Consider the following 139,188-nt stretch of genomic DNA (forward strand, 5'->3'; position numbering starts at 1 on the left):
AATGGCAACTGGCATGTTTGCAGCTGCTGAGGAATAATTCTAACTGGAATAATAACTGTACATTGTGTATTGTATATATATAAAAGCGCGGGCATTTTTGTTAAAGTACACTTTTATACATATGTTAATATGTAAATATGTAAATATAAGGACTGCCATTGAGGTGTATGTCTAAGGGAACAAAATTTGCCCAGGCATATTATCGGCTCATCAGGTTTAAATGTCCTCAGTGTAATTGTCAAGAGGCAGTTAATTTACAGTGGTCTGATTTTACTTGTGTATCTATATATTGTGGATTTTGGAGGGATTGGGATTGACTAGTAAAGAGCTTCTAGGAAAACAGTGGAATATTGACCACTGTAGATTACAATAGGAAAAGTTCAAAGCAAAGAAATCCCGAGGAAAAGCCCTCTAGGATGTATACTAACACATTGGAGGGATATAGTGGGGTGAGAGGGTACAGAAAGTAAAAGAACTCTTATCATATATTGTAATCAATGGTGGCCACTTTATAAACTAGAGGATGGAGCAGAGTGTTAATAGTTCCCTAAATGGAACTATTAATTATAACACCATATTACAGTCAATGTTGTTTTTGTGGAAAGAAGAAAAATGGGATGAAATATGGTATATTGATTGATATGTTGTTTCAGTATCTTGGAGGGAAAAGGTATGGAATTAAGTTGGACTCTGACTGAGCCTTTGGTGCTGGTATTAGAAAAGTACAGGCTGGAGAAAGATAAAGGAAGTGTTAAAAGGGTTGCTGAAGGTGTTAAAGGTGTGGCATGCAGTATTTAACAGAGCTGTTTGGAATTGAATGAGCAGGGAAAGGTGATGTAGGCATTCTAGAAGTTTTGGCATATTTGCATATTTGCTGTGGTGTTTGTTCAGTTTCCCAAGCATCGGGGAGGGGGGAACAGCCTGCTCCACCAGGGGCCTCTCCAGTGGCCGCAGGGGGGCTTCGGCTCCAGCGCCTGGAGCGCCTCCTCCCCCTCCTTCTGCACTGACTTAAGTGTCTGCGGGAGGGTTTCTCGCTCTCCCAACTGCTGTTGAGCAGCAGGTTTTTGTTTGTTTCTTTGTTTGTTTTCATGGATGTGCTCTCACAGAGGCACGGATTGTGTTGCTTATGGCTTGGCTCTGGGCAGCAGTGGGCCCCTTTGGGGCCAGATGAAATTGTCCCTTATCTATCACGGGGAGGTTTCTGGGTTTTTCTCACGGGGGCTGCCACTGCAGTTTCCCACCCCCACACCCCTCACACCTCCCCCTCCCCCCCCCCCCGGAACCTTGCCATCAAACCCAATACACTGGAGCAGCTAAGTGATTACTGACTTGTAAAGTATCAGGGATTAAATTAACTAATGAAACCCTAAATGTGATGGGGGTAGAAGGGACTGGGATAACAGTGCCACTTTTGGGGAATACTAAGCTGAGACCAGGGGATAAAATGATCACTGGACAATTATTGTATGTATCCAAGGCAGGGACTAACTTGATGGGAAGGGATTTGATGATTAAATTGGGCATTCAAATAGTAAATTGTTAGACTGGAATAACAGTGTTATTAATGGAGTGCTCTCTGGCCCTGAGAGCAAACATACATGTATATTCACCTCTGACTGGAAAGACCCTGAAATGGGGGCGGAAGCAACAATATAGGTGGACAATTTTACCTCAGGGGTTTACAGGGCCACCTATCTATTTGGGTAAATTCTAAAAAAAGATTTTGGAGCAATTACAACCTCCCAAGGAGGTATTAATGTTACAAATATGTGGATCATTTTAAGGAAAATCGATACTCCCTGATGGGAGAGAAATGCTGAATAAAGTGATAATGAGGCAAATATTAACTGTTTTACATCAGAAGAGTCATTGGGAGGTGCAAGCAATGTGTGATGTTGTTCTAAGAAAGCATGTCTGTGTAGGAATATATACTTCAGGGAAACACACATGCAGAGGATGTACTATATGTCAAAAGGTAAATAAAAAAGTCTTCTGTAACCCATCTAGAGGGGGACGGGAGCCAGGGCTTTGACCTTTCCAAAGTATACAGGTAGACTTTACTGAGTTACTTGTTTGTCCTAATTGACCACATGACTGAATGGGTGTAAAGCTTTACTGCAAGGATTAAAGCAGGCCTTAGAGATTGAGTGGGATTTTCACAGCCCCTGGCACCCCTCCTCTTCTGGAAAGGAAGAGCGAATGAATGGTGAAATTAAGAAACAACTAACAAAACTTATGCTGGAAACTAAGTCTTCTTGGGTAAAATGTTTACCCCTTGCACTGTTAAACATATGGACACAGCCCAGAACTGATGTAGGAATTTCTCCTTTTGAAATGCTATATGGTATGCCCTATGACTTGGAATTGCCACTTGATCACCCTCAATTCTAATTAAGACTTGGAAAGAGACTTTTTTAACACCACGATGGGGAAGGCCCCTATGTTGTTTTGCTTACTACAGAAACAGTCGTCCGGACTGCGGAGAAAGGATGGACACATGCCAGCTGTGTTAAAGGACCCATCTGTGACAAGAAGTGGGAGATCGCTCCAGGAAACAAAGACCTGAAGCTCACATTGCAACGAACTCCATAGGTACCGTGGGTTAAGGTAGAGGCTCTCCCCTGAAGAACACTACTGCTGCCGAGAAGAACTAAAACCTCGTAGTTGGCTGCAACCCAACTGACGAGTGAGGCAGAGGAGTGAATAAGTGGGGAAAGAAATGGGCCTCAGCCATTCCTATCGGTATTTGGGGGTTCTCCCAGTGATTTCATCCTGCATAGTGACTCAACACCACCCCCACCAACCTTTTAAATGGACTTTAAGTCGATTCGAAGATCAACAGGTTATTGCAACCCAGATAACATCGGGGGGGGCCAAGCTTTACTTCTACACTATGTCAGCTGATCTCGAGGCCCTGATGCTGGGAATATATGGGATTTTATTTCTGCCAAAGTTCTAACCTGGGAAAGGGGTACTGTAAATGCCTGAATGTGTATTATTGTGCATACCGCGGGTGTGAAACCATTGCTACAGACTGGACACTCGGGGCTGGTCAGGATAAATTCTTAGAAGTGGGGTATGGGCTGCAAGGTTGTAACCGACAATTGGATCCTTGTTACAGGTGGCGAGGGCATGGTATAGGGTATACAGGAACCTTCCACGGAAATAAAGAAATTTGCAAGGTTCTATATATAAATATAACAAACTCAGACGATACTAGCTGGGTACTAGGGAAAAATGTCAGATTTTACTAACATGGAACAGATAGGGGAGGACTCATACCAATAAAGAAGGAAAAACCCAAGACTTCCAAGGTAGTCGGGCCTAATAAAGAGTTATTAGGGGAAGGTTTGGTTGTCCAGACTGTAAAGATACCTGGGACTGCCCAACCTACTACAGTGTTTTCTAATAAGTCGACAGAGTTATCCTTACCCACACTGCTTCCAAGCATTGTGAAAAAAAAAAGAAAGGGGTTGTACCCGAGAGTAGTATGTGGAAAGTTATAAATGCTAGTTTCCAGGTACTAAATCGAACTAATCCTGAGATAACTGAAGGGTGCTGGCTATGTGTAAGTGTTAAGCCCCCATATTATGAAGCTATAGGAGATATGGGGAGGTCTGAATATTCAAACGAGTCAAATCCTTCCAAGTGCAGTTGGGGTCAGGAAATTGGGATAACTTTGACTCAAGTTATGGGAAAAGGTAGATGTATCGGCACAGTTCCAAGAGATAAAAATGATCTGTGCCATGCCACTGAAAAAAAAAAAAAAAGTACCAAACACACAAATGGTTAATTCCTGCAAATAACACTAGGTGGGTATGTTCATTGTTGAGAGTCACTCCTTGCCTATCTTTAAAATTGTTTAACACATCTCACGATTTTTGTGTACAGGTGGTCATTATACCAAGGATTCTATACCACACTGAAGAGTATACCCATCACACAGTGGCTGAATACCATCTGGTAAAGATCATACTGGGGTGGTAAGAGATACAATGACTAAATTGCGGGAAGGATTAGAAAAATGCAAAAGGGAAAATGAGGCTCGTCAGAATTGGTATGAATCCTGGTTTAATTACTCACCTTAGCTTACTACACTGCTAACAACCATAGCGGGGCCCTTGTTGTTACTTATATTAACACTGACTTTTGGACCATGTATATTCAATCGAGTAATCGCAATTGTGAAAAGACAATTGGAAGCTGCTCATCTTATGCTTGTGCATGCTAAGTATGAATCTCTTGAGCAGGAGGAGGACGACGCAGAAACTTTGATGCTCAGCAAGAAAATATGGCAAAAATTCAATGAACAAAATATGTTAGAAAAAGAAAAAGGAGGGATTGTGATAAATTAGTAGGGGTTTGTTCATTGTCCTTGAGAATTTAAAGAATCTACTGAGTAGATAAGGTTTCACAACTCACGGCATTGTAACATGGGGACAAATGGGGAAGGGGGGTTGGGTAAACATCCTTGTTAAAACAAGGATTTTGTAAGATACCACCCACCCACTGCAAGACATCCTATTTTGCCCCCACCTGAACACAAGCACAACGCATGATCACCGGAGGAAGAATAACGACCCCCAACAACAGACTGCTCAGCCTCAGAACAAGTCTCGACAAGTCGACAAGTTGACAGGTCAAGTCTCGACAAGCCAGAACTTGAATGCTCTAAAACAGCGACACTGGAAAGGGGAAGTTGCGTGCTGTGGTGGAGCGGAGACTCCCCAGCCGCCCAGCGCTGTTTTGCTTGTGTCTGCTTACTTGATTAATAAAATAATTTCAATAGACCAGAAAATTGTGTGGTCTAACTTATAACAGAGCAATGCTAAACAACCACGATATCCCAGAACACAGAAATACTGCGTAACAGTGACAGAAAGTGCTAGAATTCAAAACAAAAATTACCTCCACCAAATCGGTTTTGTCGTAGTCTTCTCTGTGGTTGTAAATACACTGATTAATGACGCCATATACTTTTTCCAGGTGATAAATGTCAAATCCCTTCGTTATCTCAGTGACAAAGCATAACAGTTTCTGAAGACAACAATGGAGCAAAACAACAACTTTAGAATAGTACAAGATCCTTTGAATACGCTCTATATGTTTTTGGAGGTCGAACAGTAACAACACAAGTGAGAGCCTACTTTTTCTTATGCTATTAAATAAAATGTGACACTTCAGAGAACAGATTAAATATCCCATGAGATTTCAGCAGGGAAAATGAGTTAATTTTTCATATTTCAGAGAAAGGAAAGGCTGAAATTTCGGACAATCTTTTACTACTAACCAATCTATCACATCAATGGTTGTAATTGCAAGTCGACTGCTCCCAAAGCAGCAGGGAATGACACGATCCTCTTTGTAGGACAGCTGCTGCCACAGCAAAGCCACTGTTGCATTTCATTAGAGAAGCATTGCAGCAGCGCGGGGCGGGGCACTGTAAAAAGGCTGCAGATCTTGTAGATACAGCTGTGCCAGCTGGAAAAGGAAGCACCCTTAGGTGATTACCTTTACCCACGTGTGCCATGCCTACAACTCTGCTGGCAGAACAGATTGCTCAAACGCCCAGAGCAAAGGTGGATTAGTTTGCTCAATCCTACCTTTATATTCAGGGGTGGGTAAATAGCAAAGCGACTGCTTGTAGCAATCACCTCTCTCTCACACAGTCATTTCTATTACCAAAGATGCAGAGATGATAATCTCTGGCACAGCAACAGTGACAAGCTAGTGGCAGCACCTTCTTCCACTGCCACAGCTGTCCATTACCTGTGTGAGCCTGCAAGCATGTAGCTTTAGGGAGCAGCCATACCAAATGGAAATACTACTGCCCCTGGAAATAATGCTGCTTATCATCTTATCAGCAAACTCTGCCTCCCTCATGTGTATATATATATATATATATATATATATACACACACACACAATATAAGAAATTCTAATACTGCACTTTCAAGGAATTTCAGAAAAGTAGTCACTTCTCCATGGCTAGCTAGTTTACGTTGACCTGCTAACTTCAGGTTTAAAATCATCACTGCAAGAAATAAAGATCCTTTTCAGGTTCTTAATACATCAAAGCATGAAAAAAAATCCCCAAATAAAAGCCCTCAAACCCATCATAAGAATTATGAATCATTAAAATGATATCCATAATAGTACTAGCAGGTTGTCAGTGTGGTATTTTAAAATTCAGCAAGGCCTTTTGTCTGAAAAATTAGGCAAAGAATCTGTCTCCTAAACTACAGATGACCAGAAGCAAATGGTAGCCTACAGAAATCTCCATGAGGTGTGGAAACTAAACAGTCACAGTGCATTACAGGCTGAATTATTTCACTATCTGTATGTCCTTCCAATTAATTGTTTTAATTGGCATTGGTTAACAATGGGCTTAATTTGCAATTTTACATGATGCAGGAATATGTCCTATTTGAGCATTAAAAAAAAGCTGAAGTTAGACATACTTTGAGCTCATAGCGATCCACAATAACTATGTAGTCTGTCTCCATAGGGACTTGTACAGTGTTCTCATCACTTATCTGTTGCTGGTCTTCTTCCCAAGAATGTTCAGGAGTCACCGCTTGAAATGCCCAGGAATCTGGAAGGACACAGATTTCTTCAGTCAGGTTTTCTGTTTATCTAGAATACAGTCTCAGTGAAGTATCCTGTACCTGCCAAACAGTCTCTTTCTACAAATACAGAGACAGAATTGTTATCGTCTTCACTGAGAAATACTTGGCTTCTCCCTTCTTTCCAGCTAAAGTCACTGCTCCATAAAAATTAGAAACTAAGACAAAAAAAGCAAACAAAAATACCCACAAACAAACCAAAAGCACTAATGAAAAGCTTAATAGTGGAAAAAAATAGTCATGTTGCCAATTCAGGGCTCAGAGTCTCAGAGAGCGTGGTGAAAGGTGACCCCCAGCTGGCTGCTGGAGGAAGCTGAGGCAGCGTTCAGCTCTAACCTTTGCCTTCTTGGCTGGCATCTTTGCACTCCTGCTGTCAGTGGGTGTTGAGTGTCCTTCCCCCCAGCCTCAGAACGTGCCCTCAGATGTAGGCAGCATTTAGCAGCTAGAATTCACTCCAATATAAAGAGTACAAATCATGCGTTTTCTGCTTTTGCTTTGGAACTCTTAGCTTGAGGTTTTCCTGCAGGCCATGAGGTTTCTTGCAGCAGCAGGGATGAGTTCTGTTAGCAAGAGGCTGTTCTGTGCTTCGACTGTGGGAAGACGAATGGTTACCTGTGCACCGTTAAATAGAACTTGACACCTAGCACACCGCACTTGCAGCCTGTGGGGTGCTTTAACAAGCAGGTAAATCATCAGAGGCTGTTTTGCAGCCGGGGTGATGCTGGGTGATTAAAAAGCAGGGGAGAACAAGGAGTTTCTGGTGTTTGTTCTTGCTTGTCATCTGACTCTCCACTTCCACTGTTCTTTAAAAAAAAAGAAACAAACAAACAAACAAAACAAAAAAAAAACACCAAGGGGTAAGCATCTTAATATCTTTATTATAAATGGAAGGCACAAAACAAGCCTGTAACAGAGACTGTCTAAGAGAAATACGTGGTGCTTTATAAACAAACAAGGAAGTACCCTTAGGTGGGTGTGATAATCCTCCTCTAACGCGTTTTTGGAGTGCAAAAATAGATTTGTTCCTTTCTTGCTCTTCTCTCCAGGACAAAGGCAGAATAGGTAACTGCAAAGTTAGACCAGGGAGGTCAGTTTGTTCCATACTGAGAAAGACAAGCCTGTAAAACAAACTAGACAGATTTTCTTTGTGTTATTTATCTTCCTTCAGCAAAGGCAAAGTTTATGCCACTTGTTGGTGTGTATTTCCAGTATTTGGGAAAAAGGCTTTGCTCTCTTCGAGAGACTGATAACTTGATTTGATTAACTGAAGAAAGCTGGAAAACTGTTCGTTCCTCATTATTTTTCACTTGTAACTTTCTTTAGGGTTACTTTTAAAAAGAAGATTTCACTGATCACAAGCCAGCAGAAGACTTTCAGCCCAAGCAAGGGTGAAGACAGCTCTCTCCAAGAGCAGAGGAAGTCCCTGTGGAGAGAACCCGAGCTTGTTAGCAGAACTCGTCGGCATGTCTAAACAAGGAGACGATTGCTACTTCTATTTCTATTCTACCTGTACCAAGGTATGGCTGGCTTTCCTTTGCTTTGCTTTTTTTCCCCGTTTTTTTCAGGAAGGAGTAGATTAGGAGGAGGAAGCACACTGGTCTTTGGTTAACTTGAGAACCAGATAGATTCAGTTCTGAATTCAGTTGTAGCAACATTAGGCAGCAGCATGGCCATTTTTGAGGCTGTACTATATTTTCCTTGTTGGTTTCCTTTTGGTTCCAGGGAGACAAATGTGCCTACCGCCACTGCGAAGCTGCTCTGGTCAATGAGACGGTCTGCAAGCTGTGGCAGGAGGGTCGTTGTTTCAGGAATGTCTGCCGATTCAGACACATGGAAATTGACGTGAGTGCCTAACGATGTGTTCTCAAAATAAATCAACAAAAGCCTTTTTCAGTGCCGTAGGTGTACTGATTGTGCTTTTGCAGGATAGATTTGTTTGCTTCAAAATCATACTGGTTTCTGTTACCAAGAGAGGGGGTGGGAGGAAGCAGAGGGAAATAAAATCAATGCCTTAGGTATGTCTTAGCAAAATATATATATATATATTTTTTTATTGGATGCTGACAGTTTTCTCAACAGATGCAGAATAGCTGTTAAATAGACTGCTAAAACCTGCTGGAGCAGAGGGGTAATAAACAGGCTGTTCTATCCTCATGGGAGCAGGCTTGATAATGAACTATTGGGTCTCTTCTGACCCACAGTCCTTCAGACAACGCTGTTCTAGCTGCCTGGGGTAGGAAGTGGGGAAAGTTAAAGGTGCAGAAGAACTAAGTCTCCAAGAAGTAGTTCTAGACAGGGTTAACCTAGGCAATTGCAGATGTTCTTTTTCCCTCTGAATAATGCTAGTATAATCCTAGGTGTATTAGTTTAACCCACCCTCAACTGATGTCTGAGAGTGCCTGTCTTCTCAAACTGAATGATGACAAATCTAAATGTGCATCGTGGTTGCAGCTTATGCAAACTTTGTGAATATGCCCAGAAATACTACGCTTAACTGAGAAACTGACCTTTGGAATGATGTTTCAGCACTGTGTTGTGACAGCTGTCATGATCTGGAGCTGTGCATCTCTTTGCAAGCCTCAGGTGCATGTTATCATGAGCTTTTCTTTCTTTCTGTCTTCAGAAAAAGCGCAGTGAGATTCCTTGCTACTGGGAGAACCAGCCGGGAGGCTGTCAGAAAGCCAACTGTGCTTTTCATCATGCAAAGGGACGTTACATCGATGGACAATTCTTACCACCAAGCAAGAGTGAGTTTAGGTCCTTTTTCTTTAAGCGCTGAAGAATTAATTTTGAGTATTACTTAGTGGGTGCCAATCCTGTAGGGGGCATCAGGTAACTGTTCATTTGTGAGTGCAGGAAAAGGTCTGCAGTCATAGGTGGTCAGTTAAACCGAGTGTACTGCTGGTGTTTGTTTTCTGCTTTCGTGCTCAGCTTCTCTTTGCTTTGTGTGATGTTTGCCTTGCAGTTTGCTTCCTGTTGTTTCATCTTTTGCTGGGTGGTAGGGAGATGTGTTGTTGTTCGAAGGGAAGTCATTGTTCCCGGTGTAAACAGTGATGGGATGGGCAAAAGGAGATGCTGATTTCGTTGTCTGTGCGGGTTATCTGCCTTTCCTACCATCTCTTTGCATTGTGGTCAAAGTTTTAAACTGCCATATTACCGACGATCCTCCTCTTCCTCTAGCTACACTGCCAAGTCCGCCTGAGTCCGCGGACGATGATTTGAAAGTGGCTCAGATGTCACTGCAGCAAAAGAAACTTTCTGTCCAGTCAAATCCCTCTCCACAGCTAAGGGGGTGATGAAAGTGGAAAACTCTGAAAATGTCCCAAGCCCTACACACCCTCCAGTTGTAATCAATGCTGCAGATGATGATGAAGATGATGATGGTGAGCATGTGTTGGTTCTTGGAAGGAATTTTTGCTGTAAATGATTGTGTAGATCTTTGGTTCTTGAAGGAATCTGTGCTGTAAATGAATGTATAAATCACAGATGACCTGAGGTCTGACTAGCGATAGGGCAGGCAGTCTGGCCAGGTCACTGGTGGCTTTGTCTGGCAGTCAGTGGACAGAACCTGAAACGTTGGAGGAAAGCTTAGAACCACTCCTGGCTTTAGCTGGTCTGTTGTGTAAAGTTCTATGTGAAACTAGGAAGGAAATTTCTTTTTTCTGTCTGAAGAGCAATGTGTTGTGTAGTAGTTAAAGCTGCAAAGAGAATCTAGAGTCCTAGATGTTTTGTCCTAGTGTATTCTACTTAGGAGTTCATCAGGTCAGTGTAGCTGTTTAAAAAACAAAACAGCAACAAAGTTTTTTATATGAACCATGGGCTGAAGTGTCACTGCATGAGCTACGTAATCATGAACAATCTGGTCTATGCATAACTGAATAGATTCTTCCCCTTCAGACCAACTTTCTGAGGAAGGAGAAGAAACTAAAACTCCCGTCCAGCAACCAGCTGCGGAAGGCAAAAATGGATTACAGGTGATTTCCACTCGGAAAGGCAGTTCTCCTACTACTAAACAAGGTATTCCAGCACCTTAGTAGGATAAATCAGAAGAACTTGACAGTGAAGTCAAAAGCAGTGTGGTGTAAAAACACAACAAAATGTAGGGGTGCTGAATGGACTTGGTATCTCATTTCTGCCATTAATACCATCATGTGCCTATTGGGCCAGAAAGATGAACTCCTTTTCTTTACTTTTGGAGAACAAACCAGGGCCACAGCATGGAGTTTAAATGGCTGCACGTGCAGCCTTGCAACCACTGTTGATAAGCCATATCTAACGATAGAGGGATCTAATATGGTGTAAATGGATTAAAATTAAAACTACATTTTTAACCCTGAAGGATGAAAGGAGGGGCAAAATGCCATTGGTTCTAGGGCTCTTTCACTTGTGAGGAGTGTTGACAGGCTTTATTCTAAATACTTCAGAAAGTTCCTGAGCGCTAAGAAGCCTGAGGACCTGTGGTCCTCCGTGACTGCCTCCAAGCCTGTCTCATGAACTGTTTCCTGTTTTCAGAGGGCAATCTGAATTTTGGAATAAAAACACTTGAGGAAATCAAATCGCAGAAGATGAAGGAAAAAAATGAGAGACACGGTGGTGAGTTAATATGCCCTACTTTCTGATCCTGTTCACGGCAGGTGATGGTGACTGGGAGCTGCTTGAGGGACAGACTTCCATTTTTAGCTGGGGGCATCAAGCAACCTGATTCTCAGCCAGCTGGTATTCTAAATGGGAGTTCAAAGGGCAACCAGAGGCAAATTAGTCGCCTCTCTTATTTACATGCTCTGCTTGCTGTATTTTTGACAGTAACAAATAATTTAAAATTTTTTGTTCTTTGTGATAGTTTTTTATGCTGGGTAAACTTCCTTATGTTTTGGTTGCTCTGAACAGAAGGTTCTTCAAGATCTTCTCTTCGTCCCGTTGATTCTATGATTTTTCCTGCTCCAGAAAAGGAAAATGTCCGGACAGTGGTGAGAACTGTGATACTGTCTTCCAAGAAAGGTAGTAAGGAATGCTTTTGTTTTGATTTCATTACTCCTAAACTGGAGGGTTAAGCAATAATTAAAACAATTCACCCGTGTTAGCCTTCTGGTGCTGCCTTCTGTTCAAAACGTGCTTTTATGCTTCAAGTCCCTGGTTGTACTGGAAAGATTTGGTGCTCAGGTTAAGTGCAGTGGCAGGAGAAAAAAAAAAGTGTCAGTATGCAAATAGGGGGGTAACTGAAAAACAGAAGAGTAAGGAGAAGAAAGAGCTGTAGAAGACAGTGCTATATAAGAAGCAATTTCTGAAGCATTAAAGAGGCTGACAGTGGCAGGTGTGGACACAGTATGACAGGAGTTTGTGTATAAATTGTTTAGAGCTGTGCAAATGCCTTTTAAAGGGAAAAAAGTGTGGAAGTACTTTTACTCGTAGACATTCACCTTAGAAAGGACTATTTCTCAGCATTTGTACCTAATAATATTCTGCTTGCTTATGCAGCTTTGTTCTGCACAAAGTATAGCTGTCAAGCAGACTCAGATTCACGCTCTACTATCTCAGCTGGAATTTGAAGCAAGCACTGAGACTCTTAATATTTTTTTTCTATGTTAATTATAGTTAAAATATGAGTTTATGTGGTTTAGCTGTTAAAACAGTGTCTGACTGGGTTTTTTTGGACATGGGCTAACAGGATAATATTTCTGTTGGCTACTGGTTTCTGTGAGATAGAAAAAAAATTCCCTTTTGTTTTAGGGGAGGAACCTGTGGTTCGACTAGATCTTGCTGATAGACAAGGAAAACGGAAAGCCTCCGCGGGTAAGAACTTTTTATGAGCTGTTACGTAGGTGCTGCCTTCTATATATGACTGCATTAAAGAGTATTTTTGAGGTATGAAAGGAAAATACATTGCAGTAGAGATCTGTGTTGACTGCAGAAATGGAAAAAAAAAAATCATTTAGCAGCTGAAAGGCAATTCTATGAAAATATGCTTGAAAAATAGAAGCGTATTGTTGACTGTTCTCAAACCATCCTGCAAAGAAAAGTTCTTACAATATTCCTTGTTTTCTCTGAAGATGATGTAAGCACCGTTCCAGTGAAGCGCAGCCTTGCTGAAAGGCTGGGGAAGAAGGTAGAGGCTCCGGGAAATGCTGACAAAGCACCCAAGAGAGATACAGGTACTAAACGGGCATCTGGATTGGATTCCTGGGTTTTGTATTTAGTCTTTCTGTTTGTCCTTTTCCAGTGATGTTTCTTTTTGCATGTTGGCTGAGGTCGTAATCACTGGGATTCAAAGTTACCTTTCCTGTCTTGTTTTGAACTGTGAACCTGAAGTTGACATTATGCAGCCTCCCTGATTCATTCTGTTTCTGTTTTGCAGTTCAAGTTGCCAAGTCTCTGAAGGACAGGCTGGGATTACCTCCTAAACAGACCAGCACTGAGAGAGGTAACAGCTAGATATTAAATATGCTTTCTCCTCCTTCCTTTCCATGAACTTGGACTGCTTTCATCCATCCCTAAAAACTAATTTAAACGAAAACAAAGAACTGATGCCTCTTGCTTGAGTGCTGAAGCTCTTCTGACAGCCACTATCAGAAATCTGGCTCTAGGTGTGTGTTTATTTTCTACTTGTGCCTTGTCAAGGTTTTTAGCTGCTTCTGTGAACCGTTACGTACCATTAGAATAGAACCACTGCCAGGAGCAGGAATTTGAAATGCAGTCTGAAAAAGTAATAAAGTAAAGCAGCATTTCTGTGTAGCAGTTCTCTCTGGATAGGGCTGGTCTTCAAAATACAAGTGTCTCAGAGGAGGAGGAGAATGTTGTTCTAAGGATATTGTTCTAAGATGCATTATTGGGAACACTCAAGATTAGTTTTCCTTAGTGCTCTGACAAATTTTGGAGACTTAAAATATTGCTGGACTCTCTTTAAATGTTGGTGCTTCTCCTCATTTCTTGATGATGACAGGGAAGGCTGCTAAGCCGATGGGAGAGATCCGTGTGAAAACACTGGAGGAAATCCGTCGTGAGAAAGCTCTTCAGAGACGCGAAACTCAAGCCAAAGGCGAGGCTGAAGGGCATGGTAAAACTGAAGATTCCAGCGCAGGGGCAAGACCTGCTCATGCAGGTCGCATCAAAACTTTCTCTGAAGCCTTGTCTGAAAAAAAGAATAATCGCTTGGTAGAAGAGAAGAAAAAAGCAGGAGAATCCCATACCAAGAGCAAAATTCAGGGTGAGTCCAAGAAGCAGCTCGCTCTGTCCGGGCGAATGGATTGCACATTGTAGCCTTTCTCTCTCTCTCTCATGGGACACAAGGATGCACAAATGCACAAAGGAAACAAGTACCCAGCTTTCTTTATTTCTGCCGTTGACAAAACTTTTTTGTCTTTTTTTAAAGCACCTGAAAAAGAAGAAAAGAAGGCAGTGGAATTGAACCGGCCTTTTCCTAACCTTTCCTCTGTAGCTGATGTACAGGTGAGTCCTCTGTGAAGACACACATCCATTCGTACAATTTCTGATAATTCTGCCAAGTTTTGTTACTCACCGTGTGCCACCCTCTTGAGTGTGTTCTTACCCTTCAGCACCTGGTAGGAGCTGCAGTGCAGTCTAAATCCTATCGCCAGCAGCATTTCCAGACAACTCTGTAATCCTCAACCTTGGAATCAGTCTGTTTATACCACAGCAACAAAGAAACCCTGTTAGCACCAGCTGAAATCTACACGGTTAACGTGGAGGGAATTCTTTTTGTTCTTACTGACTTGATCTGTCAGACATGAAGGATTTAATACGGAAGGCCAGAGTTCTGTGTTGAAGGAAATCAATCTGTCAGTGGATACTGTATAGAGGAACTTGTATGACGTTCTGCTGCTTAAAAAGAATGTGATAAATAGATGTACAGCAGAACACCCTAGCTGTTTAAAGAAGCTTGCCATAGTGGATATTGCAGATATGGGAGACTGTGTCCATAGTAAAGCATGGCTCTTGTTACAGGCAGAATTTTATGGAAAAAAAAAAAGTCATGTTTTTAACATGCAGAAGTTAAAGAATTCAGAGTTGAGACTCACTGAGGCCAAGCAAAAAATGAGAGAACTTGCACTTAACATCAAAATGAAAGAAGAACTTATTAAGGAATTAGTAAGAATAGGTAAGTGACTGAAAAATTGAAATGAAGACATTCAGAAATAAGCAAGAAAAAAGACACAAAACTTCTGAAGACCTGCATATCTTAGTTTTTGGGTAATTTTCTTCTGCGGGAATACTTCTGGTAACTTACAGTTTCCTAACTTCTATGAATTACTTGCTATGAGTGCATTGAAGGCTGCAAATTTTTATTGTGTCCTACTCAGCTGTGATCTGCAGATTTGTTTGTTAAATATTTTTTTGTGTTTTGTGGCTTATTGTGTTTATCCACCTATAGTGTAATTTTTCACGTATGCTTAGTGCAACTGATCTCTTCATGGACATGTGTTTGTCTCCCAGTGTCTGGGATAGGAGAGAAGATACGACACTGTGCTGGGAATGCTTGCATTCCCATCATAGCAGTAGAGAAGCAGGAGTCAGAAGGTCAGTGTCCCTGTTAGCCTATATCATTACACAGCTGTCCTGATATATATATGCTTGCCAGAAACTTATCATTATGATGACCCTAAAGATCTGTGCTTACCTGTTTCAATCACACTCTTCTAGTGTGTACATATTCTCCTGAGGCAGTCTTTTGGCATTGAGAAACATTGTGCGCCCCCAGTAACAGTACTTACGGAATCCCAAACAGAGCAAATCAGATTGCCCGAACAGGGCAAATCAGTAGAAACACAATCGAGAGTTTTTTGCTGATTACCAAGTTGAAAGCTGAGAAATATGTAGCATATTCTTCTGGGGAAAAACAAACAAACAAACAGACAAAAACAAAACAACAACAACAACAACAACAACAACAAAAACATAATAATACAGGCAAGCTATTTTGTCAAGGACTGCAGTAGGCAGAAAATTTTCACTTGATGTGGCACTCAGGTGTTACTTTCTTTGGTGACATCAGATGATTTATGAAGAGTTCAGATTTAAGATTCCTTCGTTCATCTATATTTCAGTGTTATAAGGGAGCTGTTTGTTTAGGTTTGGAAAATGTCTCAGAAATTTTTGGTTTAAACAGGATGAAGTAAGTAACGATTCAATTACAGGTTTAAGTGATACATTGCAAATTATTATCTTGCTGTTTTAAAACTATTTGGATATGATGTCTTTAAGGTAAGGATGCAGAGTATGTAAGCAGGCAATATTCTTTGAAGATAACTAAACCGGAGCAAGAATCCGAGCAGGCCAAAATGGAACTGGCCGAAACTCAAAAGCAGCTTCAGGAGCTGGAGAATAAGAAGCTGAGAGAGCTTCCTGAGAAAGCCAAGCTACAAAAAGAGTTCCGAAAGAAGATGGATGCAGCTAAGCTGAAAGTGCAGGTATTTCCAATATGACCATTAGGATTTGCAAATTCCTGTCTCAGCATCACCTTTGAAATCCGTACACTCTGCTTGTGAAACTCTCACCAGCTTCACACAATTGAAGCTAGTTGGATTGAAGTTGCCAATGAGAACCTTCACACAGTTATACCCACTACTATTTAACAACTAAGTAGTTAGATAGTTCTGTCTTTGATGATTTTACAAAGGCTCAGAGACCTTAGAGATAATGTGTGATTGTTGTGGCAAAATGTAGCAAGTCTTGCTCACTGTCCTAACTCAGTGAAATAGAGAATTAACCTGAGTCAGGTTTTAGTTCTAAGTTTTCCTGTTGTTAAGCTGAAATTTTCCATGAACATTCAGGCCTTACAGAAGAAGAAGCAAGACACTAAGAATCTGGCTTCTCTATCTAACCAAAGTGAAAAACAAGCAATAGAACTTGAGCAGAACGTGGCTCAGATGAAGCATCAGCAGACCCTGCTAGAGAAAAGACTGCGTGAGGAGAGTGAAAAAAAGAAGCAAGTAGAAGCAGAGCTTCAGCGGGACCAGCTACAAATTAAAGTAGGATTCTTTCTGTTTCCTTATGACAAAGAATAAGATAAACCAGTTTGACCTTTGTTTTCCCAAAGGCAATGTACTATACTACCAGATTTTGTCCTTTTAAGTAATTGCTTACTTGACACTGAAGAAATTGTGTATAAGTATTTTCACAGAAATCTTCATTCTTCCTTTCTCTTCAGCTATGTTTTTGAATGTTATTATGTAATGTGTAGCCCTGAGTTGCAATTTTGCATGTAAATTAGTTCAATATTTCTGATTTCATGATTGCGTAGATTCTGTCATTAAATGTGTTTGAAAAACACACTGATAGAGGCAGAAAGAAAGTTTTGTTTGTTTGTTTTTGTTTATAGGAACTTCAGCTTAAGATGGAACACACAGAATCACAGAATCACAGAATTTCTAGGTTGGAAGAGACCTCAAGATCATCGAGTCCAACCTCTGACCTAACACTAACAGTCCCCACTAAACCATATCCCTAAGCTCTACATCTAAACGTCTTTTGAAGACTTCCAGGGATGGTGACTCCACCACCTCCCTGGGCAGCCCGTTCCAGTGCCTAACAACCCTTTCAGTAAAGAAATTCTTCCTAACATCTAACCTAAAACTCCCCTGGCGTAACTTTAGCCCATTCCCCCTCGTCCTGTCACCAGGCACATGGGAGAACAGGCCAACCCCCACCTCGCTACAGCCTCCTTTAATGTACTTATACAGAGCAATAAGGTCACCCCTGAACCTCCTCTTCTCTAGGCTGAACAAGCCCAGCTCCTTCAGCCACTCCTCATAGGACTTGCTCTCCAGGCCCCTCACCAGCTTCGTCGCCCTTCTTTGGACCCGCTCAAGCACCTCGATGTCCTTCTTGTAGCGAGGGGCCCAAAACTGAACACAGTACTCGAGGTGCGGCCTCACCAGAGCCGAGTACAGGGGGACGATCACCTCCCTAGCCCTGCTGGTCACAGTGTTTCTGATACAAGCCAGGATGCCGTTGGCCTTCTTGGCCACCAGAGCACACTGCTGGCTCATATTCAGCCGACTGTCCACCATCACTCCCAGGTCCTTCTCTGCCTGGCAACAGCAACAGAAGATTCTTAAACTTAAAGACAGTGAGATTGCTGCATTTAAAAAGAAGAAAAATAAGTCGGTGGGAACTTTACAGAAATCAGAGGTAGCTAATCTATTCCAAATCTGTGTGGACACTGAAAAGAAAGGTGTCTTTATTCACCCCGTGTCATCTTTGTAAAGCGTTTAGAAGAAGAGTATTCCGTCCTCCCTCCCCTGTTTTTTTTTTTAAATTGTTATTTTTTTGTTGTAGCAAAAACTGAGACAAGTCAAGAAGCTCTTTTACTGGTTTTGAATGAACGAAAGGAGAGGGCTGTAATGTCTTTGTTTGTTCTATGACTTGTCAAAGGTAGTAATTCAGATAGCTGGAAATTCAACAAGTTTGGTTGTCTGGTAGGTTTGAAGATGATTCTGATGAGCTCTGTTATAAATGTTGCACGGTTTGTTTGTTTATTTCTTTTCCCATCTGACAAATATGACAGATGGCTATGGTTTTGGTTGTTCATGACAGTGTTAGAATAGTAGGTTTCCTGTGCAACAGTGCTACCTGCATGATTTCAGAACTAGACATTGGAACATGAGAGTTTCATGAGTTAACCAAAGTCTTTAGAGGTGAAAATAAATTTAAAAAATGAAATAAAAGCAACTTTTTAGCCATACCAGCAATATGCCCACTGATAAACCATTGCTTCAGAAGAGACTTATAATAGACTCTGCTAGCAGGATCAGAACTCCCATTTTTTCTTTCTTTCAGCATCACAGTTTCTCATCACGATGTGTTTTTCCACAAATCTTGGTCTTGGGCAAGAATCATGCAATGAGGATGGGCTAGCTGATTTCTTGTGGTACCTTTCAAACTTAGTTGTTGTCATTCTATATATGACATCTATTTCTATAACTGTTTTTAGGAAAATAATACATTTCCTTAAAAGCATCTGATAAAATTTTTTGCATAAGATGTAGTAATATAACATTGCTGAGCCTCTCCTTAAGTCAGTCCTATTTCTGTATTATCCTGAATCAGGATTCTGTTGAACACTTAATGTTAAGAATTGAAATGTTGATTTCTCACGTTTTATCAGTTACTCTAAAAGAGGAAAAACATAGTCATAAAATTCTGACCCAAATAGTCCTCGTTAATGCTCTCTGGATCTCTGTTTAAATTGTAGAAATTAGAAGAGCAAAAGAAATGGCTGGATGAAGAAATGGAAAGAATTCTTCAACAGCACCAACAGTTAGCGGAACTAGAAGAAGATTTAAAGAAAAGAGAAGCCATTGTAGCTAAAAAAGAAGCATTATTGCAAGAGAAAAGCCACCTAGAAATCAAGAAACTGAGATCTAGCCAGGTGATTTAAGAAAAAAAAAGAAAGAAAGAAAGAAAGAAAGAAAGAAAGAAAGAAAGAAAGAAAGAAAGAAAGAAAGAAAGAAAGAAAGAAAGAAACTTAACACAATTGTAGAGCTGCCTGAAAAGACTATGGGAGGAGGGCAGCCGGATAACAGAAGAGGTTTAAGCCATGCAACTTGTATCTCTAGCGCTGCCATTACATTATTGTGTGGCTTGATCAAATCAACATTTTAAACATGAATAATAGAATGTAATAACCTTTATTTACATGATATCCCCGAAATTCTAACAACAAAACAAAATCTGACTTCCAAAGTTCTGTTATTGCAGCACATTAAATAACGATATCTAAAAAATTGCTCAATGCCTGCAAAGTAGAGAACATGGCAGAGAAACATTCTGTATTATTTACTTTGGCTACTGAGAAACAGAAATTGAAATGTCATTGTCACCGTAATGACTAACTCACGTAAGATATGTAGAAAACTGCACATTGCTTTTCTTTGTTTTCTTTCATCTTTTGATTAAATAGTAAATTTTACGGTAGCTATCTACTTAGCCTAAATGGCGTCCCTTTACAAGAAGTAGACAGGTCTTCCACTTTAGGATGCGACAGTCTCATGTACATGTTTATGGGGAAGGAGTTTTATACTTACGGTTTCTTTCATTCTTCCTCTTATTTCTTTCTCTCTCTCTCTCTCTCTTTTTTTTTTTTTTTAAAGGCTTTAAACAAAGATAGTATGAACTTGTCTACTTGCTTAAGTATGCTGGACCAGGAATTGTGTGATAAAAGTATGCAGCTTCAGGACAGCACTACTGAAGATAAGACAGACATTCTGGAAAAAATTCATGTTCTTCAGAAGGAAAGGGATCAGCTACTCAGAAGAAGAAATAGTGTGGATGAGAAACTGAAAGAGGGTAACTGAAAAGTGTTGTCAGCTGAAGTAAGTAACTATCTCTGAGATACATCAAAGTTTTAGGCAATGTTGTATAATAAATCATGACCTAAAATGTCCCCCAGTATTAGATAGTAGAGAATCAAGGAACTGAGGTTGGGTGTTTTTGTTAACAGCCGACATGAAAGTACTGCTATAATGGCACTACTTACGTAACAGTGAACAACATATACTTTCAGAGGGACTTACTTACTTTAGCTAGAGTCCGGACAAATGTCGCTGGCCTAACAATTCTATAATTAGAAATAATGAAACAGGATGTCCATCAATTTATCTTAGGCAGCTATTTTCCTATCAGGACATAGAACAAGGTGAAGTACTCTAATAGTGATGTCCCTTGATTTTTTTTTCATAGGCTTTTGTGAAAGACCAAACCTCACCTGAAGGCCTCCATATAGTTACAATGAAAATAAGCCATATTGTGGATGTTACACACTTGAATAGATCAGTATAATTAAGTTGAAGATTGAATAAATTGATGTAAAATACACAGATTTGCTTTAGGTCTTGAGAAGCAGCAGTTGGGGCCTATTACTGAGCTGATAGCATGCCAGAAAGAATCCTATTTGCTTCACTCCACAGAATCTTCTGCAATACTTCAGGGCGTGAATTTCTGCCACCTTCCTGCACAGATAATGGTCACCAAACTGCTTACGGATCTGATTGGTTCATTAATCGCTAATTAGAAAACTAGTTCAACTGAAAAAGTAATAGAAGTCATCAAATTGTGGGGAGGGGAAAATGAAGGAAGAATAGAATGTAGGCTTTTGTGGTGATGAACCATTTGTTTGAACTCTGGTCTGTGGAAGGGATATCAAGACATTTCCTGCTTGCTCCAAACAGGTTCTAGATTTGTACTCTTCCTCTTATTTTTCCCATTCCATTCTCTGTACTACTACTAGTTAGTCTTGCTCTTCAATTTAGATTCACCTTTGAGAATGAAGTTAATGTCTTATGCACACAAAGATTTGTTTTGTACTTTTTTTACAATCTCACTCCTATGTTTCTGTGTAGGAAGAACATGTCCTTTTGCATCTGAAAGAAGGAATTGAAGCCCTGGAGGCTGCTATTGATTACAAGAATGAAAGTATTCAGAGTCGCCAGTACTTGCTTAGATCCTCTTCACAGATCCTTTCACAGAGTGAGGATAATGGAATAGGAAAACTAGTTTCCTTGTCTGCTGATGAGCTCAGAGCTATCCTCTTCAAATACTTTAACAAGGTTTGCTTTGGCTAATTATCAATATTTTATCCTATTACCTGTTATTGCGCTAAATAGTTAAATGAAATAGTGTCAAGAAGTAAAGTCAATTTAATCCACTTTCCTTGAAAGCCTGCTTAGGTTACTCACATCTGTTGTTAATTTGGATATTTTGCATCTTGACATCAACATAAAAAAGGATGCTTTTCTATTACTTGTTTGTATCTTGTTTTGGTGTCATTAGCTTAAAAGGTGTTGCAAATCTGGAAATTTCCTTGCTCCTTTCCACTGCTTTATGCTGCTAACTTCTCAAGTAGCAACATATTTAAATAGTGGTGTCGTATTGAAATTCTTCCCACCTGCAGTCTTTATTAACCTCAGGATAGTATTTCTTTTTTCCAAATCCATTATAAAATCTTTCTGCAAATAAGCTCTTACCACCATATACTGAAGAATCGTAATGACACCTGGAAACATAAAAAAGAAATGCATTAGGACTTGGTGTCTCTCTTTGCCCATGGGTGAACCTTGGGTGATTTTGTGAACAAGTTGTCTGTGGTACACAAATTGGCAGTTTTCCAGAAACAGGAAAAAAACTCTTGTATCAGTTTAAGTTCTGCACAGGGCATTAAAAAATCCACTAGTCCATGTGATCAAAATCTACAGAGCTCAATTCTGAAGTGTGAACTCATGTCAGCAGGCAAATCTGTTTCCAGTATAAGCTTACAGCTTATACAGACAATTGCTTTTGTATCCATTCATCTATTAAGCAGAACTGTAAAAGCATTTGTTGAAATGGTTTGATAGAAGTGATAGATTTGATAGATTGTCTTAGATTGTTGGCCTGCGAGAGTCTGAACGTAAATTACAACTGCAGACTGAAGAACAGGAGATGAAGGTCATAGACCAGGAAAATATAAAATGTGAATTGGAATCTGCACTTGAGCACATCAAGTTGCAGTGTGACAGGCAGCTGACACTACAACACAGAGAACATGAGAAAAAACTACAGTTGATACTGCATCATTTCAAGGGTGCTTGTTTGTTTTCCAAGGGGAATTGTACAGCAGATATTATCTTTAGTCACTGTTGAGAAATACTGTGTTTCATATGAAAGAAAAAAGAAGATATGAGGTAGAAAGATAACATTTTGGCTGTTACTAATTCTGATGTCGTGTAGGATGCTGATGAACAGACACAAGGTGCTTGTATAAAAGAAAAAAGCTGACCATTTTTAAAAAACGGTCAGAATTGTCACATTTTTATATTCAATTTGTTGACATTGGAAAGGTGAAAGATAGCAATCCCATTGATCTTTATCCTCTAAATGCTCCTATTAAAATGGAGAATTGGGGTTGGCATGGGCTTTTTGATCCTCTGTCATACTAGTTTAAATGTACACCCTGAAAGCAGAGTGTCAGCAAAATACAGGACATTCTCCAGCTGGGCATCTTGATTTTGGCACAGAGAAGTGAAGTGAAGATTTGATTCTCATACTAGTTTTACTTGCCCTAGAACAAGATGGTGAAGGTATTGCAGAAACCTTGAAAGAGTATGAAGTAAAAGTCCAGCAACTGGAAAAAGACTTCTTTTATTCTAGAGAAAACCAGCAGAGAGCTGAAGAAGAAATTGAAGGGCTTTTTTGGAGAGTCACCCCATCAACTAATGGCACCTACTAAATGTAAGTACATGATCTTAAAATGCTTTTGTGTTTGTCAGTAGATCATTTGAGGGGTAGCAAACAGACAGAAGTATATCAGATAGACATAAAACTCATATTTTTACTGAACTAACTCTTATCCAGGAAGGTACTACATCTCCCCACACTTGCAAAGGAGAGACAACATCAGTTTGTAATAGAGGCAGTGGTATAACACTGTTCTAAATTCATGTTTGGTTTTCTGTGGATTCAAGCATAATTTCAGAAGCTACAGTCTCACACTGTTGTGGTTGAGAAAACGGTATTTTATGATCTGAAAGACTCTGAATGGCATTATAATTAACAAATGTGTAATATGCTATGCTTTTAGATGCCAGTATTTTAAACAATCAACTTGATTTTGCTGCCAGCACTTGATTTCATAGAAGTTATTTCTTGGAAGATTGTCAATGAGGAGGTCCATACTTCCAGTTAACTAAAATCATTCTTTATTAAGGTTAAAAGACCTAGATATTTGTAGTAAGAAGATAAGCTTCCTAATGTGATCTATGCTTTGACCAAAAAAAAAAAAAAAAAAAAAGGACCAACAAACAACTATGAAAAGTTTTTTTGATTGTTCCAGGTCCTACTAACCACAACTCAAACTTAAAATGAAGTAGTTCTAGTGTAGAAGCAAAAATGGTTTAATCATTGTCATTATCTTGGTTGTCTTACACCTCACACTGCCACCACCACCACTTCACACGCACAGTGCAGCCTTCGTGGCCCCATGTTTCGTCTTAAGGCTCAGCGTGACTCATTCTTCCTCTTAACTGATGGTTCTATTTCGTCACACTTGAGGTAGTGCCATGTCTTTGTAACACGTAGATGCTGGTCACATATGCATCTGTTGCTACCAGAGTGAATTGAGGTTTAGCTCTGCAGGCAGGATAATAAGCCTAGAGGTTCATTACTCGAAAGTATGCTGTGGCGGTGTGAACATGAATATTGCACAGGTTGGACTGTAAATGAGCATGGGGAAGATTATTCTGTGTCTAATACACAAAGAAGCATGTAGTCCAGGACATGTTTTGCTGTGAGGAAACATCCATCGCAGCCAAACTGTAGCGAAATGTAGAAGGGTGAATGTCCCTGTGAATTTCTAACTTTTTCAAATCCATATGTTTGTAACGTTTGTAAGAAGCGCTCAGTATTTTTGTATAATTACCTTTAGTTATCTTTCCTCTGAATATATTTTGGGGCATAATACAATGTAATAAAAAAGTGATGAGCTTTAAAAATAACAAAAATCCCTGTGTACATTAAAGTCACATTCAAAGACTATGTTTTGTGTGTTCTGCTAATGAAATTGCAGACTACTTTTGAAAATACGAAGAATTTCATATTTTACTGTCATGGTTCAGTTGTTTTAAGATTGCCTAAATTGCAAGTTAGAATGGTGAAGCTTGTATTACAAGCAAAGAGCCAGCGGAAAGTAAAAGACACAGTCTTTTACTTCCTCGTCTTTCGGGTCCTTAACATACAATGGTGCTAGCTCAGACCTAGGAATCACCAGTCTTTATCTTGTTCCCTGTCTCAAGTCCCCCCTTTTCTTGAGCCTAAGCAAATTCTTTGGCTTATTACAATCCTTCTTGATTAAAAGTTTTCATTAAATTCTTACCAGTTTTGACTTGGTGCTTGTTTCAGTTACACTTCCAGGTATCATAATCTAGTCCTTCATACAGCACCAAAATGCACATTGTACCACTACACAAGTCAAGACTACTACTCTTAAAAAGAAGATCAGGATTCCTCTAAACGATTGCTTAAGCCAAGAAAAGTTGGGTAACCAAAAGGTTATTTTGTTGCATAATTCTCGAAAACCCCAGGAGGTGTCATCTTGAATTACCTTACGTAATCACCTTAGACTAATCACCTTATTACCATAGTCTTTCCCCAAATGTTTTCGTGCTCAGTCTCAATTCCTCCTGCCTCATTTACACACATACAGCAACTAATATTGATTAAAGTGCATCCTTCCCCTTGGGAGGCAAATAAAAGGTCTAGTGCCAAAACCTTGATTTGTTCTAGTTGCTTGCACCAAACTGTAAGATGTTGTTGCAAATATTGGTTTCCTAAATGTGTTAGATCTTCTCCTTTGTCCAGCATTTGGTAAGGCCTGCGATACAATATCTCCAAAGGGGCTTAGTTTGACCAAGTTTGCTCCTGGGGGATGGATGGAGCCCGTGGTAGGGAGCCGTGTGGGAGCAGTGCTTGAGGAGCTGCTGCCTTTGGCAGCCCCTGCAGGCTCACTTTGGGAATCCCGTGTGAGGGATGAAGTTCTGTGTTTTTTTTTGTTTTGTTTTGTTTTGTTTTGTTTTGTTTTTTTCTGAAGAAAGCGGGTGTTTAAGAAGGAAATGCAGAGTTGCCTTTGTTTGGCACTCGATGGTCTTGAGGTCTCTTCCAACATAGACATTCTGTGATTCTGTGAAGTCACAAATGCCAAGGCATCACACTGGCTGGCTCTGCAGCACAGATGCCAGGAGTGCCGCTTGGCATGGCGGCAGCGGCGCGGTGCCCCAGCCCCAGGCCCGTCCCAGCCCCAGCGCACGTCGCCCTCTGCTCCTCCATGGAGCCCCCCGCCGCCTCAGCAGCCCCGCGGCGGACGCCCCATGGCGGAGCCGCCCCCGAGGAGAAGGAGCCCGCAGCCCTCTGCCCGCACCGCACTGCACCGCACCGCACCAAGCGCCGCGCAACGGCTGCCACCGCCGCGGGGGCTCCTGGTGTGAGCGGCAAGCGGTGGCAAGGGGGGGCTGCGCTTCCTGAGTCGAGCTGCTGGACACCGGCTTGCCTGGGCAATTGCCCATGTTGCTGAGGAGGCAACAGAGCCAAAGCCCTTGGGGCTGAAGATCCAGCACGGCTGGGGAGGCTTTGGTATTTCTGCACAATGCTGCTCAGTCCTGCTTGGGAGCCCAGACTCAGGTGCGGAATGAAGCCAAGCAAGCTAGAGGGAAACTGTGTGCTGGTAAGTTGTCAGTTCTTGCTTTCTTTTTCATTCCTCACGCCTAAGAAAACCTAACTCTTTCAAGCACTTGTTTGATGGACTTGATTCTGGGTGTGCTCCTTAAGCTTGTTTGGCAGCTGTTGAACCCCGCTACACTTGCAGGAGACCTGTGCTCGAGCTGATGCTTGCTGTGATCAAGCGGTGTTCTTTTGCTCTTCTTTGCTTTGGTGATGGCGGGTGAGGTTGCAAAGAGTTTTCAGGAGGATTCTTCTTTTCCTTTGCAGAATCCCAGACTGCGTATTAGAGCTGATCTTCATCTCTGCTCGGAAAAGCTTCACGGGCCAAAAGAGAATGGAGATGAGGAAGGCAATGGAGAATGATGAGGACTATTTGCAGTCAGCACCCGTAAGCTTTGTAAAGAATCAGGTGCATTTCTGTAGTGGTAGAAAGCGTAGCTGGAAAGACTTCCTAAGGACGTCAAGTCCAATTCATTGTTCTCAGTTAGAGCAATCCCGTAGTTTAGACTCCTGATAAGGTATTTGTCTGTAGGCAGCTGCCAACTTGTCCAGCTAATCCAATTCAGCCTGGAAAACAAGCAAGCAAGCAAGCAAAAAGCACAGAAACCTGCAGTTTATGGAGTGCAACTGTCTCCTTTCCAATCTCATGGGTTTCACCCATTTGCTTCAGAGGACAGTACTTTGATGCTTTCCAGGGCTAATGGCCAAAGTTCTCAAAGCACTTTTTTTTTTTTTCCCATCAGTGATATATACATTTGTCAATCTTTCCATCTTCATTTAGAACTCTGAATTTAGGTTTTAGGTGAACAAGAACCCTGAAACCAGCTGAAGCCATATCAGACATGAAGCCATATCAGACATAGTAAGGACATGTGTCTGTGAGGAAGTAATTCAGAGTGATTCTCTGGTGTCCTTTGGACAGCTTTCCTCTGGTCCTCTGCACTAAGCATCCCCAAGGGATATTTCAAAGCTCTCGGAATGATCTGTCATTCTCTCTTCCACTGGAGTCTCCATTAGAAAAGCGTGACTATTCCTTGCCCATGTGGAAAAGAAGTCCTCCTTGAGTTGTTTCTTAGCAAAACCTCTTTCTTGTGTTCTCTGGACAGAAACCACTTGGCTAGACAAACTCAATCATTGCAAATGGAAGGAGTGGAACTACTTCAGCACCGTGCTTCGGCTTCTAAGCAGAACTGTAATGTAGGTGGGGACAGAGCAAGAGGACATGGCCAAGCCAGGGTGGACTTGAAAGTGCCGTGTCTGAGCCACAGCAAGAAGTCCATGATTGCCACTTGGAGACTGCTACTCACCTAGTAGCACAGCAGCTGGAACGCTTCTGGATACTGCTGATGGATTGCCACGAATCAGGCAGTGACACAAGCTACGAGAACGACGGAAGTGACTGGAAGTGATGCTTCTCCCTGTTCTCCATTGCAATTTGTGAAAGAAAGGAGAAGAGAGGAGAAGAAGAAAGGAGAAGACGGGAGGGAGGGGAGGGAAGGGTAAAAACGAGAAGGGGAGGGGAGGGAAGGGCAGGGGAGGGCAGAGGAGTTCTGGGGAGGGCACGGGAGGGCAGGGGAGGGCATGGGAGAGCACGGGAGGGCAGGGGAGGGCTTGGGAGGGCACGGGAGGGCACGGGAGGGCAGGGGAGGGCAGGGGAGCAGAGTGTAGTGGAGTGTAGGGTAGTGTATGGTAGTGTAGGGTAGTGTAGGGGAGGGGATTGTAGGTGAGGAGAGTGTAGGGGAGCGTAGGGGAGGAGAGTATAGGGGAGTGTAGGAGAGGAGAGTGGAGTGGAGTGTAGGGAAGGGGAGTGTAGGGGAACTGAGTGAAGGGGAGTGTAGGGGAGCATAGTGTAGGGGAGTATAGGGGAGCAGAGTGTAGTGGAGGTGTGTGTAGGGGAGTGTAGGTGAGGAGAGTGTAGTGGAGTGTAGGGAAGGGGAGGGTAGGGGAACTGAGTGAAGGGGAGGGTAGGGGAGCAGTGTGTAGGGGAGTGTAGGGGAGGAGAGTGTAGGGGAGCATAGCGGGGGGGAGTGTACGGGAGTATAGGGGAGGAGAGAGTTGGGGAAGGAAGTGGAGGGGAGGAGAGGGAAGGGGAAGGAGGGAATATTGCCTTATTTGTTGCCTTTTTACTGTCTTTGTGTAGAGCCGTGACAGGCAAAATAAACTATGTTGGTGAAAAGGACGTCTTTGTCTGGTGTGATTCCTGCTCCCCCAGTTTAAATTAATCAAGAATAATCTGCTCCTGATTGAGGTCTTCCCTTACTAGTGCAGTGCTGGGACCTACATGCTCAATGTGCTGAGGATGTGCAAGAGAAGAGTCTTAGAAAACAGTCAAGTTTGGTTCACGGTACTAGATTTAAAGGATGCCTTTTTGTGCCTGCCTGTGGCACCTGAAAGCCAGAAACTTTGCCTTTGGATGAGAAAGTCCTCACAGAGAATGAAAAACTCAGCTCATCTGTCGTTTTTTAGTCACACACTCTTATTCATAAAGAGATTAATTTCTTAATGAATTCTATGTTCTTGAAATGCTTGAAATATGAAATTTCTGTCCAGTGAGACGTTTCAATTTTGCAGAAAATGTATCCCAGATAACAAGGAGAAAAGGAATACTGTGTAGTTTATTGTCTGTGTTGTTATTGTTATTATCATTATCGTTATTCTTTTAACAGGCTTCACTGGTTTTGTTCACTAAAATCAACCTTGAACTTATGCTTTTCAGGTATTCCCAGTCTCTCTCTTGTTTCAGAAATGTTAACTTGTCCTTCAGAGTTACAAGAGCTTTTGGCAAGTTAGAGTCTAATATTTCAGAATCAGGGAACACTCCAGCTACAGGAAATCCACACTTCAAATACAGACACCTTGGAAGGAGTGTTCAAATGATGATGTACCAGCTTTGAAGTCTACAAGGATATTCTACCAAACTTGTTAAGAATCAATTCCATGCTAGGCCACCTGTCATGAAATTTGTCTATGATTTCTACAAAGCTGTCTCAGTCTGGAAACTTGAGACAGTTCAGTGTTGGGTAGTCATCTATCTTCAAACGCTGAGAACCACTTCATAGAAAAGAACGCGTGTCTGACAATCATACAACCAGATGGGAGGCTCTTTTATCTGGGTCTGCGGATTTTGCATCGCTATGCTGTTGAGGAGATTGTCAGAATTCTGATTCCACAATAAAGAACCTACAGAAAGTGCAGAATGCAAATGCTGGAGAGCATGGCTCAAAGTTTTACGCTTCCTGGGACTGCCTAGTGTATTAACAGGTCTAGGGAAAAAAAAAAATAGAAAAATGACTGTGTTTCCAAATTAATAGCACATTGACAAGTGTGCTAATTTCAACCTCTCCCCATCTAAATCAGTCAGCCCTACGGAAATCTTCAAATACGGAAGAGGTAAGCCGTAGCCAATGGCGTCCAAAAGTGCTGTGAGATTTGAGAAATGAATCTGAATTTCTCTCAGGTAAGAGTTTTGTCCTTGTGTGAGAAGCAAGTGAGGGATTTTGCTGCCCTTGTGTCTTTTCTTTAACCTCCATTAGGTGGTTACTACAGCACATGGAGTCAAATGCTACTGTCTTCACTAAATGTTATGTCTTTGAGAAACAAATGAGACGGCAAAGAATCTGTTAAGAGCTGACGGCCTTCTTCCCCCCAGATGCTTGACATGCATCTCTTTTGCCCTCTCTCAAGCATTTGCTGCTTTGCACTTCCTTTGCTTTCATTGCACAGTCAGATCAATCAGCTGCTTTGCACTAGGAGATGTTCTTAGAAAGCCAGATGAACTCTCTTCAAACACTGGACTAACTAGAAAGCATTGCTTCCTCTAACTGGTGCTTATGCTCGAGCTGGATCTTCTAAATCCCATTGTACTGCTTCTGCTTCCTGAGGAGGTGACAGAACCTTCAGAAGCGGAGAGCAGAGAAGAAGGACTTGGAGTTCATTATAAAGAAAATATTGGCAAGTTTGGAAGATGTTTCCCCTGCTCATCTGCCACCCAGATGTTAATCAACGTCGTGGTTCTGCTCGAGTGGGCAGCCGAGCTCCACCACAGCCGCTCTCTCACTCCCCCTCCTCCAAGAGGAATGGGGAGAAAATACGTGAAAAGGGCTCAAGGGTTGAGATAAGGACGAGAAAATCATGCAACAATTATTGGAATGGGCAAAACAGACTCAACAGAAGAAGAGAGTAAGATTTCTTGCTCATTCCTAACAAGCTAGAGAAGTGAGAAACAAAGGAAAGAAACCAAAAGCACCTTCCCCCCCATCCACCCTCTTCCACCTCCTCCCCCCGAGCGGCGCAGGGGAACGGGGGAATGGGGGTTATGGTCAGTCTACAGCACTTCTTCTCTGCCGCTCCTTCTCGGTCACTCTCGTCCCCTGTGCTGTGGGGTCCCACCCACGAGATGCAGTCTTTGATGAACTGATCCGGCGTGGGCTTCCCACAGGCAGCAGCTCTTCCAGAGCTGCTCCAGATATGGGTCCGTACCACGGGCTCCATCCCTCAGGAGAATACTGCTCCAACCTGGCTCCCCCACGGGCAGCAGCTTCTGCCAGGTCACCTGCTCCTGTGTGGGCTCCTCTCCACGGGCTACAGGTCCGGCCCGGAATCTGCTCCGGCAGGGGTCTTCCACAGGCGGCAGCCTCCGTCGGTGCAGGGCCACCTGCTCCACCGTGGTCTCCTCCACGGGCTGCAGCGTGGAACCCTGCTCCACCGTGGTACTCCATGGGCTGCAGGGGGACATCCTGCTTCACCATGGTCCTCACCACAGGCCGCAGGGGACTTCTGCTCCGGCGCCTGGAGCACCTCTCCCCCTCCTTCTACACTGACCTTGATGCCTGCAAGGCTGTTCCTCACTCCCTTCACTCTCCCAGCTGCTGTGTGGCGCAGCGTTTTTTTCCCTGTCTTAAATATGCTCTCACAGTGGCACAAAACAACATCGCTTATTGGCTCAGCTCTGGAAAACAATGGGGCCCTTCCCAAACATGGGGCAGCTTCTAGATCTTTCTCACAGAAACCACCCCTATGGCCCCCTGCTACCAAAACTTTGCCATGTAAACCCACTACAGATGGTCTTGTTAAGTAGCAGCCATGGATGAACCACTTAATGCCCTTTAGTTCTTCTGGTCACGATCAAATCATGAGGTGCTTGTGATGTTCACACAGTTTGAGTGAATCTGAGATGGATTGTAATTAATTCAGTATCTATGGACATATCATTCAAAGACCTTTTACCATTGAAGAGGTAATTTATATTGTTTACTTGTTTTTATTTCACTAACTTCAAATATTTTTCAAAAATTGCACTGTGAAGTGCACTGTACCTGTGTAATTTAGGTTTTCTGAAAGAACATTCTGCTTCATTTCATTGGGTCAGAAACACTAACAAACTACATAATTTATTTCACTATATAGCTAGAAAAATACAGTTTCCAGAATCTTACCTGGTATTGATAATGACTGACCTCTGACTTCTTTTTTCTAAATACTTCGTACATTTTATACGAGCCATGCTTGAGATTAAAATAGCCTAAAGATCAATTTGTTATTGAAAAGGAACGTGAAAGTACTTTAAAAAATATCACATCTAAAATTACTTTGTGTCCTATTGCATGACCTAGAAGTTTTTTGTTTCTCCACAAAAAAAAAAAAAAAAAAAAAAAAAAAAAATCAAAATAATTGTTATGGTCTGGTTGTGAAATTAAGGGAACTGCTTATTTCACTTGAAGGTTTTGTTTGTTGGGGCTTAAAAAAAATTGCACTTTGGGAATATCGAAGCGTGTTGTTTGTTTCTGTAACATTACTGTAGAAAACAAACAAACAAACAAAACAAGCAAAACAGAGGATCAAATTCAGCATTTTCTAGGTAAGCTAGATGGGCAAATACAGTATTTTCTTTGTACTAATTACTCATGTCTTTTTTTAGAAGGTAGATAATTCTTTTGAATTCCCAATCTGCAAGGGCTACATGTATCCTTTGATTGACGACTTCTGTTGGTAATCAGTTGAGGATGAAAAGCAAACCTTTTTTGTAAGAGTACAGTACTCACTGAAAAGCAGACACTTAATAGCTGCACAAACTTGAATGCAGAGAGCAGAATGTCCGCATTTAACTGAATCTAACTTTTATCCATAACTCTCTCCAACATATCAAAAAAGGCACTTTTGAAAGTAAGGTTAGTTTCATGTTAGTGGTGGACTACAAGTGGGCATATTTGAAAGTGTTGTTGTGGATTATTAGATATACTTAGCAAAGGGATTTTTACTCTGCTGTCATCTGGGCAAGTAGTGTATAACATGTGTGGCTGTAGATATGAAAGGACTGCATTTTTCCTTGCTGCAAGCACAGAATAAATTTGTCCACATCATGAGGCGGCTGTTACAACATGATAAATGGGCCTATTGTCTTGTGGCACATTTACAATTTTTCTGAGTAGATTGCAAAATACTATATTCTAAATGGTTAGGTAAACCATACTTCATTATTCTATGTTGTTCATCTCAATTGTGAGATAAGAATCGTCATCTTTTTGTTGGATTATTTCTACTTGCATGGAAGTAACAAGTCTTGCTAATGTTAAGTTTGATATTAGTGTCTCTATTATTCACTCCATGTTTGTTGTCAAAGAGCAATAAACAAACAAGTAAATACAGTTTAAAATGTGCACTTATTTACTATTCTTTATGAGGTGAAAGAATTGCCAAAGGCATTTCTTCTTCGGATGATACTGTGTATTATCAAATACCTGTCACTACTCTACAACTAAGGATGAATTCCTCTTGAGGTCTGCATAAATGGAAATTCTGTTCTTTATGGATGAAAAATAAGCAAGAAGTAATGTAGGAAACATACAACTCAATTGGTAGGAGATGTCTGCTGATGCTCCGCAGGTTTCTGCAGCTGTGACACTACAGATTAAGTAGTCATTCAAACATTAGATTCTGTATGCCATATGTATCCATTTCCAGACATAAGTACAATGTCCTGTAGCACTACAGGAGGTAAATACATTGGGTACATTTGATAAAAGTCACTGTCTTACTACATGAACTAATACAGATGAACATCATAAAAGCCTCTGGAAATAAGCTCTCCTTCGAGTCTGGTATCAAGCTGAAGACTTCAAAAGCTGAATACCTGTTTGGAAGAGATTAATTAATGAGACAATTTTAAGGGAATATTCAAAGGAGAAAAAACGTGAAGACTTATACCTCGTATGCTTCCTGATTCGGTAAACCTTTTGTGAAAAAACAAACTTTGTGGTTTTGCCCAACATTCGTAGTATTCATATAATATTGCAAAAGGATATGGGTGGAGTCCATGGCAAAATTCCCACTCTCACTAGTTAGACTTCCCTCCTTCAACTGGAAATCACAGTATGAGGTAGCTATGATTTTAGCATTTGGGGAAGGGAGGGGTGGAGTGGGGGTAAAAATACCATTTTGCATAATTAAAAGCTAGTTAAGTATTCAGAAACTGCCATCCACAACATTTTTTACCTCAAGAATTAGCAATTTAGGGGTGACTAAATGGCAATTGGGCCGTCAAAGTTGTTTTTTTTTTTGTTTCGTTTTGTTTTGTTTTTGTTTTTTGTTTTTTTTTTATATTGTAAACCAACTTTCTTTGAACTTTAATTCATAACTATATTGAGTGAATGACCTCTGGATTTCTCTCTCACATTTTGAAGTAAATTTGAAAACAAAATACCTCTGGCATAAAGAGCCAGGCATCAGAGACACCTGTTGCGCCTCAAGAACAGAGAAGGTATGAATGACAAGAGCAGCTGAATAAAATGCAACTTACCATTAGAAATGGGTGTACTGGCATCTACAGGTGCTGCTGTCATCTCCTCATTTTCATTACTCTCTTCATCTGGTTTGTCGTCTTCAGTAGCAGGGTTCTGCTGTGGTGACTTGGAGTTGTCACATGGAGCACATGCTGGAGAGGTGCGACCTTGCAATAAAGAATAGATACCAAAGATCTTCGTTGTGCATTTTCAGTTACAAATGCAGAGACAAGTCTTAAAATCCTTAGCGTTAAAGCACGTACCTCTTTTCTCACGAGATTCTTTAATTTGTTCACAAAGTCGTCCAAACTCTGTATCCATTTTGTTCCTCACCATTGAATATGCAGTGTCTTGCAAAACATAGGCTCTGTGACAATCTGAAATTTTACAGACTTTAACTGAATGTTGTCTACCAACCAATGAAACAGTTTTGATCACAGAAAAAGATTGCTTTCTTCATAGGTTGGTTCCGAAAGGTTATCTCAGTGAATATTTTCAGCATAACAACATAGAAGTTAATTAAAACAAAAGCACTAGTTCCTTGGGAACATTTATATCACAATTCCATGCCCAAGTAGCAAAATGATAAAATATTTACAATGTGGTAAGAGATGTTCTCTGTGGATGTCCAAAATCATCTAATCCATCCAAAGTCTATTGTCTGCACACAGCATTTGCCTGGTGACAGGACGAGGGGGAATGGGCTAAAGTTACGCCAGGGGAGTTTTAGGTTAGATGTTAGGAAGAATTTCTTTACTGAAAGGGTTGTTAGGCACTGGAACGGGCTGCCCAGGGAGGTGGTGGAGTCACCATCCCTGGAAGTCTTCAAAAGACGTTTAGATGTAGAACTTAGGGATATGGTTTAGTGGGTGCTGTTAGTGTTAGGTTAGAGGTTGGACTTGATGATCTTGAGGTCTCTTCCAACCTAGAGATTCTGTGTGATTTATCCATCTATACGTTTGACAGATTTTTTTTAAACTAGGGCTAAAAAGCGCATCCTCACTTGTAGATCTTTGATCTGGGTAGTACTCTAAGGCATTGTTACAGATTAGATCGATGTCCTTCAGATAGTCTCCTGCAGTGAGGTACTGGCGCGAGTCAATTTGAGTCAGAACTGTTGAAAGATCCATCGGCTCTTTAATCCTTGTGGCATAGTCAGGTACCTGCAGATCAAATACAAGCATTCAGAGGTTTTCTTAACCTTGCACACTGTCTACCAAAATTATTCTGAAAACTTTAAATAAACGACTTCCTAAAAACCCTGAACATTTGCGATGCATCAGAAGATGATGAAATTAACCAGTTTGCTTCTCAGAAATGGAAGGGCTCTTTCAACTGGCATTAGAGCTGCTAGGAGAGGACAACAAGAAGTAGGGAGGTCAGAAGCATGTGCATGGTACAGAAGAAACACTGAGGGTGGGAGATTCATTTCACTTTGCTTCAGAAAATCACAACCGTGAAAGCTGAGTAAGCCATCCGACATTCTTTTTGCTGTTGACATTGAGGAAAAGGTGCATGAATTGCACCTGTGAAGTACCTATTGCAGGCATCTACTTTAGAATGAGATAACTGGGCCCAGAGGTGCTGATTTCTTCCCTCAGACCATAAGAGGAGCCTAATGACTAGTTCAGATGAGGACATACGTATCTGTCTAGATTTTTCACAGCTCAAGAACCTAGGAGAAAAGGGGAAGAAAAGCCAGTGGATGCCCACATGAAGAGGCCTTTGCTGATCTGCAGGTATAGTCAAGTTACATCTGTCTTTGAAATATACGCCCCTAGCTTAGGCTTATCTAATCAATTAAGGAGAAAAAGGGATCTAAGCAGCCAATTGGAGGAAAAAGAAAACACACTGCACTTTTATGGTTGATTCCTATTGAGGAGTTCCAGATGAAACAGAGAACAGGATCTCAAAACTTATTTTTACAAACTGCTGCTCCTATTCCTGTTCCCACAGGAACTGACAGTCCAATAAAGGGCTTTAGACTTCATCAATGTAGTCCTGTAAGTACTGTTTGTAATTATAAGGAAAGATCTCTGTGCTTTACAGTGCTGTGACATGCCTACATATCAAAGCCTTTTCACGAGCAGACTGTGTTGGCATTTGGACTGGCTTTTTAGAATGAAACCAGGGCTTTCAGTGAATAATCCGATAAGAGACATCTGAGAGTCAGCAGAAGTAAAAGCACTGCCTCTGCTTCTTGCAAAATCCTAATAGTGCAGCCCTAAAAACAAAGTTGAACCTTCCCCAAAACGCTGAGAAATACAAACACTGAGAAGTTACAGACACACACAGATCAGCACTAGTTTACCTTCTGTGGGTCAACGGGCTTTGCAAATTCCCTGAAACGTCTGTCAGTGGCAAGTCTGTGAGTAACATCCCTCAAGAAAATTCTAAGTTCACGCAAGGTATCCTCCTCTTCCTCCTCCAGCATCCCTACTTCTTCCTCTTGTGGCTTCTGAGGCTCAGCTGGTGGTGCTACAGGCAGGACTTCCAATGTCCGATCAACTTCAATTAATCAGGAAAAATTAGCCAATTTACAGTACTCAAATACAAGCATATGACAAATTACTGACAGAAAATGACCACCAAAGCAAATCCCAAAGAGCTAGTAACTTCGATAGGACAGTTTTAGATGTACTTCTTATATCCTCCTCACCTGTTTTCTTTACAGGAGGCTTAGCCACTTGATTTAGAATTAGGTCCTCAAAAAAAGCTGCTCTCTCTGCCCTACCAGGCAACTCAATATTGCACACTTCTCCAAATTCCTTATTAAATAATTTTTGGATCTAAAGCAGAAGGAGGAAAGACATTTCAGATTTAAGGCCACAAAAACTCATCTTCTGATGATTTCATAGAAGATGAATTCTTCTATGAGATTCTTCTATTCTATACCTTTTAAAATTAATAATAACCTGAAGAACACAAACTGAAAAAAGTTATCTTCCTGGCCTTAAAAGGCTACATTTTCACAGGCTGGCACGGCAAATTCAAATATCACCTTTAAGAATCACCTGTAGAATTAAAGCTCGCTGAAGGGATTGTACGCTACACTGATAAAGTAATGGCTTTCACCACATCCAACATTGCTTCCTTTGTATTTACTTGCCTTGCTGCATCCTTTACTTAGAACCTTTATGGCTATAGAGGGAAGAGAAAGGCTTCAGCAGACAAGCGAGGGCTTTTTGCTGAGTTTTTATTTCTCTACCAAAAGGTGTCTGAAGTAGCTAGTACCTCTACGTCTTCCTCCATTTTCAATTTCTAGTATTAAAAGGTAGGTAAGGAATTTCACTACTTGTTTTAGAAGGAATTTAGAACCTGTACAAAAACTTCTGTGGGAACTCAAGCACTTTCAAAGCAGTTGATAATAAACATGTCTAGGTAAGACCTGTTCTCTTCCCCCAGTAACTGAGACAAAATAATCGGAATGAGAACAGCGTGTTCCTGTTTTGGGCACCTTCCCTTAATGTAAACTCTCAGAAGTCAATGAAGTTCTGCATGTACTTTTACTACAGTTTATTTAGGAATACAACTAGAATTCCATTCCAAAGTTACTTTAGCAGAAATTGGAACTCAGCTTTCCAGCTTGGAAAGCTTTGGCCTATATGAAGAAAGAAACTGATTTTTTTTTTTTTTTTTTAATCAAAGTGTTTCAATTCTCTACTAAATTGCATTATTAGCAGTTTACCCAACATAGCATGGAATAGCAGACTGTCAGAAGAAATCTCTTCAGTAAAAACATCCTCTTGTCATTTCAAGCACTGCATATTCTTGACTGAACCACTTTGTAGCCACCGGAATTATTGTATTAATTTATTATTTGCATGCGTGAGAAGTCACTTGCTTGACTCAGAAAAAACCTTAAGCAGATGCTTTCACAGTATTCTTTTTCTCTAAGCAAATTTTAAGTGATTTGTTAGGGTGCCTGAGTAATAACAGTATGCATTTAAGAAAGCACAGCATTTTGATGCTGAAAGCATTCATAAATTACAAGACACTGAAGAAACAGTAAGAAAAGTATTGACAAATACCTCTTCTGGGAGATCTGAGTGACATACATCAGACGTAGCAAGCAGCAAAACTGGCGAAAATGCTGGAAGAGTTAGAGTTAGAAAAGTAAGTTTCAAGGCATGTCCAACGTGATCCCCCCATAAATGGATATCTGGGACATAAATTATGCTTGGTGCTGTCTTCTGAGCATTTCGGATCAGCTAGTGAAAAGGAAAGCTTGGGTAAGAAAACTAAAACACGTAGAATAACCTGTTAATACATAGCTACATAGCCACCTGACTGCCCCATGAAATGAAACTATGTGAACAGAGTGGCAAGCATCCTTTCACATAAGGAATTTCTCTGTGCACCCTTTCAGATTACCAGTATTCGAAGAACTCTAGTCAGAAGATGGGAAGGATATATTCAGGCAGTGGCTAGACACCCTAGCTATATGGCCACAGCCACAATCTTTGCATAACAAAGAAAGGAAATGTCCCTCTTATGGGACACATCAGTATTCAGTCGTGTAACATGTCTGTCCTTACTTGTATGGCTCTCAAACGTTTCCACTAAAGGTAAAAATATTTTAAGGTAGTGATGCCAAACAATAAAATGGATTTCCTGCCTAAAAGTAAAAACACCAGATCTGTTTATTTTTTCTAGTTAAAACCACATCAGCGTGCAAATGAAGTGTTTTGTGAATGTTAATGCTTTTATTGCACATACTGCAACAGCACAAGTTGTGTATGTCCGTGTGAAAACAAAATAAACAGAAGCCCCAAACCTTGGTTGCCTTACTAATATAATTTAGAACAAGGCTACAAAAAGTAGCCGACGTGCAGTCTGATACAGAGCCATCTACTGGGAGCACACAGTCTTAGGAGGCAATGAGAACTACTTTCTGGATCCCAGGGAGATGAGCAGCATTTCTTTCCACAAAGAGATGTTTATTAGCAACACCGCCCAGCTTCCTGAGCTGCTAGCAACATCATCACTGTAAAATTGGGTATGGAAAATGTGGACATGTACAACATCCAGATTGTTTGTGGTTTTGTCTAAAAGAAAAGGGGATTTTCAGACAGAAGCAAACATCCCAGCACATTAAAACAAGGCCACCTCCATTACCAATGAATTTTGCTCACCTTACTTGCAACTCGATTGATCCTTTACATACAGTCAGTGAATCCGATGAGAATAAAAAGAAAAAAGGTACCTGTCCGCAGATTTCTTCTGGCGGTGCAACGTTTGTAAGCAGAACAGAAAGGTCCAGGGTGTGAACGGGAAACTTCTCCAAAGCGTGCAACACCGCGGGTGCCACGTAAGAAACTTGGCCGTACCCTTCTTTTCCTACTATTAGCAGACGGGGCCGGCGTGATGTTGGTTCGCAGAAAGCACTCCTAGAACAAGAGTTAAGAAAACAAGTTTATAAATGAGCTGCTGAATAGACACACAGATGTTCCAAGTAATTTTCCTATAGACTTTCTTTTCCCTCCCCAAATAATCCAAATGGTAGCGGTACATTAAATATATGTAAGATTTCCAGTTATTCAGTCATTCCAATTGTTTCATCTTCTTCCCTTGTGTTTCCTATTCTTTACTGAACCAAGACTGCAAATTAATATCCCTGCAATCTTGCTTTACTACTAGGAAATAAATTTGTGAGGAGCATTTGTTTCCCCACTACAATCAGGCTGTACCTTTGCTGGCTTAAATCAAAGATGCTAGAGACTTAGCCTTGCTCTAGAGGACAGAAAATCTTCTGGACAGCACAGCAATAGAAAGTGAGAAAAATAACTGATCCAGCTGTGACAACATGATCTAACTTTCCAACTGTGGGCTTGCATGACTTCCATACTAAAATACCACAAGATTAACACAACTTGGTGGCTTAACAAATAAAGACACCATTCAAATTTTTCTCAAGGTGTTTTAACAAGCCATTTCTCAGTTTTCTTTCTGCTACATAATTCACCACTGGTTTAAGAATCCTGGAAAACAGAAGGGCAAAAGGTGGCAACACAAACCCATAAAGTTGGGGTATTTTTAGCTAAAAGGACAGACAGGACATTTATGTGGTCTTCAGTCTTTCAAAGAATGCCATGGATTAAGTCAACGTGTTCTGGTAGTCTACGGATCACTTTGGCTTAGGAAGAGAAGCCTGGGCTTTTCAGTTTGGTCATTCAGAGCAACTTCATTACAACTTTAGTCCCTTCACCCTTTCTTCTTGTGAATACCAAGCACCCCTTCAACACACAAACTTGATGTTACCCCTACTTCTACCACCCCTCGCACTTTTAACAGCTGGAACTGTTTACAAAGACTCAGCAGTCCTGAGAATTTAAACATAACACGGATCTATCTTTCTTTACCTGCTGAAACAGAGGCGTTTTTTCTCTGGTCCGTCAGGCATTGCATCTTTTAATTCATCTCCAGAAACCAAGGATGCATCGTCATCACTGTCGAACATATCATCTTGTAAAATAGGATTTAAATGGTCTGAAAGACAAAAGAGGTTTGTTAACTTTCCTGAATAGCCTTTGTCTCTTTCTCTTACATTAATACAGCTTCTAAATCAGTGCCAAAACCCTTTCTTCATTTGAGAGCACACACTGAAAGCTATTTCCTAGAGTTCATCCCACCACAGATCTAAGGAGATGGCACAAGGCCCTACAAAGCTGTACTAAGTCCCACTGATGTGTACGTATAAGGTACGCTACTCTTGGTGATTTTTTTCTCCCCCTTAGAATAAAGGAGATTACGAACAATTTCTGCAGTTGCTAAATAGCTAAAAAAAAACAAAACAACAACAACAACAAAAAAAAAACAAGACCATTTCTTTCTGGAGGAGGTTCCCACAATGAAAGCACGGGGATTAAGGATGTGATGGCCACAGAATTCCATTCATCTAGTAAATATCAGTGCTAATTGATCTCACGTGCACATGTATAGTACGATCCACAAACATTTAAATTAGGAGACTGGTAAAAACGATGATAGCTAAAACAATATTTAGCTTAGACCAGTTATACTTGTATCCTGGTCCTGACATTCTTCAGAAAGGAATTAGAAACATTGACCTAGAAATGCTTCCCCTCCAAATATCTGAGTTTTGATTTTTTAAAGAAAAATAGGTGCCTTATACTTCAAACCTCAAGTCAACCTCTACAAATGCTAATTATCTTAGCTGCCGTCAGAAGCAGGATGCTTCAGTAGAGAACGCATCATCCTTTACTGTGTATTGAGTCATTCAGAGCTTCCATTTGGCATTTCAGTTTCGAATCCAGAATAAAACCTATGCATTATCTTCCAGACATGCCCAAAAGAAAGACATGCACGTGCAAATAATAAAATTCTACCATCATTATGTCTGAAAGGTTTAAGTTGATTGCACAAACTACAAGTTTTTGCTTTAGCAGAATTATAAAGAAGTGGATGCTGTGGTTATACCTTGCTGTCGGTCCTCCTTTAGTGCAAGCTGTGCATGCGGGAAGATCTTCTGCACAACTTGTAAAATATTCGCTACTGATCTTTTAAAAAGTGGCTTGAAAATGGGTGATAGTGTTTGTCCGGGTGAAGCCACGATCCTGTTTGATGCTGGAACAACCTTCTTCAGAGCCATGAAAAAGTCCTTTGCTTTTATTTTAATAGAATTAACGTCTAGTAGCAACTTCTCCCTACTTGCATAAATCTGAGGATAGCATCGACGTAGAGAGCACAGCGCAGCTTCAGTACATAAAGATTTGATATCTGCACCACAGTATCCTAACAAACAAAAATCAAACGTTACATCAGTCAAGGCCCAGGTTTACAACATGCAACATTTAAAGAATTTGTAATGCCAAAACCAAACAGGTTAACAGGGAATTCAAAGTGCTACCGCTCTGCAGGGAAGTTTCATGTTGCGCACTGTCTGATATCCTGCACTTATGCAGCTGAAGCAGACTCCTCATCAAAAACTATACTCTTGAGGAAGATGCCCCAGAACCACTTAACGTTCTCAGACAACAAGAGGAACGACAACAAAGAGTAAATAGATGAAAGCATCTAACTCTGATTGCTATGAAGGCGTGCCAGCTGCCTCGTTGACTAGTTGTGCAGCAAGGCACAAGAGCTTGGGTACTGCCTGGTACAACCTAAGGTTCTTTACAACTTGCTCACAAGCAAGAATCCATTTTGGTTTCAGTCTTACCAATGCATTTCTCAGCTAGTTCATCAAGCAACATGTCCGGTGGCTTAGGGGTCCAGTCACGAGTATGAATCTTGAAAATTTCTTTTCTATCCTGGAAGTAAATCATTGCATTTTAGCTTGTCCCAAGTTTTCCTTAAAAATACCAACAAAAAACAAACAAACCAAAAAGCAAGCAAACAAACAAACAAAAAAAACAGTCCTCCCTCAAAACCCCTCATCTATTAATACGCTTTTCTTACTTGCTCAACTTTCAAGTATTTTACAGTTATTTAATATACACTCTGCATTTTCAATCAGGAAATTGAATATTTCTTATTTGTTATACTGAACTTTTTCTAGGAACCTACAATGAAAGAAAAGGCATTTATAGCTTCAATAACAAGTTTCCAAACTACGAGACTTAATGACCCAGAGGAAAATACTGTAATGAAAAATTTATCCAGAAACATTTCTTTGTTGTCCAAAAAACTTCTCTAAAACTTAGCAAGCTTTCATTGTGACAGTCTCATTACTTCATCACATTTGCTTTTCAGGCAGTAAATTCACAGAAAGCACTTCTGGCACAATGCTTCAAATTGCTACAATTACTATAAAGAAGAAAATAATTATGACTGAAACTACTACCACTGATCCGGGGCACAATCAAATGCAAACACGTCCCCTATTCATTCATAAGTGAAGGATTGAGACCAAAAACATAACTTCATGATGAAAACACCCAAGTGGACTAAATAATTAAGCAAACAGGTACAACTTTGGGAATGAAAGGTTTGATTATAGAACTAACTACTTGCTGGTATCATCCTGACCATATATATCCAGTACCAGATTTGCCCTCCATGGAACAATGCAGTGTCTCCACATATCACTCTTTTGTTCAAGTTGTCAATTATTTTTTTTCCTATAAAGTTGGACTTTGCCATGGTAGCACTAATGTTCAATTTAAGTTCTCACCTCTTTATTTGGCAAGTTGAAGAGGAACTCTCTGCCAAAGCGTCCTGGTCTTCGTAAAGCAGGATCTATAGAATCCAGTCTGTTGGTAGCTCCGATTACCACGATCTCCCCTCTGTTATCTATGCCATCCATAAGTGTCAGAAGAGTTGAAACAATGGAACAAATAGAAAAATATAGTTTTTATTTACTGGTTTAGTAAATTTTGTTACATTCAACATGACTTTCTTGATGCCGGAACAACCTTCTTCCTAGAAGTCATTCAAAAGTGGGAAAAAAATAGTCTACCAAGTCGGGATTTTTTTGGTTTGATAATAAATCTGCAGACTGGTAAGTCATCAAGCACTTCAAAACTGTTTGAAATAATCTCTACATTAATAGAAAAGGAGTACTGCACACTTCTGCTCAGAAAGAAATTCACGGAAAATGTAAACTTTGATTTTAGATGTTGAATTTGTTGCAGTGAGATCTTCCTCATCGCATGATTCTATTTGGATTTAAACCATAGTATCTATGGAAAGACCAAGATTAGGACAAGAACAGCACAGAATTCAGCATGAAGCCAATCAGGAGCTCAAGTTTGTATTCTTTGTATTCAAGTTGATCCTTCTCTTGCTGGAAGGACCTGCTTTTTGACTCTCCTTCTCTTCACTAGGAGCATGTTGCCTCTTGCTTTGGTAATGCTCTTTCTCAGTGTTTTTCGTCTCGTCCTTTGTAGTCATTCAAAACTGGGAAAAAAATAGTCTACCAAGCAGACTGTTAAGTCACCAAGCACTTCAAGACTGTTTGAAATAATCTCTACATTAATAGAAAAGGAATTCCTCAGACACACTGCGGCCGCTTACCTTTAATACACTCGTTGGATGAGACGGAGCTGTATTTCTTGCTTTTGCCTGCACTGGAAGGCTTCCCTTCCTTGTAAGGTTGTTTACTGCTCTCACTTCTGCATTGCTGACATGAAGAGCCATCTGGAGGATGGGATTCTTCCTTCTTCTCCCGCGTTATCTTCTGGAAACGAGGATCTAAGTGTTCCAAGGAGCCTTTCACTTTCCTGGTGTTTCTTTTTTTTCTTTTTTTTCTTCTCCTTTTTCTTCTTTTTTTACGCTTGCGATTGGCATTGTCAAAGTGGAGCGCACAGAAACACAAATCGTGAAGTCTGAAAGAAACATGCAAGTTTAAAAGAGAAAAAAAGATGTGGCACTTGTTGCCTATATGAAACTTTATTTATTTTACCACAGGTGATGATTTGCAGCATGTCAGCTATTTTGTGGTGCTTTGTGCACACGCAACTTACTTTAGATGTAGCAAACTTAAGCCCTCAGATTGAAGGACCATAGGTCCTGGTTTGTACACAGATCATTAACAATGGCTAGCTCTGGAATACGTGCAAGCAGAAAAAAACTTTTAACCTAATCCAGAATGGTGTACGGATGTGTTTCCAACTATGTGGTCCAAAGCTAGTGCTCTGACACAATTCAGCAATAGCTTTCCTATCTTCACTGATCAACCTAACAACATGATCCCCAGCCAGCTGATGCTATCTAAGTAACTTAGAAACTACCAGAAAAACAAAAAAAAAAAAAAAAAAAAAAAGAGAAGAAAAAAAAAAGGAGAAAAAAAAAAAAAGGAATACATGAGAAGCACCCAGAAAAGAATTAGGATAAAAAATGCGGAGTATGCTGGAATCCTTGCTTACTTGGAATCCTTCTCTCCATGTTTATCCTTAGACTTCTTTTTCTTCTAGAACTTGTGATAGTTTTGCATTTTTTTCACCACCTAAAAGCTCCTTTTCTATCTTTCTGTCTTTCCTTTCTATTTCACTTTCACTACCTTCTGCACGGGTATATTTTCTTTTTCTGTTTCCTTCTGTTTCATTTTTCTGGCGACAGTTCTCCAAATGAGCTGACACAGGTGGAAGCGCATGTCTTTCACGAGAATGTCTTCCAGAATGTTGCTGAGATACCGAGCAACGATGCAAGTCTGCTCGGGGTGTGCTAAAGCGACGTACATCTTCATCTCTCAAGAGGGAACTGTGAGGCCATCCACTTTTGTAATGATAATGCTTATGTGACCTGCCGTAGTAAGTTGCAGTCGACTTGTCAAAGGCTGCATCGCCGTGAGAGAACTTTCTCTCTCTACTGTCTCCTGTCGCATGAGGTGAATAGTAATCATTGTAATAGCTACATCTTTCCCATCTCCGTGCTTCATCTCGATAGTATCTTTCTCTGCTCCAACTTCTTTCCCCTTTGGATCGGTAATATCTATTGCTACCTTGTTCTGATCTTCCTCCGCTGCCAGATCTGTACCTTGAATATTTGACTGCTCTTCTGCCATTCTCAGTGCTGGTTCTTTCACCAGGGAAAGATCTGCACCTGCTTCCCTCCCAGTGCTCCTGCTTGTGACGCTTTTGCTCAACAACTTCCGCGCTCTGAGAACACCTCCTCTTGCTGGAAGGACCTGCTTTTTGACTCTCCTTCTCTTCACTAGGAGCATGTTCCCTCTTGCTTTGGTAATGCTCTTTCTCAGTGTTTTTAGTCTTGTCCTTTCTACCTTGGCATCTCTCTGCAATAGCTGAGGAGGAAAGCTTTTTAGAGCTACATTCAGTGTCACACTTGAGAGAGGAAGTTTGCCGCAATTTCTCACCAGGCTCAGAAGACTCTTTGGCGTACAAAACGTTTTCTTTTGAAATGAGGTCACGTTCTTTTGATCTTCTTGGTTTCTCCTTGTCTCCACCGTCATCACATTGGTACTGTGCGAGGTATTCATCCTTCCCAGTAGATTTCGGAGGGTCCGCGACACTGCACAAAATAAAATCACATTTCTCACTTCTGCTGAAGGACATGAAGATTAAGAGTAAAACCTTCCAAAGGCAAACAAACAAACAAAAACCTCCGGACTACAGGAACACTCGCAAAGAAAGATATGCCATTTAGAAACCTCTCCTGTGACAATGACACCTTCTCCAGCTCCCAGAGAAAGTGTTTTTTCCCCTTTTGCTTCTGAAGCCATTGCACTATAAAAGCAAACATATCCGTCTGGGGCCATATTTTGAATGCCTTTCTGATTCCAGGGAGGGCTATGTTTCGGGTTGCTCAGAAAGAGCGAACACAGAGGGTCCAGTTGCACGTGGGGCTGCCTGAAGGCTCCCCTGGGTAGTTCAGTTGTACCCAAAGCCTTCCTTTGGGGCACATTTGGTTGGGCGAAAGAGGCTTTGAATGCATTTTCTCAGGCCATATTTTCAATTCCTCTCCCATGCCGGGTAGGGCTAGGCTTCTGGCTGTTCAGGAAGAGCTAACAAAGAGGGTCCAGTTGCATGTGGGATTGCATGAAGGCTCCCCTGGGGACTTCAGCTGCACCCAAAGCCTTCCTTTGGGGCACTTTTGGATGGGCAAAAGGGACTTTGTACGCTTTTTCTTGAGCCCTCTTTTGAATTCCTCTCCCATGCAGGGTAGTTCTATGTTTCGGGTTGCTCGGAAAGAGCGAACACAGAGGGTCCAGTTGCATGTGGGGCTGCATGAAGGCTCCCCTGGGGAGTTCAGTTGTACCCAAAGCCTTCCTTTGGAAGCATTTATGGATTGGCGAAAGGAGCTTTGAATGGATTTTCTTGGGCCCTCGTTGGAATTCCCCTCCCATGCCAGGTAGGGCTATATTTCGGGTTGCTCAGAAAGATCGAACACAGAGGGTCGAGTTGCATGTGGGGCTGCGTGAATGCTCCCCTGGGGACTTCAGCTGCACCCATAGCCTTCCTTTGGGGGCACTTTTTGATGGGCAAAACCGGCTTTGAATGCGTTTTATAGGGACATATTTTGAATTCTTCTCCGAATCCAGGGAATGATATTTCTGGGGTTGCTCAGAAAGAGCGAAGACAGAGGGTCTAGTTGCATGTGGGGCTGTGTGAAAGCTCCCCTGGGGAGTTCAGACGTACCCAAAGCCTTCCTTTGGGGGCACTTTTGGATGGGTGAAAGGGGCTTTGAAGGTGCTTTCTCGGGCCATATTTTCAATTCCTCGCCCATGCCGGGTAGGGCTATGTTTCGGTTTGCTCAGAAAGAGCGAACACAGAGGGTCCAGTTGCATGTGGGGCTGTGTGAAGGCTTCCCTGGGGAGTTTAGTTGTACACAAAGCCTTTCTAAGGGGGCATTTTTTGATGGGTGAAAGGGACTTTGAACGCCTTTTCTCGGGGCATATTTTGAATTCCTCCCCCATGCTGGGTAGGGCTATGTTTCTGGTTGCTCAGAAAGACCAAACACAGAGGGTCCGGTTGCATGTGGGGCTGCATGAAGGCTCCCCTGGGGAGTTCCGTTTTACCCAAAGCCTTCCTTTGGGGACACTTCTTGATGGGCAAAAGGGGATTTGAATGCGTTTTCTGGGGCCCTATTTTTCATTCGTCTCAGATTCCAGGATGTGCTATGTTTCTGGTTGCTCAGAAAGAGCGAACACAGAGGGTCCAGTTGCATGTGGGATTTTGTGAACGCTCTGCTGGGGAGTTCAGTTGTACCCAAAGCCTTCCTTTGGGGCACTTTTGGTTGGGTGCAATGGGCTCTGAACGCGTTTTCTGGGGCCCTATTTTTCATTCCTCTCGGATTCCAGGTATGGCTATGTTTCTGGTTGGTCAGAAAGAGCGACGACAAAGGGTCCAGTTGCATGTGGGGCTGCGTGAAGGCTCCCCTGGGGAGTTCAGTTGTACCAAAAGCCTTTCTAAGGGGGCACTTTTGGATGAGCAAAAGGGGCTTTGAACACATTTTCTCGGGCCATATTTTGAATTCCTCTCCCTTGCCGGGTAGGGTTATGATTCGGGTTGCTCAGAAAGAGAGAAGATAGAGGGTCCAGTGGCATGTGGGGCTGCGTGAAGGCTCCCCTGGGGAGTTCAATTGTACCAAAAGCATTCCTTTGGGGAACTTTTTGATGGGCAAAAGGGACTTTGTACGCGTTTTCTGGGGCTCTCTTTTAAATTAGTCTCCCATGCCGGGTACGGCTGTGTTTCGTGTTGCTCAGAGAGAGCAAATACAGAGTGTCCACTTGCATGTGGGGCTGCGTGAAGGCTCCTCTGAGGAGTTCAGTTGTACCCAAAACCATCCTTGGGGGGCGCTTTCGGATGGGAGAATGGGGCTTTGAACGCATTTTCTGGGGCCATATGTTTCATTCGTCTCAGATTCCAGGTAGGATTATGGTTCGGGTTGCTCAGAAAGAGCGAAGATAGAGGGTCCAGTTGCATGTGGGGCTGTGTGAAGGCTCCCCTGCGGAGTTTAGTTGTACTTAAAGACTTCCTTTGGGGGCTCTTTTTGATGGGCGAAAGGGGCTTTGAACTCATTTTCTCGGGCCATATATTGAATTCCTCTCCCATGTTGGGTAGGGCTATGTTTCGGGTAGCTCAGGAAGAGCAAACAGAAAGGGTCCATTTGCATGTGGGGCTTTTTGAAGGCTCCACCGGGGAGTTTAGTTGTACCCAAAGCCTTTGTAAAGGGGCACTTTTTGATGGGTGAAAGGGGCTTTGAACGCATTTTCTCTAGCCATATTTTGAATTCCTCTCCCATGCTGGGTATGGTTATGTTTCTGGTTGCTCAGAAAGAGCGACGACAGAGGGTCCAGTGGCATGTGGGGCTGCGTGAAGGCTCCCCTGGGGAGTTCAGTTGTACCCAAAGCCTTCCTTTGGGGGCACTTTTGGATGGGCAAAAGGTGCTTTGAACGCCTTTTCCGGGGCCCTATTTTTCATTCATCTCAAATTCCGGGTAGGGCTATGGTTCGCATTGCTCAAAAAGAGCGAAGTTAGAGGGTCCAGTGGCATGTGGGGCTTTGTGAAGGCTCCCCTGGGGAGTTCACTTGTACCCAAAGTCTTTCTTTGGGGGCACTTTTTGATGGGCGAAAGGGGCTTGGACCGCCTTTTCTGGGGCCCTATTTTGAATACTTCTCCAATTCCGGGTATGGATATATTTCGGGTTAATCAGAAAGAGCGAACACAGAGGGTCCAGTGGCATGTGGGGCTTTGTGAAAGCTCCCCTGGGGAATTTAGTTTTACCCAAAGCCTTTTTAAGGGCGCACTTTTGGATGGGCGAAAGGGGATTTTAATACGTTTTCTGGGGCCCTATTTTTCATTTGTCTCAGATTCCAGGTAGGGCTATGTTTTGTGTTGCTCAGAAAGAGCGAACACAGAGGGTCCAGTGGCATGTTTGGTTGTGTGAAGGCTCCCCTGGGGAGTTCACTTGTACCCAAAGTCTTCCTTTGGGGGAACTTATGAATGGTTGAAATGGTCTTTTAATGAGTTTGCTGGGGCCCTCTTTGTCATTCGTCTCAGATTCTGGGGAGGGATATATTTCGGGTTGCTCAGAAACAGCAAACACAAAGGGTCTAGTTAAAATTGGGGCTGCTTGAGGACTCCCCTGGGCAGTTCAGTTGTACCCAAAGCCTTCCTTTGGGGGCATTTCTGGATGGGCGAATGGGGCTTTGAACGCCTTTTCCCGGGCCATATTTTGAATTCCTCTCCCATGCCGGGTAATAGTCAGGTTGCTCAGAAAGAGCGAACACGCAGGGTCCAGTTGCATGCGGGGCTTTGTGAAGGCCCCAATTTATCATTGGTCTCAGATTCCGGGTAGGGCTATGGTTTGCGTTGCTCAGAAACAGCACACACAGAGGGTCCAGTTTCATGTGTGGCTGCGTGAAGGCTCCCCTAGGGAGTTCATTTGTACGCAAAGCCTTCCTTTGGGGGCACTTTTGGATGAGCGAAAGGGGCTTTAAATGCGTTTTCTGGGTCCCTGTTTTTCATTGGTCTCAGATTCCGGGATAGGGCTATATTTTGTGTTGGTCAGAAAGAGCGAAGACAGAGGGTCCAGTTGCATGTGGGGCTGCGTGAAGGCTCCCCTGGGGAGTTCAGTTGTCCCCAAAGCCTTCCTTTGGGGGCACTTTTGGATGGGTGAAATGGGCTTTGAATGCATTTTCTCGGGCCTTATTTTTCATTGGTCTCATGTTCCGGGTAGGGCTATATTTTGTGTTGGTCAGAAAGAGCGAAGACAGAGGGTCCAGTGGCGTGTGGGGCTGCATGAAGGCTCCCCTGGGGAGTTCAGTTGTCCCCAAAGCCTTCCTTTCGGGGCACTTTTGAATGGGCGAATGGGGATTTGAATGCATTTTCTCGGGCCATATTTTTCATTCGTCTCAGATTCCTGGTAGGGTTATGTTTCGGGTTGCTCAGAAAGAGCGAACACAGAGGGTCCAGTTGGATGTGTGGCTGTGTGAAGGCTCCCCTGGGGAGTTCAGTTTTACCCAAAGTCTTCCTTTCGGGGCATTTTTGGATGGCCGAAAGTCTCTTTGAACACCTTTTGTCGGGCCATATTTTGAATTCGTCTCCTAATCCGTGGAAGGATATTATTGGGGTTTCTCAGAAATAGTGAAGACAGAGGGTCCAGTTTCATGTGGGGCTTCGTGAAGGCTCCCCTGGGGAGTTCAGTTTTACCCAAAGCCTTCCTTTGGGGGAACTTATGTATGGGCGAAAGGGTCTATGAATGCATTTTCTGGGGCCCTCTTTTTCATTCGTCTCCCATGCCGGGTAGGGCTATGTTTCTGGTTGGTCATAAAGAGCGAACACAGAGGGTCCAGTTGCATGTTGGGCTGTGTGAAGGCTCCCCTCGGGAGTTTAGTTTTTCCCAAAGCCTTTCTTTGGGGGCACTTTTGGATGGGTGAATGGGGATCTGAATGCATTTTCTGGAGCCCTGTTTTTCATTGCTCTCATGTTCCGGGGAGGGCTATGTTTCTGGTTGCTAAGAAAGAGCGAACACAAAGGGTCCATCTGCATGTGGGGCTGCGTGAAGGCTCCCCTGGGGCGTTCATTTGTACCCAAAGGCTTCCTTTGGGGGCACTTTTGGATGGGTGAAATGGGCTTTGAATGCATTTTCTCGGGCCTTATTTTTCATTGGTCTCATGTTCCGGGTAGGGCTATATTTTGTGTTGGTCAGAAAGAGCGAAGACAGAGGGTCCAGTGGCGTGTGGGGCTGCATGAAGGCTCACCTGGGTAGTTCAGTTGTCCCCAAAGCCTTCCTTTCGGGGCACTTTTGAATGGGCGAATGGGGATTTGAATGCATTTTCTCGGGCCATATTTTTCATTCGTCTCAGATTCCTGGTAGGGTTATGTTTCGGGTTGCTCAGAAAGAGCGAACACAGAGGGTCCAGTTGGATGTGTGGCTGTGTGAAGGCTCCCCTGGGGAGTTCAGTTTTACCCAAAGTCTTCCTTTCGGGGCATTTTTGGATGGCCGAAAGTCTCTTTGAACACCTTTTGTCGGGCCATATTTTGAATTCGTCTCCTAATCCGTGGAAGGATATTATTGGGGTTTCTCAGAAATAGTGAAGACAGAGGGTCCAGTTTCATGTGGGGCTTCGTGAAGGCTCCCCTGGGGAGTTCAGTTTTACCCAAAGCCTTCCTTTGGGGGAACTTATGTATGGGCGAAAGGGTCTATGAATGCATTTTCTGGGGCCCTCTTTTTCATTCGTCTCCCATGCCGGGTAGGGCTATGTTTCTGGTTGGTCATAAAGAGCGAACACAGAGGGTCCAGTTGCATGTTGGGCTGTGTGAAGGCTCCCCTCGGGAGTTTAGTTTTTCCCAAAGCCTTTCTTTGGGGGCACTTTTGGATGGGTGAATGGGGATCTGAATGCATTTTCTGGAGCCCTGTTTTTCATTGCTCTCATGTTCCGGGGAGGGCTATGTTTCTGGTTGCTAAGAAAGAGCGAACACAAAGGGTCCATTTGCATGTGGGGCTGCGTGAAGGCTCCCCAGGGGCATTCATTTGTACCCAAAGGCTTCCTTTGGGGGCACCTTTGGATGGGCGAAAGGGTCTTTGTACGCATTTTCTGGGGCCCTCCTTTAAATTCCTCTCCCATGCCGGGTAGGGTTATTATTCGTGTTGCTCAGAAAAAGCGAACACAGAGGATCCAGTTGCATGTGGGGCTGTGTGAAGGATCCCCTGGGGAGTTCAGTTGTACCCAAAGCCTTCCATTGAGGGCTCTTTTGGATGGGCGAAAGGGGCTTTGTACGCATTTTCTGGGACCCTATTTTTCATTCGTCTCAGATTCCGGAGAGGACTATGGTTCGCGTTGTTAGAAAGAGCGACGACAGAGGGTCCAGTGGCATGTGGGGTTGCGTGAAGGCTCCCCTGGGGAGTTCAGTTGTCCCCAAAGCCTTCCTTTCGGGGCACTTTTGAATGGGCGAATGGGGATTTGAATGCATTTTCTCGGGCCATATTTTTCATTCGTCTCAGATTCCTGGTAGGGTTATGTTTCGGGTTGCTCAGAAAGAGCGAACACAGAGGGTCCAGTTGGATGTGTGGCTGTGTGAAGGCTCCCCTGGGGAGTTCAGTTTTACCCAAAGTCTTCCTTTCGGGGCATTTTTGGATGGCCGAAAGTCTCTTTGAACACCTTTTGTCGGGCCATATTTTGAATTCGTCTCCTAATCCGTGGAAGGATATTATTGGGGTTTCTCAGAAATAGTGAAGACAGAGGGTCCAGTTTCATGTGGGGCTTCGTGAAGGCTCCCCTGGGGAGTTCAGTTTTACCCAAAGCCTTCCTTTGGGGGAACTTATGTATGGGCGAAAGGGTCTATGAATGCATTTTCTGGGGCCCTCTTTTTCATTCGTCTCCCATGCCGGGTAGGGCTATGTTTCTGGTTGGTCATAAAGAGCGAACACAGAGGGTCCAGTTGCATGTTGGGCTGTGTGAAGGCTCCCCTCGGGAGTTTAGTTTTTCCCAAAGCCTTTCTTTGGGGGCACTTTTGGATGGGTGAATGGGGATCTGAATGCATTTTCTGGAGCCCTGTTTTTCATTGCTCTCATGTTCCGGGGAGGGCTATGTTTCTGGTTGCTAAGAAAGAGCGAACACAAAGGGTCCATTTGCATGTGGGGCTGCGTGAAGGCTCCCCAGGGGCATTCATTTGTACCCAAAGGCTTCCTTTGGGGGCACCTTTGGATGGGCGAAAGGGTCTTTGTACGCATTTTCTGGGGCCCTCCTTTAAATTCCTCTCCCATGCCGGGTAGGGTTATTATTCGTGTTGCTCAGAAAAAGCGAACACAGAGGATCCAGTTGCATGTGGGGCTGTGTGAAGGATCCCCTGGGGAGTTCAGTTGTACCCAAAGCCTTCCATTGAGGGCTCTTTTGGATGGGCGAAAGGGGCTTTGTACGCATTTTCTGGGACCCTATTTTTCATTCGTCTCAGATTCCGGAGAGGACTATGGTTCGCGTTGTTAGAAAGAGCGACGACAGAGGGTCCAGTGGCATGTGGGGTTGCGTGAAGGCTCCCCTGGGGAGTTCAGTTGTCCCCAAAGCCTTCCTTTCGGGGCACTTTTGAATGGGCGAATGGGGATTTGAATGCATTTTCTTGGGCCATATTTTTCATTCGTCTCAGATTCCTGGTAGGGTTATGTTTCGGGTTGCTCAGAAAGAGCGAACACAGAGGGTCCAGTTGGATGTGTGGCTGTGTGAAGGCTCCCCTGGGGAGTTCCGTTTTACCCAAAGTCTTCCTTTCGGGGCATTTTTGGATGGCCGAAAGTCTCTTTGAACACCTTTTGTCGGGCCATATTTTGAATTCGTCTCCTAATCCGTGGAAGGATATTATTGGGGTTTCTCAGAAATAGTGAAGACAGAGGGTCCAGTTTCATGTGGGGCTTCGTGAAGGCTCCCCTGGGGAGTTCAGTTTTACCCAAAGCCTTCCTTTGGGGGAACTTATGTATGGGCGAAAGGGTCTATGAATGCATTTTCTGGGGCCCTCTTTTTCATTCGTCTCCCATGCCGGGTAGGGCTATGTTTCTGGTTGGTCATAAAGAGCGAACACAGAGGGTCCAGTTGCATGTTGGGCTGTGTGAAGGCTCCCCTCGGGAGTTTAGTTTTTCCCAAAGCCTTTCTTTGGGGGCACTTTTGGATGGGTGAATGGGGATCTGAATGCATTTTCTGGAGCCCTGTTTTTCATTGCTCTCATGTTCCGGGGAGGGCTATGTTTCTGGTTGCTAAGAAAGAGCGAACACAAAGGGTCCATCTGCATGTGGGGCTGCGTGAAGGCTCCCCTGGGGCGTTCATTTGTACCCAAAGGCTTCCTTTGGGGGCTCTTTTGGATGGGCGAAAGGGTCTTTGTACGCATTTTCTGGGGCCCTCCTTTAAATTCCTCTCCCATGCCGGGTTGGGTTATTATTCGTGTTGCTCAGAAAAAGCGAACACAGAGGATCCAGTTGCATGTGGGGCTGTGTGAAGGATCCCCTGGGGAGTTCCGTTGTAACCAAAGCCTTCCTTCGGGGCACGTTTGGATGGGCAAAAGGGGATTTGAATGCCTTTTCTGCGGCCCTATTTTTCATTTCTCTCAAATTCCAGGTAGGGCTATATTTTGGGTTGGTCAGAAAGAGCAAACACAGAGTGTCCAGTTGCATGTGGGGCTGCGTGAAGTCTCCCCTGGGGAGTTCAGTTGTACCCAAAGCGTTTCTAAGGGGGCACTTTTTGATGGGCAAAAGGGACTTTGTATGCGTTTTCTGGGGCCCTCTTTTGAATTCGTCTCAGATTCCGGGTAGGGATCTGGTTCGCGTTGCTCAGAAAGAGCGAAGAAAAAGGTCCAGTGGCATGTGGGGCTTCGTGAAGGCTCCCCTGGGGAGTTCTGTTGTACCCAAAGCCTTCCATTGGGGACACTTATGGATGGGCGAAAGGAGTCTTTGAAAGCCTTTTCTCAGGCCATATTTTCAATTCCTCTCCCAAGCCAGGTAGAGCTATGTTTCTGGTTGCTCAGAAAGGGTGAACACAGAAAGTCCAGTGGCATGTGGGGCTGCGTGAAGGCTCCCCTGGGTAGTTCTGTTGTACCCAAAGCCTTCCTTTGGGGTCACCTTTGGATGGGCGAAAGGGGCTTTTTACGCATTTTCTGGGGCCCTCTTTTGAATTCCGCTCCCATGCCGGGTAGGGCTGTGTTTCGCCTTTCTCAGAAAGAGAGAACACAGAAGGTCCAGTTACATGTGGGGCTGCGTGAAGGCTCCCCTGGGGAGTTCAGTTGTACCCAAAGCCTTCCTCTAGGGGCACTTTTGGATGGGCGAAAGGGGCTTGAAACGCTTTTTCTGTGGCCCGAGTTTTCAGTCTTCTGCCATGCTGGCTAGGGTTATATTTAGGGTTGCTGTAAAGAGCGAACACGGAGGGTCCAGTTGCATGTGGGGCTGCGTTAAGGCTCCCCTGGGGAGTCCAGTTGTACACAAAGCCTTCCTTTGGGAGCACTTTTGGATGGTCCAAGGGGAATCGCACTGCGTTTTCTGAGGCCCGCTTTTTCAGTCTTCTCCCATTGCGCCGAGGGCTATATTTAGGCTTGCGGTGAAAGAGTGAACCCGGAGGGTCCAGTTGCATGTGGGGCTGCATAAAGGCTCCCCTGGGGAGTTCAGTTGTACCCAAAGCCTTCCTTTCGGGGCAATTCTGGATGGGTGAATGGGGCTTGAAACGCATTTTCTGGAGCCCGAATTTTCAGTCTTCTGCCATGGTGGCTAGGGGTATATTTAGGGTTGCTCGTAAACAGTGAACAAGGAGGGTCCAGTTGCATGTGGGGCTGCGTTAAGGCTCCCCTGGGGAGTTCACTTGTACCCAAAGCCTTCCTCTGGGGGCACTTTTGAATGGGCGAATTAGGCTTTTAACACATTTTCTGGGGCCCGAGTTTTCAGTCGACTGCCAGGCGGGCCAGGGCTATATTTAGGGTTGCTGTGAAAGAGCAAATATGGAGGGTCCAGTTGCATGTGGGGCTGCGTTAAGGCTCCCCTGGGGAGTTCAGTTTTACCCAAAGCCTTCCTCTGGGGGCACTTTTGGATGGGCGAATTAGGCTTTTAACACATTTTCTGGGGCCCGAGTTTTCAGTCGACTGCCAGGCGGGCCAGGGCTATATTTAGGGTTGCTGTGAAAGAGCAAATATGGAGGGTCCAGTTGCATGTGGGGCTGCGTAAAGGCTCCCCTGGGGAGTTCATATGTACCCAAAGCCTTCCTCTGGGGGCACTTCTGGATGGGCGAATTAGGCTTTTAACGCATTTTCTGGGGCCCGAGTTTTCAGTCGACTGCCAGGCGGGCCAGGGCTATATTTAGGGTTGCTGTGAAAGAGTGAACCCGGAGGGTCCAGTTGCATGTGGGGCTGCGTAAAGGCTCCCCTGGGGAGTTCAGTTGTACCCAAAGCCTTCCTCTAGGGGCACTTTTGGATGGGCGAAAGGGGCTTGAAACGCTTTTTCTGTGGCCCGAGTTTTCAGTCTTCTGCCATGCTGGCTAGGGTTATATTTAGGGTTGCTGTAAAGAGCGAACACGGAGGGTCCAGTTGCATGTGGGGCTGCGTTAAGGCTCCCCTGGGGAGTCCAGTTGTACACAAAGCCTTCCTTTGGGAGCACTTTTGGATGGTCCAAGGGGAATCGCACTGCGTTTTCTGAGGCCCGCTTTTTCAGTCTTCTCCCATTGCGCCGAGGGCTATATTTAGGCTTGCGGTGAAAGAGTGAACCCGGAGGGTCCAGTTGCATGTGGGGCTGCATAAAGGCTCCCCTGGGGAGTTCAGTTGTACCCAAAGCCTTCCTTTCGGGGCAATTCTGGATGGGTGAATGGGGCTTGAAACGCATTTTCTGGAGCCCGAATTTTCAGTCTTCTGCCATGGTGGCTAGGGGTATATTTAGGGTTGCTCGTAAACAGTGAACAAGGAGGGTCCAGTTGCATGTGGGGCTGCGTTAAGGCTCCCCTGGGGAGTTCACTTGTACCCAAAGCCTTCCTCTGGGGGCACTTTTGAATGGGCGAATTAGGCTTTTAACACATTTTCTGGGGCCCGAGTTTTCAGTCGACTGCCAGGCGGGCCAGGGCTATATTTAGGGTTGCTGTGAAAGAGCAAATATGGAGGGTCCAGTTGCATGTGGGGCTGCGTTAAGGCTCCCCTGGGGAGTTCAGTTTTACCCAAAGCCTTCCTCTGGGGGCACTTTTGGATGGGCGAATTAGGCTTTTAACGCATTTTCTGGGGCCCGAGTTTTCAGTCGACTGCCAGGCGGGCCAGGGCTATATTTAGGGTTGCTGTGAAAGAGTGAACCCGGAGGGTCCAGTTGCATGTGGGGCTGCATAAAGGCTCCCCTGGGGAGTTCACTTGTACCCAAAGCCTTCCTTTGGGGGCACTTCTGGATGGGCGAAAGGGGCTTGAAACGCTTTTTCTGTGGCCCGAGTTTTCAGTCTTCTGCCATGCTGGCTAGGGTTATATTTAGGGTTGCTGTAAAGAGCGAACACGGAGGGTCCAGTTGCATGTGGGGCTGCGTAAAGGCTCCCCTGGGGAGTTCAGTTGTACCCAAAGCCTTCCTCTAGGGGCACTTTTGGATGGGCGAAAGGGGCTTGAAACGCTTTTTCTGTGGCCCGAGTTTTCAGTCTTCTGCCATGCTGGCTAGGGTTATATTTAGGGTTGCTGTAAAGAGCGAACACGGAGGGTCCAGTTGCATGTGGGGCTGCGTTAAGGCTCCCCTGGGGAGTCCAGTTGTACACAAAGCCTTCCTTTGGGAGCACTTTTGAATGGGCGAATTAGGCTTTTAACACATTTTCTGGGGCCCGAGTTTTCAGTCGACTGCCAGGCGGGCCAGGGCTATATTTAGGGTTGCTGTGAAAGAGCAAATATGGAGGGTCCAGTTGCATGTGGGGCTGCGTTAAGGCTCCCCTGGGGAGTTCAGTTTTACCCAAAGCCTTCCTCTGGGGGCACTTTTGGATGGGCGAATTAGGCTTTTAACGCATTTTCTGGGGCCCGAGTTTTCAGTCGACTGCCAGGCGGGCCAGGGCTATATTTAGGGTTGCTGTGAAAGAGTGAACCCGGAGGGTCCAGTTGCATGTGGGGCTGCATAAAGGCTCCCCTGGGGAGTTCACTTGTACCCAAAGCCTTCCTTTGGGAGCACTTCTGGATGGGCGAAAGGGGCTTGAAACGCTTTTTCTGTGGCCCGAGTTTTCAGTCTTCTGCCATGCTGGCTAGGGTTATATTTAGGGTTGCTGTAAAGAGCGAACACGGAGGGTCCAGTTGCATGTGGGGCTGCGTAAAGGCTCCCCTGGGGAGTTCAGTTGTACCCAAAGCCTTCCTCTAGGGGCACTTTTGGATGGGCGAAAGGGGCTTGAAACGCTTTTTCTGTGGCCCGAGTTTTCAGTCTTCTGCCATGCTGGCTAGGGTTATATTTAGGGTTGCTGTAAAGAGCGAACACGGAGGGTCCAGTTGCATGTGGGGCTGCGTTAAGGCTCCCCTGGGGAGTCCAGTTGTACACAAAGCCTTCCTTTGGGAGCACTTTTGGATGGTCCAAGGGGAATCGCGCTGCGTTTTCTGAGGCCCGCTTTTTCAGTCTTCTCCCATTGCGCCGGGGGCTATATTTAGGCTTGCGGTGAAAGAGTGAACCCGGAGGGTCCAGTTGCATGTGGGGCTGCATAAAGGCTCCCCTGGGGAGTTCAGTTGTACCCAAAGCCTTCCTTTCGGGGCAATTCTGGATGGGTGAATGGGGCTTGAAACGCATTTTCTGGAGCCCGAATTTTCAGTCTTCTGCCATGCTGGCTAGGGGTATATTTAGGGTTGCTCGTAAACAGTGAACAAGGAGGGTCCAGTTGCATGTGGGGCTGCGTTAAGGCTCCCCTGGGGAGTTCACTTGTACCCAAAGCCTTCCTCTGGGGGCACTTTTGAATGGGCGAATTAGGCTTTTAACACATTTTCTGGGGCCCGAGTTTTCAGTCGACTGCCAGGCGGGCCAGGGCTATATTTAGGGTTGCTGTGAAAGAGCAAATATGGAGGGTCCAGTTGCATGTGGGGCTGCGTTAAGGCTCCCCTGGGGAGTTCAGTTTTACCCAAAGCCTTCCTTTGGGGGCACTTTTGGATGGGCGAATTAGGCTTTTAACGCATTTTCTGGGGCCCGAGTTTTCAGTCGACTGCCAGGCGGGCCAGGGCTATATTTAGGGTTGCTGTGAAAGAGTGAACCCGGAGGGTCCAGTTGCATGTGGGGCTGCATAAAGGCTCCCCTGGGGAGTTCACTTGTACCCAAAGCCTTCCTTTGGGGGCACTTCTGGATGGGCGAATGGAGCTAGAAACGCTTTTTCTGTGGCCCGAGTTTTCAGTCTTCTGCCATGCTGGCTAGGGTTATATTTAGGGTTGCTGTAAAGAGCGAACACGGAGGGTCCAGTTGCATGTGGGGCTGCGTAAAGGCTCCCCTGGGGAGTTCAGTTGTACCCAAAGCCTTCCTCTAGGGGCACTTTTGGATGGGCGAAAGGGGCTTGAAACGCTTTTTCTGTGGCCCGAGTTTTCAGTCTTCTGCCATGCTGGCTAGGGTTATATTTAGGGTTGCTGTAAAGAGCGAACACGGAGGGTCCAGTTGCATGTGGGGCTGCGTTAAGGCTCCCCTGGGGAGTCCAGTTGTACACAAAGCCTTCCTTTGGGAGCACTTTTGGATGGTCCAAGGGGAATCGCACTGCGTTTTCTGAGGCCCGCTTTTTCAGTCTTCTCCCATTGCGCCGAGGGCTATATTTAGGCTTGCGGTGAAAGAGTGAACCCGGAGGGTCCAGTTGCATGTGGGGCTGCATAAAGGCTCCCCTGGGGAGTTCAGTTGTACCCAAAGCCTTCCTTTCGGGGCAATTCTGGATGGGTGAATGGGGCTTGAAACGCATTTTCTGGAGCCCGAATTTTCAGTCTTCTGCCATGGTGGCTAGGGGTATATTTAGGGTTGCTCGTAAACAGTGAACAAGGAGGGTCCAGATGCATGTGGGGCTGCGTTAAGGCTCCCCTGGGGAGTTCAGTTTTACCCAAAGCCTTCCTCTGGGGGCACTTTTGGATGGGCGAATTAGGCTTTTAACGCATTTTCTGGGGCCCGAGTTTTCAGTCGACTGCCAGGCGGGCCAGGGCTATATTTAGGGTTGCTGTGAAGGAGTGAACCCGGAGGGTCCAGTTGCATGTGGGGCTGCATAAAGGCTCCCCTGGGGAGTTCACTTGTACCCAAAGCCTTCCTTTGGGGGCACTTCTGGATGGGCGAAAGGGGCTTGAAACGCTTTTTCTGGGACCCTATTTTTCATTCGTCTCAGATTCCGGAGAGGACTATGGTTCGCGTTGTTAGAAAGAGCGATGACAGAAGGTCCAGTTGCATGTTGGGCTGCGTGAAGGCTCCCCTGGGGAGTTCAGTTGTACCCAAAGCCTTATTTTGGGGGCACTTTTGGATGGGCGATAGGGTCTTTGAACGTGTTTTCTTGGGCCATATTTTCAATTCCTTTCCCATGCCGGGTAGGGCTATGATCTGGGCTGCTCAGAAACAGCGAAGACAGAGGGTCCAGTTGCATGTGGGGCTGTGTGAAGTCTCCCCTGGGGAGTTCAGTTGTACCTAAAGCCTTTCTAAAGGGGCACTTTTGGATGGGCGAAAGGTACTCGCAATGCTTTTTCTGGGGCCCTATCTTTTATTGATGTCATGATCCTGGTAGGGCTATGTTTCGGGTTGCTCAGAATGAGCGAAGACAGAGGGTCCAGTTGCATGTGGGATTTCGTGAAGGCTCCCCTGGGGAGTTCAGTTGTACCCAACGCGTTCCTTTGGGGGCACTTTTGGATGGGCGATAGGGTCTTTGAACATGTTTTCTCGGGCCATATTTTGAATTCCTCTCCCATACTGGGTATGGCTATGTGTGTGGTTGCTCAGAAACAGCGAAGACAGAAGGTCCAGTTGCATGTGGGGCTGCGTGAAGGGTCCCATGGGGAGTTCAATTATAGCCAAAGCCTTCCTTTGGGGGTAGTTTTGGATGGTCCAAAGAGACTAGCATTGCGTTTTCTGGGGCCCGCTTTTTCAGTCTTCTCCTATGCCAGCTAGGGCTATGGTTAGGGTTTCTTGGAAAGAGCGGACCCGGAGGGTCCAGTTGCATGTGGGGCTGCATAAAGGCTCCCCTGGGAGTTCAGATGTACCCAAAGCCTTCCATTGAGGGCAATTTTGGATGGGCGAAAGGGGCTCGGAACGCATTTTCTGGGGCCATAATTTTCAGTCGTCTGCCATGCGGGCCAGGGCTATATTTAGGATTGCTATGAAAGAGCGAATACGGAGGGTCCAGTTGCACGTGGGGCTGCATAAAGGCTCCCCTGGGAAGTTCAGAGGTACCCAAAGGCTTTACTTGGAGGCACTTTTGGATGGGCGAAAGGGGCTCAGAACGCGTTATCTGGGGCCTGATTTTTCAGTCGTCTCCAATGCCGGCCAGGGCTCTAATAAGGGTTTTTGGGAAAGAGCGAAAACGGAGGGTCCTGTTGCATGTGGGGCTGCATAAAGGCTCCCGTGCGGAGTTCACTTGTACTCAAAGCCTTCCTTTGGGGCACTTTTGGATGGGCGAAAGAGGCTCAGAACGTGTATTCCAGGGCATGATTTTTCAGTTGTCTGCCATGCGGGCTAGGGCTTTATTTAGGGTTGCTGTGAAAGAGCGAATACGGAGGGTCCAGTTGCATGTGGGGCTGCGTAAAGGCTCCCCTGGGGAGTTCAGTTGTACCCAAAGCCTTCCTTTGGGGGCACTTTTGGATGGGCAAAAGGGGCTCAGAATGTGTTTTCTGGGGCATGATTTTTCAGTCGTCTGCAATGCGGGCTAGGGCTATATTCAGGCTTGCTGTAAAAGAGCGAATACGGAGGGTCTAGCTGCATGTAGGGCTGTGTAAAGGCTCCCCTGGGGAGTTCAGATGTACCCAAAGCCTTCCTTTGGGGCACTTTTGTATGGGCAAAAGGGGCTCAGAATGCGTTTTCTGGGGCCTTATTTTTCTGTCGTCTCCGATGCCGGCTAGGGTTAGCTTTCGGGTTGCTCGGAAAGAGCGAATACGTAGGGTCCAGTTGCACCTGGGGCGGAATAAAGGCTCCCCTGGGGAGTTCAGATGTACCCAAAGGCTTTCCTTGGAGGCACTTTTGGATGGGCGAAAGGGGCTCGGAACGCGTTTTCTGGGTCCCGAGTTTTCAGTCGTCTCCGATGCCGGCTAGGGCTATGTTTAGGGTTGCTCGGAAAGAACGAACACGGAGGGTCTAGTTTCATGTGGGACTGCGTAAAGGCTCCCCTGGGGAGTTCAGCTGTACCCCAAGCGTTCTCTTGGGGATATTTTTGGATGGTCCAAAGGGACTCGCAATGTGTTTTCTTAGGCCCGCTTTTTCAGTCGTCTCCCATGGTGGCTAGGGCTATGTTTCGGGTTGCTTGGAAAGAGCGAACACAGAGGGTCCAGTTGCACGTGGGGCTGCATAAAGGCTCCCTTGGGGAGTTCACTTGTACCCAAACCCTTCCTTTGGGGACACTTTTGGATGGGCGAAAGGTACTCGCAATGCGTTTTCTGGGGCCCTATTTTTCAGTCGTCTCCCATGCTGGCTAGGGCTATGTTTAGGCTTGCGGTGAAAGAGTGAATACGGAGGGTCCAGTTGCATGTGGGGCTGCATAAAGGCTCCCGTTGGGAGTTCAGTTGTTCCCAACGCCTTCCTTTGGGGGCATTTTGGATGGGTGAAAGAGGCTTTTTACGCATTTTCTGGGGCCCTATTTGTCACTCGTCTCAGATTCCGGAGAGGGCTATGGTTCGCATTGATAGAAAGAGCGAAGACAGTGGGCCCAGTTGCATGTGGGGCTTCATGAAGGCTTCCCTGGGGAGCTCATTTGTACCCAAAGGCTTTCTAAGGGGGCGCTTATCTATGGGCGGCAGGGGATTTGAATGCGTTTTCTCGTGCCCTATTTTTCATTGATGTTATGTTCCGGGGAAGGCTATGTTTCGGTTGCTCAGAAAGAGTGATCTCAGAGGGTCCAGTTGCATGTGGGATTTCGTGAAGGCTCCCCTGGGGAGTTCACTTGTACTCAAAGCCTTCCTCTGGGGGCACTTTTGCATGGTTGAAAGATGCTCGGAACGCGTTTTCTGGGGCCCGAGTTTTCAGTCGTCTCCGATGCCGGCTAGGGATATATTTAGGGTTGCTGAGAAAGAGCGAACACGGAGGGTGCACTTGCATGTGGGACAGCGTAAAGGCTCCCCTGGGGAGTTCAGATGTACCCAAAGCCTTTCTTTGGGGGCACCTTTGGATGGGCGAAAGGGGCTCAGAACTCGTTTTCTGGGGCCTGAGTTTTCAGTTGTCTCCGATGCCGGCTAGGGTTATGTTTAGGGTTGCTTGGAAAGAGCGAACCCAGAGGGTCCAGTTGAATGTGGGGCTGCGTAAAGGCTCCCCTGGGGAGTTCATATGTACCCAAAGCCTTCCTTTGGGGGCTCTTTTGGATGGGCAAAAGGGGCTCAGAATGCGTTTTCTGGGGCCTTATTTTTCTGTCGCCTCCGATGCCGGCTAGGGCTAGGTTTCGGGTTGCTCGGAAAGAGTGAATACGTAGGGTCCAGTTGCATGTGGGGCTGCGTAAAGGCTCCCCTGGGGAGTTCACTTGTACCCAAAGCCTTTCTTTGGGGTCACGTTTGCATGGGCGAAAGGGGCTCGGAACGCGTTTTCTGGGTCCCGAGTTTTCAGTCCTCTCCCATGCCGGCTAGGGCTATGTTTAGGGTTGCTCGGAAAGAGCGAACCCGGAGGGTCCAGTTGCATGTGGGGCTGCGTAAAGGCTCCCCTGGGGAGTTCAGATGTACCCAACGCCTTCCTTTGGGGGCACTTTTGGATGGGCGAATGGGGCTCAGAACGTGTTTTCCTGGGCATGATTTTTCAGTCATCTTCCAATTGGGGAAGTGCTATATTTAGGGTTGATGTAAAAGAGCGAATACGGAGGGTCTAGCTGCATGTAGGGCTGCGTAAAAGCTCCCCTGGGGAGTTCAGTTGTACCCAAAGCCTTCCTTTGGGGCACTTTTGTATGGGCAAAAGGGGCTCTTGTAATACGTTTTCTGGAGCTCTATTTTTCAGTCATCTCCGATGCCGGCTAGGGCTATGTTTAGGTTTGCTCGGAAAGAGTGAACACGGAGGGTCCAGTTGCATGTGGGGCTGCATAAAGGCTCCCCTGGGGAGTACAGTTGTACCCAAAGCCTTCCTTTGGGGTCACATTTGGCTGGGCGAAAGGCGCTTGTAACGCGTTTTCTGGGGCCCGAGTTTTCAGTCTTCTGCCATGCGGGCCAGGGCTATATTTAGGGTTGCTGTGAAAGAGCGTATACGGAGGGTCCAGTTGCATGTGGGGCTGCATAAAGGCTCCCCTGGGGAGTTCACTTGTACTCAAAGCCTTCCTCTGGGGGCACTTTTGGATGGGCGAAAGGGGCTCGGAACGCGTCTTCTGTGGCCTGAGTTTTCAGTCGTCTCCAATGCCGGCTAGGGCTATATTTGGTGTTCCTCGGAAACAGCGAACCCGGAGGGTCCAGTTGCATGTGGGGCTGTGTAAAGGCTCCCGTGGGTAGTTCAGTTGTGCCCAAAGCCTTCCTTTGGGGGCACTTTTGGATGGGCGAAAGGGGCTCGTAACGCATTTTCTGGGGCATGAATTTTCAGTCGCCTGCCATGCGGGCCAGGGTTTCATTTAGGGTTGCTTTTCAAGAGCTAACACGGAGGGTCCAGTTGCACCTGGGGCGGAATAAAGGCTCCCCTGGGGAGTTCAGTTGTACCCGAAGCCTTCCTTTGGGGGCTCTTTTGGATGGGTACAAGGGGCTTGGATCGCAATTTCTGGTGCCCGATTTTTCAGTCGTCTCCTATGCTTGCTAGGGCTATGTTTAGGCTTGTGGTGAAAGAGCGAACATGGAAGGTCCAGTTGTACCCGAAGCCTTCCTTTTGGGAGAATGTTTGGATGGCCTGAAGGGGCTCGGAATGCGTTTCCTGGGGCCTGGTTTTTCAGTTGTCTCCGATGCCGGCTAAAGATATATTTAGCCTTGGTATGAAAGAGCCAACACGGAGGGTCAAGTTGCATGTAAGGCTGTGTAAATGCTCCCCTTGGGTATTCACTTGTACCCAAAGCCTTACTTTGGGGGCACTCTTGGATGGTCCTAAGCGGCTCAGAACGCGTTTTCTGGGGCCCGATTTTTCAGTCGTCTCCTATGCTTGCTAGATCTATGTTTAGGCTTGCTCGAAAAGCATGAATACGGAGGGTCCAGTTCCATATGGGGCTGCGTAAAGGCTCCCTTGGAGAGTTGATCTTCACGTTAAATGGGCTTTGGGTAAAACGGAAGTCCCAGGGGAGCCTTTAGGCAGCCCCACATTCCCTACCCTGCTTGGGAGAGGAATTCAAAATATGGCCCGAGAAAATGCGTTCAAAACCCCTTTCGCCCATACAAATATTCCCCCGTAGAAAGGCTTTGTTTACAACTGAACTCCCCAGGGGAGCATTCACAAAGCCCCGCATGCCACTGGACCCTCTGTGTTCGCTCTTTCCAAGCAACGCGAACCATAGCCCAATCCGGAATCTGAGACGAATGAAAAATAGGGCCCCAGAAAATGCATTCAAAGCCCCTTTCGCCCATCCAAAAGTGCCCCCTTAGAGAGGCTTTGGGTACAACTGAAGTCCCCAGGGGAGCCTTCACGCAGCCCCACATGCAACTGGACCCTCTGTGTTCGCTCTTTCTGAGCAACCCGAAACAAAGCCCTACTCGGCATGGGTGAGGTATTAAAAATATTGCCCGAGAAATCTTGTTCAAAGCCCCTTTTGCCCATTTAAAAGTGCCCCCTTAGAAAAGCTTTGGGTACAACTGAACTCCCTAAGGGAGCCTTAACGCAATCCCACATGCAGCTGGACCGTCTCTTTTTGCTCTTTCTGAGCAACCCGAAACAAAGCCCTACTCGTCATGGGTGAGGAATTCAAAATATTGCCCGAGAAAACTTTTTCAAAGCACCTTTTGCACATTTAAAAGTGCCCCCAGAGGAAGGCTTTGGGTACAACTGAACTCCCCAGGGGAGCCTTCACGCAGCCCCACATGCAACTGGACCCTCTGTCTTCGCTCTTTCTGAGCAAACCGAAACATAGACCTACCTGGAATCTGAGACGAATGAAAAATAGGGCCCGAGAAAATGCATTCAAATCCCCATTCTCCCATCCAATAGTGCCCCCAAAGGAAGGCTTTGGGTACAAATGAACTCCCCAGGGGAGCCTTCACAAAGTCCCACATGCAACTAGATCCTCTGTCTTCGCTCTTTCTGAGCAACCCGAAATATAGCCCTACCCGGCAGGGAAACAAATTCAAAAGGGGGCCCAAGGAAAAGTGTAAAAAGTCCCATATGCCCAACCCAAGGTGCCCCCAAAGGAAGGCTTTGGGTACAACTGAACTCCCCAGAGGAGCCTTCACACAGCGCCACATGCAACTGGACCCTCTGTCTTCGCTCTTTCTGAGAAACTTCAAAAATATCCTTCCCCGGATTCGGAGAGGAATTCAAAAGAGGGCCACAGAAAACGCGTAGAAAGCCCCTTTCGCCCATCAAAAAGTGCCCCCTTAAAAAGGCTTGGGGTACATCTGAACTCCCCAGAGGAGCGTTCACGAAATCCCACATGCAACTGGACCCACTGTGTTCGCTCTTTCTGAGCAACCCGAAACATATCCCTACCCGGAATCTGAGATGAATGCAATATAGGGCCCCAGAAAATGCGTTCAAAGCCCCTTTCGCCCATCCAATAGTGTCCCCAAAGGAAGGCTTTGGGTACAACTGAATTCCCCAGGGGAGCCTTCACGCAGCCCCACATGCAACTGGAACCTCTGTGTTCGCTCTTTCTGAGCAACCCGAAACATAGCCCTACCAGGCATGGTAGAGGAATTCAAAATATGGCCCGAGAAAAGGCGTTCAAAGCCCCTTTCGCCCATCCAAAAGTGCCCCCAAAGGAAGGGTTTGGGTACATATGAGCTCCCCAGGGGAGCTTTTACAAAGCCCCACATGTAACTGGACCAACTGTCTTCGCTCTTTCTGAGCAAACGCCTAAAATTTCCTTCCCCGGATTCGGAGAGGAATTCAAAATAGAGCCCCAGAAAATGCGTACAAAGCCCCTTTAGCCCATCCAAACGTGCACCCAAAGGAAGGCTTTGGGTACAGAAAAATTCCCCAGGGGAGCCTTTATGCAGCCCCACATGCAACTCGACCCTTCGGGTTCACTCTTTCACCGCAAGCCTAAATATAGCCCTCGGCGCAATGGGAAAAGACTGAAAAAGCGGGCCTCAGAAAATGCATTGCGATTCCCCTTGGACCATCCAAAAGTGCCCCAAAAGGAAGGCTTTGGATACAACTGAACTCCCCAGGGGAGCCTTTACGCAGCCCCACATGCAACTGGACCCTCCGTGTTCGCTCTTTCCGAGCAACCCTAAGTATAACCCTAGCCAGCATGGCAGAAGACTGAAAACTAGGGCCACAGAAAAAGCGTTTCAAGTCCCATTCGCCCATCCAGAAGTGCCCCCAAAGGAAGGCTTTGGGTACAGCTGAACTCCCCAGGGGAGCCTTCACGCAGCCCCACATGCCACTGGACCCTCTGTGTTCGCTCTTTCTGAGCAGCCCGAAACATAGCCCTACCCTGTATGGGAGACAAATTCAAAAGAGGGCCCGAGAAAATGTGTTCAAAGCCCCTTTCACTCATCAAAAAGTGCCCCCAAAGGAAGGCTTTGGGTAAAACTGAACTCCCCAGGGGAGCCTTCACGCAGCCCCACATGCAACTGGACCCTCTGTGTTCGCTCTTTCCGAGCAACCTGAAATATAGCCGTACCCAGAATCAGAGACGAATGAAAAATAGGACCCCAGAAAATGCGGTCAAAGCCTCTTTCCCCCATCCAAAAGTACCCCCTTGGAAAGGCTTTGGGTAAAATTAAACTCCCCAGGGGAGCCTTCACGCAGCCTCACATGCAACTGGACCCTCTGTGTTCGCACTTTCTGAGCAACCAGAAACACAGCCCTACCCGGCATGGGAGACGAATTCAAAAGAGGGCCCCAGAAAACACGTACTAAGTCCCTTTTCCCCAACCAAAAGTGCCCCAAAGGAAGGGTTTGGGTACAACTGAACTCCCCAGGGGAGCATTCACAAAGCCCCATATGCAACTGGACCCTCTGTGTTCGCTCTTTCTGAGCAACCCGAAACATAGCACTACCCAGCATGGGAGAGGAATTCAATATATGGCCCGTGAAAAGGCGTTCAAAGCCCCGTTTGCACATCAAAAAGTGCCCCCTTCGAAAGGCTTTGGGTAAAACTAAATTCCCCAGGGGAGCCTTCCCACAGCACCACATGCAACTGGACCTTCTGTCTTTGCTCTTTATGAGCAACCCATATAATATCCTTCCCCGGATTCGGAGAGGAATTCAAAATATGGCCCGAGAAAATGCGTTGAAAGCCCCTTTCGCCCATCCAAAAATGCCCCCAAAGGAAGGCTTTGAGTACAACTGAACTCCCCATGGGAGCCTTCACGCAGCCCCGCATGCCACTGGACCCTCTGTGTTCGCTCTTTCTGAGCAACGCGAACCATAGCCCTACCTGGAAATTGAGATGAATGAAAAATAGGGCCCCAGAAAATGCGTTCAATGCCCCTTTCGCCCATCCAAAAGTGCCCCCTTCGAAAGGCTTTGGGTACAATTAAACTCCCCAGGGGAGGCTTTACACAGCCCTACATGCAACTGGACCCTCTGTGTTCGGTCTTTCTGAGCAACCAGAAACAAAACCCTACTCCGAATGGGAGAGGAATTCAAAATAGGGCCCGAGAAAAGGCATTCAAAGCCCCTTTTGCCCATCCAAAAGTGCCCACAAAGGAAGGCTTTGGGTACAACTGAACTCCCCAGGGGAGCCTTCGCACAGCCCCACATGCAACTGGACCCTCTGTCTTCGCTCTTTCTGAGCAACGCGAATCATACCCCTACCAGGCATGGGAGAGGAATTCAAAAGAGGGCCCCAGAAAACGCGTAGAAATTCCCTTTTGCCCATTTAATAGTGCCCCAAAGGAAGGCTTTGGGAACAACTGAACTCCCCAGGGGAGCCTTTATGCAGCCCCACATGCAACTGGACCCTCCGGGTTCGCTGTTTCCGAGCAACACTAAATATAGCCCAAGCTGGCATGGGAGACGACTGAAAACTCAGGCCCCAGAAATCGCATTCCGAGCCCGATTCGCCCATCCAAAAGTGCCCCCAGAGGAAGGCTTTGAGTACAAGTGAACTCCCCAGGGGAGCCTTTATGCAGCCCCATATGCAACTGGACCCTCCTTATTCGCTCTTTCACCGCAGGCCTATATACAGCCCTGGGCGCAATGGGAGAAGACTGAAAAAGCGGGCCTCAAAAAATGCATTGCGATTCCCCTTGGACCATCCAAGGTGCCCCCAAAGGAAGGCTTTGGGTACAAGTGAACTCCCCATGGGAGCCTTTATGCAGCCCCACATGCAACTCGACCCTCCGGGTTCGCCCTTTCATAGCAAGCCTAAATATAGCCATAGCCGGCATCGGAGATGACTGAAAACTAGGGCCACAGAAAAAGCGTTTCAAGCCCCATTCGCCCATCCAGAAGTGCCCCCAAAGGAAGGCTTAGGGTACAGCTGAACTCCCCAGGGGAGCCTTCACGCAGCCCCACATGCCATTGGACCCTCCTTTTTCGCTCTTTCACCGCAAGCCTAAATATAGCCCTCGGCGCAATGGGAGAAGACTGAAAAAGCGGGCCTCAGAAAACGCATTGCGATTCCCCTTGGGCCATCCAAAAGTGCCCCCAAAGGAAGGCTTTGGGTACAAGTGAACTCCCCAGGGGAGCCTTTATGCAGCCCCACATGCAACTTGACCCTCCGGGTTCGCTGTTTCCGAGCAACCCTAAATATAACCCTGGCCCGCATAACAGACGACGGAAAAATCTGGCCCCAGAAATCGCATTCCGAGCCTGATTCGCCCATCCAAAAGTGCCCCCAGAGGAAGGCTTTGAGTACAAGTGAACTCCCCAGGGGAGACTTAACGCACCCCCACATGCAACTGGACCCTACTTATTCGCTCTTTCACAGCAACTCTAAACATAGCCCTAGCCGGCATCGGAGATGACTGAAAAATCGGGTCAAAGAAAACACCTTACTAGACCTTTTCGCCCATCCAAAAGTGCCCCCAAAGGAAGGCTTTGGGTACAACTGAACTCCCCAGGGGAGCCTTTATGCAGCCCCACATGCAACTGGACCCTCCGTAATCGCTCTTTCACAGCAAACCTAAATATATCCCTGGCCCGCATGGCAGACGACTGAAAAATCGGTCCCCAGAAAAAGCGTTACAAGCCCCTTTCGCCCATCCAAAAGTGCCCCCAAAGGAAGGCTTTGGGTACAAGTTTACTCCCTAGGGGAGCCTTTAGGCAGCCCCACATGCAACTGGACCCTCAGGGTTCGCTGTTTCCGAGCAACCCTAAATATAACCCTGGCCCGCATAACAGATGACTGAAAACTAGGGCCCCAGAAATCGCATTCCGAGCCTGATTCGCCCATCCAAAAGTGCCCCCAGAGGAAGGCTTTGAGTACAACTGAACTCCCCAGGGTAGCGTTTATGGAGCCCCACATGAAACTGGACCCTCCGGGTTCACTCTTTCACCGCAAGCCTAAATATAGCCCTGGGCGCAATGGGAGAAGACTGAAAAAGCGGGCATCATAAAACGCATTGCAAATCTCTTTGGAACATCCAAAAGTGCCCCCAGAGGAAGGCTTTGGGTACAAGTGAACTCCCCATGGGAGCCTTTACGCAGCCCCACATGCAACTGGACCCTCCGGGTTCGCTCTTTCCGAGCAACACTAAACATAGCCCTAGCCGGCATGGGAGACGACTGAAAAATCTGGCCCCAGAAAATGAGTTCCGATCCCCTTTCGCCCATCCAAAAGTGCCCCCAGAGGAAGGCTTTGAGTACAAGTGAACTCCCCAGGGGAGCCTTTATGCAGCCCCACATGCAACTGGACCCTCCGTGTTCGCTCTTTACAGCAACCCTAAATATAGCCCTAGCCGGCATCGGAGATGACTGAAAAATCGGGCCAAAGAAAACGCCTTACAAGACCCTTTCGCCCCTCCAGAAGTGACCCCAGAGGAAGGCTTTGGGTACAACTGAACTCCCCAGGGGAGCCTTCATGCAGCCCCACATGCAACTGGACCCTCCGAATTCGCTCTTTCACAGCAACCCTAAATATAACTCTGGCCCGCAGGGCAGACGACTGAAAAATCGGTCCCCAGAAAAAGCGTTACAAGCCCCATTCGCCCATCCAGAAGTGCCCCCAAAGGAAGGCTTTGGGTACAACTGAACTCCCCAGGGGAGCCTTTATGCAGCCACACATGCAACTGGACCCTCCGGGTTCACTCTTTCACCGCAAGCCTAAATATAGCCCTGGGCGCAATGGGAGAAGACTGAAAAAGCGGGCATCATAAAACGCATTTCAAATCTCTTTGGACCATCCAAAAGTGCCCCCAGAGGAAGGCTTTGGGTACAACTGAACTCCCCAGGGGAGCCTTTACGCAGCCCCACATGCAACTGGACCCTCCGGGTTCGCTCGTTCCGAGCAACACTAAACATAGCCCTAGCCGGCATGGGAGACACTGAAAACTCTTGCCCCAGAAAACGCGTTCCGAGCCCCTTTCGCCCATCCAAAAGTGCCCCCAGAGGAAGGCTTTGGGTACAACTAAACTCCCCAGGGGAGCCTTTATGCAGCCCCACATGCAACTGGACCCTCCGGGTTCGCTGTTTCACAGAAACCCTATGTATAACCCTAGCCAGCATGGCAGAAGACTGAAAACTCGGGCCACAGAAAAAGCGTTTCAAGCCCCATTCACCCATCCAGAAGTGCCCACAAAGGAAGGCTTTGGGTACAAGTGAACTCCCCAGGGGAGCCTTTATGCAGCCCCACATGCAACTCGACCCTCTGTATTCGCTCTTTCACAGCAACCCTAAATATAACCGTAGCCGACATGGGAGACGACTGAAAAATCGGGCCCCCGAGAACACATTTCAAGCCCCATTCGCCCATCCAGAAGTGCCCCCAAAGGAAGGCTTTGGGTACAACTGAACTCCCCAGGGGAGCCTTTATGCAGCCCCACATGCAACTGGACCCTCCGGGTTCACTCTTTCACCTCAAGCCTAAATATAGCCCTCGGCGCAATGGGAGAAGACTGAAAAAGCGGGCCTCAGAAAACGCATTGCGATTCCTCTTGGGCCATCCAAAAGTGCCCCCAAAGGAAGGCTTTGGGTACAACTGAACTCCCCAGAGGAGCCTTTACGCAGCCCCACATGCAGCTAGTTCCTCCGTATTCGCTCTTTCACAGCAAGCCTAAATATAGCCCTAGCCGGCATCGGAGATGACTGAGAAATCGGGCCCCCGAAAATGCGTTACAAGACCCATTCGCCCATCCAAAAGTGCCCCCAAAGGAAGGCTTTGGGTACAACTGAACTCCCCAGGGGAGCCTTTATGCAGCCCCACATGCAACTGGACCCTCCGCATTCACTCTTTCTACGCAAGCCTAAATATAGCCCTCGGTGCAATGGGAGAAGACTGAAAAAGCGGGTCTCAGAAAACGCATTGCGATTCCCCTTGGACCATCCAAAAGTGCCCCCAAAGGAAGGCTTTGGGTACATATGAACTCCCCAGGGGAGCCTTTATGCAGCCCCACATGCAACTGGACCTTCCGGGTTCGCTGTTTCCGAGCAACACTAAATATAGCCCTAGCCGGCATGGGAGACGACTGAAAACTCGCGCCCCAGAAAATGCATTCCGAGACCCTTTCGCCCATCCAAAAGTGCCCCCAGAGGAAGGCTTTGAGTACAAGTGAACTCCCCAGGGGAGCCTTTATGCAGCCCCACATGCAACTGGACCCTCCGGGTTACCTCTTTCCGAGCAACACTAAACATAGCCCTAGCCGGTATGGGAGACGACTGAAAAATCTGGCCCCAGAAAACCCATTCCAAGTCCCTTTCGCCCATCCAAAAGTGCCCCCAGAGGAAGGCTTTGAGTACAAGTGAACTCCCCAGGGGAGCCTTTATGCAGCCCCACATGCAACATGACCCTCCGCGTTCACTCTTTCACCGCAAGCCTAAATATAGCCCTAGCCGGCATCGGAGATGACTGAAAAATCGGGCCCCCAAAAATGCGTTTCAAGGCCCATTCGCCCATCCAAAAGTGCCCCCAAAGGAAGGCTTTGGGTACAACTAAACTCTCCAGGGGAGCCTTTATGCAGCCCCACATGCAATTCGACCCTCTGCGTTCACTCTTTCTACGCAAGACTAAATATAGCCCTAGCCGCAATGGGAGAAGACTGAAAAAGCGGGCCTCAGAAAACGCATTGCGAGTCTCTTTCAACCATACAAAAGTGCCCCCAAAGGAAGGCTTTGCGTATATCTGAACTCCCCATGGGAGCCTTTTTGCAGCCCCACATGCAACTGGACCCTCCGGGTTTGCTCTTTCCGAGCAACACTAAATATAGCCCTAGCAGGCATGGCAGAAGACTGAAAACTCGGGCCATAGAAATAGCGTTTCAAGCCCCATTCGCCCATCCAGAAGTGCCCCCAAAGGAAGGCTTTGAGTAAAAATGAACTACCCAGGGGAGCCTTTATGCAGCCCCACATGCAACTGGACAATCCGTATTCGCTGTTTCCGAGCAACCGTAAATATATCCCTAGGCAGCATGGCAGAAGACGGAAAACTCGGACCCCAGAAAATGCCTTACAAGACCCTTTCGCCCATCCAAAAGTGCACCCAAAGGAAGGCTTTGGGTACAAGTGAACTCCCCAGGGGAGCCTTTATGCAGCCCCACGTGAAACTGGACCCTCTGCGTTCACTCTTTCACCTCAAGACTAAATATAACCCTCAGCGCAGTGGGAGAAGACTGAAAAAGCGGGCCTCAGAAAACGCATTGCGATTCCCCTTGGACCATCCAAAAGCGCCCCCAAAGGAAGGCTTTGGGTACATCTGAACTCCCCAGGGGAGCCTTTATGCAGACCCACGTGGAACTGGACCCTCCGGGTTCGCTCTTTCCGAGCAACACTAAAGATAGCCCTAGCCGGTATGGGAAACGACTGAAAACTCTGGACCCAGAAAACCCATTCCAAGCCCCTTTCGCCCATCCAGAAGTGCCCCCAAAGGAAGGCTTTGGGTACAAGTGAACTCCCCAGGGGAGCCTTTATGCAGCCCCACATGCAACATGACCCTCCGCGTTCACTCTTTCACCTCAAGCCTAAATATAGCCCTCGGCGCAATGGGAGAAGACTGAAAAAGCGGGCCTCAGAAAACGCATTGCGATTCCTCTTGGGCCATCCAAAAGTGCCCCCAAAGGAAGGCTTTGGGTACAACTGAACTCCCCAGAGGAGCCTTTACGCAGCCCCACATGCAGCTAGTTCCTCCGTATTCGCTCTTTCACAGCAAGCCTAAATATAGCCCTAGCCGGCATCGGAGATGACTGAGAAATCGGGCCCCCGAAAATGCGTTACAAGACCCATTCGCCCATCCAAAAGTGCCCCCAAAGGAAGGCTTTGGGTACAACTGAACTCCCCAGGGGAGCCTTTATGCAGCCCCACATGCAACTGGACCCTCCGCATTCACTCTTTCTACGCAAGCCTAAATATAGCCCTCGGTGCAATGGGAGAAGACTGAAAAAGCGGGTCTCAGAAAACGCATTGCGATTCCCCTTGGACCATCCAAAAGTGCCCCCAAAGGAAGGCTTTGGGTACATATGAACTCCCCAGGGGAGCCTTTATGCAGCCCCACATGCAACTGGACCTTCCGGGTTCGCTGTTTCCGAGCAACACTAAATATAGCCCTAGCCGGCATGGGAGACGACTGAAAACTCGCGCCCCAGAAAATGCATTCCGAGACCCTTTCGCCCATCCAAAAGTGCCCCCAGAGGAAGGCTTTGAGTACAAGTGAACTCCCCAGGGGAGCCTTTATGCAGCCCCACATGCAACTGGACCCTCCGGGTTACCTCTTTCCGAGCAACACTAAACATAGCCCTAGCCGGTATGGGAGACGACTGAAAAATCTGGCCCCAGAAAACCCATTCCAAGTCCCTTTCGCCCATCCAAAAGTGCCCCCAGAGGAAGGCTTTGAGTACAAGTGAACTCCCCAGGGGAGCCTTTATGCAGCCCCACATGCAACATGACCCTCCGCGTTCACTCTTTCACCGCAAGCCTAAATATAGCCCTAGCCGGCATCGGAGATGACTGAAAAATCGGGCCCCCAAAAATGCGTTTCAAGGCCCATTCGCCCATCCAAAAGTGCCCCCAAAGGAAGGCTTTGGGTACAACTAAACTCTCCAGGGGAGCCTTTATGCAGCCCCACATGCAATTCGACCCTCCGCGTTCACTCTTTCTACGCAAGACTAAATATAGCCCTAGCCGCAATGGGAGAAGACTGAAAAAGCGGGCCTCAGAAAACGCATTGCGAGTCTCTTTCAACCATACAAAAGTGCCCCCAAAGGAAGGCTTTGCGTATATCTGAACTCCCCATGGGAGCCTTTTTGCAGCCCCACATGCAACTGGACCCTCCGGGTTTGCTCTTTCCGAGCAACACTAAATATAGCCCTAGCAGGCATGGCAGAAGACTGAAAACTCGGGCCATAGAAATAGCGTTTCAAGCCCCATTCGCCCATCCAGAAGTGCCCCCAAAGGAAGGCTTTGAGTAAAAATGAACTACCCAGGGGAGCCTTTATGCAGCCCCACATGCAACTGGACAATCCGTATTCGCTGTTTCCGAGCAACCGTAAATATATCCCTAGGCAGCATGGCAGAAGACGGAAAACTCGGACCCCAGAAAATGCCTTACAAGACCCTTTCGCCCATCCAAAAGTGCACCCAAAGGAAGGCTTTGGGTACAAGTGAACTCCCCAGGGGAGCCTTTATGCAGCCCCACGTGAAACTGGACCCTCTGCGTTCACTCTTTCACCTCAAGACTAAATATAACCCTCAGCGCAGTGGGAGAAGACTGAAAAAGCGGGCCTCAGAAAACGCATTGCGATTCCCCTTGGACCATCCAAAAGCGCCCCCAAAGGAAGGCTTTGGGTACATCTGAACTCCCCAGGGGAGCCTTTATGCAGACCCACGTGGAACTGGACCCTCCGGGTTCGCTCTTTCCGAGCAACACTAAAGATAGCCCTAGCCGGTATGGGAAACGACTGAAAACTCTGGACCCAGAAAACCCATTCCAAGCCCCTTTCGCCCATCCAGAAGTGCCCCCAAAGGAAGGCTTTGGGTACAAGTGAACTCCCCAGGGGAGCCTTTATGCAGCCCCACATGCAACATGACCCTCCGCGTTCACTCTTTCACCCCAAGACTAAATATAGCCCTCGGCGCAGTGAGAAAAGACTGAAAAAGCGGGCCTCAGAAAACGCATTGCGATTCCCATTGGACCATCCAAAAGTGCCCCCAAAGGAAGGCTTTGGCTACAAGTGAACTCCCCAGGGGAGCCTTTATGCAGCCCCACATGCAACTGGACCCTCCTTATTCGCTCTTTCACAGCAAGCCTAAATATAGCCCTAACCGGAATCGGAGATGACTGAAAAATCGGACCCCAGAAAACGCGTTACAAGCCCCGTTAGCCCATCCAAAAGTGCCCCCAAAGGAAGGCTTTGGGTACAAGTGAACACCCCAGGGGAGCCTTTATGCAGCCCCACATGCAACTGGACCTACCGTATTCACTCTTTCACTGCAAGACTAAATATATCCCTAGCCGGCATCGGAGATGACTGAAAACTCGGGCCCCAAAAAACGCATTCCGAGCCCCATTCGCCCATCCAAAAGTACCCCCAGAGGAAGGCTTTGGGTACAAGTGTACTCCCCAGGGGAACCTTTATGCAGGCCCACATGCAACTGGACCCTCCTTATTCGCTCTTTCACAGCAAGCCTAAATATAGCCCTAGCCGGCATCGGAGATGACTGAAAACTCGGGCCCCAAAAAACGCATTCCGAGCCCCATTCGCCCATCCAAAAGTACCCCCAGAGGAAGGTTTTGGGTACAAGTGTACTCCCCAGGGGAACCTTTATGCAGCCCCACATGCAACTGGACCTACCGTATTCACTCTTTCACAGCAAGCCTAAATATATCCCTAGCCGGCATCGGAGATGACTGAAAATTCGGGCCCCAAAAAACGCATTGCGAGTCTCTTTCGACCATCCAAAAGTGCCCCCAAAGGAAGGCTTTGGGTATATCTGAACTCCCCAGGGGAGCCTTTATGCAGCCCCACATGCAACTGGACCCTCCGTATTCGCTCTTTCACAGCAACCCTAAATATAGCACTGGCCCGCATGGCAGACGACTGAAAAATCGGTCCCCAGAAAACGCGTTACAAGCCCCGTTAGCCCATCCAAAAGTGACCCCAAAGGAAGGCTTTGGGTACAAGTGAACTCCCCAGGGGAGCCTTTATGCAGCCCCACATGAAACTGGACCCTCCGGGTTCAGTCTTTCACCGCAAGCCTAAATATAGCCCTGGGCGCAATGGGAGAAGACTGAAAAAGCGGGCCGCAGAAAATGCATTGCGATTCCCCTTAGACCATCCAAAAGTGCCCCTAAAGGAAGGCTTTGGGTACATCTGAACTCCCCAGGGGAGCCTTTTTGCAGCCCCACATGCAACTGGACCCTTCGGGTTCACTCTTTCCGAGCAACACTAAACATAACACTAGCAGGCACGGGAGACGACTGAAAACTCGGGACCCAGAAAACGCATTGCGAGCCCCTTTCGCCCATCCAAAAGCTTCCCCAGAGGAAGGCTTTGGGTACAAGTGAACTCCCCATGGGAGCCTTTATGCAGACCCTCATGCAACTGGACCCTCTGGGTTCGCTGTTTCTGAGCAACACTAAACATAACTCTAGCCGGCATGGGAGACGAGTGAAAACTCGGGCCCCAGAAAAACACATTCCGAGCTCCTTTCGCCCATCCAAAAGTGCCCCCAAAGGAAGGCTTTGGGTACAGCTGTACTCCCCAGGGGAGCCTTTATGCAGCCCCACATGCAACTGGACCCTCCGGGTTTGCTCTTTCCGAGCAACACTAAAGATAGCCCTAGCCGGCATGGGAGACAACTGAAAACTCGGGCCATAGAAATAGCGTTTCAAGCCCCATTCACCCATTCAGAAGTGTTCCCAAAAGAAGACTTTGGTTACAAGTGAACTCCCCAGGGGAGCCTTTATGCAGCCCCACATGCAACATGACCCTCCGTTTTCGCTCTTTCACAGCAACCCTAAATATAGCCCTAGCCAGCATGGCAGAAACTGAAAAATCGGTGCCCCAGAAAACGCGTTACAAGCCCCATTCGCCCATCCAGAAGTACCCCCAAAGGAAGGTTTTGGGTACAACTGAACTCCCCAGGGGAGCCTTTTTGCAGCCCCACATGCAACTGGACCCTCCGGGTTCACTCTTTCACCGCAAGCCTAAATATAGCCCTCGGCGCAATGGGAGAAGACTGAAAAATGCTAGCCTCAGAAAACGCAGTGCGATTCCCCTTGGACCATCCAAAAGTGCCCCCAAAGGAAGGCTTTGGGTACAAGTGAACTCCCCAGGGGAGCCTTAACGCAGCCCCACATGCAACTGGACCCTCCGGGTTCGCTCTTTCACAGCAAGCCTAAATATAGCCCTAGCCGGCATCGGAGATGAGTGAAAAATCGGGCCTAAGAAAACGCCTTACAAGACCCTTTCGCCCATCCAAAAGTGCCCCCAAAGGAAGGTTTTGGGTACAAGTTAACTCCCCAGGGGAGCCTTTATGCAGCCCCACATGCAACTGGACCCTCCGTATTCGCTCTTTCACAGCAACCCTAAATATAGCACTGGCCCGCATGGCAGACGACTGAAAAATCGGTCCCCAGAAAATGCGTTACAAGCCCCGTTAGCCCATCCAAAAGTGCCCCCAAAGGAAGGCTTTGGGTACAACTGAACTCCCCAGGGGAGCCTTTATGCAGCCCCACATGCAACTGGTCCCTCCTTGTTCGCTCTTTACGAGCAACCCTAAATATATCCCTAGCAAGCATGGCAGAAGACTGAAAACTCGGTCCAAAGAAAATGCGTTTCAAGCCCCATTCGCCCATCCAGAAGTGCCCCCAAAGGAAGGCTTCGGGTACATCTGAACTCCCCAGGGGAGCCTTTATGCAGCCCCACATGCAACTGGTTCTTCCGGGTTCGCTGTTTCCGAGCAATACTAAATATAGCCCTAGCCGGCATGGGAGACGACTGAAAACTCGGGCCCCAGAAATCGCATTCCGAGCCCGATTCGCCCATCCAAAAGTGCCCCCAAAGGAAGGCTTTGGGTACAACTGAAGTCCCCAGGGGAGCCTTTATGCAGCCCTACATGCAACTGGACCCTCCGTGTTCACTCTTTCACCGCAAGCCTAAATATAGCCCTCGGCGCATTGGGAGAAGACTGAAAAAGCGGGCCTCAGAAAATGCATTGCGATTCCCCTTGGACCATCCAAAAGTGCCCCCAACGAATGGCTTTGGGCACAAGTGAAGTCCCCAGGGGAGCCTTTATGCAGCCCCACATGCAACTGGACCCTCCGTTTTCGCTCTTTCACAGCAAGCCTATATATATCCCTATCCAACATCGGATATGACTGAAAAATCGGGCCAAAGAAAACGCCTTACAAGACCCTTTCACCCATCTAGAAGTGCCCCCAACGGAATGCTATGGGTACAGCTGTACTCCCCAGGGGAGCCTTTATGCAGCCCCACATGCAACTGGACCCTCCGGGTTCGCTCTTTCCAAGCAACACTAAAGATAGCCCTAGCCGGCATGGGAGACGACTGAAAACTCGGGCCCCAGAAAACTCATTCCAAGCCCCTTTCGCCCATCCAAGAGTGCCCCCAAAGGAAGGCTTTGGGTACAACTGAACTCCCCAGGGGAGCCTTTATGCAGCCCCACATGCAACATGACCCTCCGTATTCGCTCTTTCACAGCAACCCTAAATATAACCCTGGCACGCATGGCAGACGACTGAAAACTCGGGCCCCAGAAAACGCTTTACAAGCCCCATTTGCCCATCCAAAAGTGACCCCAAAGGAAGGCTTAGGGTAAAACTGAAATTCCCAGGGGAGCCTTGTTGCAGCCCCACATGCAACTGGACCCTCCGTGTTCACTCTTTCACCGCAAGCCTAAATATGTGCCTCGGCACAATGGGAGAAGACTGAAAAAGCGGGCCTCAGAAAACGCATTGCGATTCCCCTTGGACCATCCAAAAGTGCCCCCAATGGAAGGCTTTGGGTACAACTGAACTCCCCAGGGGAGCCTTTACGCAGCCCCACATGCAACTTGACCCTCCATGTTCGCTGTTTACGAGCAACCCGAAATATAACCGTAGCCAGCATGGCAGAAGACTGAAAACTCGGGCCACAGAAAAAGCGTTTCAAGCCCCATTTGCCCATCCAGATGTGCCCGCAAAGGAACGCTTTGGGTACAGCTGAACTCCCCAGGGGAGCCTTTATGCAGCCCCACATGCAACTGGACCCTCCGTATTCGCTCTTTCACTGCAAGCCTAAATATAGCCCCAGCCGGCATCGGAGATGACTGAAAAATCGGGCCTCAAAAAAAGCATTGCGATTCCCCTTGGACCATCCAAAAGTGCCCCCAAAGGAAGGCTTTGGGTACAACTGGACTCCCCAGGGGAGCCTTTATGCAGCCCCACATGAAACTGGACCCTCCGGGTTCGCTCTTTCCAAGCAACACTAAAGATAGCCCTAGCCGGCATTGGAGACGACTAAAAACTCGGGCCGCAGAAAAGTTATTCCAAGCCCCTTTCGCCCATCCAAGGGTTCCCCCAAAGGAAGGCTTTGGGTACAAGTGAACTCCCCAGGGGAGCCTTTATGCAGCCCCACATGCAACTGGACCCTCCGGGTTCACTCTTTCACAGCAACCCTAAATATAGCCCTGGCCCGCCTGGCAGTCGACTGAATACTCGGGCCCCAGAAAATGCGTTAAAAGCCCAATTCGCCCATCCAAAAGTGCCCCCAGAGGAAGGCTTTGGGTACAACTGAACTCCCCAGGGGAGCCTTAACGCAGCCCCACATGCAACTGGACCCTCCGTATTCGCTCTTTCACAGCAAACCTAAATATAACCCTGGAACGCATGGCAGACGACTGAAAACTCGGGCCCCAGAAAAGTCATTCCAAGCCCCATTCGCCCATCCAAAAGTGCCCCCAAAGGAAGGCTTTGAGTACAAGTGAACTCCCCAGGGGAGACTTTATGCAGCCCCACATGCAACATGACCCTCCGTATTCGCTCTTTCTACTCAAGCCTAAATATTGCCCTACTCGAAAATGGAGAAGAATGAAAAAGCGGGCCTCAGGAAACGCATTGCGAGTCTCTTTGGACCATCCAAAAGTGCCCCCAGAGGAAGGCTTTGAGTACAAGTGAACTCCCCAGGGGAGCCTTTACGCAGCCCCACATGTAACTGGACCATCCGTGTTCGCTGTTTAAGAGCAACCCTATATATAAACTTAGCCAGAATGTCAGAAGTCTGAAAACTAGGGCAACAGAAAAAGCGTTTCAAGCCCTTTTCGCCCATCCAAAAGTGCCCCCAAAGGAAGGCTTTGGGTATTAGTGAACTCCTCAGGGGAGCCTTCATGCAGCCCCACATGCAACTGGACCCTCCGTATTTGCTCTTTCTCAGCAACCCTAAATATATCCCTGGCCCGCATAGCAGACGACTGAAAAATCGGGCCCCCGAAAACACGTTAAAAGCACCTTTCGCCCATCCAGAAGTGTCCCCAAAGGAAGGCTTTGGGTACAAGTGAACTCCCCAGGGGAGCCTTTATGCAGCCCCACATGCAACTGGACCCTCCTTGTTCACTGTTTACGAGCAACCCTAAATATACCCCTAGCCACCATGACAGAAGACTGAAAACTCAGGCTCCAGAAAATGTGTTTCTAGCCCCATTCACCCATCCAGAAGCGCCCCCAGAGGAAGGCTTTGGGTACAACTGAACTCCCCAGGGGAGCCTTTATGCAGGCCCATACGCAACTGGACCCCCCGTGTTCGCTGTTTACAAGCAACCCTAAATATAACACTAGCCAGCATGGCAGAAAACTGAAAACTCGGGCCACAGAAAAAGCATTTCAAGCCCCATTCACCCATCCAGAAGTGCCCCCAAAGGAAGGCTTTGGGTACAAGTGAACTCCCCAGGGGAGCCTTTATGCAGCCCCACATGCAACTGGACCCTCCGGGTTCACTCTTTCACAGCAACCCTAAATATAGCCCTGGCCCGCCTGGCAGTCGACTGAATACTCGGGCCCCAGAAAATGCGTTAAAAGCCCAATTCGCCCATCCAAAAGTGCCCCCAGAGGAAGGCTTTGGGTACAACTGAACTCCCCAGGGGAGCCTTAACGCAGCCCCACATGCAACTGGACCCTTCGTATTCGCTCTTTCACAGCAACCCTAAATATAGCCCTGGCCCGCCTTGCAGTCGACTGAAAAATCGGGCCCCAGAAAACGTGCTACAAGCCCCATTCGCTCATCCAAAAGTGTCCCCAAAGGAAGGCTTTGGGTACATCTGAACTCCCCAGGGGAGCCTTAACGCAGCCCCACATGCAACTGGACCCCCCGTGTTCGCTGTTTACAAGCAACCCTAAATATAACCCTAGCCAGCATGGCAGAAGACTGAAAACTCGGGCCACAGAAAAAGCCTTTCAAGCCCCATTCACCCATCCAGAAGTGCCCCCAAAGGAAGGCTTTGGGTACAACTGAACTCCCCAGGAGAGCCTTTATGCAGCCCCACATGCAACTGGACCCTCCGTATTCGCTCTTTCACCGCAAGCCTAAATATAACCCTGGAACGCATGGCAGACGACTGAAAACTCGGGCCCCAGAAAAGTCATTCCAAGCCCCATTCGCCCATCCAAAAGTGCCCCCAAAGGAAGGCTTTGAGTACAAGTGAACTCCCCAGGGGAGCCCTTACGCAGCCCCACATGCAACTGGACCCTCCTTGTTCACTGTTTACGAGCAACCCTAAATATACCCCTAGCCACCATGGCAGAAGACTGAGAACTCGGGCCTCAGAAAACGCATTGCGATTCCCCTTGGACCATCCAAAAGTGCTCCCAAAGGAAGGCTTTGGGTACAACTGGACTCCCCAGGGGAGACTTTACGCAGCCCCACATGCAACTGGACCCTCCGTATTCGCTGTTTCAAAGCAACCCTAAATATAGCCCTGGCCCGCCTGGCAGTTGACTGAAAACTCGGGCCCCAGAAAATGCATTAAAAGCCTAATTCGCCCATCCAAAAGTGCCCCCAGAGGAAGGCTTCGGGTACAACTGAACTCCCCAGGGGAGCCTTTATGCAGCCCCACATGCAACTGGACCCTCCTTGTTCACTCTTTACGAGCAACCCTAAATATACCCCTAGCCACCATGGCAGAAGACTGAAAACTCGGGCTCCAGAAAATGCATTTCAAGCCCCATTCACCCATCAAGAAGTGCCCCCAAAGGAAGGCTTTGGGTACAACTGAACTCCCCAGTGGAGCCTTTATGCAGCCCCACATGCAACTGGACCCTCCGTATTCGCTCTTTCACAGCAACCCTAAATATAACCCTCGCCCGCATGGCAGACGACTGAAAAATCGGGCCCCAGAAAACGTGCTACAAGCCCCATTCGACCATCCAGAAGTGCCCCCAAAGGAAGGCTTTGGGTACAACTGAAGTCCCCAGGGGAGCCTTTATGCAGCCCCACATGCAACTGGACCCTCCGGGTTCACTATTTCACCGCAAGCCTAAATATAGCCCTCGGCGCAATGGGAGAAGACGGAAAAAGCGGGCCTCAGAAAACGCATTGCGATTCCCCTTGGACCATCCAAAAGTGCCCCCAAAGGAAGGCTTTGGGTACAACTGGACTCCCCAGGGGAGCCTTAACGCAGCCCCACATGCAACTGGACCCTCCGTATTCGCTCTTTCACAGCAACCCTAAATATAGCCCTGGCCCGCCTGGCAGTCGACTGAAAACTCGGGCCCCAGAAAATGCATTAAAAGCCTAATTCGACCATCCAAAAGTGCCCCCAGAGGAAGGCTTTGGGTACAAGTGAACTCCCCAGGGGAGCCTTTACGCAGCCTCACATGCAACTGGACCCTCCTTGTTCACTGTTTACGAGCAACCCTGAATATACCCCTAGCCACCATGGCAGAAGACTGAAAACTCGGGCTCCAGAAAATGCGTTTTAAGCCCCATTCACCCATCCAGAAGTGCCCCCAAAGGAAGGCTTTGGGTACAAGTGAACTCCCCAGGGGAGCCTTTACGCAGCCCCACATGCAACTGGACCCTCCGTGTTCGCTCTTTACAGCAACCCTAAATATAACCCTAGGCAGCATGGCAGAAGACTGAAAACTCGGGCCACAGAAAAAGCGTTTCAAGCCCCTTTCGCCCATCCAGAAGTGCCCCCAAAGGAAGGCTTTGGGTATAAGTGAACTCCCCAGGGGAGCCTTTATGCAGCCCCACATGCAACTGGACCCTCCGGGTTCACTCTTTCACCGCAAGCCTAAATATAGCCCTAGAACGCCTGGCAGTCGACTGAAAGCTCGGGCCACAGAAAATGTGTTACGAGCCCCATTCGCCCATCCAAAAGTGCCCCCAAAGGAAGGCTTTGGGTACATCTGAACTCCCCAGGGGAGCCTTTATGCAGCCCCACATGCAACTGGACCCTCCGGGTTCACTCTTTCACCGCAAGCCTAAATATAGCCCTAGCACGCCTGGCAGTCGACTGAAAGCTCGGGCCACAGAAAATGTGTTACGAGCCCCATTCGCCCATCCAAAAGTGCCCCCAAAGGAAGGCTTTGGGTACATCTGAACTCCCCAGGGGAGCCTTTACGCAGCCCCACATGCAACTGGACCCTCCGTGTTCACTCTTTACAGCAACCCTAAATATAACCCTAGGCAGCATGGCAGAAGACTGAAAACTCGGGCCACAGAAAAAGCGTTTCAAGCCCCTTTCGCCCATCCAGAAGTGCCCCCAAAGGAAGGCTTTGGGTACAAGTGAACTCCCCAGGGGAGCCTTTACGCAGCCCCACATGCAACTGGACCCTCCGTGTTCACTCTTTACAGCAACCCTAAATATAACCCTAGGCAGCATGGCAGAAGACTGAAAACTCGGGCCACAGAAAAAGCGTTTCAAGCCCCTTTCGCCCATCCAGAAGTGCCCCCAAAGGAAGGCTTTGGGTACAAGTGAACTCCCCAGGGGAGCCTTTATGCAGCCCCACATGCAACTGGACCCTCCTTGTTCACTGTTTACGAGCAACCTTAAATATACCCCTAGCCACCATGGCAGAAGACTGAAAATTCGGGCTCCAGAAAATGCGTTTCAAGCCCCATTCACCCATCCAAAAGTGCCCCCAAAGGAAGGCTTTGGGTACAACTGAACTCTTCAGGGGACCCTTTATGCAGCCCCACATGCAACTGGACCCTCCGGGTTCACTCTTTCACCGCAAGCCTAAATATAGCCCTAGCACGCCTGGCATTCGACTGAAAAATCGGGCCCCAGAAAACGTGCTACAGGCCCCTTTCGACCATCCAGAAGTGCCCCCAAAGTTAGGCTTTGGGTACAAGTGAACTCCCCAGGGGAGCCCTTACGCAGCCCCACATGCAACTGGACCCTCCGGGTTCACTCTTTCACCGCAAGCCTAAATATAGCCCTCGGCGCAATGGGAGAAGACTGAAAAAGCGGGCCTCAGAAAACGCATTGCGATTCCCCTTGGACCATCCAAAAGTGCCCCCAAAGGAAGGCTTTGGGTACAACTGGACTCCCCAGGGGAGCCTTAACGCAGCCCCACATGCAACTGGACCCTCCGTATTCGCTCTTTCACAGCAACCCTAAATATAGCCCTGGCCCGCCTGGCAGTCGACTGAAAACTCGGGCCCCAGAAAATGCATTAAAAGCCTAATTCGCCCATCCAAAAGTGCCCCCAGTGGAAGGCTTTGGGTACAACTGAACTCCCCAGGGGAGCCTTTACGCAGCCCCACATGCAACTGGACCCTCCGTGTTCGCTCTTTACAGCAACCCTAAATATAACCCTAGCCAGCATGGCAGAAGACTGAAAACTCGGGCCACAGAAAAAGCGTTTCAAGCCCCTTTCGCCCATCCAGAAGTGCCCCCAAAGGAAGGCTTTGGGTACAAGTGAACTCCCCAGGGGAGCCTTTATGCAGCCCCACATGCAACTGGACCCTCCGTATTCGCTCTTTCACAGCAACCCTAAATATAACCCTGGCCCGCATGGCAGACGACTGAAAAATCGGGCCCCAGAAAACGTGCTACAAGCCCCATTCGACCATCCAAAAGTGCCCCCAAAGGAAGGCTTTGGGTACAACGGAACTCCCCAGGGGAGCCTTTATGCAGCCCCACATGCAACTGGACCCTCCGGGTTCACTCTTTCACCGCAAGCCTAAATATAGCCCTCGGCGCAATGGGAGAAGACTGAAAAAGCGGGCCTCAGAAAACGCATTGCGATTCCCCTTGGACCATCCAAAAGTGCCCCCAAAGGAAGGCTTTGGGTACAACTGGACTCCCCAGGGGAGCCTTTATGCAGCCCCACATGCAACTGGACCCTCCGTATTCGCTCTTTCACGGCAACCCTAAATATAACCCTGGCCCGCCTGGCAGTCGACTGAAAACTCGGGCCCCAGAAAATGCATTAAAAGCCTAATTCGCCCATCCAAAAGTGCCCCCAGAGGAAGGCTTTGGGTACAACTGAACTCCCCAGGGGAGCCTTTACGCAGCCTCACATGCAACTGGACCCTCCTTGTTCACTGTTTACGAGCAACCCTGAATATACCCCTAGCCACCATGGCAGAAGACTGAAAACTCGGGCTCCAGAAAATGCGTTTCAAGCCCCATTCACCCATCCAGAAGTGCCCCCAAAGGAAGGCTTTGGGTACAAGTGAACTCCCCAGGGGAGCCTTTATGCAGCCCCACATGCAACTGGGACCTCCGGGTTCACTCTTTCACCGCAAGCCTAAATATAGCCCTAGCACGCCTGGCAGTCGACTGAAAGCTCGGGCCACAGAAAATGTGTTACGAGCCCCATTCGCCCATCCAAAAGTGCCCCTAGAGGAAGGCTTTGGGTAAAACTGGACTCCCCAGGGGAGCCTTTATGCAGCCCCACATGCAACTGGACCCTCCTTGTTCAATGTTTACGAGCAACCCTAAATATACCCCTAGCCACCATGGCAGAAGACTGAAAATTCGGGCTCCAGAAAATGCGTTTCAAGCCCCATTCACCCATCCAGAAGTGCCCCCAAAGGAAGGCTTTGGGTACAACTGAACTCCCCAGGGGAGCCTTTACGCAGCCCCACATGCAACTGGACCCTCCGGGTTCACTCTTTCACCGCAAGCCTAAATATAGCCCTAGCACGCCTGGCAGTCGACTGAAAGCTCGGGCCACAGAAAATGTGTTACGAGCCCCATTCGCCCATCCAAAAGTGCCCCCAAAGGAAGGCTTTGGGTACATCTGAACTCCCCAGGGGAGCCTTTACGCAGCCCCACATGCAACTGGACCCTCCTTGTTCACTGTTTACGAGCAAACCTAAATATACCCCTAGCCACCATGGCAGAAGACTGAGAACTCGGGCCTCAGAAAACGCATTGCGATTCCCCTTGGACCATCCAAAAGTGCTCCCAAAGGAAGGCTTTGGGTACAACTGGACTCCCCAGGGGAGCCTTTATGCAGCCCCACATGCAACTGGACCCTCCGGGTTCACTCTTTCACCGCAAGCCTAAATATAGCCCTAGAACGCCTGGCAGTCGACTGAAAGCTCGGGCCACAGAAAATGTGTTACGAGCCCCATTCGCCCATCCAAAAGTGCCCCCAAAGGAAGGCTTTGGGTACATCTGAACTCCCCAGGGGAGCCTTTACGCAGCCCCACATGCAACTGGACCCTCCGTGTTCGCTCTTTACAGCAACCCTAAATATAACCCTAGGCAGCATGGCAGAAGACTGAAAACTCGGGCCACAGAAAAAGCGTTTCAAGCCCCTTTCGCCCATCCAGAAGTGCCCCCAAAGGAAGGCTTTGGGTACAAGTGAACTCCCCAGGGGAGCCTTTATGCAGCCCCACATGCAACTGGACCCTCCGGGTTCACTCTTTCACCGCAAGCCTAAATATAGCCCTAGCACGCCTGGCAGTCGACTGAAAGCTCGGGCCACAGAAAATGTGTTACGAGCCCCATTCGCCCATCCAAAAGTGCCCCCAAAGGAAGGCTTTGGGTACAAGTGAACTCCCCAGGGGAGCCTTTACGCAGCCCCACATGCAACTGGACCCTCCTTGTTCACTGTTTACGAGCAACCTTAAATATACCCCTAGCCACCATGGCAGAAGACTGAAAATTCGGGCTCCAGAAAATGCGTTTCAAGCCCCATTCACCCATCCAAAAGTGCCCCCAAAGGAAGGCTTTGGGTACAACTGAACTCTTCAGGGGAGCCTTTATGCAGCCCCACATGCAACTGGACCCTCCAGGTTCACTCTTTCACCGCAAGCCTAAATATAGCCCTAGCACGCCTGGCATTCGACTGAAAAATCGGGCCCCAGAAAACGTGCTACAGGCCCCTTTCGACCATCCAGAAGTGCCCCCAAAGTTAGGCTTTGGGTACAAGTGAACTCCCCAGGGGAGCCCTTACGCAGCCCCACATGCAACTGGACCCTCCGTGTTCGCTCTTTACAGCAACCCTAAATATAATCCTAGCCAGCATGGCAGAAGACTGAAAACTCGGGCCACAGAAAAAGCGTTTCAAGCCCCTTTCGCCCATCCAGAAGTGCCCCCAAAGGACGGCTTTGGGTACAAGTGAACTCCCCAGTGGAGCCTTTATGCAGTCCCACATGCAACTGGACCCTCCGTATTCGCTCTTTCACAGCAACCCTAAATATAACCCTGGCCCGCATGGCAGACGACTGAAAAATCGGGCCCCAGAAAACGTGCTACAAGCCCCATTCGCCCATCCAAAAGTGCCCCCAAAGGAAGGCTTTGGGTACAACTGAACTCCCCAGGGGAGCCTTTATGCAGCCCCACATGCAACTGGACCCTCCGGGTTCACTCTTTCACCGCAAGCCTAAATATAGCCCTCGGCGCAATGGGAGAAGACTGAAAAAGCGGGCCTCAGAAAACGCATTGCGATTCCCCTTGGACCATCCAAAAGTGCCCCCAAAGGAAGGCTTTGGGTACAACTGGACTCCCCAGGGGAGCCTTAACGCAGCCCCACATGCAACTGGACCCTCCGTATTCGCTCTTTCACAGCAACCCTAAATATAGCCCTGGCCCGCCTGGCAGTCGACTGAAAACTCGGGCCCCAGAAAATGCATTAAAAGCCTAATTTGCCCATCCAAAAGTGCCCCCAGAGGAAGGCTTTGGGTACAAGTGAACTCCCCAGGGGAGCCTTTACGCAGCCCCACATGCAACTGGACCCTCCGTGTTCGCTCTTTACAGCAACCCTAAATATAACCCTAGCCAGCATGGCAGAAGACTGAAAACTCGGGCCACAGAAAAAGCGTTTCAAGCCCCTTTCGCCCATCCAGAAGTGCCCCCAAAGGAAGGCTTTGGGTACAAGTGAACTCCCCAGGGGAGCCTTTATGCAGCCCCACATGCAACTGGACCCTCCGTATTCGCTCTTTCACAGCAACCCTAAATATAACCCTGGCCCGCATGGCAGACGACTGAAAAATCGGGCCCCAGAAAACGTGCTACAAGCCCCATTCGACCATCCAAAAGTGCCCCCAAAGGAAGGCTTTGGGTACAACGGAACTCCCCAGGGGAGCCTTTATGCAGCCCCACATGCAACTGGACCCTCCGGGTTCACTCTTTCACCGCAAGCCTAAATATAGCCCTCGGCGCAATGGGAGAAGACTGAAAAAGCGGGCCTCAGAAAACGCATTGCGATTCCCCTTGGACCATCCAAAAGTGCCCCCAAAGGAAGGCTTTGGGTACAACTGAACTCCCCAGGGGAGCCTTTACGCAGCCTCACATGCAACTGGACCCTCCTTGTTCACTGTTTACGAGCAACCCTGAATATACCCCTAGCCACCATGGCAGAAGACTGAAAACTCGGGCTCCAGAAAATGCGTTTCAAGCCCCATTCACCCATCCAGAAGTGCCCCCAAAGGAAGGCTTTGGGTACAAGTGAACTCCCCAGGGGAGCCTTTATGCAGCCCCACATGCAACTGGGACCTCCGGGTTCACTCTTTCACCGCAAGCCTAAATATAGCCCTAGCACGCCTGGCAGTCGACTGAAAGCTCGGGCCACAGAAAATGTGTTACGAGCCCCATTCGCCCATCCAAAAGTGCCCCTAGAGGAAGGCTTTGGGTAAAACTGGACTCCCCAGGGGAGCCTTTACGCAGCCCCACATGCAACTGGACCCTCCTTGTTCAATGTTTACGAGCAACCCTAAATATACCCCTAGCCACCATGGCAGAAGACTGAAAATTCGGGCTCCAGAAAATGCGTTTCAAGCCCCATTCACCCATCCAAAAGTGCCCCCAAAGGAAGGCTTTGGGTACAACTGAACTCCCCAGGGGAGCCTTTACGCAGCCCCACATGCAACTGGACCCTCCGGGTTCACTCTTTCACCGCAAGCCTAAATATAGCCCTAGCACGCCTGGCAGTCGACTGAAAGCTCGGGCCACAGAAAATGTGTTACGAGCCCCATTCGCCCATCCAAAAGTGCCCCCAAAGGAAGGCTTTGGGTACATCTGAACTCCCCAGGGGAGCCTTTACGCAGCCCCACATGCAACTGGACCCTCCTTGTTCACTGTTTACGAGCAAACCTAAATATACCCCTAGCCACCATGGCAGAAGACTGAGAACTCGGGCCTCAGAAAACGCATTGCGATTCCCCTTGGACCATCCAAAAGTGCTCCCAAAGGAAGGCTTTGGGTACAACTGGACTCCCCAGGGGAGCCTTAACGCAGCCCCACATGCAACTGGACCCTCCGTATTCGCTCTTTCACAGCAACCCTAAATATAGCCCTGGCCCGCCTGGCAGTCGACTGAAAACTCGGGCCCCAGAAAATGCATTAAAAGCCTAATTCGCCCATCCAAAAGTGCCCCCAGAGGAAGGCTTTGGGTACAAGTGAACTCCCCAGGGGAGCCTTTACGCAGCCTCACATGCAACTGGACCCTCCTTGTTCACTGTTTACGAGCAACCCTGAATATACCCCTAGCCACCATGGCAGAAGACTGAAAACTCGGGCTCCAGAAAATGCGTTTTAAGCCCCATTCACCCATCCAGAAGTGCCCCCAAAGGAAGGCTTTGGGTACAAGTGAACTCCCCAGGGGAGCCTTTATGCAGCCCCACATGCAACTGGACCCTCCGGGTTCACTCTTTCACCGCAAGCCTAAATATAGCCCTAGAACGCCTGGCAGTCGACTGAAAGCTCGGGCCACAGAAAATGTGTTACGAGCCCCATTCGCCCATCGAAAAGTGCCCCCAAAGGAAGGCTTTGGGTACATCTGAACTCCCCAGGGGAGCCTTTACGCAGCCCCACATGCAACTGGACCCTCCGTGTTCGCTCTTTACAGCAACCCTAAATATAACCCTAGCCAGCATGGCAGAAGACTGAAAACTCGGGCCACAGAAAAAGCATTTCAAGCCCCTTTCGCCCATCCAGAAGTGCCCCCAAAGGAAGGCTTTGGGTACAAGTGAACTCCCCAGGGGAGCCTTTATGCAGCCCCACATGCAACTGGACCCTCCGGGTTCACTCTTTCACCGCAAGCCTAAATATAGCCCTAGAACGCCTGGCAGTCGACTGAAAGCTCGGGCCACAGAAAATGTGTTACGAGCCCCATTCGCCCATCCAAAAGTGCCCCCAAAGGAAGGCTTTGGGTACATCTGAACTCCCCAGGGGAGCCTTTATGCAGCCCCACATGCAACTGGACCCTCCGGGTTCACTCTTTCACCGCAAGCCTAAATATAGCCCAAGCACGCCTGGCAGTCGACTGAAAGCTCGGGCCACAGAAAATGTGTTACGAGCCCCATTCGCCCATCCAAAAGTGCCCCCAAAGGAAGGCTTTGGGTACATCTGAACTCCCCAGGGGAGCCTTTACGCAGCCCCACATGCAACTGGACCCTCCGTGTTCACTCTTTACAGCAACCCTAAATATAACCCTAGGCAGCATGGCAGAAGACTGAAAACTCGGGCCACAGAAAAAGCGTTTCAAGCCCCTTTCGCCCATCCAGAAGTGCCCCCAAAGGAAGGCTTTGGGTACAAGTGAACTCCCCAGGGGAGCCTTTATGCAGCCCCACATGCAACTGGACCCTCCTTGTTCACTGTTTACGAGCAACCTTAAATATACCCCTAGCCACCATGGCAGAAGACTGAAAATTCGGGCTCCAGAAAATGCGTTTCAAGCCCCATTCACCCATCCAAAAGTGCCCCCAAAGGAAGGCTTTGGGTACAACTGAACTCTTCAGGGGAGCCTTTATGCAGCCCCACATGCAACTGGACCCTCCGGGTTCACTCTTTCACCGCAAGCCTAAATATAGCCCTAGCACTCCTGGCATTCGATTGAAAAATCGGGCCCCAGAAAACGTGCTACAGGCCCCTTTCGACCATCCAGAAGTGCCCCCAAAGTTAGGATTTGGGTACAAGTGAACTCCCCAGGGGAGCCTTTACGCAGCCCCACATGCAACTGGACCCTCCGTGTTCGCTCTTTACAGCAACCCTAAATATAACCCTAGCCAGCATGGCAGAAGACTGAAAACTCGGGCCACAGAAAAAGCGTTTCAAGCCCCTTTCGCCCATCCAGAAGTGCCCCCAAAGGACGGCTTTGGGTACAAGTGAACTCCCCAGGGGAGCCTTTATGCAGTCCCACATGCAACTGGACCCTCCGTATTCGCTCTTTCACAGCAACCCTAAATATAACCCTGGCCCGCATGGCAGACGACTGAAAAATCGGGCCCCAGAAAACGTGCTACAAGCCCCATTCGACCATCCAAAAGTGCCCCCAAAGGAAGGCTTTGGGTACAAGTGAACTCCCCAGGGGAGCCTTTATGCAGCCCCACATGCAACTGGACCCTCCGGGTTCACTCTTTCACCGCAAGCCTAAATATAGCCCTCGGCGCAATGGGAGAAGACTGAAAAAGCGGGCCTCAGAAAACGCAGTGCGATTCCCCTTGGACCATCCAAAAGTGCCCCCAAAGGAAGGCTTTGGGTACAACTGGACTCCCCAGGGGAGCCTTAACGCAGCCCCACATGCAACTGGACCCTCCGTATTCGCTCTTTCACAGCAACCCTAAATATAACCCTGGCCCGCATGGCAGACGACTGAAAAATCGGGCCCCAGAAAACGTGCTACAAGCCCCATTCGACCATCCAAAAGTGCCCCCAAAGGAAGGCTTTGGGTACAAGTGAACTCCCCAGGGGAGCCTTTATGCAGCCCCACATGCAACTGGACCCTCCGGGTTCACTCTTTCACCGCAAGCCTAAATATAGCCCTCGGCGCAATGGGAGAAGACTGAAAAAGCGGGCCTCAGAAAACGCAGTGCGATTCCCCTTGGACCATCCAAAAGTGCCCCCAAAGGAAGGCTTTGGGTACAACTGGACTCCCCAGGGGAGCCTTAACGCAGCCCCACATGCAACTGGACCCTCCGTATTCGCTCTTTCACAGCAACCCTAAATATAGCCCTGGCCCGCCTGGCAGTCGACTGAAAACTCGGGCCCCAGAAAATGCATTAAAAGCCTAATTCGCCCATCCAAAAGTGCCCCCAGAGGAAGGCTTTGGGTACAACTGAACTCCCCAGGGGAGCCTTTACGCAGCCCCACATGCAACTGGACCCTCCGTATTCGCTCTTTACAGCAACCCTAAATATAACCCTAGCCAGCATGGCAGAAGACTGAAAACTCGGGCCACAGAAAAAGCGTTTCAAGCCCCTTTCGCCCATCCAGAAGTGCCCCCAAAGGAAGGCTTTGGGTACAAGTGAACTCCCCAGGGGAGCCTTTATGCAGCCCCACATGCAACTGGACCCTCCGTATTCGCTCTTTCACAGCAACCCTAAATATAACCCTGGCCCGCATGGCAGACGACTGAAAAATCGGGCCCCAGAAAACGTGCTACAAGCCCCATTCGACCATCCAAAAGTGCCCCCAAAGGAAGGCTTTGGGTACAACGGAACTCCCCAGGGGAGCCTTTATGCAGCCCCACATGCAACTGGACCCTCCGGGTTCACTCTTTCACCGCAAGCCTAAATATAGCCCTCGGCGCAATGGGAGAAGACTGAAAAAGCGGGCCTCAGAAAACGCATTGCGATTCCCCTTGGACCATCCAAAAGTGCCCCCAAAGGAAGGCTTTGGGTACAACTGGACTCCCCAGGGGAGCCTTTATGCAGCCCCACATGCAACTGGACCCTCCGTATTCGCTCTTTCACGGCAACCCTAAATATAACCCTGGCCCGCCTGGCAGTCTACTGAAAAGTCGGGCCCCAGAAAATGCATTAAAAGCCTAATTCGCCCATCCAAAAGAGCCCCCAGAGGAAGGCTTTGGGTACAACTGAACTCCCCAGGGGAGCCTTTACGCAGCCTCACATGCAACTGGACCCTCCTTGTTCACTGTTTACGAGCAACCCTGAATATACCCCTAGCCACCATGGCAGAAGACTGAAAACTCGGGCTCCAGAAAATGCGTTTCAAGCCCCATTCACCCATCCAGAAGTGCCCCCAAAGGAAGGCTTTGGGTACAAGTGAACTCCCCAGGGGAGCCTTTATGCAGCCCCACATGCAACTGGGACCTCCGGGTTCACTCTTTCACCGCAAGCCTAAATATAGCCCTAGCACGCCTGGCAGTCGACTGAAAGCTCGGGCCACAGAAAATGTGTTACGAGCCCCATTCGCCCATCCAAAAGTGCCCCTAGAGGAAGGCTTTGGGTACAACTGAACTCCCCAGGGGAGCCTTTATGCAGCCCCACATGCAACTGGACCCTCCTTGTTCAATGTTTACGAGCAACCTTAAATATACCCCTAGCCACCATGGCAGAAGACTGAAAATTCGGGCTCCAGAAAATGCGTTTCAAGCCCCATTCACCCATCCAAAAGTGCCCCCAAAGGAAGGCTTTGGGTACAACTGAACTCTTCAGGGGAGCCTTTATGCAGCCCCACATGCAACTGGACCCTCCGGGTTCACTCTTTCACCGCAAGCCTAAATATAGCCCTAGCACTCCTGGCATTCGATTGAAAAATCGGGCCCCAGAAAACGTGCTACAGGCCCCTTTCGACCATCCAGAAGTGCCCCCAAAGTTAGGATTTGGGTACAAGTGAACTCCCCAGGGGAGCCTTTACGCAGCCCCACATGCAACTGGACCCTCCGTGTTCGCTCTTTACAGCAACCCTAAATATAACCCTAGCCAGCATGGCAGAAGACTGAAAACTCGGGCCACAGAAAAAGCGTTTCAAGCCCCTTTCGCCCATCCAGAAGTGCCCCCAAAGGACGGCTTTGGGTACAAGTGAACTCCCCAGGGGAGCCTTTATGCAGTCCCACATGCAACTGGACCCTCCGTATTCGCTCTTTCACAGCAACCCTAAATATAACCCTGGCCCGCATGGCAGACGACTGAAAAATCGGGCCCCAGAAAACGTGCTACAAGCCCCATTCGACCATCCAAAAGTGCCCCCAAAGGAAGGCTTTGGGTACAAGTGAACTCCCCAGGGGAGCCTTTATGCAGCCCCACATGCAACTGGACCCTCCGGGTTCACTCTTTCACCGCAAGCCTAAATATAGCCCTCGGCGCAATGGGAGAAGACTGAAAAAGCGGGCCTCAGAAAACGCAGTGCGATTCCCCTTGGACCATCCAAAAGTGCCCCCAAAGGAAGGCTTTGGGTACAACTGGACTCCCCAGGGGAGCCTTAACGCAGCCCCACATGCAACTGGACCCTCCGTATTCGCTCTTTCACAGCAACCCTAAATATAACCCTGGCCCGCATGGCAGACGACTGAAAAATCGGGCCCCAGAAAACGTGCTACAAGCCCCATTCGACCATCCAAAAGTGCCCCCAAAGGAAGGCTTTGGGTACAAGTGAACTCCCCAGGGGAGCCTTTATGCAGCCCCACATGCAACTGGACCCTCCGGGTTCACTCTTTCACCGCAAGCCTAAATATAGCCCTCGGCGCAATGGGAGAAGACTGAAAAAGCGGGCCTCAGAAAACGCAGTGCGATTCCCCTTGGACCATCCAAAAGTGCCCCCAAAGGAAGGCTTTGGGTACAACTGGACTCCCCAGGGGAGCCTTAACGCAGCCCCACATGCAACTGGACCCTCCGTATTCGCTCTTTCACAGCAACCCTAAATATAGCCCTGGCCCGCCTGGCAGTCGACTGAAAACTCGGGCCCCAGAAAATGCATTAAAAGCCTAATTCGCCCATCCAAAAGTGCCCCCAGAGGAAGGCTTTGGGTACAACTGAACTCCCCAGGGGAGCCTTTACGCAGCCCCACATGCAACTGGACCCTCCGTATTCGCTCTTTACAGCAACCCTAAATATAACCCTAGCCAGCATGGCAGAAGACTGAAAACTCGGGCCACAGAAAAAGCGTTTCAAGCCCCTTTCGCCCATCCAGAAGTGCCCCCAAAGGAAGGCTTTGGGTACAAGTGAACTCCCCAGGGGAGCCTTTATGCAGCCCCACATGCAACTGGACCCTCCGTATTCGCTCTTTCACAGCAACCCTAAATATAACCCTGGCCCGCATGGCAGACGACTGAAAAATCGGGCCCCAGAAAACGTGCTACAAGCCCCATTCGACCATCCAAAAGTGCCCCCAAAGGAAGGCTTTGGGTACAACTGAACTCCCCAGGGGAGCCTTTATGCAGCCCCACATGCAACTGGACCCTCCGGGTTCACTCTTTCACCGCAAGCCTAAATATAGCCCTCGGCGCAATGGGAGAAGACTGAAAAAGCGGGCCTCAGAAAACGCATTGCGATTCCCCTTGGACCATCCAAAAGTGCCCCCAAAGGAAGGCTTTGGGTACAACTGGACTCCCCAGGGGAGCCTTTATGCAGCCCCACATGCAACTGGACCCTCCGTATTCGCTCTTTCACGGCAACCCTAAATATAACCCTGGCCCGCCTGGCAGTCGACTGAAAAGTCGGGCCCCAGAAAATGCATTAAAAGCCTAATTCGCCCATCCAAAAGAGCCCCCAGAGGAAGGCTTTGGGTACAACTGAACTCCCCAGGGGAGCCTTTACGCAGCCTCACATGCAACTGGACCCTCCTTGTTCACTGTTTACGAGCAACCCTGAATATACCCCTAGCCACCATGGCAGAAGACTGAAAACTCGGGCTCCAGAAAATGCGTTTCAAGCCCCATTCACCCATCCAGAAGTGCCCCCAAAGGAAGGCTTTGGGTACAAGTGAACTCCCCAGGGGAGCCTTTATGCAGCCCCACATGCAACTGGGACCTCCGGGTTCACTCTTTCACCGCAAGCCTAAATATAGCCCTAGCACGCCTGGCAGTCGACTGAAAGCTCGGGCCACAGAAAATGTGTTACGAGCCCCATTCGCCCATCCAAAAGTGCCCCTAGAGGAAGGCTTTGGGTACAACTGAACTCCCCAGGGGAGCCTTTATGCAGCCCCACATGCAACTGGACCCTCCTTGTTCAATGTTTACGAGCAACCTTAAATATACCCCTAGCCACCATGGCAGAAGACTGAAAATTCGGGCTCCAGAAAATGCGTTTCAAGCCCCATTCACCCATCCAGAAGTGCCCCCAAAGGAAAGCTTTGGGTACAAGTGAACTCCCCAGGGGAGCCTTAACGCAGCCCCACATGCAACTGGACCCTCCGGGTTCACTCTTTCACCGCAAGCCTAAATATAGCCCTAGCACGCCTGGCAGTCGACTGAAAGCTCGGGCCACAGAAAATGTGTTACGAGCCCCATTCGCCCATCCAAAAGTGCCCCCAAAGGAAGGCTTTGGGTACATCTGAACTCCCCAGGGGAGCCTTTACGCAGCCCCACATGCAACTGGACCCTCCTTGTTCACTGTTTACGAGCAAACCTAAATATACCCCTAGCCACCATGGCAGAAGACTGAGAACTCGGGCCTCAGAAATCGCATTGCGATTCCCCTTGGACCATCCAAAAGTGCTCCCAAAGGAAGGCTTTGGGTACAACTGGACTCCCCAGGTGAGCCTTAACGCAGCCCCACATGCAACTGGACCCTCCGTATTCGCTCTTTCACAGCAACCCTAAATATAGCCCTGGCCCGCCTGGCAGTCGACTGAAAACTCGGGCCCCAAAAAATGCATTAAAAGCCTGATTCGCCCATCCAAAAGTGCCCCCAGAGGAAGGTTTTGGGTACAACTGAACTCCCCAGGGGAGCCTTTACGCAGGCCCACATGCAACTGGACCCTCCGGGTTCACTCTTTCACCGCAAGCCTAAATATAGCCCTCGGCGCAATGGGAGAAGACTGAAAAAGCGGGCCTCAGAGAACGCATTGCGATTCCCCTTGGACCATCCAAAAGTGCCCCCAAAGGAAGGCTTTGGGTACAACTGGACTCCCCAGGGGAGCCTTAACGCAGCCCCACATGCAACTGGACCCTCCGGGTTCACTCTTTCACAGCAACCCTAAATATAGCCCTGGCCCGCCTGGCAGTCGACTGAAAACTCGGGCCACAGAAAATGCATTAAAAGCCTAATTCGCCCATCCAAAAGTGCCCCCAGAGGAAGGCTTTGGGTACAACTGAACTCCCCAGGGGAGCCTTTACGCAGCCTCACATGCAACTGGACCCTCCTTGTTCACTTTTTACGAGCAACCCTGAATATACCCCTAGCCACCATGGCAGAAGACTGAAAACTCGGGCTCCAGAAAATGCGTTTCAAGCCCCATTCACCCATCCAGAAGTGCCCCCAAAGGAAGGCTTTGGGTACAAGTGAACTCCCCAGGGGAGCCTTTATGCAGCCCCACATGCAACTGGACCCTCCGGGTTCACTCTTTCACCGCAAGCCTTAATATAGCCCTAGCACGCCTGGCAGTCGACTGAAAGCTCGGGCCACAGAAAATGTGTTACGAGCCCCATTCGCCCATCCAAAAGTGCCCCCAAAGGAAGGCTTTGGGTACATCTGAACTCCCCAGGTGAGCCTTTATGCAGCCCCACATGCAACTGGACCCTCCGTGTTCGCTCTTTACAGCAACCCTAAATATAACCCTAGCCAGCATGGCAGAAGACTGAAAACTCAGGCCACAGAAAAAGCGTTTCAAGCCCCTTTCGCCCATCCAGAAGTGCCCCCAAAGGACGGCTTTGGGTACAAGTGAACTCCCCAGGGGAGCCTTTATGCAGTCCCACATGCAACTGGACCCTCCGTATTCGCTCTTTCACAGCAAGCCTAAATATAGCCCTAGCACGCCTGGCAGTCGACTGAAAGCTCGGGCCACAGAAAATGTGTTACGAGCCCCATTCGCCCATCCAAAAGTGCCCCCAGAGGAAGGCTTTGGGTACATCTGAACTCCCCAGGGGAGCCTTTACGCAGCCCCACATGCAACTGGACCCTCCATATTCGCTCTTTCACAGCAACCCTAAATATAGCCCTGGCCCGCCTGGCAGTCGACTGAAAACTCGGGCCCCAGAAAATGCATTAAAAGCCTAATTCGCCCATCCAAAAGTGCCCCCAAAGGAAGGCTTTGGGTACAAGTGAACTCCCCAGGGGAGCCTTTACGCAGCCCCACATGCAACTGGACCCTCCGTGTTCACTCTTTACAGCAACCCTAAATATAACCCTAGCCAGCATGGTAGAAGACTGAAAACTCGGGCCACAGAAAAAGCGTTTCAAGCCCCTTTCGCCCATCCAGAAGCGCCCCCAAAGGAAGGCTTTGGGTACAAGTGAACTCCCCAGGGGAGCCTTTATGCAGGCCCATACGCAACTGGAACCTCCGTATTCGCTCTTTCACAGCAACCCTAAATATAACTCTGGCCCGCATGGCAGACGACTGAAAAATCGGGCCCCAGAAAACGTGCTACAAGCCCCATTCGACCATCCAAAAGTGCCCCCAAAGGAAGGCTTTGGGTACATATGAACTCCCCAGGGGAGCCTTTACGCAGCCCCACATGCAACTGGACCCTCCATATTTGCTCTTTCACAGCAACCCTAAATATAGCCCTGGCCCGCCTGGCAGTCGACTGAAAACTCGGGCCCCAGAAAATGTGTTAAAAGCCTAATTCGCCCATTCAGAAGTGCCCCCAGAGGAAGGCTTTGGGTACAAGTGAACTCCCCAGGGGAGCCTTTACACAGCCCCACATGCAACTGGACCCTCCTTGTTCACTGTTTACGAGCAACCCTAAATATACCCCTAGCCACCATGGCAGAAGACTGAAAATTCGGGCTCCAGAAAATGCGTTTCAAGCCCCATTCACCCATCCAGAATTGCCCCGAAAGGAAGGCTTTGGGTACAACTGAACTCCCCAGGGGAGCCTTTATGCAGCCCCACATGCAACTGGACCCTCCGGGTTCACTCTTTCACCGCAAGCCTAAATATAGCCCTCGGCGCAATGGGAGAAGACTGAAAAAGCGGGCCTCAGAAAACGCAGTGCGATTCCCCTTGGACCATCCAAAAGTGCTCCCAAAGGAAGGCTTTGTGTACAACTGGACTCCCCAGGGGAGCCTTAACGCAGCCCCACATGCAACTGGACCCTCCGTGTTCGCTCTTCACAGCAACCCTAAATATAACCCTAGCCAGCATGGCAGAAGATTGAAAACTCGGGCCACAGAAAAAGCGTTTCAAGCCCCTTTCGCCCATCCAAAAGTGCCCCCAAAGGAAGGCTTTGGGTACAAGTGAACTCCCCAGTTGAGCCTTTACGCAGCCTCACATGCAACTGGACCCTCCTTGTTCACTGTTTAAGAGCAACCCTGAATATACCCCTAGCCACCATGGCAGAAGACTGAAAACTCGGGCTCCAGAAAATGCGTTTCAAGCCCCATTCACCCATCCAGAAGTGCCCCCAAAGGAAGGCTTTGGGTACAAGTGAACTCCCCAGGGGAGCCTTTATGCAGTCCCACATGCAACTGGACCCTCCGGGTTCACTCTTTCACCGCAAGCCTAAATATAGCCCTAGCCACCATGGCAGAAGACTGAGAACTCGGGCCTCAGAAAACGCATTAAAAGCCTAATTCACCCATCCAGAAGTGCCCCCAGAGGAAGGCTTTGGGTACAACTGGACTCCCCAGGGGAGCCTTTATGCAGTCCCACATGCAACTGGACCCTCCGGGTTTGCTCTTTCACAGCAACCCTAAATATAACCCTAGCCAGCATGGCAGAAGACTGAAAACTCGGGCCACAGAAAAAGCGTTTCAAGCCCCATTCGCCCATCCAGAAGTGCCCCCAAAGGAAGGCTTTGGGTACAAGTGAACTCCCCAGGGGAGCCTTTATGCAGCCCCACATGCAACTGGACCCTCCGGGTTCACTCTTTCACAGCAACCCTAAATATAGCCCTGGCCCGCCTGGCAGTCGACTGAAAACTCGGGCCCCAGAAAATGCGTTAAAAGCCTAATTCGCCCATCCAAAAGTGCCCCCAGAGGAAGGCTTTGGGTATAACTGAACTCCCCAGGGGAGCCTTAACGCAGCCCCACATGCAACTGGACCCTCCATATTTGCTCTTTCACAGCAACCCTAAATATAGCCCTGGCCTGCCTGGCAGTCGACTGAAAACTCGGGCCCCAGAAAATGTGTTAAAAGCCTAATTCGCCCATTCAAAAGTGCCCCCAGAGGAAGGCTTTGGGTACAAGTGAACTCCCCAGGGGAGCCTTAACGCAGCCCCACATGCAACTGGACCCTCCTTGTTCACTGTTTACGAGCAACCCTAAATATACCCCTAGCCACCATGGCAGAAGACTGAAAACTCGGGCTCCAGAAAATGCGTTTCAAGCCCCATTCACCCATCCAGAATTGCCCCGAAAGGAAGGCTTTGGGTACAACTGAACTCCCCAGGGGAGCCTTTACGCAGCCCCACATGCAACTGGACCCTCCGGGTTCACTCTTTCACCGCAAGCCTAAATATAGCCCTCGGCGCAATGGGAGAAGACTGAAAAAGCGGGCCTCAGAAAACGCAGTGCGATTCCCCTTGGACCATCCAAAAGTGCTCCCAAAGGAAGGCTTTGTGTACAACTGGACTCCCCAGGGGAGCCTTAATGCAGCCCCACATGCAACTGGACCCTCCGTGTTCGCTCTTTACAGCAACCCTAAATATAACCCTAGCCAGCATGGCAGAAGACTGAAAACTCGGGCCACAGAAAAAGCGTTTCAAGCCCCTTTCGCCCATCCAAAAGTGCCCCTAGAGGAAGGCTTTGGGTACAACTGAACTCCCCAGGGGAGCCTTTACGCAGCCCCACATGCAACTGGACCCTCCGTGTTCGCTCTTTACAGCAACCCTAAATATAACCCTAGCCAGCATGGCAGAAGACTGAAAACTCGGGCCACAGAAAAAGCGTTTCAAGCCCCTTTCGCCCATCCAGAAGTGCCCCCAAAGGAAGGCTTTGGGTACAAGTGAACTCCCCAGGGGAGCCTTTATGCAGTCCCACATGCAACTGGACCCTCCGTATTCGCTCTTTCACAGCAACCCTAAATATATCCCTGGCCCGCATGGCAGACGACTGAAAAATCGGGCCCCAGAAAACGTGCTACAAGCCCCATTCGACCATCCAAATGTGCCCCCAAAGGAAGGCTTTGGGTACAACTGAACTCCCCAGGGGAGCCTTTATGCAGCCCCACATGCAACTGGACCCTCCGGGTTCACTCTTTCACCGCAAGCCTAAATATAGCCCTCGGCGCAATGGGAGAAGACTGAAAAAGCGGGCCTCAGAAAACGCATTGCGATTCCCCTTGGACCATCCAAAAGTGCCCCCAAAGGAAGGCTTTGGGTACAACTGGACTCCCCAGGGGAGCCTTAACGCAGCCCCACATGCAACTGGACCCTCCGTATTCGCTCTTTCACAGCAACCCTAAATATAGCCCTGGCCCGCCTGGCAGTCGACTGAAAACTCGGGCCCCAGAAAATGCATTAAAAGCCTAATTTGCCCATCCAAAAGTGCCCCCAGAGGAAGGCTTTGGGTACAACTGAACTCCCCAGGGGAGCCTTTACGCAGCCTCACATGCAACTGGACCCTCCTTGTTCACTGTTTAAGAGCAACCCTGAATATACCCCTAGCCACCATGGCAGAAGACTGAAAACTCGGGCTCCAGAAAATGCGTTTCAAGCCCCATTCACCCATCCAGAAGTGCCCCCAAAGGAAGGCTTTGGGTACAACTGAACTCCCCAGGAGAGCCTTTATGCAGCCCCACATGCAACTGGACCCTCCGGGTTCACTCTTTCACCGCAAGCCTAAATATAGCCCTAGCATGCCTGGCAGTCGACTGAAAACTCGGGCCCCAGAAAATGCATTAAAAGCCTAATTCGCCCATCCAAAAGTGCTCCCAAAGGAAGGCTTTGGGTACAACTGGACTCCCCAGGGGAGCCTTTATGCAGCCCCACATGCAACTGGACCCTCCGTATTCGCTCTTTCACAGCAACCCTAAATATAGCCCTGGCCCGCCTGGCAGTCGACTGAAAACTCGGGCCCCATAAAATGCATTAAAAGCCTAATTTGCCCATCCAAAAGTGCCCCCAGAGGAAGGCTTTGGGTACAACTGAACTCCCCAGGGGAGCCTTTACGCAGCCTCACATGCAACTGGACCCTCCTTGTTCACTGTTTAAGAGCAACCCTGAATATACCCCTAGCCACCATGGCAGAAGACTGAAAACTCGGGCTCCAGAAAATGCGTTTCAAGCCCCATTCACCCATCCAGAAGTGCCCCCAAAGGAAGGCTTTGGGTACAACTGAACTCCCCAGGAGAGCCTTTATGCAGCCCCACATGCAACTGGACCCTCCGGGTTCACTCTTTCACCGCAAGCCTAAATATAGCCCTAGCATGCCTGGCAGTCGACTGAAAACTCGGGCCCCAGAAAATGCATTAAAAGCCTAATTCGCCCATCCAAAAGTGCTCCCAAAGGAAGGCTTTGGGTACAACTGGACTCCCCAGGGGAGCCTTTACGCAGCCCCACATGCAACTGGACCCTCCGTATTCGCTCTTTCACAGCAACCCTAAATATAGCCCTGGCCCGCCTGGCAGTCGACTGAAAACTCGGGCCCCAGAAAATGCATTAAAAGCCTAATTCACCCATCCAGAAGTGCCCCCAGAGGAAGGCTTTGGGTACAACTGAACTCCCCAGGGGAGCCTTTATGCAGCCCCACATGCAACTGGACCCTCTGTGTTCGCTCTTTACAGCAACCCTAAATATAACCCTAGCCAGCATGGCAGAAGACTGAAAACTCGGGCCACAGAAAAAGCGTTTCAAGCCCCTTTCGCCCATCCAGAAGTGCCCCTAAAGGAAGGCTTTGGGTACAAGTGAACTCCCCAGGGGAGCCTTTATGCAGTCCCACATGCAACTGGACCCTCCGGGTTCGCTCTTTCACAGCAACCCTAAATATAACCCTGGCCCGCATGGCAGACGACTGAAAAATCGGGCCCCAGAAAATGTGCTACAAGCCCCATTCGACCATCCAAAAGTGCCCCCAAAGGAAGGCTTTGGGTACAAGTGAACTCCCCAGGGGAGCCTTTATGCAGCCCCACATGCAACTGGACCCTCCGGGTTCACTCTTTCACCGCAAGCCTAAATATAGCCCTGGCCAGCCTGGCAGTCGACTGAAAACTCGGGCCCCAGAAAATGCATTAAAAGCCTAATTCGCCCATCCAAAAGTGCCCCCAGAGGAAGGCTTTGGGTACAACTGAACTCCCCAGGGGAGCCTTTATGCAGCCCCACATGCAACTGGACCCTCCGTGTTCGCTCTTTACAGCAACCCTAAATATAACCCTAGCCAGCATGGCAGAAGACTGAAAACTCGGGCCACAGAAAAAGCGTTTCAAGCCCCTTTCGCCCATCCAGAAGTGCCCCCAAAGGAAGGCTTTGGGTACAAGTGAACTCCCCAGGGGAGCCTTTATGCAGCCCCACATGCAACTGGACCCTCCGGGTTCACTCTTTCACAGCAACCCTAAATATAGCCCTGGCCCGCCTGGCAGTCGACTGAAAACTCGGGCCACAGAAAATGCGTTAAAAGCCTAATTCGCCCATCCAAAAGTGCCCCCAGAGGAAGGCTTTGGGTACAAGTGAACTCCCCAGGGGAGCCTTTACGCAGCCTCACATGCAACTGGACCCTCCTTGTTCACTGTTTACGAGCAACCCTGAATATACCCCTAGCCACCATGGCAGAAGACTGAAAACTCGGGCTCCAGAAAATGCGTTTCAAGCCCCATTCACCCATCCAGAAGTGCCCCCAAAGGAAGGCTTTGGGTACAAGTGAACTCCCCAGGGGAGCCTTTATGCAGCCCCACATGCAACTGGGACCTCCGGGTTCACTCTTTCACCGCAAGCCTAAATATAGCCCTAGCACGCCTGGCAGTCGACTGAAAGCTCGGGCCACAGAAAATGTGTTACGAGCCCCATTCGCCCATCCAAAAGTGCCCCCAGAGGAAGGCTTTGGGTACAACTGAACTCCCCAGGGGAGCCTTTATGCAGCCCCACATGCAACTGGACCCTCCTTGTTCAATGTTTACGAGCAACCCTAAATATACCCCTAGCCACCATGGCAGAAGACTGAAAATTCGGGCTCCAGAAAATGCGTTTCAAGCCCCATTCACCCATCCAGAAGTGCCCCCAAAGGAAGGCTTTGGGTACAACTGAACTCCCCAGGGGAGCCTTAACGCAGCCCCACATGCAACTGGACCCTCCGGGTTCACTCTTTCACCGCAAGCCTAAATATAGCCCTAGCACGCCTGGCAGTCGACTGAAAGCTCGGGCCACAGAAAATGTGTTACGAGCACCATTCGCCCATCCAAAAGTGCCCCCAAAGGAAGGCTTTGGGTACATCTGAACTCCCCAGGGGAGCCTTTACGCAGCCCCACATGCAACTGGACCCTCCTTGTTCACTGTTTACGAGCAACCCTAAATATACCCCTAGCCACCATGGCAGAAGACTGAGAACTTGGGCCTCAGAAATCGCATTGCGATTCCCCTTGGACCATCCAAAAGTGCTCCCAAAGGAAGGCTTTGGGTACAACTGGACTCCCCAGGTGAGCCTTAACGCAGCCCCACATGCAACTGGACCCTCCGTATTCGCTCTTTCACAGCAACCCTAAATATAGCCCTGGCCCGCCTGGCAGTCGACTGAAAACTCGGGCCCCAAAAAATGCATTAAAAGCCTGATTCGCCCATCCAAAAGTGCCCCCAGAGGAAGGTTTTGGGTACAACTGAACTCCCCAGGGGAGCCTTTACGCAGGCCCACATGCAACTGGACCCTCCGGGTTCACTCTTTCACCGCAAGCCTAAATATAGCCCTCGGCGCAATGGGAGAAGACTGAAAAAGCGGGCCTCAGAGAACGCATTGCGATTCCCCTTGGACCATCCAAAAGTGCCCCCAAAGGAAGGCTTTGGGTACAACTGGACTCCCCAGGGGAGCCTTAACGCAGCCCCACATGCAACTGGACCCTCCGGGTTCACTCTTTCACAGCAACCCTAAATATAGCCCTGGCCCGCCTGGCAGTCGACTGAAAACTCGGGCCACAGAAAATGCATTAAAAGCCTAATTCGCCCATCCAAAAGTGCCCCCAGAGGAAGGCTTTGGGTACAAGTGAACTCCCCAGGGGAGCCTTTACGCAGCCTCACATGCAACTGGACCCTCCTTGTTCACTTTTTACGAGCAACCCTGAATATACCCCTAGCCACCATGGCAGAAGACTGAAAACTCGGGCTCCAGAAAATGCGTTTCAAGCCCCATTCACCCATCCAGAAGTGCCCCCAAAGGAAGGCTTTGGGTACAACTGAACTCCCCAGGGGAGCCTTAACGCAGCCCCACATGCAACTGGACCCTCCGGGTTCACTCTTTCACCGCAAGCCTTAATATAGCCCTAGAACGCCGGGCAGTCGACTGAAAGCTCGGGCCACAGAATATGTGTTACGAGCCCCATTCGCCCATCCAAAAGTGCCCCCAAAGGAAGGCTTTGGGTACATCTGAACTCCCCAGGGGAGCCTTTACGCAGCCCCACATGCAACTGGACCCTCCGTGTTCGCTCTTTACAGCAACCCTAAATATAACCCTAGCCAGCATGGCAGAAGACTGAAAACTCAGGCCACAGAAAAAGCGTTTCAAGCCCCTTTCGCCCATCCAGAAGTGCCCCCAAAGGACGGCTTTGGGTACAAGTGAACTCCCCAGGGGAGCCTTTATGCAGTCCCACATGCAACTGGACCCTCCGTATTCGCTCTTTCACAGCAAGCCTAAATATAGCCCTAGCACGCCTGGCAGTCGACTGAAAGCTCGGGCCACAGAAAATGTGTTACGAGCCCCATTCGCCCATCCAAAAGTGCCCCCAAAGGAAGGCTTTGGGTACAACTGAACTCCCCAGGGGAGCCTTTACGCAGCCCCACATGCAACTGGACCCTCCGTGTTCACTCTTTACAGCAACCCTAAATATAACCCTAGCCAGCATGGTAGAAGACTGAAAACTCGGGCCACAGAAAAAGCGTTTCAAGCCCCTTTCGCCCATCCAGAAGTGCCCCCAAAGGAAGGCTTTGGGTACAAGTGAACTCCCCAGGGGAGCCTTTACGCAGCCCCACATGCAACTGGACCCTCCTTGTTCACTGTTTACGAGCAACCCTAAATATACCCCTAGCCACCATGGCAGAAGACTGAAAATTCGGGCTCCAGAAAATGCGTTTCAAGCCCCATTCACCCATCCAGAATTGCCCCGAAAGGAAGGCTTTGGGTACAACTGAACTCCCCAGGGGAGCCTTTATGCAGCCCCACATGCAACTGGACCCTCCGGGTTCACTCTTTCACCGCAAGCCTAAATATAGCCCTCGGCGCAATGGGAGAAGACTGAAAAAGCGGGCCTCAGAAAACGCAGTGCGATTCCCCTTGGACCATCCAAAAGTGCTCCCAAAGGAAGGCTTTGTGTACAACTGGACTCCCCAGGGGAGCCTTAACGCAGCCCCACATGCAACTGGACCCTCCGTGTTCGCTCTTTACAGCAACCCTAAATATAACCCTAGCCAGCATGGCAGAAGACTGAAAACTCGGGCCACAGAAAAAGCGTTTCAAGCCCCTTTCGCCCATCCAAAAGTGCCCCCAAAGGAAGGCTTTGGGTACAAGTGAACTCCCCAGTTGAGCCTTTACGCAGCCTCACATGCAACTGGACCCTCCTTGTTCACTGTTTAAGAGCAACCCTGAATATACCCCTAGCCACCATGGCAGAAGACTGAAAACTCGGGCTCCAGAAAATGCGTTTCAAGCCCCATTCACCCATCCAGAAGTGCCCCCAAAGGAAGGCTTTGGGTACAAGTGAACTCCCCAGGGGAGCCTTTATGCAGCCCCACATGCAACTGGACCCTCCGGGTTCACTCTTTCACCGCAAGCCTAAATATAGCCCTAGCACGCCTGGCAGTCGACTGAAAGCTCGGGCCCCAGAAAATGTGTTACAAGCCCCATTCGCCCATCCAGAAGTGCCCCCAAAGGAAGGCTTTGGGTACAACTGGACTCCCCAGGGGAGCCTTTATGCAGTCCCACATGCAACTGGACCCTCCGGGTTTGCTCTTTCACAGCAACCCTAAATATAACCCTAGCCAGCATGGCAGAAGACTGAAAACTCGGGCCACAGAAAAAGCGTTTCAAGCCCCATTCGCCCATCCAGAAGTGCCCCCAAAGGAAGGCTTTGGGTACAAGTGAACTCCCCAGGGGAGCCTTTATGCAGCCCCACATGCAACTGGACCCTCCGGGTTCACTCTTTCACAGCAACCCTAAATATAGCCCTGGCCCGCCTGGCAGTCGACTGAAAACTCGGGCCCCAGAAAATGCGTTAAAAGCCTAATTCGCCCATCCAAAAGTGCCCCCAGAGGAAGGCTTTGGGTATAACTGAACTCCCCAGGGGAGCCTTAACGCAGCCCCACATGCAACTGGACCCTCCATATTTGCTCTTTCACAGCAACCCTAAATATAGCCCTGGCCTGCCTGGCAGTCGACTGAAAACTCGGGCCCCAGAAAATGTGTTAAAAGCCTAATTCGCCCATTCAAAAGTGCCCCCAGAGGAAGGCTTTGGGTACAAGTGAACTCCCCAGGGGAGCCTTAACGCAGCCCCACATGCAACTGGACCCTCCTTGTTCACTGTTTACGAGCAACCCTAAATATACCCCTAGCCACCATGGCAGAAGACTGAAAATTCGGGCTCCAGAAAATGCGTTTCAAGCCCCATTCACCCATCCAGAATTGCCCCGAAAGGAAGGCTTTGGGTACAACTGAACTCCCCAGGGGAGCCTTTACGCAGCCCCACATGCAACTGGACCCTCCGGGTTCACTCTTTCACCGCAAGCCTAAATATAGCCCTCGGCGCAATGGGAGAAGACTGAAAAAGCGGGCCTCAGAAAACGCAGTGCGATTCCCCTTGGACCATCCAAAAGTGCTCCCAAAGGAAGGCTTTGTGTACAACTGGACTCCCCAGGGGAGCCTTAACGCAGCCCCACATGCAACTGGACCCTCCGTGTTCGCTCTTTACAGCAACCCTAAATATAACCCTAGCCAGCATGGCAGAAGACTGAAAACTCGGGCCACAGAAAAAGCGTTTCAAGCCCCTTTCGCCCATCCAAAAGTGCCCCTAGAGGAAGGCTTTGGGTACAACTGAACTCCCCAGGGGAGCCTTTACGCAGCCCCACATGCAACTGGACCCTCCGTGTTCGCTCTTTACAGCAACCCTAAATATAACCCTAGCCAGCATGGCAGAAGACTGAAAACTCGGGCCACAGAAAAAGCGTTTCAAGCCCCTTTCGCCCATCCAGAAGTGCCCCCAAAGGAAGGCTTTGGGTATAAGTGAACTCCCCAGGGGAGCCTTTATGCAGTCCCACATGCAACTGGACCCTCCGTATTCGCTCTTTCACAGCAACCCTAAATATATCCCTGGCCCGCATGGCAGACGACTGAAAAATCGGGCCCCAGAAAACGTGCTACAAGCCCCATTCGACCATCCAAATGTGCCCCCAAAGGAAGGCTTTGGGTACAACTGAACTCCCCAGGGGAGCCTTTATGCAGCCCCACATGCAACTGGACCCTCCGGGTTCACTCTTTCACCGCAAGCCTAAATATAGCCCTCGGCGCAATGGGAGAAGACTGAAAAAGCGGGCCTCAGAAAACGCAGTGCGATTCCCCTTGGACCATCCAAAAGTGCCCCCAAAGGAAGGCTTTGGGTACAACTGGACTCCCCAGGGGAGCCTTAACGCAGCCCCACATGCAACTGGACCCTCCGTATTCGCTCTTTCACAGAAACCCTAAATATAGCCCTGGCCCGCCTGGCAGTCGACTGAAAACTCGGGCCCCAGAAAATGCATTAAAAGCCTAATTTGCCCATCCAAAAGTGCCCCCAGAGGAAGGCTTTGGGTACAACTGAACTCCCCAGGGGAGCCTTTACGCAGCCTCACATGCAACTGGACCCTCCTTGTTCACTGTTTAAGAGCAACCCTGAATATACCCCTAGCCACCATGGCAGAAGACTGAAAACTCGGGCTCCAGAAAATGCGTTTCAAGCCCCATTCACCCATCCAGAAGTGCCCCCAAAGGAAGGCTTTGGGTACAACTGAACTCCCCAGGAGAGCCTTTATGCAGCCCCACATGCAACTGGACCCTCCGGGTTCACTCTTTCACCGCAAGCCTAAATATAGCCCTAGCATGCCTGGCAGTCGACTGAAAACTCGGGCCCCAGAAAATGCATTAAAAGCCTAATTCGCCCATCCAAAAGTGCTCCCAAAGGAAGGCTTTGGGTACAACTGGACTCCCCAGGGGAGCCTTTACGCAGCCCCACATGCAACTGGACCCTCCGTATTCGCTCTTTCACAGCAACCCTAAATATAGCCCTGGCCCGCCTGGCAGTCGACTGAAAACTCGGGCCCCAGAAAATGCGTTAAAAGCCTAATTCGCCCATCCAAAAGTGCCCCCAGAGGAAGGCTTTGGGTACAACTGAACTCCCCAGGGGAGCCTTTACGCAGCCTCACATGCAACTGGACCCTCCTTGTTCACTGTTTAAGAGCAACCCTGAATATACCCCTAGCCACCATGGCAGAAGACTGAAAACTCGGGCTCCAGAAAATGCGTTTCAAGCCCCATTCACCCATCCAGAAGTGCCCCCAAAGGAAGGCTTTGGGTACAACTGAACTCCCCAGGAGAGCCTTTATGCAGCCCCACATGCAACTGGACCCTCCGGGTTCACTCTTTCACCGCAAGCCTAAATATAGCCCTGGCCAGCCTGGCAGTCGACTGAAAACTCGGGCCCCAGAAAATGCATTAAAAGCCTAATTCGACTATCCAAAAGTGCTCCCAAAGGAAGGCTTTGGGTACAACTGGACTCCCCAGGGGAGCCTTTACGCAGCCCCACATGCAACTGGACCCTCCGTATTCGCTCTTTCACAGCAACCCTAAATATAGCCCTGGCCCGCCTGGCAGTCGACTGAAAACTCGGGCCCCAGAAAATGCATTAAAAGCCTAATTCACCCATCCAGAAGTGCCCCCAGAGGAAGGCTTTGGGTACAACTGAACTCCCCAGGGGAGCCTTTATGCAGCCCCACATGCAACTGGACCCTCCGGGTTCACTCTTTCACCGCAAGCCTAAATGTAGCCCTCGGCGCAATGGGAGAAGACTGAAAAAGCGGGCCTCAGAAAACGCAGTGCGATTCCCCTTGGACCATCCAAAAGTGCTCCCAAAGGAAGGCTTTGTGTACAACTGGACTCCCCAGGGGAGCCTTAACGCAGCCCCACATGCAACTGGACCCTCCGTGTTCGCTCTTTACAGCAACCCTAAATATAACCCTAGCCAGCATGGCAGAAGACTGAAAACTCGGGCCACAGAAAAAGCGTTTCAAGCCCCTTTCGCCCATCCAAAAGTGCCCCTAGAGGAAGGCTTTGGGTACAACTGAACTCCCCAGGGGAGCCTTTACGCAGCCCCACATGCAACTGGACCCTCCGTGTTCGCTCTTTACAGCAACCCTAAATATAACCCTAGCCAGCATGGCAGAAGACTGAAAACTCGGGCCACAGAAAAAGAGTTTCTAGCCCCTTTCGCCCATCCAGAAGTGCCCCCAAAGGAAGGCTTTGGGTACAAGTGAACTCCCCAGGGGAGCCTTTATGCAGCCCCACATGCAACTGGACCCTCCGGGTTCACTCTTTCACAGCAACCCTAAATATAGCCCTGGCCCGCCTGGCAGTCGACTGAAAACTCGGGCCCCAGAAAATGCGTTAAAAGCCTAATTCGCCCATCCAAAAGTGCCCCCAGAGGAAGGCTTTGGGTACAAGTGAACTCCCCAGGGGAGCCTTAACGCAGCCCCACATGCAACTGGACCCTCCATATTTGCTCTTTCACAGCAACCCTAAATATAACCCTGGCCCGCCTGGCAGTCGACTGAAAACTCGGGCCCCAGAAAATGTGTTGAAAGCCTAATTCGCCCATTCAAAAGTGCCCCCAGAGGAAGGCTTTGGGTACAAGTGAACTCCCCAGGGGAGCCTTAACACAGCCCCACATGCAACTGGACCCTCCTTGTTCACTGTTTACGAGCAACCCTAAATATACCCCTAGCCACCATGGCAGAAGACTGAAAATTCGGGCTCCAGAAAATGCGTTTCAAGCCCCATTCACCCATCCAGAATTGCCCCGAAAGGAAGGCTTTGGGTACAACTGAACTCCCCAGGAGAGCCTTTATGCAGCCCCACATGCAACTGGACCCTCCGGGTTCACTCTTTCACCGCAAGCCTAAATATAGCCCTCGGCGCAATGGGAGAAGACTGAAAAAGCGGGCCTCAGAAAACGCAGTGCGATTCCCCTTGGACCATACAAAAGTGCTCCCAAAGGAAGGCTTTGTGTACAACTGGACTCCCCAGGGGAGCCTTAACGCAGCCCCACATGCAACTGGACCCTCCGTGTTCGCTCTTTACAGCAACCCTAAATATAACCCTAGCCAGCATGGCAGAAGACTGAAAACTCGGGCCACAGAAAAAGCGTTTCAAGCCCCTTTCGCCCATCCAAAAGTGCCCCTAGAGGAAGGCTTTGGGTACAACTGAACTCCCCAGGGGAGCCTTTACGCAGCCCCACATGCAACTGGACCCTCCGTGTTCGCTCTTTACAGCAACCCTAAATATAACCCTAGCCAGCATGGCAGAAGACTGAAAACTCGGGCCACAGAAAAAGCGTTTCAAGCCCCTTTCGCCCATCCAGAAGTGCCCCCAAAGGAAGGCTTTGGGTACAAGTGAACTCCCCAGGGGAGCCTTTATGCAGTCCCACATGCAACTGGACCCTCCGTATTCGCTCTTTCACAGCAACCCTAAATATATCCCTGGCCCGCATGGCAGACGACTGAAAAATCGGGCCCCAGAAAACGTGCTACAAGCCCCATTCGACCATCCAAATGTGCCCCCAAAGGAAGGCTTTGGGTACAACTGAACTCCCCAGGGGAGCCTTTATGCAGCCCCACATGCAACTGGACCCTCCGGGTTCACTCTTTCACCGCAAGCCTAAATATAGCCCTCGGCGCAATGGGAGAAGACTGAAAAAGCGGGCCTCAGAAAACGCAGTGCGATTCCCCTTGGACCATCCAAAAGTGCCCCCAAAGGAAGGCTTTGGGTACAACTGGACTCCCCAGGGGAGCCTTAACGCAGCCCCACATGCAACTGGACCCTCCGTATTCGCTCTTTCACAGCAACCCTAAATATAGCCCTGGCCCGCCTGGCAGTCGACTGAAAACTCGGGCCCCAGAAAATGCATTAAAAGCCTAATTTGCCCATCCAAAAGTGCCCCCAGAGGAAGGCTTTGGGTACAAGTGAACTCCCCAGGGGAGCCTTTACGCAGCCTCACATGCAACTGGACCCTCCTTGTTCACTGTTTAAGAGCAACCCTGAATATACCCCTAGCCACCATGGCAGAAGACTGAAAACTCGGGCTCCAGAAAATGCGTTTCAAGCCCCATTCACCCATCCAGAAGTGCCCCCAAAGGAAGGCTTTGGGTACAACTGAACTCCCCAGGAGAGCCTTTATGCAGCCCCACATGCAACTGGACCCTCCGGGTTCACTCTTTCACAGCAACCCTAAATATAGCCCTAGCACGCCTGGCAGTCGACTGAAAACTCGGGCCCCAGAAAATGCATTAAAAGCCTAATTCGCCCATCCAAAAGTGCTCCCAAAGGAAGGCTTTGGGTCAACTGGACTCCCCAGGGGAGCCTTTATGCAGCCCCACATGCAACTGGACCCTCCGTATTCGCTCTTTCACAGCAACCCTAAATATAGCCCTGGCCCGCCTGGCAGTCGACTGAAAACTCGGGCCCCAGAAAATGCATTAAAAGCCTAATTCACCCATCCAGAAGTGCCCCCAGAGGAAGGCTTTGGGTACAACTGAACTCCCCAGGGGAGCCTTTATGCAGCCCCACATGCAACTGGACCCTCTGTGTTCGCTCTTTACAGCAACCCTAAATATAACCCTAGCCAGCATGGCAGAAGACTGAAAACTCGGGCCACAGAAAAAGCGTTTCAAGCCCCTTTCGCCCATCCAGAAGTGCCCCTAAAGGAAGGCTTTGGGTACAAGTGAACTCCCCAGGGGAGCCTTTATGCAGTCCCACATGCAACTGGACCCTCCGGGTTCGCTCTTTCACAGCAACCCTAAATATAACCCTGGCCCGCATGGCAGACGACTGAAAAATCGGGCCCCAGAAAACGTGCTACAAGCCCCATTCGACCATCCAAAAGTGCCCCCAAAGGAAGGCTTTGGGTACAACTGAACTCCCCAGGGGAGCCTTTATGCAGCCCCACATGCAACTGGACCCTCCGGGTTCACTCTTTCACAGCAACCCTAAATATAGCCCTGGCCAGCCTGGCAGTCGACTGAAAACTCGGGCCCCAGAAAATGCATTAAAAGCCTAATTCGCCCATCCAAAAGTGCCCCCAGAGGAAGGCTTTGGGTACAACTGAACTCCCCAGGGGAGCCTTTATGCAGCCCCACATGCAACTGGACCCTCCGTGTTCGCTCTTTACAGCAACCCTAAATATAACCCTAGCCAGCATGGCAGAAGACTGAAAACTCGGGCCACAGAAAAAGCGTTTCAAGCCCCTTTCGCCCATCCAAAAGTGCCCCTAGAGGAAGGCTTTGGGTACAACTGAACTCCCCAGGGGAGCCTTTACGCAGCCCCACATGCAACTGGACCCTCCGTGTTCGCTCTTTACAGCAACCCTAAATATAACCCTAGCCAGCATGGCAGAAGACTGAAAACTCGGGCCACAGAAAAAGCGTTTCTAGCTCCTTTCGCCCATCCAGAAGTGCCCCCAAAGGAAGGCTTTGGGTACAAGTGAACTCCCCAGGGGAGCCTTTATGCAGCCCCACATGCAACTGGACCCTCCGGGTTCACTCTTTCACAGCAACCCTAAATATAGCCCTGGCCCGCCTGGCAGTCGACTGAAAACTCGGGCCCCAGAAAATGCGTTAAAAGCCTAATTCGCCCATCCAAAAGTGCCCCCAAAGGAAGGCTTTGGGTAAAACTGAACTCCCCAGGGGAGCCTTAACGCAGCCCCACATGCAACTGGACCCTCCATATTTGCTCTTTCACAGCAACCCTAAATATAGCCCTGGCCCGCCTGGCAGTCGACTGAAAACTCGGGCCCCAGAAAATGTGTTAAAAGCCTAATTCGCCCATTCAAAAGTGCCCCCAGAGGAAGGCTTTGGGTACAAGTGAACTCCCCAGGGGAGCCTTAACGCAGCCCCACATGCAACTGGACCCTCCTTGTTCACTGTTTACGAGCAACCCTAAATATACCCCTAGCCAGCATGGCAGAAGACTGAAAATTCGGGCTCCAGAAAATGCGTTTCAAGCCCCATTCACCCATCCAGAATTGCCCCGAAAGGAAGGCTTTGGGTACAACTGAACTTCCCAGGGGAGCCTTTATGCAGCCCCACATGCAACTGGACCCTCCGGGTTCACTCTTTCACCGCAAGCCTAAATATAGCCCTCGGCGCAATGGGAGAAGACTGAAAAAGCGGGCCTCAGAAAACGCAGTGCGATTCCCCTTGGACCATCCAAAAGTGCTCCCAAAGGAAGGCTTTGTGTACAACTGGACTCCCCAGGGGAGCCTTAACGCAGCCCCACATGCAACTGGACCCTCCGTGTTCGCTCTTTACAGCAACCCTAAATATAACCCTAGCCAGCATGGCAGAAGACTGAAAACTCGGGCCACAGAAAAAGCGTTTCAAGCCCCTTTCGCCCATCCAAAAGTGCCCCTAGAGGAAGGCTTTGGGTACAACTGAACTCCCCAGGGGAGCCTTTACGCAGCCCCACATGCAACTGGACCCTCCGTGTTCGCTCTTTACAGCAACCCTAAATATAACCCTAGCCAGCATGGCAGAAGACTGAAAACTCGGGCCACAGAAAAAGCGTTTCAAGCCCCTTTCGCCCATCCAGAAGTGCCCCCAAAGGAAGGCTTTGGGTACAAGTGAACTTCCCAGGGGAGCCTTTATGCAGCCCCACATGCAACTGGACCCTCCGGGTTCACTCTTTCACAGCAACCCTAAATATAGCCCTGGCCCGCCTGGCAGTCGACTGAAAACTCGGGCCCCAGAAAATGCGTTAAAAGCCTAATTCGCCCATCCAAAAGTGCCCCCAGAGGAAGGCTTTGGGTAAAACTGAACTCCCCAGGGGAGCCTTAACGCAGCCCCACATGCAACTGGACCCTCCATATTTGCTCTTTCACAGCAACCCTAAATATAGCCCTGGCCAGCCTGGCAGTCGACTGAAAACTCGGGCCCCAGAATATGCATTAAAAGCCTAATTCGCCCATTCAAAAGTGCTCCCAAAGGAAGGCTTTGTGTACAACTGGACTCCCCAGGGGAGCCTTAACGCAGCCCCACATGCAACTGGACCCTCCGTGTTCGCTCTTTACAGCAACCCTAAATATAACCCTAGCCAGCATGGCAGAAGACTGAAAACTCGGGCCACAGAAAATGCGTTTCAAGCCCCTTTCGCCCATCCAAAAGTGCCCCTAGAGGAAGGCTTTGGGTACAACTGAACTCCCCAGGGGAGCCTTTACGCAGCCTCACATGCAACTGGACCCTCCTTGTTCACTGTTTAAGAGCAACCCTGAATATACCCCTAGCCACCATGGCAGAAGACTGAAAACTCGGGCTCCAGAAAATGCGTTTCAAGCCCCATTCACCCATCCAGAAGTGCCCCCAAAGGAAGGCTTTGGGTACAACTGAACTCCCCAGGAGAGCCTTTATGCAGCCCCACATGCAACTGGACCCTCCGGGTTCACTCTTTCACCGCAAGCCTAAATATAGCCCTGGCCAGCCTGGCAGTCGACTGAAAACTCGGGCCCCAGAAAATGCATTAAAAGCCTAATTCGACTATCCAAAAGTGCTCCCAAAGGAAGGCTTTGGGTACAACTGGACTCCCCAGGGGAGCCTTTACGCAGCCCCACATGCAACTGGACCCTCTGTATTCGCTCTTTCACAGCAACCCTAAATATAGCCCTGGCCCGCCTGGCAGTCGACTGAAAACTCGGGCCCCAGAAAATGCATTAAAAGCCTAATTCACCCATCCAGAAGTGCCCCCAGAGGAAGGCTTTGGGTACAACTGAACTCCCCAGGGGAGCCTTTATGCAGCCCCACATGCAACTGGACCCTCCGGGTTCACTCTTTCACCGCAAGCCTAAATGTAGCCCTCGGCGCAATGGGAGAAGACTGAAAAAGCGGGCCTCAGAAAACGCAGTGCGATTCCCCTTGGACCATCCAAAAGTGCTCCCAAAGGAAGGCTTTGTGTACAACTGGACTCCCCAGGGGAGCCTTAACGCAGCCCCACATGCAACTGGACCCTCCGTGTTCGCTCTTTACAGCAACCCTAAATATAACCCTAGCCAGCATGGCAGAAGACTGAAAACTCGGGCCACAGAAAAAGCGTTTCAAGCCCCTTTCGCCCATCCAAAAGTGCCCCTAGAGGAAGGCTTTGGGTACAACTGAACTCCCCAGGGGAGCCTTTACGCAGCCCCACATGCAACTGGACCCTCCGTGTTCGCTCTTTACAGCAACCCTAAATATAACCCTAGCCAGCATGGCAGAAGACTGAAAACTCGGGCCACAGAAAAAGAGTTTCTAGCCCCTTTCGCCCATCCAGAAGTGCCCCCAAAGGAAGGCTTTGGGTACAAGTGAACTCCCCAGGGGAGCCTTTATGCAGCCCCACATGCAACTGGACCCTCCGGGTTCACTCTTTCACAGCAACCCTAAATATAGCCCTGGCCCGCCTGGCAGTCGACTGAAAACTCGGGCCCCAGAAAATGCGTTAAAAGCCTAATTCGCCCATCCAAAAGTGCCCCCAGAGGAAGGCTTTGGGTAAAACTGAACTCCCCAGGGGAGCCTTAACGCAGCCCCACATGCAACTGGACCCTCCATATTTGCTCTTTCACAGCAACCCTAAATATAACCCTGGCCCGCCTGGCAGTCGACTGAAAACTCGGGCCCCAGAAAATGTGTTGAAAGCCTAATTCGCCCATTCAAAAGTGCCCCCAGAGGAAGGCTTTGGGTACAAGTGAACTCCCCAGGGGAGCCTTAACGCAGCCCCACATGCAACTGGACCCTCCTTGTTCACTGTTTACGAGCAACCCTAAATATACCCCTAGCCACCATGGCAGAAGACTGAAAATTCGGGCTCCAGAAAATGCGTTTCAAGCCCCATTCACCCATCCAGAATTGCCCCGAAAGGAAGGCTTTGGGTACAACTGAACTCCCCAGGGGAGCCTTTATGCAGCCCCACATGCAACTGGACCCTCCGGGTTCACTCTTTCACCGCAAGCCTAAATATAGCCCTCGGCGCAATGGGAGAAGACTGAAAAAGCGGGCCTCAGAAAACGCAGTGCGATTCCCCTTGGACCATCCAAAAGTGCTCCCAAAGGAAGGCTTTGTGTACAACTGGACTCCCCAGGGGAGCCTTAACGCAGCCCCACATGCAACTGGACCCTCCGTGTTCGCTCTTTACAGCAACCCTAAATATAACCCTAGCCAGCATGGCAGAAGACTGAAAACTCGGGCCACAGAAAAAGCGTTTCAAGCCCCTTTCGCCCATCCAAAAGTGCCCCTAGAGGAAGGCTTTGGGTACAACTGAACTCCCCAGGGGAGCCTTTACGCAGCCCCACATGCAACTGGACCCTCCGTGTTCGCTCTTTACAGCAACCCTAAATATAACCCTAGCCAGCATGGCAGAAGACTGAAAACTCGGGCCACAGAAAAAGCGTTTCAAGCCCCTTTCGCCCATCCAGAAGTGCCCCCAAAGGAAGGCTTTGGGTATAAGTGAACTCCCCAGGGGAGCCTTTATGCAGTCCCACATGCAACTGGACCCTCCGTATTCGCTCTTTCACAGCAACCCTAAATATATCCCTGGCCCGCATGGCAGACGACTGAAAAATCGGGCCCCAGAAAACGTGCTACAAGCCCCATTCGACCATCCAAATGTGCCCCCAAAGGAAGGCTTTGGGTACAACTGAACTCCCCAGGGGAGCCTTTATGCAGCCCCACATGCAACTGGACCCTCCGGGTTCACTCTTTCACCGCAAGCCTAAATATAGCCCTCGGCGCAATGGGAGAAGACTGAAAAAGCGGGCCTCAGAAAACGCAGTGCGATTCCCCTTGGACCATCCAAAAGTGCCCCCAAAGGAAGGCTTTGGGTACAACTGGACTCCCCAGGGGAGCCTTAACGCAGCCCCACATGCAACTGGACCCTCCGTATTCGCTCTTTCACAGCAACCCTAAATATAGCCCTGGCCCGCCTGGCAGTCGACTGAAAACTCGGGCCCCAGAAAATGCATTAAAAGCCTAATTTGCCCATCCAAAAGTGCCCCCAGAGGAAGGCTTTGGGTACAAGTGAACTCCCCAGGGGAGCCTTTACGCAGCCTCACATGCAACTGGACCCTCCTTGTTCACTGTTTACGAGCAACCCTGAATATACCCCTAGCCACCATGGCAGAAGACTGAAAACTCGGGCTCCAGAAAATGCGTTTCAAGCCCCATTCACCCATCCAGAAGTGCCCCCAAAGGAAGGCTTTGGGTACAACTCAACTCCCCAGGAGAGCCTTTATGCAGCCCCACATGCAACTGGACCCTCCGGGTTCACTCTTTCACAGCAACCCTAAATATAGCCCTAGCATGCCTGGCAGTCGACTGAAAACTCGGGCCCCAGAAAATGCATTAAAAGCCTAATTCGCCCATCCAAAAGTGCTCCCAAAGGAAGGCTTTGGGTCAACTGGACTCCCCAGGGGAGCCTTTATGCAGCCCCACATGCAACTGGACCCTCCGTATTCGCTCTTTCACAGCAACCCTAAATATAGCCCTGGCCCGCCTGGCAGTCGACTGAAAACTCGGGCCCCAGAAAATGCATTAAAAGCCTAATTCACCCATCCAGAAGTGCCCCCAAAGGAAGGCTTTGGGTACAACTGAACTCCCCAGGGGAGCCTTTATGCAGCCCCACATGCAACTGGACCCTCTGTGTTCGCTCTTTACAGCAACCCTAAATATAACCCTAGCCAGCATGGCAGAAGACTGAAAACTCGGGCCACAGAAAAAGCGTTTCAAGCCCCTTTCGCCCATCCAGAAGTGCCCCTAAAGGAAGGCTTTGGGTACAAGTGAACTCCCCAGGGGAGCCTTTATGCAGTCCCACATGCAACTGGACCCTCCGGGTTCGCTCTTTCACAGCAACCCTAAATATAACCCTGGCCCGCATGGCAGACGACTGAAAAATCGGGCCCCAGAAAACGTGCTACAAGCCCCATTCGACCATCCAAAAGTGCCCCCAAAGGAAGGCTTTGGGTACAACTGAACTCCCCAGGGGAGCCTTTATGCAGCCCCACATGCAACTGGACCCTCCGGGTTCACTCTTTCACAGCAACCCTAAATATAGCCCTGGCCAGCCTGGCAGTCGACTGAAAACTCGGGCCCCAGAAAATGCATTAAAAGCCTAATTCGCCCATCCAAAAGTGCCCCCAGAGGAAGGCTTTGGGTACAACTGAACTCCCCAGGGGAGCCTTTATGCAGCCCCACATGCAACTGGACCCTCCGTGTTCGCTCTTTACAGCAACCCTAAATATAACCCTAGCCAGCATGGCAGAAGACTGAAAACTCGGGCCACAGAAAAAGCGTTTCAAGCCCCTTTCGCCCATCCAGAAGTGCCCCCAAAGGAAGGCTTTGGGTACAAGTGAACTCCCCAGGGGAGCCTTTATGCAGCCCCACATGCAACTGGACCCTCCGGGTTCACTCCTTCACAGCAACCCTAAATATAGCCCTGGCCCGCCTGGCAGTCGACTGAAAACTCGGGCCCCAGAAAATGCGTTAAAAGCCTAATTCGCCCATCCAAAAGTGCCCCCAGAGGAAGGCTTTGGGTAAAACTGAACTCCCCAGGGGAGCCTTAACGCAGCCCCACATGCATCTGGACCCTCCTTGTTCACTGTTTACGAGCAACCCTAAATATACCCCTAGCCACCATGGCAGAAGACTGAAAATTCGGGCTCCAGAAAATGCGTTTCAAGCCCCATTCACCCATCCAGAATTGCCCCGAAAGGAAGGCTTTGGGTACAACTGAACTCCCCAGGGGAGCCTTTATGCAGCCCCACATGCAACTGGACCCTCCGGGTTCACTCTTTCACCGCAAGCCTAAATATAGCCCTCGGCGCAATGGGAGAAGACTGAAAAAGCGGGCCTCAGAAAACGCAGTGCGATTCCCCTTGGACCATCCAAAAGTGCTCCCAAAGGAAGGCTTTGTGTACAACTGGACTCCCCAGGGGAGCCTTAACGCAGCCCCACATGCAACTGGACCCTCCGTGTTCGCTCTTTACAGCAACCCTAAATATAACCCTAGCCAGCATGGCAGAAGACTGAAAACTCGGGCCACAGAAAAAGCGTTTCAAGCCCCTTTCGCCCATCCAAAAGTGCCCCTAGAGGAAGGCTTTGGGTACAACTGAACTCCCCAGGGGAGCCTTTACGCAGCCCCACATGCAACTGGACCCTCCGTGTTCGCTCTTTACAGCAACCCTAAATATAACCCTAGCCAGCATGGCAGAAGACTGAAAACTCGGGCCACAGAAAAAGCGTTTCTAGCTCCTTTCGCCCATCCAGAAGTGCCCCCAAAGGAAGGCTTTGGGTACAAGTGAACTCCCCAGGGGAGCCTTTATGCAGCCCCACATGCAACTGGACCCTCCGGGTTCACTCTTTCACAGCAACCCTAAATATAGCCCTGGCCCGCCTGGCAGTCGACTGAAAACTCGGGCCCCAGAAAATGCGTTAAAAGCCTAATTCGCCCATCCAAAAGTGCCCCCAAAGGAAGGCTTTGGGTAAAACTGAACTCCCCAGGGGAGCCTTAACGCAGCCCCACATGCAACTGGACCCTCCATATTTGCTCTTTCACAGCAACCCTAAATATAGCCCTGGCCCGCCTGGCAGTCGACTGAAAACTCGGGCCCCAGAAAATGTGTTAAAAGCCTAATTCGCCCATTCAAAAGTGCCCCCAGAGGAAGGCTTTGGGTACAAGTGAACTCCCCAGGGGAGCCTTAACGCAGCCCCACATGCAACTGGACCCTCCTTGTTCACTGTTTACGAGCAACCCTAAATATACCCCTAGCCAGCATGGCAGAAGACTGAAAATTCGGGCTCCAGAAAATGCGTTTCAAGCCCCATTCACCCATCCAGAATTGCCCCGAAAGGAAGGCTTTGGGTACAACTGAACTCCCCAGGGGAGCCTTTATGCAGCCCCACATGCAACTGGACCCTCCGGGTTCACTCTTTCACCGCAAGCCTAAATATAGCCCCCGGCGCAATGGGAGAAGACTGAAAAAGCGGGCCTCAGAAAACGCAGCGCGATTCCCCTTGGACCATCCAAAAGTGCTCCCAAAGGAAGGCTTTGTGTACAACTGGACTCCCCAGGGGAGCCTTAACGCAGCCCCACATGCAACTGGACCCTCCGTGTTCGCTCTTTACAGCAACCCTAAATATAACCCTAGCCAGCATGGCAGAAGACTGAAAACTCGGGCCACAGAAAAAGCGTTTCAAGCCCCTTTCGCCCATCCAAAAGTGCCCCTAGAGGAAGGCTTTGGGTACAACTGAACTCCCCAGGGGAGCCTTTACGCAGCCCCACATGCAACTGGACCCTCCGTGTTCGCTCTTTACAGCAACCCTAAATATAACCCTAGCCAGCATGGCAGAAGACTGAAAACTCGGGCCACAGAAAAAGCGTTTCAAGCCCCTTTCGCCCATCCAGAAGTGCCCCCAAAGGAAGGCTTTGGGTACAAGTGAACTCCCCAGGGGAGCCTTTATGCAGCCCCACATGCAACTGGACCCTCCGGGTTCACTCTTTCACAGCAACCCTAAATATAGCCCTGGCCCGCCTGGCAGTCGACTGAAAACTCGGGCCCCAGAAAATGCGTTAAAAGCCTAATTCGCCCATCCAAAAGTGCCCCCAGAGGAAGGCTTTGGGTAAAACTGAACTCCCCAGGGGAGCCTTAACGCAGCCCCACATGCAACTGGACCCTCCATATTTGCTCTTTCACAGCAACCCTAAATATAGCCCTGGCCCGCCTGGCAGTCGACTGAAAACTCGGGCCCCAGAAAATGTGTTAAAAGCCTAATTCGCCCATTCAAAAGTGCTCCCAAAGGAAGGCTTTGTGTACAACTGGACTCCCCAGGGGAGCCTTAACGCAGCCCCACATGCAACTGGACCCTCCGTGTTCGCTCTTTACAGCAACCCTAAATATAACCCTAGCCAGCATGGCAGAAGACTGAAAACTCGGGCCACAGAAAAAGCGTTTCAAGCCCCTTTCGCCCATCCAAAAGTGCCCCTAGAGGAAGGCTTTGGGTACAACTGAACTCCCCAGGGGAGCCTTTACGCAGCCCCACATGCAACTGGACCCTCCGGGTTCGCTCTTTACAGCAACCCTAAATATAACCCTAGCCAGCATGGCAGAAGACTGAAAACTCGGGCCACAGAAAAAGCGTTTCAAGCCCCTTTCGCCCATCCAGAAGTGCCCCCAAAGGAAGGCTTTGGGTACAAGTGAACTCCCCAGGGGAGCCTTTATGCAGCCCCACATGCAACTGGACCCTCCGGGTTCACTCTTTCACAGCAACCCTAAATATAGCCCTGGCCCGCCTGGCAGTCGACTGAAAACTCGGGCCCCAGAAAATGCGTTAAAAGCCTAATTCGCCCATCCAAAAGTGCCCCCAGAGGAAGGCTTTGGGTAAAACTGAACTCCCCAGGGGAGCCTTAACGCAGCCCCACATGCAACTGGACCCTCCATATTTGCTCTTTCACAGCAACCCTAAATATAGCCCTGGCCCGCCTGGCAGTCGACTGAAAACTCGGGCCCCAGAAAATGTGTTAAAAGCCTAATTCGCCCATTCAAAAGTGCCCCCAGAGGAAGGCTTTGGGTACAAGTGAACTCCCCAGGGGAGCCTTAACGCAGCCCCACATGCAACTGGACCCTCCTTGTTCACTGTTTACGAGCAACCCTAAATATACCCCTAGCCACCATGGCAGAAGACTGAAAATTCGGGCTCCAGAAAATGCGTTTCAAGCCCCATTCACCCATCCAGAATTGCCCCGAAAGGAAGGCTTTGGGTACAACTGAACTCCCCAGGGGAGCCTTTATGCAGCCCCACATGCAACTGGACCCTCCGGGTTCACTCTTTCACCGCAAGCCTAAATATAGCCCTCGGCGCAATGGGAGAAGACTGAAAAAGCGGGCCTCAGAAAACGCAGTGCGATTCCCCTTGGACCATCCAAAAGTGCTCCCAAAGGAAGGCTTTGTGTACAACTGGACTCCCCAGGGGAGCCTTAACGCAGCCCCACATGCAACTGGACCCTCCGTGTTCGCTCTTTACAGCAACCCTAAATATAACCCTAGCCAGCATGGCAGAAGACTGAAAACTCGGGCCACAGAAAAAGCGTTTCAAGCCCCTTTCGCCCATCCAAAAGTGCCCCTAGAGGAAGGCTTTGGGTACAACTGAACTCCCCAGGGGAGCCTTTACGCAGCCCCACATGCAACTGGACCCTCCGGGTTCACTCTTTCACAGCAACCCTAAATATAGCCCTGGCCCGCCTGGCAGTCGACTGAAAACTCGGGCCCCAGAAAATGCGTTAAAAGCCTAATTCGCCCATCCAGAAGTGCCCCCAGAGGAAGGCTTTGGGTACATATGAACTCCCCAGGGGAGCCTTTACGCAGCCCCACATGCAACTGGACCCTCCATATTTGCTCTTTCACAGCAACCCTAAATATAGCCCTGGCCCGCCTGGCAGTCGACTGAAAACTCGGGCCCCAGAAAATGTGTTAAAAGCCTAATTCGCCCATCCAAAAGTGCCCCCAGAGGAAGGCTTTGGGTAAAACTGAACTCCCCAGGGGAGCCTTAACGCAGCCCCACATGCAACTGGACCCTCCATATTTGCTCTTTCACAGCAACCCTAAATATAGCCCTGGCCCGCCTGGCAGTCGACTGAAAACTCGGGCCCCAGAAAATGTGTTAAAAGCCTAATTCGCCCATTCAAAAGTGCCCCCAGAGGAAGGCTTTGGGTACAAGTGAACTCCCCAGGGGAGCCTTAACGCAGCCCCACATGCAACTGGACCCTCCTTGTTCACTGTTTACGAGCAACCCTAAATATACCCCTAGCCACCATGGCAGAAGACTGAAAATTCGGGCTCCAGAAAATGCGTTTCAAGCCCCATTCACCCATCCAGAATTGCCCCGAAAGGAAGGCTTTGGGTACAACTGAACTCCCCAGGGGAGCCTTTATGCAGCCCCACATGCAACTGGACCCTCCGGGTTCACTCTTTCACCGCAAGCCTAAATATAGCCCTCGGCGCAATGGGAGAAGACTGAAAAAGCGGGCCTCAGAAAACGCAGTGCGATTCCCCTTGGACCATCCAAAAGTGCTCCCAAAGGAAGGCTTTGTGTACAACTGGACTCCCCAGGGGAGCCTTAACGCAGCCCCACATGCAACTGGACCCTCCGTGTTCGCTCTTTACAGCAACCCTAAATATAACCCTAGCCAGCATGGCAGAAGACTGAAAACTCGGGCCACAGAAAAAGCGTTTCAAGCCCCTTTCGCCCATCCAAAAGTGCCCCTAGAGGAAGGCTTTGGGTACAACTGAACTCCCCAGGGGAGCCTTTACGCAGCCCCACATGCAACTGGACCCTCCGGGTTCACTCTTTCACAGCAACCCTAAATATAGCCCTGGCCCGCCTGGCAGTCGACTGAAAACTCGGGCCCCAGAAAATGCGTTAAAAGCCTAATTCGCCCATCCAAAAGTGCCCCCAGAGGAAGGCTTTGGGTACATATGAACTCCCCAGGGGAGCCTTTACGCAGCCCCACATGCAACTGGACCCTCCATATTTGCTCTTTCACAGCAACCCTAAATATAGCCCTGGCCCGCCTGGCAGTCGACTGAAAACTCGGGCCCCAGAAAATGTGTTAAAAGCCTAATTCGCCCATTCAAAAGTGCCCCCAGAGGAAGGCTTTGGGTACAAGTGAACTCCCCAGGGGAGCCTTAACGCAGCCCCACATGCAACTGGACCCTCCTTGTTCACTGTTTACGAGCAACCCTAAATATACCCCTAGCCAGCATGGCAGAAGACTGAAAATTCGGGCTCCAGAAAATGCGTTTCAAGCCCCATTCACCCATCCAGAATTGCCCCGAAAGGAAGGCTTTGGGTACAACTGAACTCCCCAGGGGAGCCTTTATGCAGCCCCACATGCAACTGGACCCTCCGGGTTCACTCTTTCACCGCAAGCCTAAATATAGCCCCCGGCGCAATGGGAGAAGACTGAAAAAGCGGGCCTCAGAAAACGCAGTGCGATTCCCCTTGGACCATCCAAAAGTGCTCCCAAAGGAAGGCTTTGTGTACAACTGGACTCCCCAGGGGAGCCTTAACGCAGCCCCACATGCAACTGGACCCTCCGTGTTCGCTCTTTACAGCAACCCTAAATATAACCCTAGCCAGCATGGCAGAAGACTGAAAACTCGGGCCACAGAAAAAGCGTTTCAAGCCCCTTTCGCCCATCCAAAAGTGCCCCTAGAGGAAGGCTTTGGGTACAACTGAACTCCCCAGGGGAGCCTTTACGCAGCCCCACATGCAACTGGACCCTCCGTGTTCGCTCTTTACAGCAACCCTAAATATAACCCTAGCCAGCATGGCAGAAGACTGAAAACTCGGGCCACAGAAAAAGCGTTTCAAGCCCCTTTCGCCCATCCAGAAGTGCTCCCAAAGGAAGGCTTTGGGTACAAGTGAACTCCCCAGGGGAGCCTTTATGCAGCCCCACATGCAACTGGACCCTCCGGGTTCACTCTTTCACAGCAACCCTAAATATAGCCCTGGCCCGCCTGGCAGTCGACTGAAAACTCGGGCCCCAGAAAATGCGTTAAAAGCCTAATTCGCCCATCCAAAAGTGCCCCCAGAGGAAGGCTTTGGGTAAAACTGAACTCCCCAGGGGAGCCTTAACGCAGCCCCACATGCAACTGGACCCTCCATATTTGCTCTTTCACAGCAACCCTAAATATAGCCCTGGCCCGCCTGGCAGTCGACTGAAAACTCGGGCCCCAGAAAATGTGTTAAAAGCCTAATTCGCCCATTCAAAAGTGCCCCCAGAGGAAGGCTTTGGGTACAAGTGAACTCCCCAGGGGAGCCTTAACGCAGCCCCACATGCAACTGGACCCTCCTTGTTCACTGTTTACGAGCAACCCTAAATATACCCCTAGCCACCATGGCAGAAGACTGAAAATTCGGGCTCCAGAAAATGCGTTTCAAGCCCCATTCACCCATCCAGAATTGCCCCGAAAGGAAGGCTTTGGGTACAACTGAACTCCCCAGGGGAGCCTTTATGCAGCCCCACATGCAACTGGACCCTCCGGGTTCACTCTTTCACCGCAAGCCTAAATATAGCCCTCGGCGCAATGGGAGAAGACTGAAAAAGCGGGCCTCAGAAAACGCAGTGCGATTCCCCTTGGACCATCCAAAAGTGCTCCCAAAGGAAGGCTTTGTGTACAACTGGACTCCCCAGGGGAGCCTTAACGCAGCCCCACATGCAACTGGACCCTCCGTGTTCGCTCTTTACAGCAACCCTAAATATAACCCTAGCCAGCATGGCAGAAGACTGAAAACTCGGGCCACAGAAAAAGCGTTTCAAGCCCCTTTCGCCCATCCAAAAGTGCCCCTAGAGGAAGGCTTTGGGTACAACTGAACTCCCCAGGGGAGCCTTTACGCAGCCCCACATGCAACTGGACCCTCCGGGTTCACTCTTTCACAGCAACCCTAAATATAGCCCTGGCCCGCCTGGCAGTCGACTGAAAACTCGGGCCCCAGAAAATGCGTTAAAAGCCTAATTCGCCCATCCAAAAGTGCCCCCAGAGGAAGGCTTTGGGTACATATGAACTCCCCAGGGGAGCCTTTACGCAGCCCCACATGCAACTGGACCCTCCATATTTGCTCTTTCACAGCAACCCTAAATATAGCCCTGGCCCGCCTGGCAGTCGACTGAAAACTCGGGCCCCAGAAAATGTGTTAAAAGCCTAATTCGCCCATTCAAAAGTGCCCCCAGAGGAAGGCTTTGGGTACAAGTGAACTCCCCAGGGGAGCCTTAACGCAGCCCCACATGCAACTGGACCCTCCTTGTTCACTGTTTACGAGCAACCCTAAATATACCCCTAGCCAGCATGGCAGAAGACTGAAAATTCGGGCTCCAGAAAATGCGTTTCAAGCCCCATTCACCCATCCAGAATTGCCCCGAAAGGAAGGCTTTGGGTACAACTGAACTCCCCAGGGGAGCCTTTATGCAGCCCCACATGCAACTGGACCCTCCGGGTTCACTCTTTCACCGCAAGCCTAAATATAGCCCCCGGCGCAATGGGAGAAGACTGAAAAAGCGGGCCTCAGAAAACGCAGTGCGATTCCCCTTGGACCATCCAAAAGTGCTCCCAAAGGAAGGCTTTGTGTACAACTGGACTCCCCAGGGGAGCCTTAACGCAGCCCCACATGCAACTGGACCCTCCGTGTTCGCTCTTTACAGCAACCCTAAATATAACCCTAGCCAGCATGGCAGAAGACTGAAAACTCGGGCCACAGAAAAAGCGTTTCAAGCCCCTTTCGCCCATCCAAAAGTGCCCCTAGAGGAAGGCTTTGGGTACAACTGAACTCCCCAGGGGAGCCTTTACGCAGCCCCACATGCAACTGGACCCTCCGTGTTCGCTCTTTACAGCAACCCTAAATATAACCCTAGCCAGCATGGCAGAAGACTGAAAACTCGGGCCACAGAAAAAGCGTTTCAAGCCCCTTTCGCCCATCCAGAAGTGCTCCCAAAGGAAGGCTTTGGGTACAAGTGAACTCCCCAGGGGAGCCTTTATGCAGCCCCACATGCAACTGGACCCTCCGGGTTCACTCTTTCACAGCAACCCTAAATATAGCCCTGGCCCGCCTGGCAGTCGACTGAAAACTCGGGCCCCAGAAAATGCGTTAAAAGCCTAATTCGCCCATCCAAAAGTGCCCCCAGAGGAAGGCTTTGGGTAAAACTGAACTCCCCAGGGGAGCCTTAACGCAGCCCCACATGCAACTGGACCCTCCATATTTGCTCTTTCACAGCAACCCTAAATATAGCCCTGGCCCGCCTGGCAGTCGACTGAAAACTCGGGCCCCAGAAAATGTGTTAAAAGCCTAATTCGCCCATTCAAAAGTGCCCCCAGAGGAAGGCTTTGGGTACAAGTGAACTCCCCAGGGGAGCCTTAACGCAGCCCCACATGCAACTGGACCCTCCTTGTTCACTGTTTACGAGCAACCCTAAATATACCCCTAGCCACCATGGCAGAAGACTGAAAATTCGGGCTCCAGAAAATGCGTTTCAAGCCCCATTCACCCATCCAGAATTGCCCCGAAAGGAAGGCTTTGGGTACAACTGAACTTCCCAGGGGAGCCTTTATGCAGCCCCACATGCAACTGGACCCTCCGGGTTCACTCTTTCACCGCAAGCCTAAATATAGCCCTCGGCGCAATGGGAGAAGACTGAAAAAGCGGGCCTCAGAAAACGCAGTGCGATTCCCCTTGGACCATCCAAAAGTGCTCCCAAAGGAAGGCTTTGTGTACAACTGGACTCCCCAGGGGAGCCTTAACGCAGCCCCACATGCAACTGGACCCTCCGTGTTCGCTCTTTACAGCAACCCTAAATATAACCCTAGCCAGCATGGCAGAAGACTGAAAACTCGGGCCACAGAAAAAGCGTTTCAAGCCCCTTTCGCCCATCCAAAAGTGCCCCTAGAGGAAGGCTTTGGGTACAACTGAACTCCCCAGGGGAGCCTTTACGCAGCCCCACATGCAACTGGACCCTCCGGGTTCGCTCTTTACAGCAACCCTAAATATAACCCTAGCCAGCATGGCAGAAGACTGAAAACTCGGGCCACAGAAAAAGCGTTTCAAGCCCCTTTCGCCCATCCAGAAGTGCCCCCAAAGGAAGGCTTTGGGTACAAGTGAACTCCCCAGGGGAGCCTTTATGCAGCCCCACATGCAACTGGACCCTCCGGGTTCACTCTTTCACAGCAACCCTAAATATAGCCCTGGCCCGCCTGGCAGTCGACTGAAAACTCGGGCCCCAGAAAATGCGTTAAAAGCCTAATTCGCCCATCCAGAAGTGCCCCCAGAGGAAGGCTTTGGGTACATATGAACTCCCCAGGGGAGCCTTTACGCAGCCCCACATGCAACTGGACCCTCCATATTTGCTCTTTCACAGCAACCCTAAATATAGCCCTGGCCCGCCTGGCAGTCGACTGAAAACTCGGGCCCCAGAAAATGTGTTAAAAGCCTAATTCGCCCATTCAAAAGTGCCCCCAGAGGAAGGCTTTGGGTACAAGTGAACTCCCCAGGGGAGCCTTAACGCAGCCCCACATGCAACTGGACCCTCCTTGTTCACTGTTTACGAGCAACCCTAAATATACCCCTAGCCAGCATGGCAGAAGACTGAAAATTCGGGCTCCAGAAAATGCGTTTCAAGCCCCATTCACCCATCCAGAATTGCCCCGAAAGGAAGGCTTTGGGTACAACTGAACTCCCCAGGGGAGCCTTTATGCAGCCCCACATGCAACTGGACCCTCCGGGTTCACTCTTTCACCGCAAGCCTAAATATAGCCCTCGGCGCAATGGGAGAAGACTGAAAAAGCGGGCCTCAGAAAACGCAGTGCGATTCCCCTTGGACCATCCAAAAGTGCTCCCAAAGGAAGGCTTTGTGTACAACTGGACTCCCCAGGGGAGCCTTAACGCAGCCCCACATGCAACTGGACCCTCCGTGTTCGCTCTTTACAGCAACCCTAAATATAACCCTAGCCAGCATGGCAGAAGACTGAAAACTCGGGCCACAGAAAAAGCGTTTCAAGCCCCTTTCGCCCATCCAAAAGTGCCCCTAGAGGAAGGCTTTGGGTGCAACTGAACTCCCCAGGGGAGCCTTTACGCAGCCCCACATGCAACTGGACCCTCCGGGTTCGCTCTTTACAGCAACCCTAAATATAACCCTAGCCAGCATGGCAGAAGACTGAAAACTCGGGCCACAGAAAAAGCGTTTCAAGCCCCTTTCGCCCATCCAGAAGTGCCCCCAAAGGAAGGCTTTGGGTACAAGTGAACTCCCCAGGGGAGCCTTTATGCAGCCCCACATACAACTGGACCCTCCGGGTTCACTCTTTCACAGCAACCCTAAATATAGCCCTGGCCCGCCTGGCAGTCGACTGAAAACTCGGGCCCCAGAAAATGCGTTAAAAGCCTAATTCGCCCATCCAAAAGTGCCCCCAGAGGAAGGCTTTGGGTACAACTGAACTCCCCAGGGGAGCCTTAACGCAGCCCCACATGCAACTGGACCCTCCATATTTGCTCTTTCACAGCAACCCTAAATATAGCCCTGGCCCGCCTGGCAGTCGACTGAAAACTCGGGCCCCAGAAAATGTGTTAAAAGCCTAATTCGCCCATTCAAAAGTGCCCCCAGAGGAAGGCTTTGGGTACAACTGGACTCCTCAGGGGAGCCTTAACGCAGCCCCACATGCAACTGGACCCTCCTTGTTCACTGTTTACGAGCAACCCTAAATATACCCCTAGCCACCATGGCAGAAGACTGAAAATTCGGGCTCCAGAAAATGCGTTTCAAGCCCCATTCACCCATCCAGAATTGCCCCGAAAGGAAGGCTTTGGGTACAACTGAACTCCCCAGGGGAGCCTTTATGCAGCCCCACATGCAACTGGACCCTCCGGGTTCACTCTTTCACCGCAAGCCTAAATATAGCCCTCGGCGCAATGAGAGAAGACTGAAAAAGCGGGCCTCAGAAAACGCAGTGCGATTCCCCTTGGACCATCCAAAAGTGCTCCCAAAGGAAGGCTTTGTGTACAACTGGACTCCCCAGGGGAGCCTTAACGCAGCCCCACATGCAACTGGACCCTCCGTGTTCGCTCTTTACAGCAACCCTAAATATAACCCTAGCCAGCATGGCAGAAGACTGAAAACTCGGGCCACAGAAAAAGCGTTTCAAGCCCCTTTCGCCCATCCAAAAGTGCCCCTAGAGGAAGGCTTTGGGTACAACTGAACTCCCCAGGGGAGCCTTTACGCAGCCCCACATGCAACTGGACCCTCCGTGTTCGCTCTTTACAGCAACCCTAAATATAACCCTAGCCAGCATGGCAGAAGACTGAAAACTCGGGCCACAGAAAAAGCGTTTCAAGCCCCTTTCGCCCATCCAGAAGTGCCCCCAAAGGAAGGCTTTGGGTACAAGTGAACTCCCCAGGGGAGCCTTTATGCAGCCCCACATGCAACTGGACCCTCCGGGTTCACTCTTTCACAGCAACCCTAAATATAGCCCTGGCCCGCCTGGCAGTCGACTGAAAAATCGGGCCCCAGAAAACGTGCTACAAGCCCCATTCGACCATCCAAATGTGCCCCCAAAGGAAGGCTTTGGGTACAAGTGAACTCCCCAGGGGAGCCTTTATGCAGCCCCACATGCAACTGGACCCTCCGGGTTCACTCTTTCACCGCAAGCCTAAATATAGCCCTCGGCGCAATGGGAGAAGACTGAAAAAGCGGGCCTCAGAAAATGCATTGCGATTCCCCTTGGACCATCCAAAAGTGCCCCCAAAGGAAGGCTTTGGGTACAACTGGACTCCTCAGGGGAGCCTTAACGCAGCCCCACATGCAACTGGACCCTCCGTATTCGCTCTTTCACAGCAACCCTAAATATAGCCCTGGCCCGCCTGGCAGTCGACTGAAAACTCGGGCCCCAGAAAATGCATTAAAAGCCTAATTCGCCCATCCAAAAGTGCCCCCAGAGGAAGGCTTTGGGTACAACTGAACTCCCCAGGGGAGCCTTTACGCAGCCTCACATGCAACTGGACCCTCCTTGTTCACTGTTTAAGAGCAACGCTGAATATACCCCTAGCCACCATGGCAGAAGACTGAAAACTCGGGCTCCAGAAAATGCTTTTCAAGCCCCATTCACCCATCCAGAATTGCCCCCAAAGGAAGGCTTTGGGTACAACTGAACTCCCCAGGGGAGCCTTTATGCAGCCCCACATGCAACTGGACCCTCCGGGTTCACTCTTTCACCGCAAGCCTAAATATAGCCCTAGCACGCCTGGCAGTCGACTGAAAACTCGGGCCCCAGAAAATGCATTAAATGCCTAATTCGCCCATCCAAAAGTGCTCCCAAAGGAAGGCTTTGGGTACAACTGGACTCCCCAGGGGAGCCTTTATGCAGCCCCACATGCAACTGGACCCTCCGTATTCGCTCTTTCACAGCAACCCTAAATATAGCCCTGGCCCGCCTGGCAGTCGACTGAAAACTCGGGCCCCAGAAAATGCATTAAAAGCCTAATTCACTGTCGTGGTTTAATCCGGCCGGCAGCTAAACACCACGCAGCCGTTCGCTCACCCTCCCCCCTCCCTCTCTGGGACGGGGGAGAGAAATGGAAAGTGAAGCCCGTGAGTTGAGATAAAGACAGTTTAATAAGACAGGAAAATAATAATAACAAAATAATAATAAAATAATAACAATAATAATACAATGGTGATAATAGGAAAGTAATAATAGTATGTACAAACAAGTGATGCACAATGCAATTGCTCACCACTCGCTGACCGATGCCCAGCCTAACCCCGAGCAGTCCGGCCCCCTCCCCCCGGCTAGCCACCCCTATATATTGTTTAGCATGACGTCAGATGGTATGGAATACCCCTTTGGCTAGTTTGGGTCACCTGTCCTGGGTCTGTCCCCTCCCAGCTCTTACTGCACCCCCAGCCTGCCCGCTGGCAGGACAGAGCAAAAGGCTGAGATGTCCTTGGCTTAGTATAAGCACTGCTCTGCAACAATTAAAGCATCGGGGTGTTATCAGCACTCTTCTCATCCCAAGCCAAAACACAGCATTCCACCAGCTACTAGGAAGAAAATTAATTCTGTGCTAACTGAAACCAGGACATCTATCCACCCCTTATTCCATACCATTTATGTCATGCTCAGGTTACACTTTTTTCCATACATTCTAATTAGTCACCTATAGTAATCATGGTAGTGATAACATACAGTATAATATACTATTTAACATGGTACAATTCAGTTCATGGGCTATTCTCACCCAGTATTAAATCTCCTTGAGGTACACACCGGACCTCTCCGTTCTTTTGCATCACCCACCAAGTGTATCCAGGTCCCTGAGCGAAAACAATTCCACGAATAGGTTTGCCTTTTCCTGAGGCAGGAGTAGCCCAGACTGTTTTACCCAGCATATTTTTTACATGCACTACAGGAACTTTATCCCCATCTACAGTACGTAACAGGTTTGATTGGGCAGGTCCAGCTCGGTTGGTAGATCCCCTAGTATTGACTAACCAGGTGGCCTTTGCCAAATGCGTATCCCAGTTTTTGAACGTCCCAGCGCCCATTGCTTTCAAGGTAGTCTTTAACAGGCCATTGTATCGTTCAACTTTCCCGGAGGCTGGTGCATGATAGGGGATGTGATACACCCATTCAATACCATGTTCTTTGGCCCAAGTGTCTATAAGGTTGTTTCGGAAGTGAGTCCCATTGTCTGATTCTATTCTTTCTGGGGTGCCATGTCGCCATAGGACTTGCTTTTCAAGGCCCAGGATGGTGTTCCGGGCGGTGGCATGAGGCACAGGATATGTTTCCAGCCATCCGGTGGTTGCTTCCACCATTGTAAGTACGTGGCGCTTGCCATTGCGAGTTTGAGGGAGTGTGATGTAATCAATCTGCCAGGCCTCTCCATATTTATATTTTAGCCATCGTCCTCCATACCAAAGAGGCTTTGACCGTTTGGCTTGCTTGATTGCAGCACATGTTTCACAGTCATGAATAACCTGTGCTATAGCGTCCATGGTCAGGTCCACCCCTCGATCACGAGCCCATCTGTATGTTGCATCTCTACCTTGATGGCCTGAAGTGTCATGGGCCCATCGGGCTATAAATAATTCACCTTTATGCTGCCAATCTAGGTCCACCTGAGCTACTTCAATCTTAGCAGCCTGATCCACCTGCTGGTTGTTTTGATGTTCTTCAGTAGCCCGATTCTTGGGCACATGAGCATCTACGTGGCGTACTTTCACAGCCAGGTTCTCTACCCGAGCAGCAATATCTTGCCACAATGCAGCAGCCCAGATGGGTTTGCCCCTACGCTGCCAGTTGTTTTGCTTCCATTGCTGTAACCATCCCCACAGGGCATTTGCTACCATCCATGAATCGGTGTAGAGATAGAGAACTGGCCATTTTTCTCGTTCAGCAATGTCTAAAGCCAGCTGAATGGCTTTCACTTCTGCAAACTGACTCGATTCACCTTCTCCCTCAGCAGCTTCTGCAACTCGTCGCGTAGGACTCCATACAGCAGCCTTCCATCTCCGATGCTTCCCCACAATACGACAGGACCCATCAGTGAACAGGGCATATTTCTTTTCATTCTCTGGCAACTGGTTGTACAGTGGGGCTTCTTCAGCACGACCCACCTCCTCCTCTAATGATATCCCAAAGTATTTGCCTTCTGGCCAGTCCATGATCACTTCCAATATTCCTGGGCGACTGGGGTTTCCTATTCGAGCCCGCTGAGTAATCAGTGCAACCCACTTGCTCCATGTAGCATCAGTTGCATGATGCGTAGAGGGGACCCTTCCCTTGAACATCCAGCCTAGTACCGGCAATCGGGGTGCTAGGAGGAGCTGCGCTTCAGTACCGACCACCTCCGAAGCAGATCGAACTCCTTCATATGCTGCCAATATCTCCTTTTCAGTTGGAGTATAGCGGGCCTCAGATCCTCTGTATCCCCGACTCCAAAACCCCAGGGGCCGACCTCGAGTTTCCCCAGGTTCTTTCTGCCAGAGGCTCCAGGTGGGGCCGTTCTCCCCGGCTGCAGTGTAGAGCACATTCTTTACATCTGGTCCTGTTCGAACTGGCCCAAGGGCTACTGCATGGACTATTTCCTGCTTGATTTGTTCAAAGGCTTGTCGTTGTTCAGGGCCCCATTCAAACTCATTCTTCTTACGGGTTACTTGGTAGAGCGGGTTTACAATCAGACTGTAATTTGGGATGTGCATTCTCCAAAACCCCACAACACCTAGGAAAGTCTGTGTTTCTTTTTTGTTAGTTGGTGGAGACATAGCTGTTATTTTGTTGATCACATCCATTGGGATTTGACGACGTCCATCTTGCCATTTTATTCCTAAAAACTGGATCTCTCGTGCAGGTCCTTTGACTTTATTCTGTTTTATGGCAAAACCGGCTTTCAGAAGGATTTGGACTATTTTCTTCCCTTTCTCGAAAACTTCCTCTGCTGTGTCACCCCACACAATAATGTCATCGATGTACTGCAGGTGTTCAGGAGCTTCCCCCTGCTCTAGCGCAGACTGGATCAGCCCATGGCAAATGGTAGGGCTGTGTTTCCACCCCTGGGGCAGCCTATTCCAAGTATATTGGACTCCCCTCCAAGTGAAGGCAAATTGTGGCCTGCACTCTGCTGCTAGAGGGATGGAGAAAAATGCATTAGCGATATCAATTGTGGCGTACCACTTGGCTGCCCTCGATTCAAGTTCATACTGAAGTTCCAGCATGTCCGGCACTGCAGCACTCAGTGGTGGCGTGACTTCGTTCAGGCCACGATAGTCCACTGTTAGTCTCCACTCGCCATTAGACTTTCGCACTGGCCATATGGGGCTATTGAAAGGTGAATGGGTCTTGCTGATCACTCCTTGGCTCTCCAATTGACGAATTAGCTTATGGATGGGAATCAGGGAGTCTCGGTTAGTGCGATATTGCCGCCGGTGCACAGTTGTGGTAGCAATTGGCACTTGCTGTTCTTCGACCCTCAGCAACCCCACAACAGAGGGGTCCTCTGAGAGACCAGGCAAGGTAGATAATTGTTTAATGCCCTCTGTCTCTAAGGCAGCTATACCAAAAGCCCACCGGAACCCTTTTGGGTCCTTGCAATATCCTCTTCTAAGATAGTCTATGCCAAGGATACATGGAGCATCCGGGCCAGTCACAATGCGGTGCTTTTCCCACTCATTCCCAGTCAGACTTACTTCAGCCTCCAATACAGTCAACTGCTGAGATCCTCCTGTCACTCCACAAATATAGATGGGCTCTGGTCCTTTATAGCTCGATGGCATTATAGTACATTGTGCACCGGTGTCTACTAAAGCCTTATACTTCTGTGCGCGTGATGTGCCAGGCCATCGAATCCACACAGTCCAATAAACTCGATTGTCCCTTTCCTCCCCCTGGCTGGAGGCAGGGCCCCCCTAATCCTGGTCAGAATCTTCTTCGTTTCTGTGTTTGAAGGATTGTCTGCTGGAAGTTGGAGCAGCAAACTTTTCGGAGAATCCTTTTTTCCTGATTGTTTTCTTTTGCAACTCACGTACCCGTGCCTCTAGGGTCGCGGTAGATTTTCCATCCCATTTCCTCATGTCCTCTCCATGGTCTCGTAAGTAAAACCACAGGGTGGCACGGGGTGAGTACCCACTATATCGTCTTCCTTGTGTGGGTGAACGCCTACCCCTGATAGCTGAGACACTGCTTTGTACAGGTGCGGAGGAGAATAATCTCTCTTCAAGTTGGTGAAACTTTTCAGAAAGTTTCTCCCAGGTGTTCTCTTTCGGTCGTTGGACACTGGTTGGTTCAGGTTGGGGGGAAGATAGATTCTCTTTAAGTTGGTGGACCTCTTCAGACAGTTTCTCCACAGCTGAGACGCAGGCCTGTAAGGAAGAGGAGAGACTTTCTTCGTACTGCCGGAGTTGTTTAGCCGCTTCATCCACTGTGGGTTCCTCATCCTCTTTCCAGGCCATTACTGCCAATGAGCTGGCATATGATGATGGTGCACTCCGTACAAACTTCCGCCACATGGGTCGTGTACACTTGACTTCATCTGGATCTTTGGATGTTTGTGTCTGGTCTGGATCCTCATAAATCACTTCCCGTACGGCTAATTCCCTCAGGTACTGGATTCCCTTCTCCATAGTGGTCCACTTGCCTGGTACACATAAAATATCTTCCTTGAAGGGATACCTTTCCCTCACAGCTGAGAGGAGACGCCTCCAGAGGCTGGTGGGTCGTGCTCCATCTGCAATTGCTTTGTCAATGCCGGCGTCTCGAGCAAGGGATCCCAACCGTCTGGCTTCCCTGCCGTCTAATTCCACACAATTGGCTCCAGAGTCCCAGCACCGGAGCAGCCAGGTGACAAGCTGCTCACCTATACAGCGACCAAAATCTTTTCGCACATCTCGTAGCTCGCGCTCGTTTAGGCTTCGGGTAGTTACTGTTGCTCTTTCGGCATCCTCATCTTCCTCCTCCTGAATCCTTGATGGCCCAGCGTCGTCATCATCTTCGTCATCTCTATACTTAGTTTTGGCAGAAGCCTTACCTGGATTGGCAGAAGACTCTGTGCGTTCTAAACGACTTGAATTTCTGTACCATATTTTCACCTTCTCTACAGGGGCAGCTTGCACTGCTACTGCTCGTTTCTCTGACTTTGTTACAGGGTCTGCCACAGGGGTTGGAATGCCCTCTGCAGGGGCAGCTTGCACTGCTACAGCTCGTTTCTCTGACCCCGTTACAGGGATTGGAATACCCTCTGCAGGATCAACTTGTACTGCTACAGCTCGTTTCTCTGACCCCGTTACAGGGGTTGGAATACCCTCTGCAGGGTCAACTTGCACTGCTACAGCTCGTTTCTCTGACCCCGTTACAGGGGTTGGAATACCCTCTGCAGGGTCAACTTGCACTGCTACAGCTCGTTTCTCTGACCCCGTTACAGGGGTTGGAATACCCTCTGCAGGGTCAACTTGCACTGCTACAGCTCGTTTCTCTGACACGGCCACAGGAGCTGGAGCGGCTGCAGGAGCTGGAGCAGTTGCAGGAACCGGAGCTGTAGCGGCTACAGGAGCTGGAGCTGGAGCTGGAGCAGTTGCAGGAGCTGGGACTGGAGCAGCAGTAGGAGCTGGAGCTGGAGCGGCTTCAGGAGCTGGAGCTGGAGCAGCTTCAGGAGCTGGAGCTGGAGCAGTTGCAGGATCTGGGACTGGAGTAGCGGCCGGAGCTGGAACTGGAGCGGCTGCAGGAACTGGGACTGGAGCGGCTGCAGGAACTGGGACTGGAGCGGCTGCAGGAACTGG

At 49.0% G+C, this 139,188-nt stretch overlaps 2 protein-coding genes, 1 long non-coding RNA gene and 2 pseudogenes across 8 annotated transcripts; 2 read left to right on the forward strand and 3 right to left on the reverse strand.

Moving 5' to 3' along the window:
* Window positions 1–4,974: 4,974 nt before the first annotated feature.
* On the reverse strand, window positions 4,975–6,539 carry LOC137845203 (uncharacterized). The gene is made up of 2 exons (XR_011090126.1): window positions 6,462–6,539; window positions 4,975–5,037 (listed from the first exon to the last, which is right to left on the reverse strand). It is a non-coding gene; the product is annotated as an uncharacterized lncRNA (long non-coding RNA).
* Window positions 6,540–7,974: 1,435 nt separating this feature from the next.
* Window positions 7,975–14,099, forward strand: LOC137845200 (zinc finger CCCH domain-containing protein 11A-like; annotated as a pseudogene).
* Window positions 14,100–14,624: 525 nt separating this feature from the next.
* On the forward strand, window positions 14,625–24,149 carry LOC137845162 (kinesin-like protein KIF27; annotated as a pseudogene).
* A 9,383-nt stretch (window positions 24,150–33,532) lies between these two features.
* On the reverse strand, window positions 33,533–41,881 carry LOC137845202 (ATPase family AAA domain-containing protein 2-like). 6 transcript variants are annotated; one of them, XM_068662200.1, is made up of 8 exons: window positions 41,787–41,881; window positions 41,045–41,359; window positions 39,967–40,093; window positions 38,811–38,994; window positions 37,636–37,697; window positions 36,264–36,393; window positions 35,916–36,112; window positions 34,698–34,767 (listed from the first exon to the last, which is right to left on the reverse strand). In XM_068662200.1, the coding sequence occupies exons 1-6, from the start codon at window positions 41,818–41,820 to the stop codon at window positions 36,303–36,305; spliced, it is 813 nt and encodes a 270-aa protein (XP_068518301.1). In that variant the 5' UTR covers window positions 41,821–41,881; the 3' UTR covers window positions 34,698–34,767; window positions 35,916–36,112; window positions 36,264–36,302. The 6 variants fall into 6 exon arrangements, with proteins under 6 accessions (XP_068518307.1, XP_068518301.1, XP_068518306.1 ...); XM_068662202.1 differs by lacking the exon at window positions 34,698–34,767 and adding an exon at window positions 35,145–35,279; XM_068662205.1 differs by lacking the exon at window positions 36,264–36,393 and having other exon boundaries at window positions 37,663–37,697.
* A 1,731-nt stretch (window positions 41,882–43,612) lies between these two features.
* LOC137845201 (ubiquitin carboxyl-terminal hydrolase 42-like) lies at window positions 43,613–45,651 on the reverse strand. The gene is made up of 2 exons (XM_068662199.1): window positions 44,434–45,651; window positions 43,613–43,893 (listed from the first exon to the last, which is right to left on the reverse strand). Exon 1 carries the CDS (start codon window positions 45,577–45,579, stop codon window positions 44,461–44,463), a length of 1,119 nt encoding a protein of 372 aa, XP_068518300.1. The 5' UTR covers window positions 45,580–45,651; the 3' UTR covers window positions 43,613–43,893; window positions 44,434–44,460.
* Window positions 45,652–139,188: the final 93,537 nt, after the last annotated feature.

The sequence above is a fragment of the Anas acuta genome, chromosome 27 (assembly GCF_963932015.1).
Source record: "Anas acuta chromosome 27, bAnaAcu1.1, whole genome shotgun sequence".
In the NCBI taxonomy this organism is placed as follows: domain Eukaryota; kingdom Metazoa; phylum Chordata; class Aves; order Anseriformes; family Anatidae; genus Anas; species Anas acuta.

What these genes read in the sequence shown, in the direction of transcription:
- LOC137845202 (XM_068662200.1), bottom strand. Translation starts at nt 41,820, where the DNA reads ATGTTGCTTGATGAACTAGCTGAGAAATGCATTG. An exon ending in ACTAGCTGAGAAATGCATTG is followed by an intron (nt 41,360 to 41,786) that starts GTAAGACTGAAA and finishes TTTGTTTGTTAG; the next exon opens with GATACTGTGGTGCAGATATC. An exon ending in CAGAAGAAATCTGCGGACAG is followed by an intron (nt 37,698 to 38,810) that starts GTACCTTTTTTC and finishes TAACTCTTCCAG; the next exon opens with CATTTTCGCCAGTTTTGCTG.
- LOC137845201 (XM_068662199.1), bottom strand. Translation starts at nt 45,579, where the DNA reads ATGTCCTTCAGCAGAAGTGAGAAATGTGATTTTATTTTGTGCAGTGTC.